This window comes from Semicossyphus pulcher, unplaced genomic scaffold, assembly GCF_022749685.1.
Source record: "Semicossyphus pulcher isolate SPU_LCO1_2020_fin unplaced genomic scaffold, fSemPul1.0.p SCAF_14, whole genome shotgun sequence".
Taxonomy (NCBI): domain Eukaryota; kingdom Metazoa; phylum Chordata; class Actinopteri; order Labriformes; family Labridae; genus Semicossyphus; species Semicossyphus pulcher.
The window spans coordinates 18,341,432-18,463,327 of NW_027211648.1; the positions used below are offsets into that span (position 1 = coordinate 18,341,432).

The 121,896-nt window shown below is 42.8% G+C and overlaps 6 protein-coding genes and 2 pseudogenes across 9 annotated transcripts; 7 read left to right on the forward strand and 1 right to left on the reverse strand.

The window, feature by feature from the left end:
- The first annotated feature begins 11,109 nt into the window (after positions 1 to 11,109).
- Positions 11,110 to 13,889, forward strand: LOC138590954 (cytochrome P450 1B1 pseudogene; annotated as a pseudogene).
- Positions 13,890 to 15,183: 1,294 nt separating this feature from the next.
- On the forward strand, positions 15,184 to 17,475 carry LOC138590966 (cytochrome P450 1B1 pseudogene; annotated as a pseudogene).
- Positions 17,476 to 51,043: 33,568 nt separating this feature from the next.
- Positions 51,044 to 54,084, forward strand: gchfr (GTP cyclohydrolase I feedback regulator). Of its 2 annotated transcripts, none has more exons than XM_069662280.1 (3): positions 51,044 to 51,154; positions 51,665 to 51,759; positions 53,433 to 54,084. In XM_069662280.1, exons 1-3 carry the CDS (start codon positions 51,119 to 51,121, stop codon positions 53,560 to 53,562), a joined length of 261 nt encoding a protein of 86 aa, XP_069518381.1. In that variant the 5' UTR covers positions 51,044 to 51,118; the 3' UTR covers positions 53,563 to 54,084. The 2 variants fall into 2 exon arrangements, with proteins under 2 accessions (XP_069518381.1, XP_069518382.1); XM_069662281.1 differs by having other exon boundaries at positions 51,668 to 51,759.
- Positions 54,085 to 58,962: 4,878 nt separating this feature from the next.
- On the reverse strand, positions 58,963 to 92,863 carry dnajc17 (DnaJ (Hsp40) homolog, subfamily C, member 17). The gene is made up of 11 exons (XM_069662494.1): positions 92,666 to 92,863; positions 86,716 to 86,785; positions 85,228 to 85,286; positions 85,032 to 85,119; positions 84,865 to 84,941; positions 84,166 to 84,286; positions 83,408 to 83,457; positions 80,427 to 80,504; positions 78,584 to 78,664; positions 77,883 to 78,002; positions 58,963 to 59,302 (listed from the first exon to the last, which is right to left on the reverse strand). The coding sequence occupies exons 1-11, from the start codon at positions 92,744 to 92,746 to the stop codon at positions 59,174 to 59,176; spliced, it is 954 nt and encodes a 317-aa protein (XP_069518595.1). The 5' UTR covers positions 92,747 to 92,863; the 3' UTR covers positions 58,963 to 59,173.
- On the forward strand, positions 68,715 to 73,658 carry LOC138591801 (cdc42 effector protein 3). The gene is made up of 3 exons (XM_069662492.1): positions 68,715 to 68,841; positions 68,952 to 69,110; positions 70,465 to 73,658. Exon 3 carries the CDS (start codon positions 70,575 to 70,577, stop codon positions 71,196 to 71,198), a length of 624 nt encoding a protein of 207 aa, XP_069518593.1. The 5' UTR covers positions 68,715 to 68,841; positions 68,952 to 69,110; positions 70,465 to 70,574; the 3' UTR covers positions 71,199 to 73,658.
- A 4,399-nt stretch (positions 92,864 to 97,262) lies between the features above and the next one.
- inf2 (inverted formin 2) lies at positions 97,263 to 111,643 on the forward strand. Of its 3 annotated transcripts, XM_069661937.1 has the most exons (23): positions 97,263 to 97,462; positions 100,513 to 100,914; positions 101,412 to 101,527; positions 101,741 to 101,900; positions 102,660 to 102,693; positions 104,377 to 104,518; positions 104,616 to 104,748; positions 105,004 to 105,606; positions 106,036 to 106,181; positions 106,283 to 106,344; positions 106,424 to 106,526; positions 106,632 to 106,717; positions 106,841 to 106,941; positions 107,045 to 107,115; positions 107,202 to 107,309; positions 107,403 to 107,473; positions 107,580 to 107,700; positions 107,806 to 107,970; positions 108,256 to 108,358; positions 108,457 to 108,609; positions 108,906 to 109,763; positions 110,045 to 110,098; positions 110,866 to 111,643. In XM_069661937.1, exons 2-22 carry the CDS (start codon positions 100,518 to 100,520, stop codon positions 110,095 to 110,097), a joined length of 3,786 nt encoding a protein of 1,261 aa, XP_069518038.1. In that variant the 5' UTR covers positions 97,263 to 97,462; positions 100,513 to 100,517; the 3' UTR covers position 110,098; positions 110,866 to 111,643. The 3 variants fall into 3 exon arrangements, with proteins under 3 accessions (XP_069518038.1, XP_069518039.1, XP_069518040.1); XM_069661938.1 differs by lacking the exon at positions 110,045 to 110,098; XM_069661939.1 differs by lacking the exons at positions 104,377 to 104,518; positions 104,616 to 104,748; positions 105,004 to 105,606; ... (13 more) ...; positions 110,045 to 110,098; positions 110,866 to 111,643 and having other exon boundaries at positions 102,660 to 102,697.
- Positions 111,644 to 112,029: 386 nt separating this feature from the next.
- On the forward strand, positions 112,030 to 116,527 carry adss1 (adenylosuccinate synthase 1). Its single transcript, XM_069661523.1, has 13 exons — positions 112,030 to 112,301; positions 113,282 to 113,384; positions 113,472 to 113,534; positions 113,612 to 113,662; positions 113,743 to 113,809; positions 113,921 to 114,028; positions 114,105 to 114,186; positions 114,270 to 114,396; positions 114,472 to 114,626; positions 115,177 to 115,301; positions 115,462 to 115,559; positions 115,671 to 115,820; positions 116,064 to 116,527. Exons 1-13 carry the CDS (start codon positions 112,113 to 112,115, stop codon positions 116,114 to 116,116), a joined length of 1,371 nt encoding a protein of 456 aa, XP_069517624.1. The 5' UTR covers positions 112,030 to 112,112; the 3' UTR covers positions 116,117 to 116,527.
- A 262-nt stretch (positions 116,528 to 116,789) lies between these two features.
- siva1 (SIVA1, apoptosis-inducing factor) lies at positions 116,790 to 121,504 on the forward strand. The gene is made up of 4 exons (XM_069662333.1): positions 116,790 to 116,957; positions 117,355 to 117,543; positions 119,972 to 120,125; positions 121,300 to 121,504. The coding sequence occupies exons 1-4, from the start codon at positions 116,837 to 116,839 to the stop codon at positions 121,346 to 121,348; spliced, it is 513 nt and encodes a 170-aa protein (XP_069518434.1). The 5' UTR covers positions 116,790 to 116,836; the 3' UTR covers positions 121,349 to 121,504.
- The last annotated feature ends 392 nt before the right edge of the window (positions 121,505 to 121,896 follow it).

A 121,896-nucleotide genomic window follows, 5' to 3' on the forward strand; every position in this document is an offset into this window, starting at 1 on the left:
ATTCATTCAGGTTTTAACTATGACATCAACTTCAAAAAGTTAACTTCTTTTTTGTTCTATTTACAAGAGAGTGTACACGCTGTACTGCTCAGGCGAACAAACTAGTAACCAGGGGTGGACAGTAACGAAGTAAATTAACTTAAGTACATTTTTTGAGTATCTGTACTTTTACTCCCCCACATTAGAAAGAAAAATATTGTACTTTTGACTCCACTACATTTCTATGAATGTTCTCGTTACTCGATACTTTTGCTCTGAAGTCAGCTGATGAATTTCCTTTTCTAAAATCCGAAAGACAATAAACTGTGTTCGTGTTGTTCTGCGTGTGGTTCGTCTAAGTGGTGTTTCTGTACCTGTACCTCGTGCATCTCCATGGTTGAACGCAAACGCAGGGCAAACGTCACTCAGATCAGGCAGTTCATTTAGTGGTGGTAATGATGGCTACGACAGAGAAGGATGACGATTTCCTTGCCAATGTGCCGAATTGCTAAGTGCTACTCATGGTGGATTGATGTTGAGCCTCTCTTTGAATAACTTAACAAAGAGTCGGTCTAGACCTGCTCTTTCTGTAAAGTGTCTCGAGATAACCCTGGTTATGATTTGGCGCTATACAAATAAAATTTGATTGATTGATTGATTGATTGATTGATTCCTTACCTGAGCACCCATGGCCATAATGTTTTCTCACTGTGTAAAGCCTGGCAGACATTTTCCCTGGTCATCAGGTATTTTTGGTTGTTCCTTTTATTGTTCCTATTATTTTGGAGCTGCAAATCTGGAAATCTGTAACGTGAGTTTAAAAATGTAAATAAGGTTTTCTAAATAAACATAACGTAGCAGAATGTACACCCATGTATTCTTGACTGCACTCATGCAATGAGTTTAAAAAAAAAAAAAGTAAGTACTCCAGTACTTTAACTCAAGTTATAATTTGACTGAGCAACTTGCAACAAATGAATTTGGGCACTTCGTCAACCACCGCTAGTAACCAGCAACACCAAAAAAACTAAAGGCAGAACATTTCAAATTTATGGGACTAATTTGCTACTACTAAACCAAAGGATGTTTTATATTCTTAAAGAGAAAACGGGACAAAAAGGGCGGGCAAATTCAAAGAATAGTTCATTTTAGAGCTACTCTGTTCTCTTCCTTTCTGCTTCACAAAAATGCTCCCTGACGCAGAGAAGGCCTGACCCTTGCACACTTCAGGCAGTCATATCCATCTGTCCCCTAAAGTCAAGTACAACAACTCTCACTTCTGAAGAGGACAGCAGGCTGCTGCAGTTGAGTCATCTCCGAGGATCAAAATGTTATTGTAATCACTTTCTGTATTCTGGACAGAAGTGTAAACACTTCAGCAGCTTGTTTGAGAGATCTCTGCTCCTCGAGCAGCAGCAAAGAGAGGATCAAATATCTGCACTTCATATGACATCCTCGCTAAGTGACAACTGAAACTGAAACGAGACAGCTGTGAACTCTGATAACTGATTTGACAACCAGTGAAAGCTCTATAAAAAGACAGCGCTGGATTTGTACCAATCAGTGAGAGCGTAGATAAGTAGAAGCAGATGAGCTACATAAAATATTCTAAACTTTCAGGCCGCTGACATGTCAATCAAGGAGAAGAAGCAGTGTCAGTACAGTCAGTGTTTCTCTCAAACTGCAGTCACTGGGCCTGGTCCTGGTTAAGATTAGGTTCCACAGTAATTTCTTCACACTTTACAATCCCAGTTTACGCAGGGCTGTGGTGTGCAAATGGGGCGTGTGGTACATGAAGTACTAAAGCCACACACTCATTTCACACTTTCTAAAACAGAGCGGCTTGTTTCCAGTTCTTTAACAGATTTTGAGAGTTAATCCATATATATATTTTAACCAAAATATTCTTTTATTCTTTATCATTGCTGCATTTTTGGATTCATGAAATAATCTTTTCTCAGAGTGTCCAATGACATCACGATGTCCGCTGATGCAGGCGAATGCTCGGTTTTGATTCTGCTGGATCTTAGCTCTGCGTTTTACACTGTAGATCACAGTATTCTGATTGACAGATCCAGGCGGTGTGTTGGTATCTCTGGGAGCACTCTCTTCCTGTCTTTCAGAAAGGCGTTTCTCTGTTTCCCTTGGTCCATACAATTCTGAGACTGCGAATCTGTCCTGTGGGGTGCCTCAGGGATCTGTCTTGGGGCCCTTTTTATTTTCTTTGTATATGTTTCCTCTGGGCCGTGTTATCAGAAAATTTTAGGGAATTTCATATCATTGTTATGCTGACCTGCTCCATCTGTATATCCCCAATGGATCTCTCAGGTCCTCTGACCAAGGTCTACTTGTTGTTCCTTGTGTACGACTGAGGACAAAAGGTGATCGCGCCTTTGAATGTCTTGCTCCGACACTTTTTAACAGTTTCAACTGATATATTTAAAAAGCGGTTAGACATCTATTTTTTAAATTTGGCTTTAGATCATGTGACATAATTTTGTACAATTGCATTTTTCTATTCTGTTTTTGTTAATTTTTTTTATCTTTGTTGTTAATCTGTACTGTGTACTGTTTTTGTGAAGCACTTCGTGACCTCGCTCTATGAAAGGTGCAATTAAACTTTACTTTCTAAAAAGCAATATTTTCTGCCCTAATCTAGCAATGATGTTCTGTGCTGCAACAGTGAGACTACAGGAGGGCTCTCAGCACATGGGACAGTGGACGAACTTTGCCCTTTCCGAGTCTCCGTCCCGCTGCTGTGGCGATACCATCGGCTCATCTGCAGAATTAGAGCAGCGAAGGGGGGGCAACCCGACCGCTAGCTGACCCGGCTTCATTTTCAGGATACTAAAATGCACTAAGCTGCTCAAGCGGAACATATGGAGGTGCAAAAGAGAGGGAATCACGGAACATTATCCGCCCAATTACACAATGAGAAGAGCAACCCGCTGGTAGTATCCATACTGCACGTAATGTTCAGTGAGCCATCGGTCCCCTCAGCCTCGATCAGACCAGCTCAGCCTCCCCACCTGCAGGGGTCCCAGCCCGGGACAGTCTGCCTCACAGAGAGACGGAGACAAAACAGCTCATAAATATGCAAGTCGGTAAAAAGGATGAGGAAGAAACGGGAACATCCTGTGTCACATCCAAAGTAAAAGAAACGACCTCATGTCCTTTCACAGCAGATGCTCCACAGATGATGTGATTTCTGCAGGTATCAAGAGACAAAATGCTTTCATGGTGAAGCAGCTCCAAGTTTAATGGAGGAGGAAAAAGCACATTCAGAGTTCTTGCATGGATTGTATTGCAGGAGTAAACACACTAACATTTTGCACGACAGCCTCTCATCTTTCCTGGTAGTCATGAGAATACTGAGTTATGCGGCTTCTCACTCAACGAGGCTCAGCGGTGCAATGACTTGACACAATATGACACGAACTCTACCCTGAATAACCTGAGTGCAGAATGTTGCAAAAGACTCGCATGCGTGTGTGCAGAAATTGTACTTTCTGTGAACTTTGAGAGAGATACTTAAGCAAGTAAAGTGCGGTGAATTGCATGTAAGGACACATTTGTGTTTATGTATTCAGACTTTTTGAATTGTTTTTGATGAAAACAGCATAAACTGCATGATCAGATCTAAACTGTTTTTGTGAGAATCCCTAATAAACATTAATTTGGCATCATTTGAAATACTAAATCTAACCTCTGCATTATTATCATGGCTATTATGATGCTGCAACTTTAAGGACAAAAGCAGGGTCTGAGACTAATCAGCACTTAAGTTCAAAAAGGAAAAACTGACTAAAGGTCTAAAGGAGTACTTTGTCACAGAAAGACAGGAAGGTCTTGCAAACTTCGAAATCTTTATCGCAAACTTTCTGCACAGTAAGTCGGGGGTCTCTGATGCTGCTGGATATAAACAGAAACTTTGGGAAGACTCCTCACAATCACTGGAATACCTTTGAAGAAAGAATCAAGCGAGTGTGTTGTTTCCATCTGTGTAAGAAATGTGTGCATGTGCAAGTGATTATGCTCAAGGTGGATTTTCTTTATAATGACTCAAGAGACAAAATCTGTGCAAAGTCTTCCATGTGTTGCAAAGCCAGTAAGATACTTAGAGAAAATACAACTTAGAAAGAAATGATATAACGTCTAATCGTGGCGATCTTATTATCATTATCTAATTATCTTGTTAACATGTGAAATTATGCCTTATCAATCTTATATGAAACATGCATTGCAAAAATGTCAGTTTACTAAATGGAGATCTGCACAGACTCGCTGCTTTATCCTAAGACTTAAAATGTGATGAATCGTGTGTTAAACACTTGGAAATGTCCTCCCTATCTTTCCCCACTGTAGAGGTTCTAAGGTAAATAACACTAGCATATTAAATGTGTATTTCACTGTTTCTGCATGACAGATGTAACTCTCTGACCTTACAAAAAGGTGCCACCTGGGCCTCATCTTATTGTTGGCTTTAACCGCATGCAGCCTGCAAATTGGCCCATCAGAAGAGGTTGGAATTTTAAAGTTTAGGTCAAAGTAAGTGAAATTATCTTCTAACTAAAAGGTCACTCAGAGAACACAGGTCTCCAAACCCAAAACCCTCACTAAAGCCAAAAGTCCCGTCTTCCTTGATAAGAAAATCTGTAAGCTCAACGACTTAACGTTTGGACAAATTGATCGGATCCGCTATTATTGTTTTTCCATGAGGTAGATCAGCTTTTATTGCTTGTTTGTTGGTTGCCAAAAAATGTAACATCTTTTCCTTTACCCATGTCGTACCTTTCAAACCAGTTTTATGAGAGTCATGCCGGTAGTTTTTCCTGTAACCCTGCTGGCAAATAAGCAACAACAAAGAATTAATGAGTCATGTGTCATACAGTCTTTCTAAACCTTGAGAACACTACTAATACTTTTTGGGTTACATGATGACACACCAACACCAACGCATCCACAAACACTCAATGCATCTGAATATGTTTCTAAAACTATACAAATGAAATTCGGCAAACATTATTGCTTATTTAAGAGTCAGATCGTAAACTATTGAAAATGTAACGAGTGGTTTCTGAGCTCAGGCAGAACCAAACCATCAAATTCCATGTAAATCATGCTAGGCTACTAGTCATGATTCTGCTGTAAAAAACCAACAAAAAGCACTCAAACATAAACTATATTATATTAACTATTTTAAATTGAAGTCCTTTTAAATCAATCTATTTCATCTCCCAGAGCTAGAATATAAATAAATTAGGCAGGAAACAATAAAAAATACACAACGTCATGATACCACATCGTTTTGCAAAGTTACATGGGTGAATGAGCTAAAAAAAAAAAAAAAAGTTACAATAAGTAACAAGAGAAAATTTCAAAATAAAGTCCAGATTAACTTGCTCAAATGTTGATTAAACGTTACATTTTATGATATATTGCGGTATATATGAAAAAAAACGTTTTCTGCTCTTATTACGCCTCGTAATTTATAAAACGGCTACGATGAGCTCGAGACAAATAAGCTAATGTAGTTCTTTCATGGGACTGGAGGTGGGAAATGTGTCCTACCGATTTCTCCGCCTGTCTTTGATGAGCTCACAGAGTCGGGGTCATCTGGAAGCCATTTCTACTTGTGCTTTCTCCCTCGTCTCATTTTAATCTCTCAGTGCAGCCCCACACCTCCCCTCCGCCCCCCTCCCCGCTCCCCGGGGAAGCCGGAGTTCAGTGACCGAGCTCCACGCACGCCAGGCCGGCATGGCACGCAAGCTCATCCCCGCTCCGCTCCCCTAGCACGCAAAAACTCTACGGGATTAGAAACAAATATCCCTTTACTGTACATAATACATGGCTCCTGTCCTGGGTGCCACATTAAGTGAGGATCTATCACGCAGCCTGCACACAGCGAAGAAGGAAACTGTCCGGTCCTGAAGGAGTGTTGGAGAAGAAAAAAACCAAGCTATTGTGCCAATAAGTTACTCTTAATAATAGACGATCTTTGTCTGGTGCTGCCTTTATTATGTGAACTGAACTTTCTTATGATGTAACTGCATTTTCTCACTCACTTTATTGCTTTTTATTTATATTTGTGCAGATTTTTTAACTTTAATTTGAAGTTGGTCCAGGAGAGTGCATGCAAGGACAACTTTTATTACTACTTAAATACTACTTCTTAAATTACTTTTTGCCACTTTGAGAGAACATTTCATACTAAAATTGCAAATTACCTGGAACCCTGAATGATTTTTTTTTTTTTTTTTAACAAATGTGGAATCTGTGAACTGTGGGTGGTCACCGAAATAAATCAAACATCTAACCTTGAAGATGTTCTTCTATTCAACCACAGGACCACATGAAAGTGCAGCATGTGTGAGAAAATACTGTGCGTAAAAATCATACTTTTCAGCGGGGCTGAATCCTCGTGTTCACGGTTTAACCAAGGACCTTAAATCACTCCAGAAAAACTTCCTCAAGAAGCAGCACGCTCCTCTTTCATGTGGCCCGTTTGATATTTCCTATGGAGACACATCTTTAAAGCACAGCAGGTCTAACACAACGCAGCCATCACAGATAACCTCAGATGGTATTTTATTTCTTTGACTTTAAATCTGAAAGGACGCAGGACATTGGACGTGCTGTGATCCTGACATTCACCCTGTCTTACATCATTTTCAGCCATGGAGGTTTGACAAGTATACAAACAAGGAATTGAAATCTCAATAATTCAATCTTGTTTTGTGAGCCTGGGGTTTTTACTGTGCTTTATGTGGCAGGATGCGTGTGTAACACAATACATGCGAATAGTCATAGTGTACAAATCCTTTGTTATTCTGTGTGTTTTGTTTTTTATTTAGGCTTTGTTCTGAGAAAGATCAAATATGGATTTAGAGCACGATTCAGTCTAAGCATGGATCACTTCTACATGTTTGCCGTAGCAGCTGCAGAATTTGTTCATAGATGTCTTCACAACTTGCTGCACTGCTCCCAAGAGGTCGAAAATATCTATTAATGCAGGTTTACCTTTTTTTTTTCATTCAAAACACCACAGCACTTGATGCTTGCAAACAGTTACCTAAATTCACAGATCAACATTAGCATAGGTCATTTTTTGCAGCAGTTCATTGTCACTCTACTTTTGATTTCCACTCATTCTAGAGGGAGGTCTTTAGCTGCTAAACGCTTCATTATGTCCACCAGCAAGTTGCTAATGTAGCCGGCTGTTCTGTGCTGCACAGATAGGATACAGTGAGTTTATCTGATAGCCGGCTGCTGCTGTACACAACGCTGAAAGAAGTGAGACCGAAGCCCTTTTTACACTGCCAGGTTAAGGCGGGATTATTACGCCTCTGTTATGTTCTGTCTTCTATGTAGAACGCACGGAGGCATAATGGAAGTTGTTCCGCCTCTGAGCCGGTATCGGAGGTAGCAACAGAGGCGAAACGGCGTCTGAGTAAACTACAAGGCAGGAAGGAACAGCGCCATGTGTGTGTATTTGAAGCATGTGCTGTTTGATTACACCCCGCGCACGTTTTGTTTCCGCTTGGTCCAATGTAAAATGACAAAGGTGGCATGAGGAGGGAGCTTTATTACGGCGCTTAGGCGGAACCGAAGTGTAAAAAGGGCTTGAGATTTAATCAAAATGTGAAAGTTTGGGGTCAGACAACCAAAGAAAATAGCTTAAAGTCATAGTAAAGTTTTTTATATAAAGAAGGATAAACAAAGGCTTCCGCAAAATTGATTTAAGTTTCGTTAAATGATGACCTCTTAGACTTTAGAGCTAAATTCAATAGCGTAGAGTTAAGGTGTGCATACTTGTACCACTTTAACCACCCGTCCTTCCGGTGTCTCCCCGCTGGAGTGAGCGGTGCATTTGTTCGTCTTCTCTCAGGCTTTTTACACACAAACAACAATCAGGTCAGACGGCGACATTTTTACCAACTTTCTTTCTCTCCTCGTGGTCTGGCAGGCGAAACGCTCTCATTTTGAACATCACCATCTCCAACTATCAATGTCCGGTGGTTGCTTTCTCGCTGCCCAAGATGGCGCTGGCCCAGATTATGTTTGTGTTGCTGTTTGCTGGTTTGTTGGGATGTTTTTTGGCCGCAGCTTTTTCAGTCTTGAACGCACCTTTGTTCCTTTAAGAAAAAGTTCACTCGAATTCCTGCTTTCTCTCTGCTCTTCCCTTTCCCCAAATCCCACCAGCTCCCCAACTGCCTGTTGGACCCCTGGCTTTCCTCCCTCTGCTGCACCCCCCCTCCTCTCCTAACACCCCCTGCCCCCACCTCCCTCCCCCCTTCCTTCCTCCCTGTTGGTGCTGTGCGTGACAGTAGCTCACTGAGAAGTGGAAATGAGACTAGTAAACAATGATTAGCTCCAGAGCCGGGCCAGCCCGGTCTACCATTGGTCCTGTCTCCACACAGCGAGCGCCCACCCGCCGGCACATGACATGCAGCGGAATATATAGACCCCCATCCCCGCCTCCTCCCCTCTGTCTACTCCCCCCCTCAGCCAGAGTCATGGCAGGGTCAGGGCCAACCTTTCACAGCCAGGTTACAAGGGGTAATCACAGGCAAACACAGCAGCCACACGCAAAACGCACACACGACACCCCTCCAACCCTCCAACCCGGGCCTCCATCCTCTCCCACACACATGCACACAAGCTACAGCCCCCTCCCGCCGCCCCCCCTTTCCTCCGCCACAAACCTGGCTCTGATTAGCGTGATGGGGATGCGAGTGGCCACATGTGTATGAGGAGCAGACTCAGGCGAGCAGGAGGAGGAGGTGGTGGTGTTGACGGAGGGGTGGAGGGATTCCCCCTATAGGAATAAAGGAGAGAAGAAACAGTCATCCCCAGTGCAGGCAGTGTATCCGAAGACGTTGCTATGTCTCTGGTTAACCGAGGAATCATTCTGGAGGCTTTTGGTGCTTGGCCACACCGCATTTCTCAAGACAAACAGCTCTCAGGCAGCTCCGACCCAGCAGCACTCTCATGTGTAAAAGGCTGTTTAAGGACCATTATTGTGAAAGAATGACACAGAACACAAAATGTAGTTACACTTAGGTTAGCTTTTATTGTTTCCTTTCCCAATTTAGGCATGCTGTGCCTTTAAGAACTGTTATTGGAAGATTGTTACACATTACAGTTTAAGTGCACGGTTGGATTGTGAAAGTCTAACTTGGGCAAAAAGATTTCTGTCATATTTATTGAAGCAGTGGATGTTTGCTTTGCAGATGTAGCCACAGAAACAGTTAAACTTTAGGTTGAAATAAACAGACAGTGCATGGATCATGTTGTATGTGTGTGCTGCATGACTTCAAGTTGACTTTAGGCGGAATAAATCTGCTGCTTTTCTAAAAAAATAGACCCATCAGTCATCATGGAAAATGATTTGCATATTACTTAAGAAGTCAATTAACTGCTCATTCCTCCTCCTCCTCTTTCCCACTGAGCTGACTGTGCCTGCGCGGTAATTAAGTTTCTGTCCCCCTGACTTAGTGCCTTACTTCGGAAATGTTTTAGTACCTTCAATTAGCATCATTACCTCCCTGCAGAAATAAACTCCACAGCTGGTGGGAAAACAAGAAACAAAGTCTGCCTCAGGAAATGAGATCATTTCTATCTGGAAGTCTAGCTGAGTCAACAGAACATCAACCTCTTATCTGATATGACAGCTTGAGATTCATAATGTTAAGTTATAACGAAACTAAAAGTTAGATATGACACACACTTGGCCTCAGATTTTAATTTGGCTGTCCTCACTTCACACCTCAGTGTGCTTTTTCTTTCCTCCTGAATTCCCCCGTATTTCTTCGAAGTGTAACTTCTGTAGAACAACGGCTGAGGGAGGGGGGGAGGGGGGGATGAGGGTTGGAGGACTTGAAGTTGTGCTATGATGTAACCCAGGGTGTCATGCTGCTGCAGTCTAAGTGTTGGGGAAAAAAACAAGAAGTCACAGAAAATTCAAATATCAATATTTGATGGTTTGTCCACACTGGGTTATTGTTGTGTGAGATTTCTGTCGAGTTATTCGGCCACGGCCAGATGCTGAGGGGAAAAAGTGTCAGAGAGAAAGAAAGAAAGAATATATAAATATAAAAATACATTTGTATATGTGTGGTTTCTGTTATTCTATATCAGCTGTTATATCTGAAGGGTTTGTTTTCTTATTAGGTATTTAAAAGCTACAAGTTTGATATTTTATACTATATCATATTTTGAAACGGTTTATTTTATTGTTAATTATAAACGTTATTAATAAATGACGGATTTTTTATTTATTTTTGAAGCCAAATAAATATAAATATATATTTACCTCCACTTTAACTGAGATCGTCTTTGGAGTCGCGCTCTGTGGTGCGTAACTTTATCTTAACTTTATTAAGTTCTAATCACATTTTCATGACAAATAAACTAAAGTATCCTTTGCTACACGAAACCTGCAGGGTTCTTTGACATATAATTACAACAATGCCTTATAAAATCACTAAATTAATTATGTTATAAGCATAACAATTTAAGCTTACACGCGTAAATTCGCTGACTTTAACTTTCCCAACGGATGACGCACTTAACTGATAAACTGCTCGTGCATGCAAAGTTTAAACTACGCTCTAATTAAAGGAGTACATCGCGTACAAGTGACTGAAATTACACATAAACAGATTTTGTACAAATTCAGTAAAAGTATAAACTCAGTCTAGAGTTGCACAAACCGTAAGCAAACACTCTTTTCTAGCCAAAGTGCGCACGCCGACTCCTCTGCAGGAACAAAATAAATCAAGTTAGAAAGAAACACTTTGAAATGTGCAAACTCTGCCAGTCCTCCAATTAGTAAAACAAATTGGCTCGACACGTTTCCCTTCTCATTCGGTCACCAGTTGCTGAGTCTTTTTTCTCTGCGGCGGAGCAGTGCGTTCACGCTGCACGCTCACGGTGTCCCAGGACTCACACATGCGCGCGCCTCCAACGGCGAGCGACAACAGAGAGATGATAAAGTGGGGTCTGCTGGGCTACCACAATGGGAGGAGTATGAAAGTTACCCTGAGCCCTGCCCACCAACTGCAAAACATATAAGACGCAGGAGTGAAGCAAAAGGCAGGCACTTAAGCCCTCAATCTGGATGAAAAGACAAAAACTTCAGCAGAACTCACTTCTTTTATCAGTATGACCTCACTGGCATTTGATTGACACTTCTTCTATACTTCTCTCATCTGTCATGGATATACAAGAGCTTTATTGAATTTTCTTCTAAACATCCAAAAAGTAAACAAACTTTGTTGAAAGTGAAGATTTTTTTCTTTTTTGAGGAGCAGAGAATTAATCAGGATGGCACTGGACAGTGACTTTGGTGTGAAGGGCAGCAGCATCATCAGGGAATGGAGCGGACAGGTCCAGCCTGCTCTGGTCGCCTCTTTTGTTTTCCTCTTCTGTCTGGAAGCCTGCCTGTGGGTCAGGAACCTCAGGCTCAAGAGAAGGCTGCCAGGACCCTTCGCCTGGCCGGTGGTGGGCAACGCCATGCAGCTGGGCCAGATGCCTCACATCACCTTCGCCAAGCTCGCCAAGAAATATGGAAACGTGTACCAGATACGCCTGGGCTGCAGCGACATCGTGGTTCTGAATGGAGACAGGGCGATACGTCAGGCTCTGATACAGCACAGCACCGAGTTTGCAGGCAGACCAAACTTTGTCTCCTTCCAGATGATCTCTGGAGGCAGGAGTATGACTTTTACAAGTTACAGCAAACAGTGGAAAGCGCACAGAAAAATAGCGCAGTCCAGCCTCAGAGCGTTCTCATCTGCAAACAGTGAGACCAAAAAAGCCTTCGAGCAGCACATAACAGCCGAGGCCATGGAGCTGGTGCAGGTATTTTTGAGGCACAGCACAGACGGCCGTTACTTTGACCCTGCTCATGAATTCACAGTAGCTGCCGCCAACGTCATGTGCGCCCTGTGCTTCGGGAGGCGATACGCACACGAGGACATGGAGTTCAGGACCCTGTTGAAAAAGGTGGACAAGTTTGGAGAGACTGTAGGCGCAGGTAGCCTGGTAGATGTCATGCCCTGGCTTCAATCCTTCCCTAACCCCGTCCGAAGTGTTTATGAGAACTTCAAGAACCTAAACGAGGAGTTTTTTGCCTTTGTGAAAGATAAAGTGGTGCAGCACAGGGAGTCCTTTGACCCCGAGGTTACCCGGGACATGAGCGACGCCATCATCAACGTAATTGAGCACGGAAAGGACAGCGGGCTGACGAAAGAGTTTGTCGAAGCAACGGTCACAGATCTTATCGGAGCAGGTCAAGACACTATGTCCACTGTCATGGAGTGGATCCTCCTGCTCTTGGTCAAATATCCGGACATGCAAACCAAACTGCAGGAGCTCATAGACAAAGTAGTTGGCCAGGACAGACTGCCATCCATAGAGGACAGAAGCAGCCTGGCATACCTGGACGCCTTCATCTACGAGACCATGCGCTTCACCAGCTTCGTTCCGGTCACCATCCCACACTCCACGACCTCAGACGTCACCATCGAAGGCCTCCACATCCCTAAAGACACGGTGGTCTTCATCAACCAGTGGTCAGTCAACCACGACCCTTTAAAGTGGAAGGACCCTCACATTTTTGACCCCACACGCTTCCTCAATGAAACCGGGGCCCTCGATAAGGACGCAATCAACAATGTGATGATTTTCTCAACGGGTAAGAGACGCTGTATCGGCGACCAGATCGCCAAAGTGGAAGTGTTTTTATTCACAGCCATCCTGCTGCACCAGTGCAGCTTTGAGAGCAGCCCCGCGGAGCCCCCCACCTTTGACTGCTCCTACGGGCTCACGCTGAAGCCGCTCCGATTCTGTGTCAGCGCCAAGCTCAGGGGGAAGCTGCTCGGCTTAGTTTCCCCGGCATGAACAGCATGTCCCCGATACTGTGACTCAAGGCCAGCAAACACTTTTCCACCAATGACATTTAACAGTGAGTATCAGAATCTTGCTGTTGGAGGGTTTTCATATTTAATAATGATATTTAATGCATATGTTAACACAGACTGTATTTGAACTATTGTTTGGGATATGATGTATTAGCTACAGGTCTTTTGGCTGTGGGGATTAAAGTTCTGCTTCACAAAATACTCTATACTTGATCAGATTTTGTACATAATTCTGAGTCGTGTGCTTGTTAAACATCCACTATGAGCATGTACATGTATTGTGTGTGTGCAGGAATTAGCTACTTTCCTGACATGTCAGTTTAAACTAATATAACTGTGTATGAAATGCTTGTGAATGTTATAAAGTCACTCAATGACACATTGTTCTGAATCGTTATATGTATAAATATATTTAACCGTTGCCACGTACAGCATTTTTTATTTCATATTTCAGGTGTGGCGATAAATGTAATGAGATTTAATGTATTTCACTATCTACTGTACACAAAGTATATGAACACATTAAGCAACTGATCCAAGTGGCGTGTTTGTGGAGGAGGAAGTGTTTCATCAAGGAGCATCCATCACGAAGATGAAGAAGAGAACTCGCTATGAACCTTCACAAACTTTGAGCACCCAGGGTTCAGTTTTACTGTACAAGCACTGCAGCTACACAAGGCCAAAACACATAAGTCTCACAAGTACATACAAAAAAAAAAAACACCCATATGTGCAGCAAATTTCCTCCACTAATTCCTAAAAAGCACGTTTGTTTACAATAAAGCTACATGGATGTCAGTGCACTCTCTTTAGGCCTCCGCATTCAGGAATGAAAGTGACACCGCCCGAGGGATGTGTTCCTCTGTCTGTGTCGATGCAGCGTATGAAACTCTGTTGTTTAAGCATTCCTCACAGAGAATCTTTCTTATTGACGTGTTGGCTTTATATGACAGAGAAATGGAAAATAAGCTATATCTGAATAAATAAAATGATGATTTGTGAATGATTAATGTGTCCTGTTTCATTGTACACTAGCTCCTAACACCACTTTTAAGCTACATGCTAGCAACTACTTTCTCAAGCTAATAGCATTTTTAAGCTAGCCTTGGCACTTGTCAAACATGTGCCAACAATGTGATATTCGGCCCCACTGTTGTTAAGATGTGTGTCATTACATTGTAACAAAAATAGAAAGCTCTAGAACACTTGACTTGAGGCTAAAACCAAAGCTAATGTTTTTTTAATTTCCTCCCTTTGTTGCACAAGCACCCACATGAGCAGATTTATAGCTACACTCATCTAATCTGAAGTCTGTTTAAAACGATTCTAATGAAGCAGCCACATCTCTAACGGCTACATTATATCAGTGACCTTTGTTTAAAGGGCTATTGTGCCAACAATAACTCTGTATATATGTTTTTATGGAGCATAATAAATCGTTCCGTTTGTATCTGCTCAGTGTTTGGATGTGAAACCCTCAGCCAGCTTTCATGGTGATATCCCAGAGCCTTTTTCCCTGCATGGTTATAATTAACAGCTTGGCTGTAAATAACAAAAACCAAATCATGTTTAGAATGGCCGTGGAAAGTCCATAGGAAAGTGCATACAGCAAAGTCATCTAACCCCAGGGGGAAACACAAACAACTCCAGATTATTGTCCATTACGTGCGCTATATGCTAGCACAGCGCACACACATCCCACCCTTTCCACTACAAAGTGCATCATTGTTCAACCTATTTATATAATATATTTCGTGTTAAACAGCACTGAGGCCACACATTGTATATAAAGTTGTTTATCTTTTAAAAGTTTCAAAGTAATATTTGTGATATTCTTTGGCTATAAACCATAAATCTGTCGTTTTTGGCAACAGGGCCCATTAAGTAGCTGCTTTCTTTTCCCTCATCCTTAGAGGGACGCTGCTGGCAGGAGGCCTGAGAGGGAAAAGGACTAAGGTCTGCAGGCTGTGGTCAAAATGGGAGGGGAGAGATAATAAAAAACCTGAGTCGCTGACCCCTCCCACCATAGAGATACATATAAGCGAAGTGTTAAGGCTTGAACCTGATCGAGCGCTTCTCACTAGCTTCTGTGGAGGAGGGGTGAGACAGCATGTGAGAGCTGCTGGGAGTCCTTTGGAGTCCATTTAGGATGGAAAAACTTTAAGAATTTGAATTTCAATCTATCTAAGACTGTGAACTTGATATGGGTTCCTGTTTTTAGTTGAAATCGGCTTTTTACTGGACGCAGTGGACGAGAGAAAAACTTTAGGATAGCAAAATGGCTCAAATGGACCCAGAGTTTGGTGTGAAGGGCAGCAGCATCATCAGGGAATGGAGCGGACAGGTCCAGCCTGCTCTGGTCGCCTCTTTTGTTTTCCTCTTCTGTCTGGAAGCCTGCCTGTGGGTCAGGAACCTCAGGCTCAAGAGAAGGCTGCCGGGACCCTTCGCCTGGCCGGTGGTGGGCAACGCCATGCAGCTGGGCCAGATGCCTCACATCACCTTCGCCAAGCTCGCCAAGAAATATGGAAACGTGTACCAGATACGCCTGGGCTGCAGCAACATCGTGGTTCTGAATGGAGACAGGGCGATACGTCAGGCTCTGATACAGCACAGCACCGAGTTTGCAGGCAGACCAAACTTTATCTCTTTTCAGGCCGTGGCTGGTGGGAAAAGTTTGACTTTCAGCAATTACAGCAAACAGTGGAAGATGCACAGGAAAATTGCTCAATCAACAATCAGAGCGTTCTCATCTGCCAACAGTGAGACCAAAAGAGCCTTTGAGCAGCAAATTGTGGCCGAAGCCACAGAGCTAGTTGAGATTTTCCTTAAACTCAGTGCTCAGGGCCAACATTTCAGCCCTGCTCATGAGCTGACAGTAGCTGCAGCTAATGTGATTTGTGCCTTGTGCTTTGGAAAACGTTATGGACATGATGATGTTGAGTTCAGAGCCTTGTTGCAGAGGGTAGATCAGTTTGGACAGACGGTTGGGGCTGGCAGTCTGGTGGATGTGATGCCGTGGCTTCAGTTTTTTCCTAATCCGGTCCGCAGTATGTTCAAGAACTTTGTTGACCTTAATAAGGAGTTCTTTGGGTTTGTCCAGAACAAAGTGGAGAAGCACAGAGAGACATTCAATCCAGAGGTTATGAGGGATATGAGTGATGCCTTTATTGGCGAGATTGACAAGGATGACAGTGATAACGGACTCACAAAAGGCCACACAGAAGCGGCAGTGTCAGATCTGATTGGAGCAGGTCTGGACACCGTCTCCACTGCTCTTCATTGGATTCTTCTCCTGCTGCTTAAACACCCTGAAATACAAAGCAAGCTCCATGAACTCATTGACGAGGTCGTAGGGCGAGACAGGCTGCCGTCTGTCGAGGACAGAAGTCGCCTGACCTACCTGGACGCCTTTATCTACGAAACCATGCGCTTCACCAGCTTCGTCCCGGTCACCATCCCCCACTCCACGACCTCAGACGTAACCATCGAAGGCCTCCACATCCCCAAAGACACGGTGGTCTTCATCAATCAGTGGTCCATCAATCACGACCCCCTGAAGTGGAAGGATCCACACATCTTTGACCCCACACGCTTCCTGGACGAAAAGGGCTCCCTCGACAAGGACCTCACCAACAGCGTTATGATCTTCTCAGTGGGGAAGAGAAGATGCATCGGGGACCAGATCGCCAAAGTCGAGATATTTTTGTTCTTTGCAATTCTGCTTCACCAATGTAGCTTTGAGAAACGTCCTGATGAGGACATGTCTTTGAACTGCTCCTATGGTCTAACACTGAGGCCTTTAGATTACAAGATCACAGCCAAACTCAGAGGGGAGTTACTTACAGGCCAATAAAGGAAACATGCAATATGAGGTATGTGTCCAAAACTAAGTTACATTATAAGCTTTTCTTAATCTAAAAAAAGATCTTTATAAGCTTCTTAATTCTACTGACATACTTGTGACTGCAGACAATACTGCCACATTTCTGCCACTGCTACTTATACCTATGTATTACAACTAAGCACTCTTTAAATGGCATTATATCTGAAGTTAACTCTGCAACTCCTTAGCAGACCTAAATATATCCGCCCTGTTTCTGCTACATCATGTAAAAAAAACGGGGAAAAATGTAACGAGATCTTTGATGCTGCACCCCAAAAACCACAACTCATAATAAACCTAAAGTATGTATTGTTATTTATATGAGGGTATTTAGCGGAGTCACCCTAAATTGCAATATAAACTGGTGGTGATGAATAAATTTGACTTTTGTTTCTGTCTTCACTAAAGGGGGAAATCAAGAGCCAGCTGTGTGGTCTCAACTGAATCCACTCATTTAAGACACTCATTTATCTTTGTATGTATTAAACTCTTTCATTTGAGTCAATACAGTTTGCAAGTCATGTACTCTTAAATCATGCATAATACTGTTGTACTCTGATCATAACTCATACATTTAAGCCACTCATTAAATGTCTTCTTCCTGTAATACCCATAAAGTCATGATAATAATCAGTATGCAATAACTAATGTGCTTATAATGAACATGACCCCGTGTGATACAGAACAATAAACACTTTGTATTGATTTCTAACCTGTGTTGTGTATCAGTCAGTGCTGTGAACCACAGAGGCCGGTTAGGTCAAACACTCACTAATAGATCCTGATGTCTGCTCTCAGTGTTGTTGTGAAAGATTCATAGGGGGTTACAGGCCCTGTGTGTGTCCTCGTTCACCACCCCTTACAAGCAGGCTGTGACTCAGTACATCGGCGCAGCCACAAGGTTCACTCGTCAATATTTAACACGGAGCGCGCTGTTCTTTTGGCTGCTGTGTCACTTTTTTTTCTCCTTTCTTTTCGTAAGTGTCAGCCAAGTCTGACTGTCTCTCCTGTGTTGATACACTGAGCGGCTTTAAATGACATCATCATCTCACATTTAAGATAATAAACAAAATGTTTTGAGCATTTTTCACACTAGATTTTCAAATAAACACTTTATGGAGAGGTCATTTTACTGAATCACCTTTACGCCATAACAGAGGGAGGTGAATGCACGTTAGAGATATATGTGGGCTGATTGCATATTACACACTTGGTGTAGGGATTTTGGCATTGGTTGTAAAAATTTAACAAGCAAGTTTTAGATATAAATATTTCAATTTCCGCCACTTTTTTTGGCCTTTATGCCTTTATTTATAGAGAGGACAGTTGATAGTGTTGGAAACAGGGGGAAGAGAGAATGGGGGATGAAGAATGGCAGGGGCCACCGCATCGCGGACTGTAGCCTCTGTAAATAGGCTGTCAATTTAGCCGCTGAGCCAAATCGGCGCCCCATTTTCTGCTACTTTAAATACCTGTTCCTCTGCATTTCTTCATAAAAACTTGTATCTTAGAGGCGCTGGTTTGGCTCAGTGTGCGGAGCAGGTTCCCCCGTGTGCGGAGGCTGCAGTTCTCGGCCCTTTGCTGCATGTCGTCCCCCTCTCTCTTCTACCCATATTTCCAGTCTCTCTTCAGCTGTCTGATCAATAAAGACAAAGCGGCCAGAACATTTACTAACCTGACTTATAACATAACACAAGTTGATAATGTAACAGTTATTGAACTTTTTGGGCCCTAAATAGGATAGATTATCTCAAAGCAAATACTGAAGAGGTAAGAAGGTAACTTCTTTTTCTTTACTGCCCTAACAATCATTTAAAAACTCCCTTTTTAAGTATAAAGTAGTTGAAAATAGTCATATATAATAAAATATAAGTCAGCACAATGAGTACTTTTATATTTGATAGAATAAGGGCATTTTGCAGATAATACTGCTGTGGTTGGGGGACATTGAGGGACAAATGAAGGACTTTTACTTTTCTATGATTGTTGCCATGATAATGAAGAAGCTGAGTACTTTTACCACCAATATAAGTAGTCATAAACTGCATTTAAAAACCTGCACTAAGCCTATAATTGCACACATCTTAGCGGTTGTCGAATGTTGCTTTTAGTTGCATTCTGCCGACCTGACATGACCCACCTGCAGAGTCTGCTCTGCTTATTTAGCTTTCCACGATGTTCTGCCATCATCTATTTCAACAAACAGTCCACAAGCTTTTGAAAATTCCTCCTCCTGACTGACTTTCCTCATTATGGGAAAACCCAAACCACCCCATACTCAACATTTATCTTTGCTGTAAGTACGCTACATAAATATTAGCTTAAATGTGGGTTAGCAGCTTATCATTTTCCTCCCGCCTCTTCCTTTAATCTCTGTCGCATTGGGAACATTTGCTTACATGCTCCGGAGTCTACCTGCGCACTTGCGGGAGCAGCTCTGTGACTGAACTCTGAGGGAGGCTTGTTTTCACCGAGCCGGGTGAAGACATTCTGTTCTGCAACAGGCTCTCTCTCCCCCGCTCTCTCTCTTTGCTCTGACACCACAAGGACCCTAGAGGGAGGACTGGGCCGCCTAACCTCCCCCGTTTCCATCGCTGCTTTCCCAAAAACATCCCTGAAATGCGTCCAGCTGAAAGACTCCCTTTCACCCTGAGTCACCCGCTCTGCTCGCCACAAACCCCCCGCAGCCCCCTCGACCTGCCCAGTTTCACTCCTTAAAGGAAAACAGAAAAAGTGTGTCAGCTCTGAGGTGATTCGTATTCTGCACGTACGCACAGCACGAAATCCAAAACCCCCTTCTTTCCTGCAGGAGCTTTGACATGCCAACTGCAGTCAAGTGTTTTGGGAGATGTGACACAGTGAGGTAGAATTACTTGGATGCAGACGAACGCAATCCTCCAGAAAATCTCTTCCACTGTCCGCTGCCATCATCTCCTGAAACACAGCGGAACATTGTGTCAGAGCACTGGCGGGAAGCGGCCTCATGTTCTTATTCAGCAAGTCTTTCCTATGACACCGAAACTCTCACCGCAGTTTAATCCAAAATATTGCAGACGATTTATACGACTTCATTTTTGCGTGCTCTTCATTGCGACCCGAGACATCAAAGCAGATCATTAATCATTCTGCTGCAATAAAAAATATGGAAGTTAGCTTCCCAGTAAACATTTTTCTTTGAATAACAAGAACAAACAGTTTGTAGAGGGGGAGGAAAGTCATGCGAAGAAACTATGAATCAACTTTTTCCCAGACGGACAGGGGGTGACGTTTCCAACAAGTCACATAATCGCCCAGAGTTCAGCAAATACTCTCCTCTCTCTGTTTACATAGCGTTTCTTAATTCCATTGGTTTATAAAAACACTCTCCGACTCCAAAGAGACATGACACGGCACTTTAATAATCCCAATCCCTGATGCTCTGTGATTTAAAACGACTTCATTGTGTCCAGAATAGAAATTCAGTGTAATATATTCCAGAGTTTTTGAGTGATGTTCCATTTGTTTGCTCAACAAACGTACCCCCTCCTCTGAAACCCCCCCGTGGAATTACGTCATAGACCTAAACACTGAGCAGGACCCATAAAAATGTTCCAGTTGACATTATAATCAAGTCGTACCACCTTTAAAGTTCCTATCCTGCTATAAACTCTGTGTTTCAACACATTTCTGACGTACAACAATTAGTGACCCTTCACTTTTTGGAGGACAACCTCACGCGAACATCATAAAGACATGCGAAGTGACCCTTTTCAATAAACAGTGACCCAGCTCATTATTACGGGGCGGGGCGGGTAGGGATTGTTGTTTTGTCCGTGCTGGGATTATGTTTTGGAGCGTGATATAAAATAACGCAATTTACAGTTTCTTTCCGAATAATAAACTACTTTTTTCCGGGGAAGTTCAGGAGGAAGTGATCCGTGCTGGTCAGTGTGAGAACATGGCCAGCATGTGGTCTTCATTGATCGGAGTTCACTCGTGGTCTAAACAGTCATATTAACAGTGGTCATTTGTTCTGTGTATGGACTCTGGGTAACCCCGTCTCCTATGATTCATGTTCAATGCTAATGTTGAATGAGAATTCTGGATGAACTGTAGTGTGATGTTCATAAAGTAGAGTGAGACGAGAGGGCGTGGAGGATGTGGTGGTGGAGAAGTTTGCACCTCTACCATTAGTTTCCATCTCTAAGACGGCCCGATGCCCGGTGCTCGATGCATGATGAGATGTTCCTTCCCGATACTGATTTTGAAACCTGAACTTTCGATGGATAAAAAGATATAAATATTACTGTTATTATTATTAACAGCTATAAGCTTATACAACCAACCCTGTAAGGCCACACTTGTTCTAAAGCCTTTGATAACATATGGTTGTTTTACTGGTGGAATTTTCCTATAAACAAAACTGCTCTCACTAATGTTCAAAGTCTGCTAGAGACGCTTGGGGCTGCACGGTGGCGCAGTGATTAGCGCTCTCACAGCTAGAAGGTTCCTGGTTTGAATCCCGGTTTCGCCATGCGTCGGTTCCCCTTGGGTACTCCGGCTTCCTCCCACAGTCGAGACATGCTCGTTTGGTTCATCGGTGACTCTAAATTGCCCGTAGGTGTGAATGTGAGTGTGAAAGGTTGTCTGTCTCTATATAGCCCCTTTTACACTGCCAGTTCAAGGCGGGATTATTAGGCCTCTGTTACGTTCTGTTTTCTATGTAAGACGCATGGAGGCGTAATGGTGGGGCGAAGTCGTTCCGCCTCTGAGCCGGCATCGGAGGTAGAAACAGACGCGAAACGGCGTCTGAGTATACGGTGGAGCCGGCAGGGCAGAACAAGCGTGTATTTGAAGCATGCGCTGTTTGTTTACACGTCGCGCACATTTTGCTTCCACAACGCCGGAACGTTCTTAGTCCCATGTAAAATGACAAAGGCTGCATGACGGCAAAGCTTTGTTAAGGCGCTGAGGCGGAACCGCAGTGTAAACAGGGCTTATGTGTCAGCCCTGTGATTGACCGGCAATCAGTCCAAGATGAACACCACATCTCACCAAATGTCGGCTGGGATTGGCTTCAGCCCCCTCGCGACCCTGAACGGTATAAGCGGTATAAATAACAAACAGATGGCGTTGCTCATGTTTGCTATCGTCATGTGATAAAGTCCTTAAATTCAGTTCTTATTCGCTGCTGTAAAACTGTAGTTACAAGAGGTAGCTGTAATAAATCCATGGTGGAAGTACAGTGCAAGGGAAGCTACTGACTGCAGTGGTGATTTTTTTTCAAGGATCAAATCAGTGCATAAACTGGTGTAAGCTCCGATACCGATTCAGCATTTTCGGTCATATCAGAGCTATTTCTGATCCTGTTAATAATGTTGGAACAACTCTAGCTCTCTGCAGAGAGGTGATTTGGCGTGGAGAGCTAACTGGCTACATTCGAACTGTCCACATTCTTCAGCTGTACTCCCTTATTTTCTCATCAGAACAACAGGACTTGGCACGATTTAACTCAAACACAAAAACTCCCTCCTTACGTGCCAAACCTAGAAAGCAAATTAGATTACCAGAGTACGCCTCCTACAAATAGCTCAAGATCTCCTTTATCTCATGATAAATCAGCTCTGGTTGACCTTCAGAGTGAGAATCCGGTGCTTCCCTGGAGGTCCAGCACCTTCATTAGGCCATCAATCTCGTGCAGTGTCACAGATAGCGGCCTCTGCTCAGACGATAACGGACTACTGGCACCAGTATTGTGTAACTCAGACTGGAACTTCTTCAAGAGGTACATGGAGTGTCTGTGAGAAGCAGACATATCTGATTTGTTTTGAAAGGGGAGGAAATAAATCAGATTATTGCTCTGTGTATTTGTTCAAGTAACATGAGGACGTTGGAAACGCTCAGCTGAGTGATATCCCATGCATGAGTGGGAGAGATTTAAGATAACAAGAAGACCAACAGATAAGTGCTACTTTTCACTTTTTTTAGAAAGAAGTGACAAAGTTGAGTTTTTGTACGGAACAAAAAAGACTGTGAGGAAAAAAATGCTGGAAAAAGTTGAATAAAAATAAATACTATATTGCACTTTCCCACACAAGCATGGATAAACGTTACTGATCTTTTAGTACGGACACTGCTAAATGTCGGATGGACACTGTATTGTGCTCTGTAGATACAAAGACAGCCAGACATGCATGTTGCATACCAGACAAAGTCTAACCATGTCCTCTTGGCAAGACACATAATCCTCAACATTCATCACAGCTCATCATCACATTAGATCGAGTGGACACACTGGCATTTTACCAGACTGGCAAACCACAACAACAAAGTAAACACGGAGGGATCAGAGAGCATGTTTCAACTGAAGGAGAAAACCCTCAGGCTTTTAAAGTCACAGTGTGTGCACTTTTATAAATGTTACACAAGGCATTTAGAACAACTGGACTATTTCTTGGCCATTAACAACATGTGGCCAAGAACAAGTTCGGCATAAAATCCCCCATAAAAAGCAAACTGTTATTTTTACACTTTTTACTTACTAATTAAATGCTATAAAACTTGTTAATCGGGAAACTTTAGAACTCCCTGGTACCATCGTACAGGGCCAGGCTAGCTAAGCTAAGCTAACCAGCTTCTGGCTGTGTATACCAATGACTGTATATATAGATGGACAACGCGTCTCCATCTGCTCCCATTGTACGTAATTGATGCCAAAATAGCCCCTGCGATAGGCGCTACCATCTTGCGATGGTGACGTCATACGGAGCCAGAGACTGCGCAGTAGAGATCGGCGAGTGAAGCGGCCGTAGCCACTTCCGCTAACCCAAACACACACTTAACTTACCGAAAAAGCAGCAAGGATCCCGCACGCTGGCGTGTTTAACAGCAGAATAGCTTCTCTGTGTTGGTCTGAGATTAACGTTCACAGGTATGAAAACAATGACTGTAGACTCGCGGATCATCCTTCACTCTGCTCACCCGGAACTGTTTGGCTGCAGGAGCCGAAGTTGTCAACAGAGCTGTCAAATCATCATTTTGACAGCATCAAATAACTAATTAAAAATAAACTTGTCAGAAAAATGAACACTTGGACGTAAATCAGCATGATAATAACTAGCTTTAATGACAGAAACCATGTTTGAGAAAAATGTATCGGCCGTGTATTTTGATTTTATAGTTTGACTCATGTCCCATCTGTTATCATGGAGGAGGCGGGCTTTATGACCTATACTGCAGCCAGTCAGCAGGGGGCGCCGGTAATGTTTTGGCTTCACTTTTAGGGAGCTGTCAAGTCGTCCATCTTTTTATACAGTGTATGGTGTCTATATATTTAATAGGGGTGGGGCAAAGTATCGATACAGCAATATATCGTCGTCCTGACTCGTTCAATACAATTATCAATAGGCTGTTTTTTTTTTACAAATCTACAACGCTCTAAACAGATTTCCCTGTGATTTTGACTCATCGCGTTACTACGGAACTCCCTAAAAACATGGTATTCCACCCGGATGGGCGTGGCTTTGCAGGACGTAACAGTGCACGCGTTGGTGAGCTCCGTGACCATCAGGACAGGATTCCTTTGAAACAAGTCTCACGTGCAGGGCACTTAACGGGTAACGTTTTGAGCTCGAAAAGTGTATCTTTGTAAATCTTTGACAAAAAAAAACATCTTTTTGGTTACGGTTTTGCTAGCTTATCCAAAAACTGACGAGACGAGCTGAACGCAACATGTGTGATGCAGAACGTAATGCACCGCCCCCGGGTGAAATAACGTGTTTTCAGGGAGTCCTGTGTCACTACTTCATGACTCCTTGCGGTGGCGCTTATCACACGAGTAAGGATAAGGTGAATGGAAATTAATTGGCGGAAGAAGAAGTTGACCATAGGATAAAGAGGGGGATGATGTCGGACAGCGGTGAAAAGAGGTTAAAAGTGTAAATGTGTAAATGTCGTTTCATCTCAAATTTTGTGAAAGGGACACCAAATTGCAGTGAATACATTAATCCTGCACTTTACCTTTTTCGGGGCATTTTATATTCTGCAGGTAATCAGATATCGTGATGTATCATTTGATTGTTTTGCAATATATCAATTATCGCAGAATCACTGATCGTGATATCATCGTACGTATCGTGTATTGTATCATTGGAGTTACTCTGCGATTCCATCCCCTAATATTTAACAGAAAGACATGAATGTATTATCAATACTTTCTGTAACAAAGTAATGAGTGTGTTTTCCCAAAATTTGGAACTTGTGTTTCGACAGCATTGACTGAAAAACTAAGAAAACTATCATTTAACTTTTCTTGAGCCCAGAGAGACGACGTGTTCCCCACAATGGAAATAACTGTCTAATTTTACTGGTGTTTTATTTTAGGAAATCTATTTAGAAGTACACTATACGGCCAAAAGTAGATTTTGTACAGCAAAGTAAAAAAGTTATTTATGGACTCTTATGGACTTATTTGCTGCTCGGGGACATTGTCACATTAAAAAAAGGCCTTCCACAAACAGTTGCCACAAAGTTGGAAGCCACTGAGGACTTAAATACTGTAGCGTAAAGAGTTAGCTCAACCACGAAGAGCAGCCCACATGGGAAAGTAGAGGGAACAATGTTGAAAAGGGTGTCCATTTATTTTTGGTCATGTCCTTTCTTGCAGACAATAAACAGTTAATCTTTGTGTGAACATCCTGAGCCGATGCCAGTTCAAGAGTCTGTGGTCTGAAACAGTGGCCTTGGCACAGTGCTGCTGGGCAATCATCTGAATCCACAGTGAATATGTAATATTTCATAATCATTGCTGAGAATAAGTCATTACCATCACTGATTTCACGGCCAATCAAGATGCAGTTTTTCATAGCCACTGTGTCAGAGGAATCACAGAAGAGCGAGGAACAACTGTTTGGTGTAATTCCCATGATGACCGATGGTGAATGAAGCGCGAGGAAAGACCCTGCAGCTGTCATAGCCGGCCTCAGTCTTACAGTGTCTTGTCTCAGGAATTGTTGCCGATCTCCTGGGGTATGAAACATTTTGTAACCATTTCCCTGACAAAAAATTTTTCATGCTCCCATGTCAGACAAGCTACCCATAATTCAGTTCTCCACTGCGGCATAACCCCTCTCCTTCCACCCCTCGCTTTCACGCCATCCCACTTCAAGCCCTCAACTTGGCACCGCTTCACGCCAGACCAAAACAATTTAGAAATAAGCTATTTGAGTTTGCAGGGATACATTTTCAGTTGTTTTTACATTCTGCTTTTGTAGTGGGCTGTGATTGCCTGTCAGAGTTTCCCCACTCACTGAGAGAGAGAAACGCTATGCTGGAGCTGACCACTCGACTGAAAATACCTTTCTCTGTTAGGACTTGGAACAGCCCTCGCTTGGAACATGTCGGCTTGTTGACAGTGTGAGATGTTATATTTCAAGTCCTGTTATCCTAAACGACAGTTTCACAGAGTCTACGTGTTGTGCCTATTTTGAGGTTTACTTTCACAGAAAAAATGGAAAGAAAAATTGAAAATGGAATTCAACTTTTTAAGGTTGATTTTCTTGAAAACGGTACTTTGGTTCAGGATTAAAAAAACACTTAAGTTGCGTTTCCACCACACAAACTTTCCCAGGGACTAGGAACCCAATGCATCTCCACCGCAGGGACCAGGGTCCAAATTAAGTCGCAGGGACTCCCTAAAAGTTTCCTGTTGGGGGTTGTACTTCCTGAAAGTACAGGGACTTTGGGGTGAGCCTTGCAGTGCTCAACATTTCTGATTGGTCAAGTATTCAATGCATTAAGGCGACTCTTTTCACACTTATCTTCACAGCTCTATAGACCTCGGTGGAAACGCAGACAACTGTGGAATGGTGGGGCCTTTTAAGCAGTGGATGGTTTGTTTGGACAGGTGAGAACACACATTTGAACGCTGATGCGGGCCAAACCACTGGACCATGGTCCACCAGAAAGACGGGCCTCGGTCTGATTCCAAATGAGCCATGGTCTGGTTCAGAACATAAAGGGATTTAAATGAGCTGTTCGCCCTTGGAAAAAGCCACTGTCAGTCAAAGCTGGTGTTCTCTGTAATCGATAGAAGCAATAATATTTGAAATTGGCGCCATAGCTGTGGAGAAAGTTGTACAAACAGCTCATGGTTTTGCCCATTCTACATTGCCACAACACCCAGCATGCATTGCGCCCCTCCCTCTGAAACGGCCCAGCAAGAGACACTGGAGTGAAATACTACTGTTTCACTGCAGGCAATGGCTCAGAGCCGTGCCGAATCCGAAATACGACGAGAATATACGGGTGGATCGTCTAAAAAATCTTCAGGTCTGCAGTCTACATTTTAAACATGATGATTTTGAACAAAACATGACATCAGAGGCGGGCATCCTAGATCTCGGAAGTGTAGTTTAGCAAGCTCCCTGGCCTCCGCCAGATGATGCGTTTTATGTAGTGTGCAGAGGTTTTCCAGGGCCCATTGGAGAAGCGGATAACGTCCTCCAGAGACACTAAGAGAAATTGCATCTTTTCCCTACCATAATGGCATTAGCTCCCCAAAATAACATGATAGGACTGAGGTTGAAAATCTGCGAACTGGCCCTTTAAAGTAAGACCTAATACAGGAAGCAAACCAAAAAACTGTGGATTGAGGGTTGTTAACGGATGATGACACTGGCAGAAGAAGCCACGCAGCCAGGCAGCAAAGATGAGTTGAGGACAAACGTGGGCAAGCGACAAGGACAGTCACAACTCAGAGCTGTGTCACATACAGAAGTACGCCGATGACACAGCCATCGTTGGATGCATCAGGGACGACAGAGAGGAGTATCGGAGTCTGGTGGGGGACTTTGCTGCTTGGTGCCGCACAAACCACCTAGAGCTCAACACCTCTAAGACAAAGGAGCTGGTCATAGACTTTGGGAGGTCCAGACCGAAGCCGAGACCAGTCCTACTAGAGGGAGCTGAGGTGGAGAGTGTGGACTCCTACAAATACCTCGGGCTGTGTCTGGACAACAAACTGGACTGGTCAACACACACCAGCCACCTGTACGGGAAGACACAAGGCAGGATGTACTTCCTAAGGAGACTGCGGTCTTTTAACATCTGCAGCAAACTGCTGCGGATGTTTTACCAGTCTGTGGTTGCCAGTGTCCTCTTTTACACTGTAGTGTGCTGGGGAGGCAGCACATCCAAGAAGGACACATCCAGACTGGATAAACTGATCAGGCGAGCCGGCTCTGTGATCGGCATGAAGCTGGACCCTCTGGTGACGGTGGCAGAGACAAGGACACTAAACAAACTGCTGGACATTATGGACAATGCCAGCCACCCTCTGCACACCGTCATCAGCAACCAGAGGAGCCTGTTCAGTGAGAGACTGCTCCTTCCAAAGTGCAGGACTAACCGACTGAAGAACTCCTTTGTCCCTCATGCCATCAGGCTGTACAACTCCTCACTTAGGGGGAGGAGGTAACAGGGACAGACTCTCTCACAAGCGGTAGCCACTAATTCACCTCACAAAGTTAATAGTAGTTTAGTAATATTTATTTATTTCTCAAAGGGTCATATGTGCAATAAAAATCTGTCAATGTGCAATAATCTCTCACCACAGTGCAATAACCTAATACCATAGTGCAATAACCTAATTTAGTTTAATTGAACTAAATACCAGGTCAATTACCCACTGTTTACTTGTATATTTTCTAAGAGTGTATATTTTATATATTTTGTTATCTAATTTTGTACTTTTTATATATATATATATATATCGATAGATATATATATTTTGATCTTTATTTTTTACCCTCTGTGTGCTGATTCTTTCCTATTGTATTGTACTGTATAAGCTGCTGGAGACTGAATTTCCCAGAGGGAGTCATCCCAAAGGGATTAATAAAGTTGAGTCTAAGTCTAAGTCTAAGTCTAAGTAGAATAGAAATATTGGCTGACCAAACAATTTCACAAATGCTGGAATTCAAACTGTTCAGTGAAAAACTAAAGGAGAATGGAATTGATTGATGTGAACTCAAACCAAACTCGAGGAAAGATGCAGCAACATTGTAACAACTTTGGCCTTTGATTCGGATCAAACTAGACTTTAAGTGTGAAAGCGGCCAAAAAGTTCTGGGTACTTTTGGTGGAAACGCAGCTTTAGATGATGCATGTTTTTAGGAGTCTGTACCTGGAGTTCGATTCTGCTCATTCGGACCGAGCATACACAGAGACATGCTAAGACACTGTGTACCCTATGCTTTATCCAGCAGTCATTAGCTTCCTGACAGCACACAGGTACATCAGAAGTTCAAAGTCACAAATAAGAGGTCAACATCCCCCTCAAAGTTCATCTCTTTCTGTCCTAACTACAGCCTAGTCCTCTGAAACTGTTCATCATGTGGTTTGTGAGTGTTAATGGGCCAAATATTACATAATTATTTGTTCCTGTACCTGGAAATTAACGATAACACTTTCATCAGGAGCAAACAAAGTTCAATAATCATCCATCTACAGCCTGTTTGTTAGGGCAGCACACAGGCGCCACTGATATTCACTTAGACCAACATCCAACAATTCCTAGAAAACAGATGTGGACAGGATGTTGAATGTGTGGGTGTGCGCGCCTTGACTCTGCAAGTTTCATCACAATAGATATCAGCTGGTTTGCAGGAGAACACATCCGGTGGACCCGTGTGCGGGACTCCACTCTGCAAACAGGCACCAGAGCGGGTTCAGGGGGCCACTCAGGACAGAGCGAGAGGTCCTGGAAGACGGCATGAGCTGGAGCGGAGGTGCGGCTCATAAAGAATAACAAAGCGGGGATGAAGGGTGCTTATGGAAATGCTGGGGCTAACACAAGGTTCCGGAGACACCGTTTACTCAGCCTGCCAGCATTAGAGGACTTGGCTGGTTTTCTTCCTCTCCGTTCCAGAGCGAAGACCCCGGGCTCGATCCCACGAGAGGGAAAAACCAAGAGGACACAGAAGCCGATCATGTTCGGACTGTTTGTGCAGTGTCATCCACTAAGTATTCTAGAGAGAGAAAAAGAAAGTCAGAGTAAAGTAGGCAATATTTAAGGTCTCCAAAAACTGGGGGATTTTATGCGTACCAGTGCATCACCTGGGAGAAAGCTGTAACATTTACTGGAGTGTGAAGCCATGCAATGCGACTGATGACAACAAACACGTATTACAGCGTTTAAATCTTTGCAGGGTGATCTCATAGCATTATGTAAGACAGCGGTGCCCGTGCCAGACCCTCACACAGAGTGCGAGGGAGACATTCAGGTGCATGCTGCTGAGCACGCAGCTCTCCTCTTCGCCTGCCATACTTGGAAAAACTTGGTGGAGCTTTCTCAACTTGATTACCCCAATAACATCCCGAGCCAGGGCTTTAAAAGAGACGGGGTAGTAAAATGCTTTTTGAAATAATTACAGCTTTGGTGTTGAGAATAAAATTTAAATACTTTAAATCACTAAGCTGTCTAGAATCAGTACAGTAGTTCCTGTTGATTACATAATCAGTCCAGGCAGAGAAGGAGTTAACACATCTGCAGAATGCTACCTCTGTTTGAACTAAAGACCTCTCGCACAGGGCTCAGATCAGCTTTCAAACACAATTACGCTTTATTATATTTTTGTGCATGTTGTACCCTGACTCCTACCCAGTAAAATCACTACAAAAACACCAGATCCCACCTTATTTAAATGAAGATAAATGACACGATTTAGAATCAAAATAACTTGAGAGAGGTTTAATTTAGAGGTTTGATTTCCCTCCCGTAGTCGCGAGTATGATCTAGAAATAAAAAAAGAGTGAAGATAAAGTGAGAAAAAGTCCAAACTGCGCTTGACAACACGTGGAGACATGGTTCTGGGTATTTAAAGAAGTGTGAAGTGTGCGGCCGTCCCGTTAGGAGTGCAGTCTCCCCTCAGAGGGTTTATAGCCTGCATCAATAAAGTGCCATGTGATGACTCAGAGGAGCAGGACGCGGCTCTGGTATGAATGACAGCCAGTGAGTCAGATTTCTGCACACGCACACAGGTGGCTTTGGTTTTGTCAACCAAAGGGCCTTTCCTGTGACTAGGAGACACCAGAAGTGAGAGAAGCATTCACAACCCTCAGCTCACCACCAGCACCACCGTCCGCATGCCGAGCCCCATCGCAGTGGGCAGAGCTGGGGGAGACAGGAGTCGGGGTGTCTGCTCCAATTCTCCAAACTGGGATCACATAGCAGAGGAGAACCCATTAAGCCAGTCCTGGACTTTGGCTGACTCCCCAGCAGCATACCCCCCCTACCCCCGCCCCTCCTCTCCTCATTCTCTCTCACTTTTACTCCTCCCACGCACACTCCCACCCCCCGCTGGCTCGGGTGCCAGGAACTAAGATGTATGGGCCTCAGCAGAGAACCGCCTCCAAGGTAGCACTTCTCTCCTCTGCCAGCAAAAATAAGACATTCTGCTCTCTCTCTCTCTTTCGCTCTCAGCACAAGTCCCTCCGCATCGCAGCGGTCAGAGAGCTGCCAGAAGCTGCAGCCAACAGCTACACTCTGTTCACCCCCCCCCCCGGCTCTGAGGGAAATTTACTTTGCCCCGGGACATTTAGGCAGATAAAGGCCGGCCAGTTTGGGAGGCCGATGTGTGAGATGGGTTACCATGTACACACTGCTTGTTGCGTGTATCGTCGTTAGGTTGAAAATTGGGAATTACATGGGCTGTAGACGATGTCGGCCATGTTTAAAAACAGATAGAAGCGGTCCAAGATTGCACTTTAAACAGGAACCAGCCCAAATTTTTACCACAGTTTGGTGCAAGAATTGAAAATATGAGCATGCAGAGGCACTTTAAAGAGGGGGTATTATGCTGTTTCACATTCTAAGACATATATATAATGTTACAATGTTGGAGGTCCAGACTAAACGTAGTTGAAATTTCATATTTGTAGGTAAAAGTATGTTGGAGTAATCCCCTTCTAAAAAAAGTCTGCAGGCTGCTGTGAACGCCAGGTTTCAGGCAGACTTCTCCAAACGCTTCACTTTGTGATGTCACAAAGTGGAGGAACTCTATATTTGGGCATCTGCCAGAGACACAGCAGAACTTCCTGTCCCTGGCACAGTTCAAGGACACTCCCACCCAGCAGCTCAGTCTGCCACAGACATTTTTTTCACTCTGCTCAATGGCTCTGCTCATGAAGTTCTTTAAGAATGTCTTGGAGAAAGTTTATTTGGCTGTGAAGGAAAGACATCAGTTTTTTTCCAAAGAACAAGAGCACCAGATATTCATTTCACATCGAAAAAGTGAAGTTTACTCTTTGCAGACAACTACAGCCTGTTTGTTAGGGAAGCACACAGGCGCCACTGATATTCACTTAGACCAGCATCCAACAATTCCTAGAAAACAGATGTGGACAGGATGTCGAATGTGTGGGTGTGCGCACCTTGACTCTTATCTGTAGGTGAAAGTATGGTGGCGTTGTCCCCTTCTAAAAAGTCTGCAGGCTGCTGTGAACGCCAGGTTTCAGACAGACTTCTCCAGACACTTCACTTTGTGATGTCACAAAGTGGAGGAACTCTATATTTGTGCATCTGCCAGAGACACAGCAGAACTTCCTGTCCCTGGCACAGTTCTTGGAGAAAGTTTCTTTGGCTATGAAGGAAAGACATCAGCGTTTACTTTTCCAAAGGACAAGAGCACCAGACATTCATTTCACATCAAAAAAGTGAAGTTTACTCTTTGCCGACGACTCTGTAACACGGCCACAGGGTAGGAGGCGTGCCTCACTGAGTTCTGCCCTTTGGCAGGTTTTCGGAGTGCTGGCCAATCAGAGGAAAGCGGGCTTGAAGGGGCGGGGTTTCTTAAAGGGACAGAGCTGACTGAGTCGTTTCAGGCAGAGGCTGTATGAGGGCCTGGACAGAGCACCAGTGTGAGAAAGTTTTTTAAACTGTAAATTATGCTAACAGAGTGAAATATGGTGCTTGACATTAGCATAATACCCCCCTTTGAGAGGAATTTACGCACAAAGCTCTGTTGTAGGGACATGTTTTTGACTTCTGCTCAGGCTGTGACCCCGGAGACTAATCATAACCGCAACAATGACATCCTCTACAATATCCCCGAACTTTATTCAGAGTATAATTATAACTCTGTTCCAAACCCCTAAGCCCAAATAATCCCCCTTTTCAAAATAATGACAGAACTTTCTAATTTTAGGAGAGTATCAGTTATATTACTTTTGGGAAATGTGACCAGCGCTATATTAAATAAAAAGGAGGAACAAAACAGAAATGTCATCATGGTCCTGAGCATCTTTTCTAAGGAGAACTCCGGACCTTATGCAGCATTACAGTTCATTAGTTTGGCCTTTAAATGACCATAAAAAATAAATAATAATAAATAAATAATTAGTTCAACATCATGTCTCTTAATGTCTGCAAATTTGACAGACCTTTACAAGTTTCTAATAAAAGAACTCAAAGCGGTTACATATCCGACAACTTCCATGTCGCCAGGAAAAACTGAAAAGGGAAATATGTACCCGACATGTATTTGACATCTGTCTTTGTACTTGTGGCAAGTCACCAATATCAGCGCAGACAAACATGGTTGAAGCGTGAAAGTTGGCTGACGTAATGGATACATCTGTATTTTAGGTCCAGGGCAAACATGTGGACATTTGAGTGCAAAGGGATGGCCGCCTGCGTCCTCCTGAGTGGTCCAGCTGAGAAAACACTCCTCGCAACACACTCCAAAACATAAAAACTAACCCCCCTCTGAAAAGAAGAAATTTGAATTCCGTCTCTCACGTCCCATGGCACTCGTTCGGTTTGGCCCAGAGCTGACATCACACCTACTCCTCATTTCAAAACATACTGCAGGGGAAGAGTTTAACGTGAAGTACCTTAAGGGTTGATTTATGACGAGCCGTAAAAGAAAGGAGCGACTCTGGAGCAGCATGTCAGATTCTGAGCGAGAAGAGGAAGGACTTCAGGTGATTTTACAGGAAAAGTATACTTAACACTGCCGTTCAGTCACATCCAATTCCATCATGTAAAGTGGATGACATGGGAAAATGCACTGTGGTCTACAAATATACACACAAATATACATATAGAACAGCCAGCGCAGGTTTAGAAAATTCGAAAACACGTGACTGATCAGGTAAAAAGCAGCAATAAATGTTCATGTACAGAGCGCTTCTCACCGGTGCTTAATGTTGCTAGGTTAAGTTGTCTGGCAGCAATTCCCCTTCCCTTGGTAGTGACCATTAAGTTTGTTTTAAATAACTTTTAAAATCACATTTGCTTTTTTATTCAAGGACATTTTACAAAGAAAACCTAAAAACAAAGGAAGTCTAGTTAATGACAGCATTAGCAGCAGCTCTACACCTGGAAATTGTGCCCTTGAAAAACGGAAAGTATTAGCTTCTCTTCGGCTAATTGTTGACATCAGAAGTCTGGCCCTTGTTGAACTATAAAGTTAAACTATCATCAACTGTGAGCGCAGTGACCAAAAACAGCAGAGCGCTCAAAACGCTTAACTGCATTGGTTTTGTATAGAAAAAAACGCCATTGGTGGACACAGACCCTTACAGCTGAAGAGCAAGATACTTCCCTCAGGAGATAGTGGAGACCAACTAGGGAGACAAGACAGGATCACTTTGACAGTTTATGAGGTGAAAATCTGTTGTGTTTGAAACTTGTCGGGCTACCCCTCAAGCTTTAAATCAAGCATCTAAAATTAAACCACATTAAGGAGTAACTGCACACGTAAACATGTTTTTTTAGCTGTAATCTAAATTATATTGCTGTACTGTGATGAAACGCATCAATGCTGGTGTTAATATTGACAATTCTTACCATTTCTTACCAAATTTATAAAAATTAGCATTTCATGGGTTGGAAATGGCTCAAACACGCCATCTACTGTTTTAAATCAGCCCTGAACCTTGCTAGCTGATGGTGACATAGAGACGACCGTTTGAAATTTATATAAAAAAGAAGAATTTTAACACCTGTCAATCACAATCTCCCACTGCTGTGGTGAGAGAGTCGCCCAATTGGCCGCTGTCCTCTTCCTTGCTGCTGCCCCAGGCCAGCCCCGCCCGCCCCTGACTGCCTGCGCAGTGCTGCTGCGCACGGGACAAGACGAGAGCAAATAACTCACAAATTATGCTGGGTTTTTTTCCAGATATATCTAGCTCTGCTTCACGGTGGTCACAGCCTCACAGCTAAAAGGTTCCTAGTTAAAATCCCGGTTCGGATGAAGTGGGCCTTTCTGTGTGGAGTTTGCATGTTCTGCCCGTGCATGTGTGGGTTCCCTCCAGGTACTCAGGCTTCCTCCCACAGTCCAAAGACGTGCTCGTTAGGTACACTGGTGACTCTAAATAGCCTGTATGTGTGATCGTGAAAGGTTGTGTGTTTCTATAGCTCCTTTTACACTGCCAGTTCAAGGTGGGATTGCTTAGTCCAGTGTAAAATGGCAAAGGTGGCATGACGGCGTAGCCTTGTTACAGCGCTGTGGTGGAACCGCAATGTTAAAAAGGCTTATGTATCAGCCCTGTGACTGACTGGTGACCAGTCCAGGGTGTACCTCCCCTCTCGCCCAACGACAGCTGAGATAGGCTCCAGCCTCCACGCGACCCTGAACAGGATAAGCAGTATAGATAATGCACGGATATCTAGCTCTTGGTAATCAACACAAACTACTTTATGTGGACTAGAGATAACAATATTGTAACTATGATATTACTGTTATAGAACTCACCATTAATACCAGTGGTTTATCTCTGTACTTAAAGGGAAAATACAATACTAGTGCCGTAAGAGATACAACTGAATCAGTATGTTGAAACCATCCCAGAGAGCTGCATATGTTTATCACTACTAACACTCGTGCCTAGCTTTCATCCCATAATGCATCTGTTTCCCTAATGGCTGCGGTGACTTGTGGATGACCATGTCCCTGCTCATAAAGCTTGTGTGGTCACACAGTGGTTTTAATAGCATGACATGGATGTTAACCATTACAGTGTGGCTGTATGAAAAAGCAGCAATGATTGGATTATATTAGGTTTATGAAACACTCTATCATGTTCTGTTATACACACACACGCATCCATTCAAGAAGAAGAGGCTGATTAGTGACAAAGGATCACTTGCTTTAAGACCTCTCCAGACGTTGTAAATACAATGAGGAAAAGAATGAAACCATACTTACAGTAATTTAGACGATATAGAAACAAATACTGTAGACTCAACAACAATTTAAATTCTGTAAAACATAGGGCTTCGACTGCCTATAGGGAATTATTTTCACAGATTGTTTATTTTTCTTTCAGTCCAATATTTAGATTTGTGTCAATTTAGTGAGTTTAGAGAAGATTAGTGGCTAAGTGGGATTGATATAGTACAGAAGAGCTGGAGCACGAGAGCAATAGTATCTCTGTGACTCACATAAGTTACTTCCTGACCTAACATACACAGCAATCAGGGCACAAGGAGGCCAGGGCTCAACCAATCGCATGGCACTCTGATAAAACGGTTCATCTATGGCACTTCCACAAGTTTAAAATATATTAAAGCCTTTTGAAAGTTGGATGGAAATGGTAAAAATGCATACATGATATCAAGAGTCTTATTAAGGATCTACAAAAATCGGATTTTTTTTTATTTCGATTGACATCTCCCTGCTGAGACTGAACTGAAATGAGACGGTCTGGTCTACGGAGGATTTCCCGTTCGTGTCACCAACGCTGCTCCTGTCACCTGGTGCATCTCTTTTGTACACACCTGAACAAAAATATATATGTACATCCTTCCACACAACATAACGCAGAGATTTGTAGCAAGACAGAGTATCGGGCCAGATCGGCTACACTAGCAACAGGTAGCTAACGTGCTAACTTACTTACATCACGCGACTTAACCAAAAATTTTAATTTACTTCAAAGCCCCTTTCGTTATTTTAACATTTGTATTGCTAGCCATCTGATTAAGTTGAAACCAAAAACTTTCACATTTAAAAGTGTATTCTGCATCCGCCATCTTGTTTCATTTGGCACGCAATGAATCTTGGGATACATTGGGCTGTGAAGGATGCACCCGATGGATCATGTGGCCTGGGAAAAGGAGGACGCATTTGTCAGCAGCATCTGAAGGAGCCCTCGAAGCCTTCGACACAATCGGCCATCAAATTCGCCCTTCGAAGGATGCAGCCCCTGAACTGAATTGAGCTAGTTAGCAGTTAGCATGCACGTTCAACGTTAGCTAACATGCCCCTCATTTTTCTTATAAATGCAATGGTTATTGACAGCTCTGAGAACGTCTGTAGATGTCAATACTTGGCCCAGGGACTACACTAACATGACTTTTATCTGTGATTGTTTTGTTGAATTATTGGCGTAACTTTTGTAATAAATACCTGAGACTAACAACACCCAATTCAAACCCAACATCAGTAAAGTTTCTTAAAGAAACTTTAATTACAATGTCCACACCAGAAATAAGGGGATTAAAAATAGCAGGCTTAAAGATTGCGCAACACATATCCGGGAATTGCACTTATTCATGCTGTGATTGGAAAGACGGCCGACATTTGTTTAGCACGAGGAGTGTTAATTTGTCAGAGCGCTAATTAGATGTAAGCAGACCTTGTGGCTCAGCGTGCCAACTACAACACACATGGGAAAGGGTACACTCACACTGAGGAAATGACTTAGCCGGATTGATGGAATTCCATAAAGGCCAAAGACATTCATCACTGGATGGAGAAAGAGCTAAACACAAGAGCAGCCCGATGCCAACACAAGAAGCTGCGCAGCCAAAACTGCTGATGGAGTAGGCAGGGGTTTTTGCGGGAGAGGGCAAGGAAGTAACTCACATGAAAGTCTACAGGAAAGAAAAACCTTGAGGCATATTCCACGTTGGCAGGTCCTCACCTTGGTAATATAAGAAGGGTGAACCGGCAGAGGAAATATGAAGAGTTTTCAAGAATCTGGCAACGAGACCAAGAAGGCGTTTGCTGGATGACGCTCTGAGCCTCTACTTGCCATCCGGTGTGGTGAAAGAGCTGGCGATGAAAATGTTGTGAGCGGTCATGTGACATTAGCTACTGTTTTATGGGTACATTTGGGGGCAGAACAAAACACAACCATAGCTTTTGAAAGTTACTTTATCTAAATCTGCACCCTGTCGGAATAATTGACAAAATGACTTTCCGACTGGGAAAATGTATGTGGACGCCCCCTCAAGTCGGAACAACATCCCGGAAAGTCTTAGAAAAACTTTGGTACAGGACTTGCTGAGACGACAAACTTGATGTCTTATTACTCAGAAACACGAAAGCAGACATAGGCTTGATGGTAAGATTATTACTCTGGCATTTGTCGTTATTGCACAGGAAATCAGAGGTGTGGACTCGAGTCGCATGACTTTGACTCGAGTCAGACTTGAGTCACAAATTTGATGACTTCAGACTCGTCTTGACAAAATCATAAAAGACTTGCAACTCGTCTTTGACTTTAACACCAATGACTTGTGACTTCACTTGGACTTACGACCTGAAATACTTGATGCTCTCCCTAAACCAAAATGTAAAAAAAAAAGCCATAAAAAGTGAAAACAAATGAGCATTTCCCTGAATACAATTCCACTTTGGATAAACCTGTCAGTCGCCAATCAAGTTGCACGAGCAGAGCAGAAGTTTTGTGTCGTCTTGCAGCAGGGAGGAACTGTGAAGATACTTCCAAAGATAATTCACTTCGCATACAAGGACTATGTGGTTCTCAACAAGAAACGAATAGCAACATGCAAAGCATTTGGTTCCAAAATCACAGACAGGGAACTTCCAACTTTGTTTTCAGATTTTGAGGCTGCACAAAGAATGGTAAGTCTTGGCTGATAGTAGTTAGCTAGTTAGTGGTTAGCTAAGTACGTTAGTTGGCAAATGTTAAATGAGAACCTGACTGTGCGGTAACGTGATCATTTAGCCCAGTCATTCCCACTTGAACCACAGCCGGTTAGGTGAGTCTATCGTCATAAAATAAATAAACAATCAGCAATGTAATTTCATTTCATTGATGGATGGCCATCAGCTGTACTCCTGTTCCTAAAACACGCACACACACTGCTTCTGACTAAAGGATTGTAAATATATGTGTCTAAAAACTAAATAAACAGTTTATGAAGCATTCAATTAATGATTTGTAAATGTAATATAACTAATAACTATTACCATGGCTGGTTGGCTTTAAACTTTCCAAATTGCATTACATTTGTAAAGAACGCATTACGACTTGTTGAGGACTCGAAACCCAAAGTTTCAGACCTGTGACTTACTTGAGACTTGTCTATTGTTAGGAGTGATAGGGGGGTTATAATTCCTGTCTTTCCTTTTCCTTACTTTGGAGTGGTTTTCATTGAGAAACAATGAGGGGGGTTGGTTATGCTGTATTGATAGAATGTCATGGTGATGTCCTGAAGTCTCAAACACACCACTCGCTTCGCGACGACAGCAACTAATCACCTCCTATTCATGAAATTGGATGAAGGCCAGCATTGTTACCTTTTGTTCTTTTTGGGATCCAACCAACGATAGTAAAAACCTGAACTAACGTTAACGTTCGGATAAACGACGGCGCACGGCGCTCCCGAGAACCAGCTCTGGGAGGGCTTCCGCCAGGAGCTGCTAATGGATTTGGAGGTGAGCTAACCACGTAGTTGTTTCTCCGCTCAGTTGAATCCCAGGTCCAGCTTCTCCCCCTTTTCCTCTCTTTTTTTTTGTTGCACACTCCAGATTAGGGCAAGGTCACACAGTCAACCCTGGACTTGACTAGTCCGTAACACTATCTTGACTTGGGACTTGAGACTTACTTGAGACTTGCCTGTCTTGACTTGTGACTTGAGTGTGAAGACTTGAGACTTACTTTGGGCTTGCATAACAATGACTTTGTCCCACCTCTGCTTGAAATATTGGGAAGAGAGAGTGGGGTGGACTCTGGGTTTGGGGGCCCAATTGCTGAGACGACTCTGTACATCGACTAAGCTTCCCTGCACTTCAGCTGCTCACATGTCATTTGTAACACTGTATAAGCACGTCTTCTTTAATAGCGTTCATGATGTTTCCACACAAAAATGTACGAACACATCAAAGCTTGAAATACGACTTCCCAATTTGGGAAATCGGACCTTCCGATGAGCACATGAACGTAGCATAAATCTCACTGATGTTGGAGGGGAAGCAGCAGCTCTTAACCAATTATCTGGATAAGCTTATGACATCTATTTCAGACGAGCGTTGGGAGGAAACAGATAAAGCTTTCCATGTGGCATGTTCATTTTCTGGCTCCTTCCTTCGCCCGCCTGCCAGAGACCTCGGTTTCATGGAATGGTACAAGGAGGACGCGGGGGAGTAAATGGAGGAACTTCAGGGGGAACGTTGAACATGCATGAAGCAAAAACGTCCTCCCAAATGACCGTGATGACTGGGGGGACAGAATGTGTACACATCTGGGCGAGCGGCCAAGCCAAACATCTCCGGGGGGGGGCGAAAGTGGAAGATAGAGCTAGAAAAAAGAAGGAGTTCAAATAAAGTATACGGAGGGTGGACTGGACAAGGCGAGACAAATGTCGTTACAGTGCAGAAATGAAAATCTGAGAAACCAGGAGGGAGCTTGGGAGTTGTAGGAGTGTTTCCTCTGAGGAGCGGGATCAGGGTCTGGTTGCACAGCGGTAAGGAGCCACCTGTTAAATGGGGCTTAACGTGCACAAACACAAACATGCTGCACACACGAAAACATACTGTATACTGTATCTCTACCACGGCCTTTCCCTCTCTTTCTCACACACACACACACACACACACACGTATACACTGGATGACCTTCTGGGTCCTGTGTTCTCTGCGCTACGGTATGTACTGCCAAGTCACACAGCTTGAGCAGCAGGGAGGTCCAGAAACCCAGAGGGAGATGGTACGTGACAGAGAGCAGGCTGAGAATGGACGCGCTCAGGTCGGAGGAGCCAAAGTGGATATTTAGTGAATAATAGTGATAATAAGTCTAAAGGTATACACATATTTGATGAGTGGCAGTGTGTCTAAAAACGAAGGAAAGAGCACAAGTTGGTTTCCTTGGAGGGGAAAGGATAGAGAAGATGGCACAACATCTGACTTCCATATGCTCATTTAGCTAAAACCATTTTAATCATGTTTGTGGCTTCATGAAATCGAAGTCGCTGCTTGTGTAACAAAGAATACAACAAGAAGCACACAACATCTTTGTGTTGGGTTTGTGTGCGCGTGTCACCAGTCGTACACACGTGAATCGGTGCCTGGCTCCACCTAGGAGAGAAGAGGGCACATGAGCTTCATTCTTGCATCGATCGCTCGTGCCAAACTCTGAAAGTGATTTTCTCACAGTATCTGAGAGGAAATGATTCATTAGGCTGCGGCCCGCTCTGACAGGGAATAAGAAGCAGCTACTCACCCCAGGCTGGTGCATTTGGAGCGCGCACCGAGACGAAGGGGAAGATGGGAAGCAGCCCGTGAAGGCCATGACGGGAGGAGGAGGAGGAGGAAAAGGGGTAAAAGTGGCAGGAATGGATGCAAGCGGAGGAGAGGAAGGTTTGAATAAAGGATGGAAGGACGGAGAGGAGGGAAAGGGGAGCCTCCGTGGCTTTGAGTCAACGGACGGCTCCCAGGAAGGCTCCTCTTTCCTGGAACACAACAGGAACACTCAGCACGAAGGAGCATACAATTATGTACTCGTCTTTCTGAGGTCATCTTGTGCATATTTTTGTGAATTTTCTTGTATCCTTTACACAGCAGCTTGTGTCACTTTATCATAAATCAGCTGGTTTTAATTCAAACTGTGTATGATTTGTCTAACTTGATCAGACATGCACTCCTTATACCGAGAAATGTAGAAAAAATCCAAAGCATGGCCGAGTAATTTAATGTTGCTATTCAGAATTTCAGATATCACACTGAATTTCATTTAAGGACACTGAGAGTCTCTTGTTGAGTGTTCTGACCTCTTACCCCATCCCGAGTGTCTGGGCGTAAACGAACATGTGAATGAACAGCTGCGCTTCCCAGCTAAGGTAATGTCTAAGTTTGATGAATAACCCGTTTGATTACACAAAGTCTCCATTATTTTTGCCACAAATTTAACTTTAACTTTAATTTTAGTAGTCACTGGTTGCTGTTCACAAAGAACTCTGCCCTGTGTGCCACTGTGTCTGTCTGTGTTTTGCTGTGAATGATCACATTTTTGTAACAAAGACAGCTGGATAAAAGGCAAACCTTCCCACAACAGAACATCAACATACTGAATGTGCTTGTTGAGGAAGCCACATCCAGGAAACTGTCCTCGCTCAAGATGTTCCGACAGTCACCCAACTCACTTTAGAAAAAATATCACATCCTTGGACTGCAAATTCTCCGAGGTCTGATTCCAATCTACTTGCTGTAGAGACAGAGTGTAAGGTCAGAGATATGCTCGCTTTTTAACCTTGCGTCAAGTCGAGTCAAGTCACTTTTTTTCCACCCAAGATACAGCACATGTATCCAGTCTTTAGAAAGAGAAAAGACAAGGTGTTAGTAGGCCGTCTCATAATGATATTATTGGTCAATTTATATAACGTGTTCAAAAAGTATGACATTGAATTGTATCTGTATTATCTTGGCACAGACGCAGCCATGATGATGGTCTGGTCCGAGACAGCATTGAGGAGTAACGAGTCCGACTGATGAGGCTTCTCTTTGGGGAAAAAACATCAGGTAGCGGGGGGCTTTGATGTTGCGTGTTGCCATAGCGAGGAGTTTGACTGACAGCCAGTCCACCAATCATGACAATCACATACAGAGGAGCTTTTTGAGTCGTCCAATCATGATTCTCAGTTTGCGCTGCATACATACTTGACAGAAACTTGACGACACTGAATTTTATCATTTCATATTTAATAGCTAACATTCAAACTTATGAACACACTCAAGTCATCCGAGTCATCATGCCTCAAGTCCAAGTCGAGTCTCAAGTCATTTATTTTTTGTCAAGTCAAGTCGCAAGTCATCAGAACAAGTCACCAAGTCTCAAGTCCGCATCTCTGCCGCCTAGCCTTAATTTTTGAGGACGTGCACAGCCGACACTCCAAACAGACGGAGGATACGTGGGGCAGCCATCATGCGCACACAAATGCATAGTTAAAAGCAAATATATCTTGGGACTTAGGCATCATACTCTGAAAAAAAGCAGAAGGGAATAAAATGGCGCCTCAACAGTAAGAAACTGCCTGTAACTAGAAATTAAACTATATTTTGACAAACTCAATATTGTCAATCCCGTTCCTCTCTTGATTCCACTAAATGGACAGATGTTTAAAACTTAGATTTTTACAACTTTTTGCTCAAATTGCCTTAAAAGATAAGATCATCACAAAGCTCAGATTCATTTCTACATCTTGTCTGGCCAAATTCAGTGCTGCTCCCTGCTGATGCCTCACGTATTATTGCTTGTATCCGCTTTTGTCTTCTTAAAGGCTCAGTGTTTCTGTTTAGATGCTTGTGTTCTTCTGCTGTTGGCAGTGCATCCCAACGCTCAGCGAAGGGGCACGAAGGAACGAAAGTGGCAAGCAGGAACCTTCACACAACACAAAGTCTACATAGAGCCATGAACTGCTCCCCCCCCAGGATTTAGGGTAGCTTTATATTCTGTCTGTCTGAGATTCAATTAATTCGCAAGCAGCAGAATGAAAAGCTCCATCTGGGAGCAACAACTTCCTTAAAACGAGTGCTGATAGGAGATAAGGAGGATCTGACTTATGTGGAATGCAATTTGGTTGAAGCTGAAGAGAGCAGCGTTGAAGATAAGCCAAAGTTTTCCTGGAAGCGGCTCGAGGTAGGAGGAAGAGTGAAACCGAAGAAGAGAACAAGCACAGATAAGAAAGGGAGGTCTGGATTACACGTTAAGCCTCATTACTCAACCTCCCACTCGGTTTGATACAGTGAGAGACGGAGACAGACGGAGAGACAGGGTGAAAATGCAAACAAAAATAGCACGCGGCATATGATCGCGTCTGTGCGCAGCAGCGTGGGTGTCCACGTCTCCCCTGTGCCCTTCAGCGTGAGCTGCAGCTTGTAAAAAAGCAGCAAATTATGAATTAGATAAGTGTCAGTGAGATATTGGTCTGGGAACACGGCAACCATCCCGACCGCACTACATTTAAGAATGTGACTCTCTGCCCTCAGCGTCATCTATCATCTTGTAGAAGCATAACAGCTCCACTTTCCACTGAGTTACTCACGATAGTCACGCCAGCCTCGACGTACCTCAAAACCCCAAAAACGTGTTAAATGGTCGGACTCCGGATGCATTCCCTTCATGGATTCAGACCCGAGATGGTAATTTACTTGTTATCTGTCACAACAAGACAATAAAATCGCACAGCCAGATGGTGATTTATTGCAGGCGGGTGTTGAAGCGATGTGTGCGATGACAGCTTCTTTCTGATATGATGCTGAGGTTTGTTAAAGAGTTTGTACATCATTTGTACCTGTCACCTGTACTTCCAATCACACTCTGTCTGAATATCCAGATTTTTATGTGAAGTTTGAAGGCCAGGGAGGAGAGCGAGGGAACCCCAGAAGACATATGGCCTCCATCATAGCACGCACTACCATGACATCATTGTCACATAGTTGACTCTCATCCTCCGTCGCTCTCTTTCCTCCTTTGTTGTCTGGGGGAGCGAAGGCCGCAGCGAGTGAGGTTTTCCCCTTTCACGTGATTATACTGTTGTCTGTGGGCTGCGATATTAAAGGCCGCTCTGCATCTGGATTTTCTGCTCGTACACTTCTTCTTGCCCGACCGGATATTTAGCAGACAGTCGGCCTCTTCGTTTCAAGGACGCTCCTGATTTATTAACGGAAAGTCATGTCGGGCTTTGAGCGGGACAATGAAACGTCTGCTTCTGCCGCTGACGCACGCTCGTTAAGGTATTAAAAGATCTGATAAATCAAAAACACGTCAGGCTTACTTACATTAGGTCAAGTTTAGTGTAAGATGAAGACCTGAATCCATGTTAAAATCGACGTCTACGCTCAGCAGCTGCTTTTCAAAATGTCCTCATAACACACGCGCATCGCCATTCAGAGAAAACCAGTGAAAATTCTCAGAGCTCCCCGTACCATAAAGAGAAACTTCCAGGGCGTCTCTGGTCCACTCCTGCTGTTGTTGTTATGTGTTAAACAAAGTCAAGCTGTCTCTCGGCCCGTGCCAAGCTCATTGTCGTAGTTATTTTTCTAGGAGCAGCCATTCCTGGTGCAGCAAAGCGGCGGCGATACACTGAGCAGATTACCTCTGCCGAACTCGTTCATAAACAACAACCACATGCTGCAACATATAATAGAAAACATGATAATAACCACAGGCCTGATGGGAAACATGATGTGACTCAGACCCAGCGGTATGCATCCATGTTGTCATTCCTCTCTCTCTCTCTCTTTCAGTCCTTTCATCCATCCTGCTGTCCTTACATACTACCTTCAGGAAACGCATGCATGCTGCGATGCTAAATAAACTGTCTGTTCTGTTCAGTTTAACAATGCACTCATGCATTCATTCAAGTATTCATGATATTATTTTGCAATAGAATATAGCAAAGGCCCCAAGCTCTAACTCCCTCGCTGCTAATGCAATGGTAATGTTATTAAATACTCACAAATACTCTATCTATCGATCTAGAAATTACAGCACGACAGTAATGTGAGTTCTGAGACTGATTCCTGTGCAAACCTTTTTATGTGGATTGGTCACGATTGTAAACAAATGTGGAATAAATGTGCTTATAAGGCCGACTTTTTAAAAGGATATTATGATTAAATGTCAATCAATTCGGGAGCGTGCACTGTCTGCTCAGCTGTGATGCTCTGCAACATGTTCTACAGAGAGTATCATAAACGATCGAGTCAGAGAGACCTTTGATTGAAAGGCAAAAATATTCACCAATACTGATATGCCTTTGGGCAGCACGGTGGTGCAGTGGTTAGCGCTGTAGCCTCACAGCTAGAAGGTTCGAGTCCCGGTTGGAAGAGGGCCTTTCTGTGAGTTTGCATGTTCTCCCCGTGCATGTGTGGGTTACTCCGACTTCCTCCCACAGTCCAAAGCAGTGTTCATTTTGGCAGCTATTTGAGATTTAATCTTCATCTCTAGACAAAAATGCAGGATGCATTTTTATCCTTTATCATTTTAGTCGAGTTTTAGACGACAAAAAACAGTTTAAGTCAATAAAAATCATTAAATTTCAGTCATTACCTTTAGTCAAAATGTTTTCTCTCTTGAGAAAATATCATTCATTTTGAATGTTCGACAGCCCACCAATAAAATTTCAGTCCCGTAACATTAAAGAAAAAAAAACATACATGTCGTCAGAGGTTTTATTATCAACGATCTATTTTTAGCTCATCAACATCTTGTCCTTGTCAAAGAAAAACGATCAGTTCAGGGTGCATCCCGCCTCTCGCCCAATGACAGCTGGGATAGGCTCCATGCAGCCCCCTTGCAACCCTGAAGTGGTATACGTGATAGATAATACGCCTTTGATAGGCCGATATCATCAGATAATATCGGCCAATGCATATATTGTTAAACTTAACAATAAACGTTATTAAAATAAAAAGTCTTTCTTCATGAAAATGTGTATTAAAGTTGTATTTAACTTAATTTTTGTCGCAAAATGTACGAGATTTAAGCCATGACTAACTTTATATTTAGACCTTAAAGACAATCCATGTTTACCTGTATCATCATCGTTCATATAGGTTTCTTTTAATTTCAGGAAACATAAACAAATGTTTGACAGAGACACAACTGGCAATAAACACTTTTATGATGTGTCAATGAGAGGAAGTAAAACACTAAACTAACTGAATGAGCTGAAAAGTGGCGGGCAGGCATGGGGTCCTTTCAAAGGAAGAGTTCACATCAGAAGAGAGTCCTCTCAGACTGTCACAAGACATTTAAAAGACCGGGCAGCAAAGGTTAGGCTGCATGAACATGACCTAATGATGCATGCTGTTAGATCCCGAAGGTTTTCTGTCATGAACAGATGTTTCTGGACTTTTTGGTTGAACTGTCGTGACTCTCGAGTTAATATCAATCATTTTTATCAAAGAGGATAATTGCTTTTGTTTCTCCCTGTCCGACTAAAGCAGTGAGAGTTACTTTACTGTATTTACATAGTGATGAATAGTCTTAATGCACATTACTGTGGTCATAATCACTGGGATGCAACACAGACAACGATGAGGAATGCAGACCAACAAACTAAGATAGATGGCTGATACACGCACGCCCTCTTAAATCTGCGCTCCTCTGTGTTGATTGCGCATCATGTTGTATCCTGTTACTAACAGCCTGACTGGTCCCAGTTGTGTAAGCCACAAGGGACATGCTCTGTGCATGAAATCAAGCTGTGAATGGAGGCGACGAGAGAAAAGGCACAGCTTTTAAAAAACATGTCATTACACATTTCTGATGACATTCGTCTTAATCACTGAGAAGATTTTCCCTAAACAAACACTGCCGGTGTCTACAGCCGCCGAAACCGCATCCTGGTGTTTCTCAACCAGACTTTAACCTGGTGACAGCGCTGGAAATTTCTCACAGCGATGTAGGTATGAAGTGTTGTGCAATTCCTAAAACAGCAGTATCATCTATCAGCGAGCGCAGCATGAAAACGAAGGGAGCGAGGTGAGATAAGGTGAAAGAGAAGAAGGGACAAAGAGAGGAGAAGGAGGAGGAGAATTTAACCTTGCGGAGGCTGCTGGGTAATATCTCTGCGGCTTGGAGACACTTTATGCAAGCTGCTGGGTGTAATCTGGAAAACAGCAAAAGAAAGGAGGTCAATGATGTATCTCCTCTGAGGGAAATAGACTGCACAGGCAGATGCGCACGCACACACACACACACACACACACACAAGTATAAAAGTCTGAAGAAGAAATACATTCTCCACAACGCAGTGATTCATCACTATTAAACAGAACTCTAACACCTAATCTATCAGAGAGCAGCGTGTCTCTCGGCCCTCCCACAGCTTATATCTCTCTGCTGAATATTGCAATATCCCTCTAACATACACCTACAGTAAATCATCACACACACACACATGGCCTGCTGCTGCTGTATAACTCATTCCTATTCAGTCCCCACTCAGTGATTTAAAGTGATTGCTTTAGCAGCGCAGGTTTTCACCCACACATATTCACGGCATGTAAATCCATCAGACAAATCAATCACAGCGAGCTTCATGTTGTGTGTGTGTGTGTGTGGCATGTCGGAGGCATTGGACTGAAGGAGACATAAAGTTTTTACATATTTAAGAATGATTCGTGTATGTTTCTATTTTGAGTACCACATGTTAAATAGTTTATCCAGTAGAGCCAGTTTCTACATTACAGCCTCCAATACAGCCTAAAAAAAGACTAGAATGTGGTGTTGGGTATCATTGGGTATGTGAATGCACTTTGGATACAATAACTTATTAGAACCTCAGGGACATACCTTACCACTAGGAGGCGTCACTCTATGAAGATCATTACATCTCCCAATTGTGACCTATGTCCACTCAGTGCCCTGGGATAATTCCTGCATGTATATTGGGAATGCCCCGATGTGGTAAGATTCTGGAAGCAAATATTGTCCAGTTTAAGTGACATGCTTGAAATCAGGATCCCGCTTTCACCACTCCTACTGTAAGGAGCAGTTCGCCCCTGGAAAAAGCCACTGTCAGTCAAAGCTGGTGTTCTCTGTAATCGATAGAAGCAATAATATTTGAAATTGGCGCCACAGCTGTGGAGAAAGTTGTACAAACAGCTCGTGGTTTCGCCCATTCTACATTCCTGCAACACCTAGCGTGCATTGCGCCCCTCCCTCTGAAAGGAACGGTGAAGGACATCGATCGCGAGAATATACCGGTGGATCATCTAAATAGTCTTCAGGTCTGCAGTCTACATTTCAAACCTGACGATTTTGAACGAGACATGACATCGGAAGCGACCGTCCGAAAGTGCAGTTTAGCGAGCTCCCTGGCTACGTAAAACACGTCTTCTGGCGGAGGTTTTCCAGGGCCCATTGGAGAAGCGGATAGAGTCCTCCATAGGCACAGAGAGAAATTGCATTTTTTTTCTACCATAGTTGCAGTAGCTCCCCATAATAGCATGATAGGACTGAGGTTGAAAATCAGTGAACTGGCCCTTTAATGACGACTCTTCTTTAGATTTGTCTGTGCAGCAGAAGCGCATATGGGATCGTCTCACTGCAGCCAAGACAATGTTGGCGTTGAGATGGCAACCGCCACATTCTTTGACTTGGCAACAATGGGCAAATTGATGGAGTGGTCACTGGCCCAAATGCATGGGGCTTCTGTTAAGACTCTCCGGGCTTACAACTTAGTTAAAAAAAAGGGCACAGCATGATCAACTTTAATCTCAAGCTTTATTTGTTTCTGGGTGGAGAGATCCGGGGTGGAGGGTTGTATGGGTCACCATTGGGAGGACGAATGCAGGGGTTCCTACTTGGCTTGGAACAATCAACAACGTATGTGTATGTGTGTGTGCTTACTGTGAGGGGGTGAAAAGGGTCAAATGAATATTGATGTAAAAATATGATGTAATGTTTCTCTTTTGCAATTTTCTCAATACAAAATGGATCAAAAAAATTATAATTTCAGGGGCATGCTTTTGGTTTGCAAAGGTTTAAGTAGTAGATCCAGAGAAACAGCTGTTCTGGTGTTTACATTTCTATTGTTTAAGTTGCAGAAAACTCTCCATAAAACACCACATAGACCCCTAGAATGAAGCCTCCATGCAACAGGCCGCCACACTTTAACTGAGAAAATAAAGCCAAAGGCCTCATCAAAAGATCAAACCTCTTCCTGTGGACCCACCAGGGACGAGCTCCACTGTCACCACAGGTCACAGAGCAGCTGACCCTGCCCTCCAATAACCAGCAGCAGATGAGCCGGCGCAGGAAGACACCGCGGGACTCCAGGAAGTGTCTCGGGTGGGGACTTGTTTGGAGAGAGTGTTTTTGGTTGCGAGAGGGGGGTCTCTGGTTTATTTTTGGGGCCTCGGCTACAACCCTGCTGCTTTCCTGTTTTCTTTCCTGAAGTACGACTGTGGTTAACGGGGGCAGATAAAACACGAGAAAAGAGACACTGGTCAGTTTCACTCCGACGATTACGTGGTGGCTCACTCATCTCGTAACGAGAAAACAGGCACCCTTGCGTTCATTAAGTGAATGTTTGGAAGATTTATAAAAGATAAAACAAAAAGACAAACACAGACTTGATGACAATGATATTGGGAGCCAGTAGGTGGCAATCTACTCAGCTGTTCTCTCCAGGCACCTGCCTCCCTCTGAATGAAGGGCACCAGATCATTTCATCACACTGTCATGGCAGTCTCACAACGCAGAGCACTATCAAATGTAGCAACAATATCTGAATTAAATGTTAAATAAACGATAGTATAGGTGCTTCCAGTTGGAAGCTGTTTATCACTCCTCCCACTGAGCCTAGCATGCAAAGGTTAACCGAGTGTTTGTCAGGTAACTGTGGAATCAGTGGGACATTACACTGATATTGCTGATTATGTCAGTCCCTTATTGTTTGCCTTTGCTTGATGTCTTTAATTTCCCTCTGAGTCACAAGACTGATCAAAATGTATTATTGTTGTGCCAAGGAGGAAATTAATAAATCTCTGAGGAGGAAATTACAGCTCCAAACAGTGTGGGTTCAATGTAATACATGCAAGTGTGTTTTTCTTTTTTTAAAGACAATGTGTTACGCACGATACGTTCTAATATGCTGAACAAAGCTAGAAAATGTTCCCTAATGTATTTACTATCGCTCTATCGTTTTTTCATTGCTCCACTTTTTACTTAACATCTATTCAGGTGAAACCACTCCTTTCCCAGGTGCAGGATGATTTACAGAGGATTTCTGTACAGAGGTTGTAATTGTGGAGAAAATAAACAAGGCTGTGTCATACTCTGAATGATAAACTGTTCCTGTGACCTGCGAATAAAAACACTTCCTCTGATACAGCCACATTTGCCAACATTTGTCATGTCAACAAACTACTGATCACATCAGTTGAGCAAGACTCTCCGCACCGAGCAGGCACCGCACAGATGCTGAGAGCAGCGCTGTGATTGGTCCGTCGCGGTGGGTGTTTCCGCATTCCGTACAAAGCTGTCAGCAGCAGGAGCGCGAGCTGGAAGAGGGGACCGTCGCGTCTGCGAGGAAAACTCCTCGGTCATTCCCAGAGGAATAGCGGTCTGTCGCCAGGGAGCAGGGATGCCTTACATGTTCATCAGTACCCAGATTCGGCTGGTTTGTATCCTGCATCTGTAAATGCCTCGTGTCGTGTTTTTAAAGGAGGCGCGCTCAAATTGGAGTTTCAAGGATTATTTTATTTGGCAGAACAACACAGCGCAAATTTCCAATCAATCAAGCTCTGAGTTTGCAGATTAAAGTCCTGCAGTGGCTTGTAATATTCTGCATGCTGGAAAACAAACAGTGAATGCTACAAGTAAAACAAGCAACTTGCGTATTGTTGCTTTTTATTTTTTCTCTTTAGGCCTTAAATTAAAAACACATGTTGCCCAGTTTTCGGCCTCTTGTTGCGCATGTGCAATCTGTTGCCTGCAGACTCGATCAACATAATGCTATAGCCTCTGAGAACTGGATGATCTATTTATAGGCTGTTTAGACAGATTATAACCTGCACCTGCCAGACGGCTGCACGTTAAACAAGTGATACCCAGAACACACAACGGATGATTATGCAATCATTTCACAATTAACTGTATGGTTAAGGTACTTCACTGGTTCTTTGTACAGGAGAATGGGCCAACGAATGTGGGGGATGAATATTCTGATCCTTTCGTCATGAATTACCTGGGAGCAAGGAAAACAACCATGCTGGGGAACAATTTGTGAGTATTGAAAACAGGGACGATCAGATATTATCGTGGTCATAATTAAAGCTCCTATGAGGAGTTTTTTTCTGGTTATGAAACAGACTGAATTTAATTCTTATTACTCTATATGACCTTCAAAAGCAAACCAGACCATCAGCGACAAGACTGATTATTCTAGTTATTTTTAATGCCTGAAACTGCTGGTGGGTGGGTAGGTGTCAGACGAAGCGACTGCACGCTGCCTTTGTTTACATTTTACTGGGCAAAAATTTAAAGTGAGTGATACTTATGGCTGTTAAAAGAAAGCAGGATGAGATTTTTTTGTTAAAAACCACCACTTAAGCATGTACAGGACAAAGTCAGCAAAGAGATAAGAGGTACGGCTTTGTTCACAGGGGGCGCTAGAATCAACACAAACCGAAAGTTCTTCACAGGAGCTTTAAAGGACATGTGGCAGGTACCTAGCCAGACTAAATCATAGGATAAAAATTAAACAGATATTTTAGGTATAGTTCAGCTGAGGGGGTCAACCACTAAAGCACTCAATGTCCCCCTGCAGGTAGACATGTTCTGATTTTTTCCTCCACTTTAACAATTCCCACACATGAACTTGGCCGATATCGAGTCCCAATCTGGTTCCAATGCGATAAACAATATATTGACATAGCTATAGGCTCATACTATTAACTGTGTGGCAACAGCCTTCAAAACTGAAGTCTTGATTGTTACGTCTTTGTTTTCCAGGTGGGATTTTCCAGTGTTTGGCCAAATTCTGACTGTAACTAACTTTACACTTTGCTAACAACACACTGTTTTTGGAGGAAGGCCAAGCTTCAAGAGTAGCCACCACCCTGTGCTGTGGCATGGGTGGGATTTGGGGCGCATGGTGGTGATTTGGGCGCTGTTATGTGACCCTACAGCCACGGCTGCCTTGGCTATGGCCGCTCATAGCCACTCCAGTTCTGTTACCAATTCAATATTATTTTATGTGACATGATGCTGGGGCATGATTGATATTTACTTCAGCCATGGTAGCTAGCTGTTAGCCTAACGCTAGGTTACTTGCGTTTAAATTGGTAACGTTTACTTAACTTAAAATGTAGGCAAACACAGCATTTCTTACGATGTGGGAAAACATGGATCCTTACGGCGGACGGGCTTTCTTAATCGGCAGAAAATAGGCAAAAAATATGCAAAAAAGCTAAATAAACTATCAATCAGTTTTGAGAAAAAAACATTTGTGTTGGAAACCGTAAACTGTCTTGGGAACTTTCCAAACAGAGCTCCACAAACACGTGCAGAATCGACTCCCAGGTGTAACCATATTTCCATATTTAGGCACTTAACTCTGGTGTTTCTTTCATTTTGGCAGCTTACGTGTTCATATTGACGACAGAGCTGAGATCAGGTCACATGGAGGGAGGGGGGGACCCTGAGTGTGTTTGAGGAAGGCTCCTGCTTTGCAGATTTAGAATAAACCATTCAAGTTGATGGAATACAGATCAGGGAAGTGTTGTCATTGGCAATCTGATTCAAATGCTGCTGGGAAACGAACCAAGGTGTGGAAGGAAGTGAACAAGCACCAGAACAATTAACAGCATTCTACTTTCCAAGCAAAGTTTACTGAAAGAAAGAGAAATGCAACATCTGCGGAGAGGGAGAATTACTTTGTGTTTATGCTCTTGTAGCTCCGAGTACCATGTGGACGACCCGCCGCGCCTGGTGCTGGACAAGCTGGAGAAGATCGGCTTCCGCGTGCAGGCGATGACGGGGGTGGGACAGACCCTGGTGTGGTGCCTCCACAAAGAGACGGAGTGATCGGCCGTGGGGCGAGTGTTGACTGTATCAAAATACCTCTACAAGCCTTAAAGAGAATGAATGAATTTTTTATGTTTAATTGATTCTCTGCTCTACCTTTGATAACAAAATCAGCCAGTTGTGCGGGGAAAGTACAGTTGAGATTATCCTGCAGGTTGCAGCTTACCTTCAAAAGGTGCGAAGTCAACAATGTCAGGGAATTACCGAACTACATTCCAAAGATGTTATTAGGCCTTTAACTTACATAATTAGCGGTTTACCAATTATAGAGAATAAGGGCGAGTTTTACTGTTAAAATATCACTTGGCAGTTGAACGTAATTAAAGGCATGTCTGTAAATGACGGCACAAAACACCTCGCCCAGGCCTCCCTGTCCACTTAAATAAAACACTCTTTGGTAGGTTTGTACTTACAGCTCTGTGTGAAGATGTTTTGTAAGTGTATCATATGCTTATGATTAAATGATGTAATGATGAAGATTGTTTGTGTACTCTTTAATAAATGGAAACAATCCCTATGGGATTAGCCACAGACAAAATGGAACACATGTAGCCGTGTGATAATCCATTAAACGGACACTTAGCAGACATCAAACAGGCTCTTAATTGGAGCGCTCACAGATCTGTGGCACCTTACAGGGATGCTGCAAACCCCGAGATGAGGCACTATGGCATCGCAGGCGCATACGGTGCAGGAGTGCCAAAAATTGTGGGTGGTTTCATCACAGCCCGAGGTCTTCCAGAGCATGTCAGGGGCCAGCCTGGATCACAGACCCGCAAAGCAGAAACCCTGCCAGCCAGCTCACAGCCAAGCTCTTAGCAAGCCCTGCTGCCTCACACATGACTGAGCTTCCACCTCTGCACTACAGATCAAAAGATGCTGGTGCTTCCCAGCTCTGCAACCACGGAGAAGCTGTGTGCAAACAGTGAAGTGACAGGTTTAGATAAGGACAATGTATGGAGGTGAAAGAAGATAGCATGAAGATTCTGAGGCTGCGTTAAACAGTCTCATCCTCCCATCCTGGTTCGCATGCAGCGAAAGCCACTGTGGGCTCGGGGCCGGGTTGGTGGTGAATGTGTTTCCTGTAATTGTATTTCCTCTGTTGTCATTTGGACAGAGTTTGTGTGTTCCTGGGCTTTTTTTTTCACATTGCCGGGATATGAAAACTGCTACGCATAAACAAAACCATGTGATGAGGGGATTTTGCAGGAGGAGAGGAGCAGATGTCTCCTACCACACCACACTGCAACGCTTTGCTCCACAGCTGGACATTGTGTAACAGAGTCACGGCGAGGAGTCACACAGAGATGGATGACTGTTGTGAAGCTGCCATGTGGCCCCTAAATAACACAATGACAGGAGAAAGCGTCGCCACACGGGCACACAAATACAGAAACACCATAAAGCCACAGTCCCCCGAGGGACGGGAAAATAAGACTATGTGAAGGACGGATGTTCCACAGGCGGAGGACCTTGTTACAAAAGTCGGGGGGGACCGCAGCAGTTAAATGTCTGACTTAATGTGGGTCACAGAGCCGTAGCGTGTCACTCCTGAAAGCATAAATAAGCAATACCGAGTATCTTCTATGTTTCTGTTACATAAGACTATTGTGAAACAGCTTACAACAATTTTAACTTAACTCAGACAAAATGTGTTGAGGTCAGTATCAGAGGAGAGAGCGCAGACAGCCTTTGAAGCAATAGCATGTTTTTTAATATATGCGGGTTCATGGCCTGTGACATGAACCATCAGTACCAGAGGTAGAGGAATGTGTATGAAACAGAAACACTGAGGGTAGGTCGCCCCGAAAAAAGCACCTCCACCTCAATATTATGCATGAAGGAAAAATGGATGTTCATGTACTTTTCATACATAGTGTGGCAGGAAATAAAAGCCTTTCTGGCTGGAGCTAAGAGCGACACTTCTTTTCTTTCGCAAAGAAAAATAGAGAGATTGACGAGAGGATTGATACTGCTCTCATGACCCTTTAATTAAAGATGGAGCCAGATGCAGTTTTATTAGGATTTATGAGCCAAACAACTTCTTGGCCAAGATTAGTGTCTTCCCAGAGTCTCTGCTAATTGCCTGAAAACCTAATGTCACCTCTCCCTGCCAAGGAATATTAACCCCCTGTCAATCCCAAATGTCCCTTTTTTATTTTTATATAGATTTCTTTTAAAGATTAAAGAAACTAAATCACACGTGTGAAACAGTGAGCTTTAAAATGTGCTATACGAAGTGAGTCTAAATGTCTAACGTCTAAAAAGTCTTTTCATTTTCGGACAGAGCCAGGCTGTTTCCCCATGTTTAATAAAGCTTAGGTTAGCATAGCTTAGCTTATCATCTCCTGTCTCCACCTTCCTACTGAATGGACCATATAAAAAGATGCACGACATGACAGCCCCCTAAAAGTGAGGCCAAAACATTCCGAGCGCCCCCTGCTGGCTGCAGTATAGGTCATAAAGCCCGCCTCCTCCATGTTAACAGATGGAACATGAGTCAAACTATAAAATCAAAATACACGCCAAATAAATGTTTCTCAAACATGGTTTCTGTCATTACAGTTAGATATTATCATGCTGATTTATGTCTGATTCATTTTTCTGACAAGTTTATTTTTAATTAGTTATTTGATGCTGTAAAAATGATGATTGACAGCTCTGTTGACAAATACGGCTCCTGCAGCCGATCTGTTCCGGATTAGCAGAGTAGAGGAGGAACGGTGAGAGGACGCGTAACTAAAACAATCACTACAGTCATTGAAGTTTACATACCTGTGAACGTCTGCTTCAGACCAACACAAGAAGCTGTTCTGCTGTTAAACACGCCGGCGTGCGGGATCTTTGCGTGTAATTTTATAGTGTGTTTTGGTTAGTGGAAGTGGCTACGGCGGCTCCACCCGCTGATCTCTACGGCGCAACTCTGGCAATCGTCACAATGGCAAGATGGCAGCGCCCATCACGGGGGCTATTTTGGCTTCAATTTCGTACAATCAGATCACATGGAGAGGCGTCTTCCATCTATATATACAGTCATTGGAATGGACAGACAGGAGTGGTAGCAGTCTTTTCATCTAAATCCAGCAAACAGTGAATAAGAGTATCTCCCAACATGTAAACGTAGTAACAATATTTGTATAAAGTACAAAAACACATTGTTGTCACACTGTTACATGCAACATTATGTACTTACTATATGGACCTTTTCTCTATCAGAAATGGAGCAGGGCTTACAAACCTTTTTGGCTTGTGATTCCTTAAAATAAAGCTATGGCAACATGCTACCTTCTAATTACAGGTTATGGCCTCCCTGTGGTCATCAGTTCTAAACAGTTGTACCAAATAATGTTCTTACCCTCCTCGGATTGTTTAATTTGGAAGGTTTTTTGGAGTTTCGAAGCAGTCCAATGACCATCCAGTATTTCACAAGAGCAAAAAGCAAATATTGGAGAACAAAATTTAGAAATGAACCATTCTGGGAAAGGATTTTTTGTTCTTTATTATCCCTTCAATAATATCCTGGCTCCTCATATTAACTTGGGACCCATTTGAGGCTTTTTAACTCCTGAGCTACATTAAATTGAACAGTATTGTGAAATAAATGGTTGGCACAGAGATTACAGTCACATTTTAACCTAGAAAACAAAAACCCAGAGGCCTCTTCAGCCCTGCAGTAGAGCTTTTAAACACAAACTCCGGGGAGCAATCATCGAAACCACCACGTCTTTAATGGAGGGCCTTCTGAGTATGTTCAATTTTCATCACAGGAGACCACAAGAATTCCCATTAAAGCCTACCTAATGTTCCTATCAGCCTGATTGCTTGTTTATCATGTGGGAGAGATGATTTCTGTGTAGTCTGCGGTTTAGATTGCAGCAACACAAAACAAGCATGCAGACAACAGGGAAGAACTTTTATATGACACTGCAATAATGAATTGTCACAGCTATTCAGACAATAGTTGACAGATGCAAATTACATAATACTCTCTAGATTATGTATGATGTTGCACGGCCAATCTCTAATGACTCTTTTACATCTTAAAATGTGATGTAGGAAAATATATATGACACTGATTTGACTCGCCTTAGAGAGACAGCAGAAAAACATCACGTTTAACTCTCTTACGCTCACTGAGAGATACAAAAAGCAGAGGCAAGCTCCTTTTAAGTGCTCACATGCTTTAGCAATAAAACTGATTCTGAAGGAACAGGAAGTGGCAGCCATGACGGTAAACAAAGCTTTAAGAATGGATGATGCTGCAAAGAAGCTACAAACCAAATGTGAAATGTGGTAACTGTTCCTGAGTAAGGGTACTGATTATTCGCTAGCTACTTATGATTCCACAGAGAAGTCAACCTTTAAATTTAGGGACATAAAATGTTTTTTTGAATTTGTCATTTGTGCGAAATTTTCTGCATACTTAACATATGAATTTGAGTTTGAAGCCAAAGCGCGTTTTGTGAGGTCACGGTGAATTTGACATCTGACCAATTATATTCAAATCAGGTCCCTCTTGTTGCAGTTACGGTCACTAACAAATATGAGGGAATTTCCTAAAGGTGTTCCTTATATTTTACATGCATAGGACAAAAGGACAGACTCCTCCTGTCATAGCTATCACACGTGCAGCGCAGAGGATTAAATATATTCACTTAATGCTTTAAATATAAAATATTTCTATGGAGTTTATTTTGTGAATTTATTATACAATCAAACCGAATAGGTTTGAAAGCAAAACTTTCCACACTGCAATCAAAAAATGTTTTATTGCAAATCAAAGATGTACTGATGTACTTTCAAAGATGTAAGACATGAACAGCGGATGTTGCCAAGCTGTCACTCCGATCAAGACTGACCAATAGAGACGTGTCTTACATCTTTAGCCTAGGTCCCGCCCATGAGATTCAGCTCACCAGCAAAACGTTTGGATTTTTCAAACAAAACTTTGGATTTTCAAGCAAAACTTTTGGTTGCAGTGTGGGAAGTTTTCCTTTCAAACCTATTCTGTTTGATTGCATAATAAATACACAAAATTAACTCCATATGTAAATCACAGTACAATATAATTGGCATCAGCTAGGATGTTATAGTTCTGAGAATCCTGATTATTTGTAACAAAATGTTGTGTTAAAAAAGTGCGATTTATTTATTGTTTTTTATCCATCTGAAAACCAGCAGAACTGCAAAAACAGATTTCGGCATTTACTCTTAATTTTGAACAAAAAGTTGAACCTGCACTTGAAATGTTGGTCCCTAATTCGTGTGCAGTACTGCTTCATCCCTGCAGGCTGAGTATCAGGAGTCCTCCCTCTGAGAACACGCAGCTTAGCGCACTGCGTCCTGCAGGAGCCCTCACTTCTCTACTCTGTCTCTCCCTCAGTCGTCCTACGTTCTCAATACAGGAAAAAACACAACATGCTCCTTAAAACCACAGATACGAAAGAAATGTTGCCTGTAACTACAATATGAAAAAGATTTATTTGGCCACACATTGCATACCATAAAAACATAATAACAAAACACTTTAAGAGGCTTTATGAAACTAAAGCCTAAAAGAGGTTCATTTATTGAATAGTTGCAGTCTGGTACCGAGGTGAGTCCTGATGGGCTATGACCCGCCGTCGTCCTCGTCGTCGTCGTCTCTCTGCATTTGTTCTATGAGTTTCTGTCGCTCGGCGGCCTGCCTCATCCTCATCATCACCACGCTCTCGTAGTCGCGCTCGTTCGTGAGGGAGGCCTGGATGGGACAAGATAACACAGAAAAATGTTACAAAGACTCTTGATATGTTATTGACAAAAAAAAACTTGGTCAAACTCCAAGCCCCCTTGCATCCTCAATTTCCCATGATGCAACACCTGGCACTTCCATTAGTCACTCTATGCTTTGTAAATGCTTCATGTCTTTCATGTCCCCCCAGAGTAAACTGATCTTGTGTGTAAAATCAGTGGAATTGGCCTTTAATCAATATTCAAGGAAACTTCTATTGAGCCATTACACTGGCAGGGAATCATACAAAAGTCAAACATATGTATTTTACATCATGACAACAGCGTCTCAGGGCAGCACACGGAGCAAATGACACCACTGTCACCATCCGCTGTCTGTTTGCTTTCACGACCGGGCCTGCGGGTGCTCAGAGGAGGAGAGAGGCGGCCTAGGACATATGCTCTCATCTCATTTACCATCAGCATGACGGCAGGCTGAACATGCATGAGACAGCAGCCCGCAGAGCCGCTGTGACAGGGTAATTCCGCTGCCTGAGGTCATTTAACCCAAAAATGGGGGCTTAGATTAAGCCTGGCAGCCACAGCGGCTTCTTACTGTGTGTGTGTGTGATGTCTTCGATGGGCTTAGGGTTGGACAATGATGGCAACTGATTTTCTTACTTTGAGGGGGGAGATCGGAGAGGGCAGCCACCGGCTAATGGCTAATAAAGAAAGGAGGAACGCAGGTCAGATGTCTTACACACACAGGTCACAGACTGTGTGGCCACACATGCCTGAACACGCATGCAAGCACAAGGAGTAAAATATGTACCAAGGATGATTAACGCACACATATGCACTCATGGAGACCATCATCCAATGTTGGCCATGTGTCCCGCAGTGTAAGCCTTTGTTTTATAGGATTATATCCAGGAAGTGAGCCGGGCCAAGGAAGTGTCTCTTTAACAAGACAGTGAGCTGCAGGAGAGAGCGAGCGAGCGTGTGCATGACGGACTGAGAGAGACGGCGAGTGTGAGCGTTTGGAAGAGGAGAGGTAGGTTTTTGTCAATGCACTCGCTGAGCTAAGGCATCTGGAAAGCATCACAGGGGACTCCTGCATCTATGAGGGGAAGAGGAGGAAGAGGAGAGGAGAGGGTCTGTAAGGGGAAGTTATCCCCCCACTACTCCCTCCTCCCCCCTGGATTGAGGAAAGCTGCTATTATCATTCCAGTAATGTGAGCTCAAGCCCTTGTCTGACACGTAACTCTGAAATATCACGCGAACGCCATTAGGTAAATAAACAAGGCTTGCATCTTTAAATTAAAAAGCAAGTACACAAGAAAACTGGGGAAATGCTGCCTCTTCTTTGGTGTGCAAAGCTCGACTCTGCACTGTCCTCTACTGGCCGACACACTGAATTGCACCTGCTATCTGAAGTCAGAATTGGGCTGACCTTGTCTCTACCCGGCGTGGTCACGGGCGGACTGCACCAGGCTAATGATGTGGGGGAATTCTGAGCATTAACAGGTGCTTTATGGGCAGCGTGACGCATTTCTTCTCAGGATGAGGGATGTTTCCTTGCCTCGGGTGTTGACTTACAATGTACATGTTTAGCCGGTGCATCACTCTGTAACTAAACACTTGATTCTGTACGTTTGCTTGCGTGTGTGTTGGGTGAGGCGCAGGGTGAGTCGGAAACCGCAGAACACAAACAACGGGCCCCCGCACAAAGCCAAGAGAGGAGGGCACGAGGCCACCGCAGAGGTAGGATGGTAGTAAAAACCGAAGCACGCACGCACACACAAACAAGCCGCGGATTAGCTATGTGACATCAGCACATGGCTAGGCCTCCGAACAGCACACCCCAGTCTGACCCCAGGCCAGTAATGACATCATGAATACCACCAGTGCTCTGAGTCAGGGAGTGTATCACACAAACACACACACACGCGCTCTCTCTCACACTCCTTCCCACACACAGCAGGAGGCATCTCGCAGCGCAGGTGGCCGCTGTGTTCCCCCGGAACAGGCTGTCAGATCAGCTGCACATTACACCATTCCTGTGTGTGTGTTTGTGTGAGATGTGTGTGTGTGTCTGTAAGCATCTTAGCATGAGTGAATGAGTATGTGAGGAAATGAGTGTGTGTCTATGCAACAGAGACGGGAGAGTGTGGACTTTGACAGCTATAACCCCTCCATGACACAGATTCTACCATAAACAAATTTCACATGTTCCAATATTTCGATGATGCTCATTTTTTGGGGAGGGGTTGTGACTCAGCGGGTTGTCCATTACTTAGTAGAATGGCGGTTCAATCCTAGGCTAGAGCAGTCCACACGCCTGAGTATCCTCGGGGAAGACACTGAACTCCACATTGTTCCTGAAGACACAGCCATCAATGTGTGAATGTGTTTGAATGTGATTCGCTGAGTTCCTGACACTTTGCATCGCAGCCTCTTTCATTAGTGTGTGAATGTGTGTGAAAGGGTGAATGTGGTATGAAGGGTCAAGTGTTTTGAGTGGTTAGAAGAAAAGTGCTTTTAAAGTTCAGTCATTAACTAAATTATCATGTTCTTTACTTTCAGTCAGATAGTAGAATTGTGTCTCTTGCAGTGTTATGTAACAAAATGATGGTATTTTATTACAGTACTGAAAGTAATAATCTCACAGATTTCCATCTAAATAAAAGTCTTTTAAGTCACTATCTACCGCCGAATGAGCTAACACAATGGTGATTGAACCCACTGATGAAAGCCTTTGCATTTGCAGTATACGGTATTATTATGGAGCGGGTGTCTGTGGCGACATTCGCAGAAATGATCACAAGCGGCGCCCAGTTAGTGACCCGTTTTCCATCACCCATCAGTGGTTGGTCTGCCAGAGAGGGTAGGCGGAGCTAAGCAGTAATCTACTATGGCTGAACAAACAAAGAAAAGATGGATGACTACAGATACAACTTCAAAAATAAGTGAAAATCCAAAGAAAAAGAAATTTGACGCTCAGATGAAGGCAAACAATCTAAAAAGGAAAGCGACTGTCAGCGAGGAAAATCAAGGGTTACAACCGGAGCCAACCGTGGACGTCACACATGCAACACTGTCTGGATATCTGGGAAGTGTGCTCCCGCAATTACCTTTTAGCGCCATAGGTGCCACCAAAGAGAACGAAACTGAGATCTTTGAGATTACAACTTTAAGTATTTTATGGGAGTATCTGTACTTTCCTTGAGTTTAATTTCTGTCAACTTCTACTTTTACTCCACCACATTTCCTAAATAAATTGTGTATTTTTACACACCCCTTTACAAACATCTCCAATAAGACTCAAAATTAAATCAGGAGAAATTTGGTTGTCTAATGATTTAGTTTTCTTTTTTATTGAAAATACGGCTTTAAATGAATGAAAACTGAGAAGTCAAAAACTGAGGGTGGTAGTAATGCAACATTGTGGATGCCAACTGGCATAAAAACCTCAAAGAAGAACAGGAACAAGGAGAAGCAAGGAAATCCATGCAATCGCGTAACAAGGGAAGTCAAGTCCAGGCATCTCAGATTGAAGCGTGTAGCGACTACGTGAGTAGAAAACCACTGGATGGTGATATTGGATGCATGATAGAGGCAGAGACAGCAATGGCTTCGGCACCAGCTACTCCGATGAAAGAGGACGGTGATGACGAAGACTTAGGTTAAACACTTGATTTTCACCAAAACAGGCTCTTTCTTCTTTTGTAAGATGGTTTACATTTAAAAATTCATGAAATTCTGACCACTTTTTTATTAACATAATTTACTTTTTCTTTCAAATAATATCAGAGGATACTTCCAAGATTACAATAGCTGACTTTCACTTCTACCAAAGTCATTCTCTGCTATGATATCTGTACTTTTACTCAGGTATGCTTTCAGGTACTTCATCTACCTCCAGTCTCTTGGTAATTACTTTGTTATGCATCATCAGTGACAGAACTAGAACTAATGTGCTGTCTGACCAGGTCTCCCTCTGAAAAGAGAATTAAATCTGGAGGTACTTTCCAGTTTAAAACGTGTTAAATAAATAAATACACACATTGTGCTGCTTCTTACCGTGTCCTGGCCAAGAGCATCAGCCCTTTGACTCCAGCCCTTTGACTGAGATGCAAATGTGAATGAAAATGAACACAAGACAGAGAAAGACATATGTAACCTGATGAACAATGATTGTAGAGGACCCAGGATTGTGTTGTTGATATAACTGCAGTTTTAAGCTTATTGTCTGTTAACCTTGCATGGTGAGAGGTCACCAGTTTGTGTTTGATAACTGGATTACTTATTACCACCATCAGCCATCGGATATCTCTAACTAGATGGTCACAGAGCCAAGAAGTGATCTTTGCTGCCAGCAGCTCGCCTCCTCTGTGGTGCAGGCTAACATTTCTGCCTCTAACGCTCTCTGGTGAAGTTAATCAAGGAACCATTTATCTGCAGTGTGTGTGGTGGAGTAGTGTGTGTTTCACTGTGTGTGTGTGAATGTCACTGAGCTATGGAGGAGGTGATTTATGAGAGGGGAACACTTATTTAGAGATCTTAGTGTGCAAGTATAAGTGTGTGTGTGTGTGTGTGTGTGTGTGTGGGTGGGTGCCCCGAGTACGCTAACTCAAACAAACAGGGAGCGGGCAGGGTGCAGGGGTGCTGCTCATGCAACACTGGAGCCAGGGTGAATTCCTCTGCAGACAAAACTCAAGCTGTAAATGCTGGAGGATTAATCATCATTCATTATAAGACTCAGCAGACATAAATCCCCAAAGGTCTGGTCTATTATAGTGTTTTTGTTAGTGAAGAACAAACACTACTTAGAGATTAAGGCCCAAATCGACTTCCTGTATTTAACCCTTTACATGCGCGTGTCCTACAAACATCTGGTTTTTAAATGAACTCCAAGACAAGACCTCCTTTTATTTGACAGTGATGCCGTGTGTCTGACACTATGCAAATGTAGTCTTAGTGAGAGCATCTACATATCACTGATGTGAACACTGCATGCGGGTATGGTTGTTTAATGTGGACTGCAGATTCAGCATTTAAAGGTAAAGTGGAGGGAAAAGGCAGCAGTGGATGTGACGTGCCATATAGGAAGGTGTGTATATGTGGGGGTGTATGCATGTGGTTGTACGTGGTCACGGTATTGGACAGAAAGGAAGCCTGTTGGACGAAGACGGAGCCTGCCTTTGGAAACTGTTAAAGTAAAGGAAATAAACAGTGAAAAGAGAAATGGCAGTTAAGACCTGAACTCCCGGTGCCCTGGCATTTCTCTTTATGATGGATGAGCTCAGGGATCCTAGAATAGGGAGATGTGGGGGTTTGGCCTCTTTAATATCCAACAATACTTCGTTGTAAAAGCAAAATTATGTCTTTCACATCGTGGCCTGCCGGGAAAAGCCCTCTGATTGCAACAGATTTCACTTTAAAACAAAAGGGGCCACAAGGCTGGTGTGAGAATGCAGCCTGGACCTTGGAGATGTCAAAAAGAGCTCAGGCAATATGAGGAGAGGAATAAAAAAGAAATGAAAACTGTCTGTGTGCTCGGTGAGCGTACATATATGTTCCCATATTAACACGGTTCCTTATCTATTAAATGTGCAGAACAAACAGCTGGAGGAATGTGTCCCGCTGTAAACTGTTTACATCATATCTCCAGTCTTCAAAGTAACCTAAATATCCCAACCATGATTGTATAATTACTAATGATTCAGTGCCAGGAGACACAGCAGTACATTCCCAGCCTACACTGACCACCCACAGTCACTGGAAAAAAAGTGTATGTTATGAGTTATGCATATGTACTTTTTTTTTTCATCCAATCCTGCAAAAACTATAGAGAGAGCTCTGAAGACAAAAGATGCTTTATATGTCTGAGGGTTCAACAAAGAGATCAAAACAAGTACAAGGTTTCTGTATAATGGCAGAAAATATAAAATATAATATTGTAAAACATACATTTAAATTTTTGGACAGTTGAGGGCCTGTGTCCACTGACGGCCTTTTTTTGTGCTGGCAGCGCCCACGACCTCAATTTCAGAGCACTTCTCACCAGCGCTTACTGTTGCTAGGTTACGAAAGTTTTCTGGCGGGACTTCTGCTTCCCTTGGTAGAGACCACAGACTGTTTAAAAAGATGGACAACTTGACAGCTCCCTAAAAGTGAAGCCAAAACATCTCTATCGCCCCCTGCTGACTGGCTGCAGTATAGGTCATAAAGCCCGCCTCCTCCATGTTAACAGATGGGACATGAGTCAAACTATAATATCAAAATACACACCAAATACATTTTTCTCAAACATGGTTTCTGTCATTATAGCTAGTTCTTATCATGCTGATTTACATCCAATTGTTTATTTTTCTGTCAGGTTTATTTTTAATTAGTTATTTGATGCTGTAAAAAGGATGATTGACAGCTCTGCTGACAAATACGGCTCCTGCAGCCAATCTGTTCTAGATCAGCAGAGTAGAGGAGGAACGAGAGGAGACGTAACGAAAACAATCACTACAGTCACTGAAGTTTACATATCTTTGTATGTCTGTTTCAGTCCAACACAAGAAGCCGTTAAACATGGCAACGTGTGGGATCTTTGCTGTTTTTTTCAGTAAGGCAAGCGTCTGTTTTGGTTAGCAGAAGTGGCTACAGCAGCTCCACCCGCCGATTTCTACTGCTCAACTCTGGCTCCAAATGACATCACCAGTGCAAGATGGCAGCGCCCGTCACAGGGGATATTTTGGCTTCAATTTCATACAATAAGAGCAGACAGAAACGCGTCATCCATCTATATATACAGTCATCGGCAGTGACCGTTAAGCCCTTTTTAAATTGCTTTATATGCTTGAAATGTGCTTTAATTCAAGGAAATTTTACAAAGGATATCGCACCCTCAAAAAAATGCTTCTCCTCCACCATTGTTGTTGACAAAGTTGATATCCAAAGTCCCGCCCCGTCTTGATTTTGTTTAGTCAGTGAGTGAGAAGTGACACTGACGAGCGCAGCTGTGTCACTGAGAACACTTAACTACACTGGGTTGTATAGAAAATAGTAGACACAGGCCCTGATGGGAAAGTCCAGGTCAAAAACAAGATTGTAACTCCAGAGTATGTATTTAACAGCCATAGCCTTCTATAAAACAAATGTAGGGTGGTGCTAGAAGGCAAAAGGGTATCAAAACCCACAGGTCTGAAACTTAACATGTAAATAATTAAACAGTTTTACATAGTATTAAGCTTTTCTGCTGTATCACTCTATTACTAATCCACACAGTGTTGGACCTGGCGAGACTCTGCTGATTAGAGGCTTTAATGAGTCTGCACTCGGTGTTATATAACATAACACCTGGACGTTGACTGGTGTCAGATCTTTGTCATGTGGTGGTCATACAGCTGACTGTCTGTCAGCACTTCCCGTTTACAGCCAGACAGCCAAGTTTCTGTTGGTGCGCTTTTAAAGGGCTCATCACTGAGTCATAACTTTGGAGACAAACAGTGACGACAATGGTTGGGATGATGAAAGGACATTTCAAAGAGCAGCTACAAGAACTGTTTTAGAGACAGATACAGATAGAGTAGTGAACCGCCCGAGTTCAAGCAAGGAACTGACTGTAAAGCCATGAGCTTTTTATACTCTGGGCGATTCATGGATGTTCTACAAGTTGAATTTAAGTTCAGTCTGTTCTATGTTTGTCATCATTAAAAAATGTTTTTCATATTAAAGAATCAGACGGTTCTTTAAGTAAATCCAGTCTAAATGCTGGCTCTCTTCAGGCCTCGATACAGCGGAAGCTGGAGAACACACAACAAAGAGCCAGAAGAATATCCTCCAAAGCCTCAGTTTGGACTTCTAGCGCCAGTCAAAGCAATATCTGGAAACACTTTTTATCCTGCAACAACAAAAACACACAGCATCCCAGATTTCAGGCCCAGCATAGCTGCATCAAACCACACTGCCCGCTATGGTCAGGCCTCAGAAAAGAGGCTTATACAGAAATCCAGCCCGAGCTAAACGCACAGGCCTGGAGGCTACATAGCACGACAACACAACTTACAGAGCGAGACCAACCTTGGTCAGACGGCAGGTCCTGTGAGATCATTCCTCACACGAGCTCTTCCTCCTGATTGTCTTCTAGCATGAAAGAAGTTTTGTGGGCTTAGGTGGAAGGAGGAGGAGGGGAGGGGGTTCTCAGAAGAGAAATGTTCAAAAATGTTCTGTTTCAGTCTTGAGTAAATGTTATGATAATTTCATTTGCGTGAGTAATTGTGTCTGGTCTTGCAGACTGTTCTGGCTCTGGAGTGCAGAGCGGGAGAACAAGAGAGGATCAGGCGGCACGCCTAATGTTTATTGGATCAATTTGAAAGGACTGGAGGAAAAGTGAAAGATACCATTTGCTTCACACTCCGCGAGCTTGAGTTGAGTAACGGAGGGGGAAGCATTGAGATTGTGGACAAAGGAATCATCAGCTGTGTCCTTCTCTCTGCTGAAACACGGTGTTTATTATCAGACCTCTATCAGAGCGTCATGATGTGTTTGTGATTTCTATATAATCTCTTTAAAAAACAGGTTGTACCAGATTAAAGAGTCAATAAAAAGGGCATGATCAACACAAGTAACAATTTGTCTGAGCAAGCAAATCAGTAAGCTTTAGCCCTGCAATTTTTTAACACAAACAAATTCCATACACTGTTGTGACACAGTTTTCATTTATGTTTTGCTAAAGCATTCCAAAGGCAAAGACAACATGCCGGAGGCGTGAGAATTGGAAATGCAACAAGTTATCTCCCTTGTGCAAGCCAGCGTGCCTGTACATACATGTCTGTGTGAGATAGGGTGCTGTGATTACATAGAGGAGCTATAGGCTTCCAGTCAGGCAGAAGGGCCTGTGGAGTGGGCCGGTCTCCGGGGGGCTTTAGACGAGCCGACAGTAAGCAGGAAATCAGGAAATCAGCAGAGCAGGGGGACAATGACATGGAGATTAGAGATCAGTTAACCCCCCTCCTCTGGGTGGCTGACCTGTTTGCTCACTGACTATGACTTCCTTTTAGACACAAGCACACGAGATCGGAGACACACACACACACTCTCTCAAACACCTCTCTCACTCTTCTACTCTCTCAAACACATTGACACCGTTTCTCCCGTATTTGGTCTTTCTGGGTATCAAAGGGATTAAATCAGCTGCTCCTGCCTTGTGCAAGCTCTCACGCAGGTGATGGGTGCAGCCAACCAACCAGCAGGACCGAGTTTACACTTATGACTAAAGGGCCGACTCACATCTCGATCAGGATGATATCATCTGATGGCTTCTAATGGGGATTACGACAAATATAAACTACAAGATGCCTGAAGGAGAAAGAAATTGGAGAAGAGCCCCCGCATGGACGCCTCTTGTACTCTGACCTCACCTGGCTTATCTCTGAGGCAGAGAGGACTTTCACCGGCAACACACCTGGACAGGTCTGCAATGCAAGAGGGAGTTAACACTGGGAGGGATTAACACTAAAGTAAGAAAGCGGGAAAAGGATCTAACACATTAACGTAAGCAGCAGTATGAAAAAGGTAAGAAACACTCTCGTGTTTTTAAAATGTTATAATGCAATATAAAATTATACTTGGTTGTGTAACAGGGGAAAATACAGTTTGAAGTGACCCTGTTTCTCTCTCTCAAGGCTGCACAAGCAGGTCTTCTCTGTAACAGTCGAACAAGCCCGATCATGTCGAGGAAGAGTTTGTCAGGCTGCACAGGTAGACGCTTCCTGCTCACCTACTGACAGAGACGTGTGTGCATGTGTGGGGTTCAAATATCCTGTATGTGCTCGGCAAGGCAGGTAAGAACTAACTAATCAATCTTTATCTATTGTGTCGTTATTTATCCTACGAGACTGTAGGAGAAGAAAACTCCTGTAATCCACTTTTTACTTGTAGTTTTTATCAGACTTATTCCTCATCTGCCTCCAAGATGGATCATTAATAGCAGCTCTGAGGAGGATCATTTTAAAAAAACTTTCTTGGCCAATCTGTTTTTACGGGCTTCTTTAATTTCTACTTGGCCTTGAAGTGTTTCCTGAACACGATACTCGTGGCTGAAATCCGAGGACTCCTCCTTGGCCAAACTGACATGTTTGGAAAGGAATGCTGTTGTGTCCACGCTCTCCAATCTCCCGCTGCTACTAAAGTGCCGGTAAAACCTTTACAGGCCAACAAAACCTGTTTGCTGTAGTGGCTTACAAATTTACAGAGTGAGTGTTTCAAGTCACGAACACAGATCTAATGTGGGCAAAGCTGTTTGGCTGTACGGGAGACCGTAAAATCACAGACACTTAGCAGATTATCTAATCAGCATGCCAGCGTTGATGAATTGAGTTCTGTTTTACTCAATAAAATTATTACAGGTCACGGAACGCAGAATGCTTTCCTTTTTTCACTGAAATCTAAAGTATTATTGGATTATTTATATTGAACAAGATGGTTCCTTTTAGGTTGTGTTGGTGGAAAGGAAAGTTTAATATGATAAAAACCTCAAGTTACAAAACTGATAACTTATTTTGAAATGTAATGCAGCAGAGTGTGATGTTATTTATGGTCGACTCTTCACAGAGTCACTGCAGGACTGAAATTTAACCGACTGCATCCACGTTAGTTGTTTTTTTTCCCAAAATCATAAGCACGTGTTCCAAAGTGAAGTTTCAGTCCTGATATCTGACACAAGTTACGGTAAAAACCGCACATTCTGCCAAAACTTGTACTTACACGCAGGAAAACAATAACCCTTTGGGAATCAGTACTTTTTCTTCTTTTGTTACTGGAAGTTATAACTAGGCTAATACATTTCCTTCAGAGGACAGGCCGCAGACCACGCCTGCACGCATGGGAAAAAACAGGGATTTGAGAAGTAAATATTTAGAAATCAAAGCTTCAAAGCTTTGAAGGAACATCCCAAAGCTGCCAAATAATACTGAATTTCATTAAATCAAAATCAAGCGGAGCAGGTGCAATCTCTTCGCATCGAGCTAACAGAGGCAGTCCAGTACTCACATCTGGAGCTGAATGACATGACAAGCACAAGCACAGACCTGCTGCATATTCTAGCGAGATGAGATTCATAATGCAGTGTTGATTAAAGATATTTCACTGCAGGAATCTTATCAGACCATAACACCGTGTTCTTGTGTTTTCTTGCAGATGGCGTTATGCCTCTAAGCTTCACCACAACCTGAGGATTTATAATCAAACAAAGGAGGAACTACAAGACTTTTAAGGACGTATAAAAAGAGTGAAGTCTTCCTGCCAAGATGCCGCTTAGAACGTCGCTGTACAGAAAGCAATCCTCTGGTCGCTGGTCCAGCAGGAGCTCCAAGCGCAGAGAAGTTCTGTCCGTCAATATGATCAGCCTCCCGCTGGCTGATTTCCGCCACATCTCACACATTGGCAGCGACGCCCATACGGACAGCTTCGGAGACCTGTCCTTCCTCAAAATGGGCCACAACCTCCTTCTACAAAGCTCCCAGAGCGAGCAGAACCTCTTCATGGCCTGCTCTCCACCACCCAAGCCCCCGCGTCTGAACCTGGACGAGGCAGAGGGCTCGGAGAGCCCAAACTGGAACGTGGGCCACAAGCACAGCGCGCCTCAGAAGAGGAAGAAGTGCAGCTCCATGCCGCTTCTGGACAGCGAGGATGTAGATGAAGAGATGGAGAAGGAAGGTGGTTACCAAAAAGGGAATAATGTAGCTCCCAGTCAGACTCACAGGCTGGGATGGGGGAGCTTGAGTTCAGACAAGGATGGAGACTCAACAGACACCTGTGACACATCTGCCGGACAGCACAAGGAAGAGGACAGCGGCTTTTCCTTTAGCCTCGACCTGGGCCCTTCAATCCTGGATGATGTTCTCCAGGTGATGGACAAACTCCACAAGTAGACTAGAGGAGGAGGATGGCTTTAGTAAAAGTTTGGAACAAAAAGAGGAGATCCGAGGCGAACTTTCCTTTGACACACGTTTCTGATTTATGGGACAAACCTTTATTGTTCAAACAGAACTGGAGCTATCTGCCTTTATGACATCTGGGAACTGACTGTTTTTATGGGAGGTTAACTACTACATTGAAAAGACTGAGGACCTTATGATATTTTTTTCAGTTAAAGGTATTTTTTTTTATGTATACCACACAGTGGCCCACAGCGTTCATTAGAAATAAAACAGGTTTAACTAAAACAATGACAACACAAAGATAATGTTCTCCTTAAATGCACCCTTTGCAGAGGTTAATGATTGAACTCTGTCTAATGTTTAACTCTTTAAGCTTCTTTTACTTTCCTCTTCTGCGATTGTAATCCCCCAAACCACAAAGCACTGGGGACGGCTGCTAAGACTTAAGAGTGTAGTGTTTAAGAAAAGAAAAGCCACGGCTGAAATCCAAGGTCCTCGAGCTGCGATGTCTTGGCTCTTGGCGTGCTTGCCAATCTATTGTGTGCACGGGGCAATTTTTCCTCCGCACGCATCCCAGAGGCCCCACTCAAAGGTAGACCAAGGTACCCCCCATCTCTCATTCCCAACAATGCAGTGAAAACAAACACTTAGCTCTGCTTCCAATAAAAAGCCAGCCAGTAGTGGCAGGTTGGGCAGCGGACCAAGCCCGGCCACAGGTCCAAGACCTCGGAGGAGAAAAAAAAAAAGAGTCAGGCTGTTTTCTTAGCTGCAAATCAGAGTGCGATGCTCTGGTGAGTGGCGCACGAGAAGGAAAGTGGTAAAGGGTAACGTGATACTTCCACATATGCAGGGGGTGTAGAGGGAGAAGGACCAGAAACATCCATTACTGCAGCAAAAAGTCCTGATGAGGGTTTAAACACTACCTTCTGACCAAACAGACCCCCAACACGCGAAAAATACATGCGTGCGTCTCACGTACAAGCGTGCACATTCAAGCACGTGTGGTTAAACTGAGATCTGTGCAGACAATTTTAAGTCTACTTTGCGCAGGTCTGGAGAGGACAGAGGCTCACTTTCTGTCTTTGCAGGGGGTTGTCAGGAAAGCCTGTGGGGCAAACACAGAATCAGTGGAATTCCTGAGTTCCCCCACGGGTAACTGCAAAATATCCGAACCACAAGTGTCTCGCTGCTAGCAATAGATTTATAATTCTATGTATGTCCAAACAGAAACAGCAATGTTTGTGGGAATGTCTGCGCTGTACATCTGTTTCAGCATCTCTTATTTTAAACTGGATATCACTGCTCATTTTTTTTCATGTGTATGTTATGACAATAACACATTGTGAAACACGTCTCGCATTGAAAAAAATGTACTGTTTTGTATTTTGGGGAAGTAAAGCATCTTTAAAAGTTGAAAAGTTGGTGGTTTTGTGGATAGAGCATTTAAAAAGGGCTTGTGTGAGATTGTTTACACACGCTGATGGACACATTTATTTGGCTTTTTAACCGTCCGCAGCCACCGTGGAGGCAATAAGCCTTGTCTGTCACTTACAGCTGACAGTTTCCAGAGTTACAGCCTTGAATTATTTAATGCAACAAGCTGCACAATATTATCTTGAGATGGATAGATACACGAGCCTAAAGTAGGCGGGCATGTCGAGCAGGATTTCGGGTGAAGAAACTACATATTTTTGTATCAGAAAGAGGTGACGTTCATCGGCAAATGGTGGGTTCAATAGGTCAAACTATTCCCATCCAGATACGCGGAAGAAGCAGCTATTCAGCCACACTTTCAACTTTTTAAAAATATAACAATAAAGTTGGCATGTCATGTATTTTCATCCCGAAAAAATACCCCTGACACATTTTTTGACACCCTATCCCCACTAATTACAGCCTTCAAGCATGAACGTTTGCTTCCTGCAGACAAGAGTCCTTGGCGGCGGCCATGACTTCTCAGTGCAAAGGCTCACATATACTTAAGCTCAACAAGTGTTCGGCCACATGACTGATGTGAGAAGAAAGAGCCTGTAATTGAAGACAAATTATCTTGTCTGCGCTGCACAAACTGTCCGAGTCGTGAAGTACCCCAAATCACATCTGGTAACACTTCTCTCCCTCCAAATATCTAAACTTGCTGTCATACAGAATACCAAGAAACCCTGTCATCTCACCGAGAAGAGAAGCTCTTATGAGATATCTATTTCATCAGGTACTAACTAATATTGTTTTGAGGTGTCCTCCTGCTGTAATGGCATCTCTCAGAAAAACACGAGGGGGTTTGTGAATTTGATATTGTTTTTGTTGTCTATATCATGTCTGAGCTACAGGCGGTTAAAGCCAAGCCACAACAGATGTCCCCTCTCGTGGCACGCATGATGAACTGGGTGTATTTGGGTGTAACACAATAAAATTGTGAACACACCGTTCGCACACGATTCTGTTTCTAATCAGAAAATGCAAAAACATGTATCCTGTGTGGTCTTTTCTTACGTGAGGGTCCCGTTATTAATAGAGAAACATCATCAAAAGCTCTTCTTTATTCACTCAAACCCTGTACTCAAGATCCTACTGAGGCCTGATGGTCTCCCTCCTAGAGGCCTGATATATCTTGATATAGAGATGGGGGTCGGGCCAGATCGATAATACCAGCAGCATGGCCACATACAGTAGACTCTTCCAGACTTGGGCTATTTTAGGTGAGAGGATGCTTTTTAAACACAAGCAAACTGGCAGACTGGAAAAACAGTCCCAGAATAGCTGATCTGGAGCATCTGTTTTTTGTCGTGACGAGCCTGCCATGATTCTCTGATGGAAAGAAGCAGGCATTTAAATCCTTTACAATAGATTCCCTTTAAATGATATGGTTAGCTAAAATACGCAATAAAACATGAATATACTGCTGGCTTTACATCTAGAACGACACAAACTTTAGATCTGGAAAAGACAAAGTGGATGTTTAGATTATTTCCACATCTAAAACCATCTACGAGGTGAGATGTGATTCAGCAGTTTGACATCTCACATTAGAAATCACACTTTGAAGCAGCGACTCCCCACAGCTCTCATTAAACATGTACACTGTCTGAGCCCTGAACTGTTTCTGTTACAACACAGGCTACAATTAATATAAAACAACTGTTTCTTGTGTTTACTTTAGCTTCATAAACTGTGTACAAAAGAGGCGCTTGCGATGATGGGAATGACTTAACATTACTTTCCTAAATCTTCTCACTATGACGGTTTATTATGTCAAAGGGTAAAGAAACAATGAGGGACAATCTGGAGATGAAACTAGATCCTTTCCCAAATGAAGGATCTGAATTAAGTCGGGAACACGGGGAGCAATTCCACACGGTGAGGAAGATGTGGCCCTTCCCCGTTATGAAATTTTTAATATCCACGGTGAGAAAAAGTGGGTGAATGCAGCAGGGGCTCAGTATTAATCATGTCGTATCAGCTTTCTTGAATAGCAGAACAAAAACAGAACTAACAGATCTCCTCAGTGTCTCCCTGTGAGAGTGATAACACACCGTGCCATAGTTAGTACCGTTCAAGATCTCCAAACCCTGAAGGGGGTTGTCAAGGGGAATTTGTGGCCACCAATCTGTAAGGCCTTTCACTAAAGATTCACACACTGTATTTATAGCTCCCAGCAAATTCAATTTCTGGAAAAATGAAGTCTGAGAGGAGACTGACACTCAATCATGCAGATTACAATCTGAGCAATCTCGGAACCCATCGGCTATCAACGCTAAAGCCTCTGGGACATTGGTAAACATGTCGGGCGGGTCCGGTTTAGCCAGCGGTTAGCGATAAACGACTTCCATCCGAGACATCCTTTTCTGTGCGCTGCGTTGTTTACAGTCCAGTTAGCTACTTGCGTGTGTTCAGATCAAAAGTGAGGCGAATTTCGAGTGTAGCAAATGGCTCAATGGCGCCCCCCACAAAACATCAATGAAAGCCCCAGCAGAACGCTTCAACTTGGTACATGCAATCTGCCAACACTTAAAAAGAATGATCTTGTTGCTATGACTTAAACCTAATAGGAAGTTGGCCATGTTGGATACATTTTGAAACTTAAGAGTATTTTTGCTCATTTACAGGCCATACATGCACATAGCGCCCTTTTCAGGCAGAAAAGCGCTGGCAGGGTGCTGGGCAGCACTGGGATGCAGCGCTTGTGTGATGAGAGAAAAAATGCTGCACGCGGTCAGAGAAAAAGTGTTGCACACGTTCAGAGAAAAAGCGCTGTACGTTTTGTTTCTATGACAACAATAAGTTTAACTTACTACACAAGCCTACAAAAGCCAAATAAAAGCACAACACTTTCCAGCAGCATTTCGTGTCCAACCGATCTGCTCCCACAAATTGAGCATTCGGTCTCTATCTAGATCCGGGTAGAGAGAAATGGCCAAAACAAGTTGCTCCTGTTTGTGGTAACCAGGGTGACGAGTGCCGCCCCATCTGATTGGTTGCCTGAAAAAAAGCATCGGTGACGACAACAGCACCTTTCTGAAAAGTTCAGAGATTTTCAACTCAAAGCGCTCGGAGCGCCGCACAAAAAAAGGCGGAGCAGTCTGAATGCGGCCGCATGCGCTCTGTCGTCATTGGTAACAATTGAAAAAGACGCTGGTGCTCAGAAAAAGGCGCTATGTGGAAACGGGGCCTTATACTTTCACAAACTCCCCCAGGAGATGTATCAAACTTGGCATATTAGAAAAAAAGGCATTTACGATAAAATACATACATACATGACAAACATAGATTGATTTATATGGCATTTGCACTCTGTGGTCTACGCCTGATGTGCAACAACCTAATTTATATATATATAATTTAATAGTGAGAGTTGGTGTGTGTTCTCTAGTGCCACATAGTGGACACAGGAAGTGACATCATCCAAAACAGATGGAAATAAATATCCCTTGGAACTGTTCAGTGTCTGCTTTGACATCGCAGCTGCAACACACCCCAACATGCTGTAAATTACAAAGTGCACATAGGTGCGAGCTGCCCGTAAAACGCTGCTGCAGCAATAATTCAATTTTAATCAAAGTCAAAGATCTGAAGCAGTTTTTTAAAATGCGTACCTACACTCTGCCGTTCACGTTGGCCCCATATTCATTTGTTAATCTCAGCAGAGCCGGAACCGAAGCTAAGGCTGAAGTCATACTTGTGTGTCTCTGAGCTCCCCGTAGTGAGACTCGGACTCTCTGAGCTCTATGTTTGGATTGATGAGGTCAAAGAAGCAAGTCCTCACCCAAGTGGCTCCTATGTGATTGCAGCTGGCCGGTGTGGAGGAGCGATGGAGGGGTGAACGACACGAGAGGAATCTGATTTTTAGATTTTAGATAGAGATTGAGAAGGGACCTCCAAGTCTCCGGCTTCTTATTACCTCTAGCTCTCAATCTCACATGCACCCCATGTCCACTGACCCCAGGCCAGATGTGGAACAACATTACTAATATCTACACCAGTTAACCCATTATGTCATGTTTTTAGAAATATTCTTGCTGGGGGCTAATGCGAAAATTACCCGGCCAAAGTGATGTTTTCATTCTCAGAGGCAGGACCAAAAAAAAAAGATGAAGCAATCAGTTTTGGATATCTGTAAGCTAAACCGGGTTACCATAATAACATTTAAAGAGATTAGTGTGACAAGTCCCAGTGTGCAGGCTCAGCCTCACATGCTAGCCTTGACAAGGGGGTCCGGGAGACCGCGTTGAGTTTAGGGGTGAAACCCAGTTCAGCAGCAGCTCTGGAGACAAGAGATAAGTAGACACAGAGAGTCTACTGATCTGTAATCCCTCACAGGTAAAGATCACAACATAGGAGAGGTAAACGGACACTGTGGGGAAAAAAACATGACTTCATACTAATCTAATGACAAGAAAGAAAAACGTTGCAGATTCTCAGAGGAAATAAGTGAAATGTGATTATCCTTGGACAGGAAACGAGTTAATGTGTCTTTGGTGTGTGCGTGCGCGCCGACAGTGGAAGACAAAATATCAGGCGTGCAAAATCAATTAAAAAAGTTAAGCTTGCAGTACGGACTACTGTGATTTCCAAATCACAGGGGGCGTAAGAACAGACAGGAAAAGAGCATCGCAGTTTAGCGCATCAAACGTTTGGCCTGCAAAAAGCACATCCTTCATATTTCTAAGTGAGCAGCACATTTCCTCCCAAAAGATAATAAAATCTCATCAATCTCATCAAACGCAACAGACGTAACCTTTCCCATGTGGCATTCCTCAGTCTTACGTGCCAGGCTGCCATCATGGCACACTCCTTCTTGTGCGCTGCTTTGTGAAGCCCTGCATTCTTGGGGTCTCCCAGGTCAGGCCCGTTAATGAGCGGCCGACCAGCGGCCTTGAGCCGGTGCCGGGCCAGCGGCGCACCACTCCAAAGCAAATAAACTGAGGGTCATTTAACCAAACACATTGTTCTGGGCCAGACGAGGGGAGTGCAATATTTGCACCACTGATATGAAAATAAAACCTCAGAGGGTTTACATACCTTTCTTTCTGGGACAGTGTTTAGGCAATAGTATTTGTGTTGGAAGCTGTGTACATGGGAAGCTTTTGTAACATAGGGCCGACATGTTTTATGAGAAAGGGAGGGAGGGAGGGAGGAAGGGAGGGAGGGGTTTACAGCAACCTATTTTCAACATACCTGTGAAGACATGAAGAGGCCGGGTTGAGGTGCTGTGTAGATAACCTCTGGCTGTCCTTCAAGCCACGAAATCTTCAAGGGGTTTTCACTCAGGCCGCTTTCGTTCTTAACTGCCAGCTCCTAAAAACACAAAAGTCAGTATTTTTTAAGGACAAATAACACTTTCTCTATGTCCTGAAATCTGTACAGTATATCTGGGTGTTTGCGTATAGTAACAGCAACAAGCAGACAAAGCACAAAGGTGGATTGTAACTGCACCAGCACCCAGAGCAAGGCTGGGACCCGGACATGGGCAGGCAGAGACCACAGAACCTGTGCCCAGATCCCAGTAGACCGGCAGACATATTCTCTGGATGGAAACCACGCAGCGTGGTGAGGAAACCACAACATAAAAAGTACTTCATGACAAACAGCCTGAGGACCCAGACAGCCGAGAACAATGGGTCCTTCCGTCCAATGGTTCCCATCTACAGTCCAGAATGACTAAAACATTAGTTCTGGTTGCAGAAACTGTCCTGCGGATGGGAAGTCTATGACAGGTGTCACGTTAAGTAAAAATATAGCTCAACAGGTGACCTGAGCCAACAAGGCATTTGAGTGGTAAACAAATGTGGTTCAATGCAAATCTCTGCTTTGTGAAAGATTTTCATTGTTGAGCAAAGAGAAAGAGGACACTGACGGGGCACGAGTTAGGTACTTACAGCTGCTCTCACTGTCGCAAATTCAACCACAGCACTTCCTTTCTTCTTACTGGACACAATTACATTAGAAACATCTCCATACTAGAGGGAAGAATAAAAGACAAGGGGAGGAAGAGGAGAGATGCAGAACATTCAAATTAGTATTTTCTTTCACAGCACAGCCAATAAGCATGAAAACACAAAGCACATGCAGACAGACAAACTTAAAACATCAGAGAATGTAACAGACGTCTGGAATAAAAGTAGGATACAATATGTGTTTGCTTATTAAACTTAATCTCTAATGATAGGGTTCATGTGTTTGGGACTGAGTCGCTTAACTGCCAAGAGCATTCAAGTAACATCATGTTTATAAGTGTGATCTCTGTGACTTCTCAAAAGAGACAAAACTGGATGTCATCGGTTCAGCTACTCCTCGTTCAGTGGCAAAATTTGATAAACAATATTTCTGGCACGGAAAGCTAAATTTGATTAGCCTGCCACAAATCGGAACAGGGAGGAAATATTGGCCGGAAAGGGGAGCAAGGCTAAGAGCATCTCAGTCGTTGCCTGATCTCTGTCCCAGAGAGATGGAGAGAAGAGGAGGAAGGCTAGAAACTCAGCTCAGCAGCCATCAGGGTTTTTTACTAAACTCCTTTGAGAATCTTATCTCGTGAAAAAGTAGCTTTCTGGGAACGGACAGTACTGGAATGCTTACTGAGGACAGTCTGGAGCAAGCCAACAGTGACAAAGGAGACCTCAAAAGGCCTCTGTTTCAAAATATAAAAATATCTTAACATGTTTTTTTTTAATTCTGAAACGAAGATGTATTATTCAAAGCGGCCAAGGAACACAAGTCAGCACACGTACGCATGCAGAAACGCATACTCTGCTTGCTTTCCCACGCAGCAGAGGCTACTTCTGTCTGCCTGTCCAAACCATTAACTGTCACTCACTGGGTCTTGCCATCTCAAACAACATTTTTCCTGAAACGTGTTCCCTCTGCTTAAGAACTTAAAAAGGAACAACACAGTGTTTATTTTGACGCAGCCCTCCTGCCTGGGACCATACTGATGAGTTCGTGCGGGGGAACAAACTCAAATGCCTTTTTCCGGACAGCTTGACGTCAACGACTCCGAGGCCAACCTATGCCTTCACCACCAGCCCTTCTGACGCATCATTGCATAAGGTGGTGCCGCGTTGCATGAGAAGAGCACATTTCCTAATGCCTCCCTTGGCACCGCTTAATCACCTGGTAAGAGGGGCACAAACAATGGCGTGCATGGCTTTAAAAGGGCACTACAACATTGCCCTCAGCACTTTCACTGCAACAAAACTTAATGGGGCTTGTTTAAGGGGAAGAATAAAACAATCTACTGCGCTGATGTCATGCAGACCTCAAATATGGTCGGACTCTGCAGGCAGGTTAGAAACCACGGAGCTCTGCTGTGGGTCAGCGGGGATACAATTAGAAAAAAAATTCTGTCTTTACACAACATGCGTAATTTTTTTACTGCAAAAGAATATATATTTGATCTGATACGGTTAATTTACTGAACATGTAATTGATAAACAATTAGAAAAAAATGAACACTCAGATTGGAATGTCTGTTTTTGGTTAGTTGCGTTAATTAAAGACTGCATATATGCAAAATTCCCTCTAACGCAGCCATTAGTTTACAGCATTGCCTGCGAAAAAAACCATATATGGGGCATTGCAACAACAGTAGTCTCAAGGAATTTATCCTTATATTACCAAACCGTAATAAAACTGTCCTACAGTTATCCAGGTAAGAGGTTTTGCTGTAAAGATGGTGAGCATTGTAACATCGGGCACTACTTTTTGGATTCCCAGGACGTGCACCTTTTGTAGAAGTCTGAACAGGACGTCTTGAGAGTAGCCTCCGTTCATCTCGTCGTCTTTTTTACACTTCCACTTTAACTGCAACGAGACACAAAACAAAGAGGAGAGAGATCAGAACTTTCAGGATGTAAAAGTGCACGATAATGCCTGATGGTTAAAGCACTATTGATTAATCTCAGGTGACGAGGAGACAGAGCGTGCCACGCGGGCTCGGCCCTGATGATACCGCAGGAGAAAAACTTGTTGAACTCAAAAATTGTTGAGCTGTGTGAACATCACCCCGGCACCACCTGTGAGACCTGCAGTCAATTTCCATTCAGAACTAAAAAGAGACAATTAACAGACAGAGCCCTGGACCAGTAAATACACAGTGACTCACCTGCTTGACTATCGCTGCACAGGCTTAAGAAACGCATCAGACACATTAATGACTATTGAGTGATCCAGAGAAGGTTTATGCACATGGTAAAAAAGAGAGTCTTCTTCTGGGATGTGTCGAGTCTTTGTTCGAACTGCATTTACCTTACATGCTCGAATGTTTCTGTGTCTTTACTAAAGTGTTGATGCTTGCCATACTGCACTTAAGTGCTAGTTTACAGAAATCATTATCCAACTCAAAGAGTTCCAAGAACATCCTGCGCAAAAGAAGTAGTGTAATTTGTGTCCTATCACTAAACCCTGCTGTTAGTTCCCGCACTCCTTACAGGAGACATTGTGTAACTTCTCATGCTCAGTAGTCGTTACATGACAAGCTCTAAGTGTTGATACAGCTCCAACATTCTGCTCACTGTCAGAGAAACAGGATTTCTGGGAATGTGCGTGTCTACTTTGCCTCTTTTACCAACAATTACGGTTAAAATTGTACACTGTTCTTCCAAGAGCCTGTTTCCTGTACCCAATGATAACGTTCTTACTCATTATTCTTCAAATAAGATGTTTTTTTTGCCTAATGTGATGTCTTCCACATAAGGCAAGTGAAGCCAACAGCCCTGACACAATGATATGTGGTCTTGCTCCTGGTTTAAATAAATAAACGGATAGGGAATATATCAGCCGAACCAAACCAAATCTTTTTTTTTTGCTTTGAATGAAATATCAGATTATACAGCTCTGGAAAAAAATAAGAGACCGCTGCAAAATGTGTTTTTTCTTTGGATCTAGTACTTATTGATTTGTGTTTGTGTCAAATGAACTTTTGTTTTATCTTATATAACATTTCTCCCTACTTAATGTAGGTCTTTTATTTGCAGAAAATGACAGCTTGTTAAGATAACAAAACTTAGGAAGAGTTCAGAAATCAATGTTTGGTGGAATAACCTGGTTTTTGATTACAGCTTTCATGCATCAAGCTCTCCACCAGTCTTTCACAGTGCTGTTGGGTGACAATTTGTTAGATGGTTTGTGACTGTCCATCTTCCTCTTGATCACATTCAGGTTTTCAATGGGGTTCAGATAAGGACTGGGCTGGCCATGACATGTAGAGGCAGATGCTGATTTAAGGAACATTTGGAGAGGTCTCTTTGTTTTTCTTTCGAGCTGTATAAGAGGAATAAGGTCCACAATGAAAAGAAAACTTCAGACATCACTGAGATTCTTTTAAGGAATGATAAGCATCAGATTTCTTCATTTGCACGACATGACTTACACATAGATTTGTTTCATTTTAATATCAGGATAGTATTCCCTTTTCTGTAGACAAAAAAAACAAAGAAAAAATACTGTTCTCTGAGAATAAATAAAAATACATTGAATATAAAATACATAATACATATATACAATACAATCCTGAGTGTGACAGACACACACACAGTGTCTGTCACATTCAGGATTGTATTTTGTACAGGACTCTAATAATCACTCACAATTCATTAACTCTCTGCTGGTCTGATTTATATCTTCATTAACTATACTGTACTTTCTACTTACCTCCACATTATACTGCACTATAGTATATCATTATTAGTATTAGTGTTATATAGTATATTATATTCTAGTATATCTATACGTACATAGTCATATGATACGGTACAGAATTACATTATTCTGTCTTCGCTGCTGTACTTAACTTTACGTTGTTATTATAGATACATTATCATTGTTATTGACACCACATATTGCATATTATATTATACTACACTATATTATATCATACTATATAATTGCAATTTTTACCTTTATTTTACATTTTTACTATTGACTAATATTCCGTATCAGACTATCAGATTATATACATACTGTATGGTATAAGGTATGCCGCATATCATACTGTATTATTTCATACTGCTAAAATGTTGGCGCTATTACCCATAGATGTCACTTTAACTTGTCACTTACTCCTACTTGTATAACAGTTGTATGTATACCTCTTATTTTATATATTCTTATTTTTATACTGTATTTTCTTACTTGCTGTTTGTCTTTGTGCTGCTGCAACTGCAATTTCCCCACTGGCGTTCAATAAATTATGATCTTATCTTATAATATTAATTTCAATAGTGGACAAAACTCAACGGCCTCTGAGCTGGATCTATGCAGTAATGTTCCCATGTCTTTGAACCAGGACCTGTTTTTTTCTATCTGAATACACAAATGTGGAATACACTGCTGCAATAGAAGGCTATCAAATTTTAAATCCAGATTTAATGTCTAAACACATTAGCTAACATCCCAAGTGTACGTTAATATGCGAAGGCTTGGTCGTTTCCAGGAGGAAATATAATAAGCCTTCTCTCCGCATAGTTACGGGTCTCCTGACGACGCCGGGCCTTCTCCTGAGGAATGGGCGTTAGAGCAGCCTGTGCGCTCAGTGGTCAGACGGCGTATGTGGTCTACAAATAATGAATTACAAATGTCTAAACTGCTATGAAAAATCCCTGTCTGCACTTTCACTCAAGTTCTTCTCTTTCTCCTCTTCCTGTGTTAGTCCACAAAAAACTGCAAAGCTCATCCTCTGACTGAAAACCAATCGCTGACAGACTTACCTTCAGTTTGGGGGTCACGTTGCTCTTGGAACATCTCTCCACTCCTGAGTCTGAGAGAAAACATGAGGGGAGAGATGAGAGTGCAAAGAAGTAACAAAGAAACAATTGTTTAGTTGAGGGAAGAAATACGGCACTCGAGATAACAGCCGCCATGGGACTCATGCAGATAGACGGCAATTAGAAATTGGCGGTCACCAGGTAAATGTATGGCTCTTGCTACAGTCTGATGATGCCCCTTGAGATTGAACAGACAAAGTGCTGATCCAGGAACAGGCTGGGGAGGCCCAACTACAAATAGTAAACTTGCTGACGATGCAAGAGTAGTTCTGCAGCCACAAAAGAGGTCTACTCTTGAGCCAAGGATCTGTACTTTCCTTATACACCCACACTCCCTTATGTCTCCAATGTAGCCTTTGATGCTAAATATCATCAAAAGGTTACATGTTTGATGGACAACTATGTGTGCATGGTGCGTGGTATTCCTATGTTACAGTTCCAAGTCGTCTTCCTGCCGAGAAACTAAAATAAACCTCGCAAAAAATCAAAAATGCACGCAGTTATTGTTATGTGAATAATATTTGGTGAACCACAGGGGGCCTGGTGGCTGCTGCGGTTGGACTGACAGCATAATGGTGGGGAAACACAGGGTTCACTCAGGCTTTCAGGGTAGTAAAAGGACTCATATTGGATCAAACTGATCTATGCAGGCAGAACAGGACTGAACTGGTTTGGTTAGTTTGGACTGGAAGTGGACATACGTCTCTGAGTGTAGCCTCCGGTCTGCTCCTGCTGTGCTTCTCTTTCCCTCTGGATCTGCTCTCTGATGAGCCTCTGTTCCTCCTCAAGCTGCCTGGAGCCCTCCTCTCTCAAACGGGCGATCTGGTGGAGACAGACACGTATCTTTTTTAAGCACTAATGTAATTCATCATTTTAAGATTTCTTCAACTCTGTGCTCCCAGGAGAGTGTGCAGACCACCTTATTTTTCAGCCGGGGCAATTAAACCTCAAGATGAGAGAGAGAATGGAACAGTGCCACCTACTGGTTTCCTCCTCCCCCCAAAGGCACACATACATGCATTAAGCACACGGAGCACTTGCCATGACTCACAGTGGAAGCACGCACACCATTTTTATTTATCATCGGCTGTGTGAACAAAGTGCATAAAGTCATGCAATATCACCTAATGCATTTACTGATAATTATAATAGGGCAGTGGGGAAAAAAAGCCTCTCTCAGACAGAGCCTTTGTTCCTGACCCAAGTCTTCTGAGGATTTCAGGAGGGAGTGTCTGACAAAAAGCAGGATAAAAGCACCTGCGTGTGCTGCACAGTTTCCTGGATGCACAGCTGACACCTGTATTATAGATATGGAAATGTTCGCGTGTAATTGTCTACATCCTCCAGGCCAGTGTTTGGAGCTGCATTATCTGTAATCTGGTGTCTTTAAACTGTGTTACCTCTTCTTCAAGTGTTCTTGTGATTTGCACTTCATCCTGGGTTTGTGCTTCTGCTTGACGCTCCCTGGCCTCCAAGTCTGTTAAAGAAGAGCGTGCACACACACACATTTGATAATAAAGACTTAATCGAGAAATTGAACCGATTAGAGAATTTCATAGTGACTCACCTAGCTTAATTTTCTTCCTCTTGTCATCTAGTTTCCTCGTTCTTTCTTCAGCTGCTTTCTTGGCAGCGCAAATCTTATCATAGGCGGCCTGAAAAAACATATTAGACACCAGGATTAATTGTTTTTATTAGGTATAATTTGTGTGCGTTTGTGTCACAGGACTTTTAGGAGAGGTCAGGGGCATTGGTGGCTTTACCTTGGCGGCAGCGTCAGTTAACACCTCAAGAGCCTGGGACAGCTGATGGAAGAGCTCCGCTAAAGAAAAGGAAGAGAGGAGTGAGAAATCAAGAAATTCTGCCACTGGAAGCACTTTTCATTTTAGCCTATTAATATAATAGCTTCAGGAAATAGTGTTTTAAGTGCAGAGTGACTTTTTAAAGCTAATATACCCAAAGAATTCTACATAAAAATATCACAGAACTTTGTGTCCTTCCACACAAGAGTTAGAAGAGATGTTGGCGTGAAGAGAACATGACATTTGCATGTTACTCGTTCCAAAAGAGGCGTTATGTGCTCAGTGAATGATTTCTCTGAGATAAAGTTTGGCGACGAGGCCGAGACATTTTATTCTTTTAAAAGTTGCTCTAAGTCTCACGAAACCTGTTTCCTCTAATGACTGTGCATTCTCACACCAAGCCTTGGTCCCCCCCGTTTATCTTCCATTAGAGCACCTCGAGGGGCCACTGCCGCAATCACCGCAACCACGCAAGACTCCGCTCCCCATCACACAACTGCCACACTACTGCACAACACTAGCCAGGCTTAATCATTCACTTATGGGAGGCCTAGCGGGCCGATACAGTTACTCCCTGTGGGGACTGGCAGTGCACACTAACAGGAGGCTCTGGAGATCGTGCTGCCAGCAGAGGCGCTCAGGTTACCTCCACGCATATAATGGGCTGGAATGAAATCCAACTGGAGGGGCGACCTGCCATGGCCACTAGGCAGCTCAGAGTGTCACAACATGGGGGGCTGAGAAGGAGTAGCGGTGCCTTCAGTTCAGTCAGTGAGGAATCATGACCCCTAAGTCAACTCTTACATGCGAACAAGCTTCCCCTGAGGGGCAGCTCGTCCTGAGACTTTCCCCGCTCTCGTGCGATAGAGACCAAGTCTGTCCATGTGCGGGTTCAAGTGTTGAGGCCCTCCAAACCACTCGGTTTTCATTTCTGGGAAACCGACCCCCTGCTTTTGTATTATCCCTCTCAACCCCCCAACCCCACCAATTTCCCAGTTTTTTTCCCCTGACATAATCAGGAATTGTCTGAAGCATCCAGAAACCACATAAACCTCACTTAAAAACATGCCTCACGATCAGTCTCTTGTCCAAGGTGCCTTTTTCCCCCCTCTCCTGACGAAAAGCTACATTGAGATTTCCTGGTCTAATTATTGACATGCTGGTTGGAGACAGGCTGCGGAAGGACTCATAAAACGGAGGAGTGTGGAAACACTGTGGGTGCTGGTTGTGTTTGGCTGGTGCTGCCTGGCTGGAGAGCCAGCGGGAGAGTGAGGCGCTGGTTAGGCTTCATACAGAGTTCACTGGGTAGCCTGTCGCTACGGCTACACTGAAGCATTCATTTCTGATCCGAGGCTTGATAAGTCTGTAATTCCTCAGAAAACAAATGAAAGGTGTAAAAGGTGCCTTGCTCAGAATGGATGACAAACAAACATTACCTGTCTTACTCACCTGCTTTCGGGTTGTCCGGGTTCTTGTCTGGATGGCATGTCAAGGCTTTTTGTCGATAAGCTTTCTTGATCTAGGATGAAGACAAGAAGAACCCCTCGAGTTATTCTGATTGGAACATGTTGATTACAACACAAAGACAACATATCATCTTCTTAAGCGCAGGTTTGGCCATGCGAACGTTACATTCTTACTCTCTGTACCAATTATCTTCATCCTCTCATCCTCGGCCCAGACCGACGTCTGAATAACAAATGATGGTCCCATTGAGATAATGGCTCTAATGGTAACAGTCTGACATGAAAGCACTGGGGGTGAAATGTGGTCTGCATTTAAATAAGAATCAGGGATAGCAGCGTTTGGATCAAATCAACACCTGAGCCGATCCTCTGCTTCGTGTCCTCCTGACATGTTGATAATGAAATCTAACCACACACTGCACAGTGAATTACCCGCGTAAGAATTCCAAACTATTCTCAGGCCTGCTGCCAGTTTGGAAGATAAATGTGGTCAGAGCTGCGGCCCAGTATTAGTCCATCTTTATTCAAAAAGTTACAATAACACACACAAACAGAGTGCCATTGTCTATAACAAATCTGCAAAGGCTGCCATTAATATTTTAGGCTCGTAGCCAAAACTTTTTTGGAGGTTGAGAGAACCAAAGTGGAGAAACTAAACAATACTTTGGGGTATTGTAATGTCAGATGAGGTTTTAGTTAAAGCTGATTTTTTTTTAACTCTGGGTCACTGCTTGGAATGTTAACCATTCATTGGTCCTTCTAGGGACCAGTTAATGACAAGGTGGTTTTCATTACATCTCTGCTCCTCTGGAAAAAAAAAAAAAAAGCAGGAAAAGTTTCCGTGGAGACCAGAGGGGGCTGTCGAGTGCAGCGGTGATTTCTGCACACACGCTCATATTTATGCATCGCATGTTAAGGATTTGGCACATTCATCCCCATACATGCAAGCGCAGACAAAAACACACACATACCGACATAAACTTTCTCACCAGCCTTAATCAGCCGTGCCAATGTGCTGCGTGTTTTCACATACCCCCCCTCAGCACAAATCAATCCCCTTGCCAGTATGCTACGGGCCACAGAATTTGGGAGCTCCTTACTTCATGTCTGGGAAGCGTTTGCGTTGGACGCCTTGTTCTCTGGCATACGCAGCGTTTCCCCGTGTGTTGTTTTGCACAATTGTATCTCAATTATGCACGCCAAAACATACAGAGCTGACTTTACTGGGGGAAACAGAACTCCACTCTGAAGGAACGGAGCAGGATGGTGTAATCCATCAGTGGCCAAAGTATTTTTAACAGCAAGTCCAATGAGTGTCCATGACTGTCAGCTCAGACACATTGGGCTGCGTGCCCATTGTCCGAGGTACAAGAACTAGGCCTCCACATAATTATATGAAAGAAAGCCTGCAGCGAGCACTCTGGAGATTATCATGGCTCAGACAGCTCCTCAGTGTCACAAGTCCTTTCTTCTATCTCTCGGTCAATGTCAGATTTTCTTCTCATTATAGCTCAAAAAGTAAATGAGAACTTGGTTCATTGAGGGGGCTTTGAGAGACTAGACTTCATTAGGAGATATTTAGTCTGACTGCTTGGCACACAAAGTCTTCCTACAGATCTGGACTGACACACAGAGTGGTGGACTGGCGCCAAACACATATGCTTAGTGTTGGCCTAAGCAATCTTCCCTTTTTTAGCCTCCTTCTGTCTGTTTTTCCCGTCTTTTTTCTCTGCTTACTATCAGCTTTGTCCACTGCTTCCTGTCCACTGTCTTCCTAAACTTCTGGTAAGGTAGTTGAACAGAATGCTGCGGCTCTCCGGCAGCAAGATAAAGTCAGAAAGACGGTATGAAAGCCATTGAATGGCAAGGGCGGCTGTGGCTCAGTGGTGGAGTCGGTCGTCTCTCAATTGGAAGGTTGGGGTCCAGTTTGATTACAAAGTGTCCTCGGGCAAGACACTGAACCCCAAATAGCTCCCGAAGGCATGACCATCGGGTATGAATGGGTATAGATCCTGATTGGACTGTTACAACCAGAGCCAACTGTGGACGTCTGGTTACCCGGGAAGTGTGCCCCCGCAATTGTTGTTAATCGCCATTGGGTGCCGCCAAATAGAACGAAACTGTGATCTTTGAGATTAAAACTTTAAGTGCAGATTGACTTTAAAAAAAGAAAAGGCTGCACTGCCTTACCTCACAAAAATAATAAACTTACGCACCTTGGTGCTTACTGCAATGCATTACACAGCAAGTTACTGTCGGGTGAGGTGTTTTCTATTACCATACAATAATGAGTCGGAAACACTGGATGTAATATGGTAGAAAAATGTAAATGCAACAACTAAAGTACTGATAAAATATAGAGGAGAAAAAACACACAAAACCCCTAAGAGCTCCTACTGTGTCCTCAGATCACCCTAACTTTACGTCTCATGTTCTTCATCACCTTCAGCTGGCTGACAACATAAACACGTCTTCACATCTGTATCAAACACTGCAGATGTTTCACAATATCCGGACAAAGTCTGACCAGCTGAGCTGTTTGACAACCTGTCATCATCGCGGATGCTCTTCTTTTGGAGAGAAGACAGAGTTTTATTTTCCTTTTAACTTCCTCTAACATCCTTCACGATATCTTGTCTCTACTGTGCCTCCAGTCCTCCTGGTTTGTTAAATAATACATGATTACTCCCATCAATGCCCTAACACGCAAGCCTTAATTGATGCTGGAAGACCCTGAAGCCCTTTGGTCCCACAAACCAGAAGTCACAGCAGGCCAACTTTTAAAAAGGTTAGCACATGTGCGGAAAAGAGCTCTCAGATCGAGTGGCATCTTCAGAGGGGGCTAATCCAGTCAATTACTGTCGCAGTGAACTTTGCGCAGTTCATCATGAGCTTTTAGGATCGGCTCTTAAATCAGTTATAAGAGCTCCTGTGCTGAAACCAAAGGCTGCACCACATGCTTAAAGATGAGCGCATATTTTAGCATTTATTCTGCTGTGTTATCCGTCTATTGCATTTCCACATTACTGCCTACCCATTTTCCTGATCTCATGCACAGAACAAACTTAACAGAAGAAATCTCAAGTATTTCCCACGAAGGAGGGACCAAGAAATCAAGGAAAGACCCAAATCCTGCAGCAGCAGGCCAACAGTAGCCTAATGTTTAGTGCCTGGTAAAAACAGACTCTGTGCCTCCCTGATCCCTGCCTGCCACAGCTTTAACTGCATGCCCACATCTTGTCTTCATTACACCAGTCTTTGGTGCCAATTATAGTTGACAAAACTGGTCCTGGTGAAAACACAGCACAGCCCGATGGGCCCCTAGCCTGTGTAGCTGATTAGCTGCCTGATCTGCCACGGGCCCATCCTCCTTAATTACAATGCTCTGCTATTTACGGGACATTATCAGCTGGTGGAGAACAATCACAGGCACGACAGGGAGACGGAAGGACAGGGGCAAAGAGGATATTAAGAAGAAAAGGTGGATGTATTTAAGAGAAGCAGTGTCAAACAAGCCATTAATGCAGTATTAATCTATATCAATATGGGTCTGAAAAAAAGTCACGCTTAAGCATCATGATATCAGGATTAGTGACCGTGGATCGATCAATATCACCTGATTCTGGCCGATACACCGCCCTAATATTCACTTTTATCTCGGCATCAAGATGAGATTTTTAACCAAACTCTATTAACCAAATTTATTATTTAAAGCTCATACTTTGAAAATATAACAAAACTTATTTACATCATATGTTAAGAGCAAAGAGTTCACAATTCACTATTACAGTGTAATGAAATCACCTGTGTTTGACTGCCTGGAGGAAAATACACTGCAACCAATCAGGTACACTAAAATTTAAGTAGCTGAATAAACCACAACATTTGTGTGGTCTTGGCTGTTCCGCCAAACAATCTGTGGTAGGTAAAACACACAATTAGGCAATTATTACCAAAGCCCTGCTGATAATATGCATGTGCATGTCTCTTTAAATGGTGGCTAGCCTTCAGCCATAGCCTCCCTCAGCACTACAAAGGTAAAGCAGACCCCAGTGATGCACAATAGAAATCATAGACTCTAACATGCCAGTTTCTACAGCATCTATCAGCCAGCCAAGCTCCAAAGATGGTCAAAAGCAGTGATAACAGAATGAGACGCTAAATAGGACCAGAAGGAGATGCAGAATGCAAATCCCCTACGTCAAAGCAATGTTTTACAAGCTGTGGCGAAGCCCACATAAACAGGCTCTGAGATGAGCCTCTTCCCCTTTCTTTGTGATAAACAACATGCCTGATAGTGGCGGTGGAGCAGCGGTCGAAACTATTGGGATAAGTAGCCTATCTGATGACATCTGTCTTCACACACTTGATTGATTTTTTAGGCTCTTCAGACACACACACAAACGCTCGCTATCATTTCGACCATCAACAGACCTCACAGAACCAGCCGACTGCATTATGGAGCCTTAATTCCACCCAAGCCACAACCGCTAACTTCCTCCGGGATAATCCTCTAGAGAGGACAGGACTTTGAAATCCAATTAAGAAATTAACTTCTTCCCTCGTTTTGGCTGCAATTTCTATTTCCCATCAGGCCTGTGGATTCTAGCTGCTGGAAACTGTGAGGAGAGGTGGTCACAGGAAAAGGTTGGATACAAGACATCATAGTGAAGCATTTAGAGCTGGGAGAGTCAGGGAACCTTCCAAGAGTTGATTCGGAAATTCATACGTAAAAGTGCACAAACAAGTTTAACCTTCCGAACGTAGGCTGTCCATAGTATTATATTCACACTCCTAGCCTTTAAGACATCAGTTAGGTTGGGTTTAGTTGAAATACACTTTAGTTTTAAAGAATACACTTTGAGTAAGAATCAATTCATAAGCTGAAACATTTACTCAACAGACAGGGGGAAAAAGTGGCCACTAATATGATCACTTGTTAACAATTTATCACTTTGTTAAAAGCCGTGCCTCCTATCCCTTTGCTAATTTTGTCCTGTACATGCCTAAGTGGTGGTTTTCAAAAAAGAAATCTCATCCTGCTTTCCTTAACAGTCACATGTATCACTCACTTTAAATGTTTGCCCTGGAAAATATTAACAAAGGCAGCGTGCAGTTAATCGCTTCGTCTGCCACCTATCCCCCACCAGTGTCTTGTCGCTGATGGTCTGGTTTGCATTTGTAGGTCATATAGAGTCAGCAGAATTAATTTCAGCTAAATAAAATGATAGCCTCTAGCTCTTCCATTGTGATCATTTCTTGCAGTTCTGTTTATTAATGTAGGGGGTATATTTTTTACATGTTTTTGTAGTTTATATCGTGGCCATACAAAACAAGTAATTTGATTAAATGTCTATGGGTTGATTGGCATATAAATCTGTTAGTTACTTAGTTTGGTGAGTAGTTAGTCAGAGCCAAAAGGATTACACTCAAACTCATTACAAATCCATTTGAAGTTACACACAGTGATGCCAACTAAAGCGATGCAACGTCGCCACTCAGTGGTCATTTCCGTGTATTACACCTTTGTGATTCAGCCATTAGCAGGCTTGTCTGTCTTAAGCTAAACTTTGCAAGCTAGGGTCTCTCACTCTCTGAAAAAAAAAATCCTCGCTTTAGCCACTTACATGACATTTTTCTTTATAGAAAAAAAGACTCCTTGTGTTACGCTTTTATGAACCCAAACACAGACATATTGTACAAGGCAAGCTACAGAGTAGCAAGCCATCATAACAGTTAGCCTTCTCACACACAAACAACTCTCTGAGTACAAACCAAACTTAAATTAACATTAAGCTGAACCCCCGATAAACTGTCGTTTAAAAAACATTACTCTATTCGTAATGCTTACTGCCAGAGCGGCTAGCGTTAACTGAATAGTAATGACTTTTTAGCTAACTAGCTTAACAGCTAACGTTAGCTAATTTACACACCTCTTTCGTTGTAGCAGTGATTTCAATACCGAGTAAACCATACAGGTCCATCTGGAGGATTTCTTTGGCCTTTCCGGACATGTCTACCAAAAACGACCTGCAATGTTATTACAGAAAAACGACAAATGTAAACGTTAAGTTGACGTTGGGCTAATTCAACGGTTTGTTGATGTTTCAGCTGCAGGCAGCATGAGTGTGACGTCGACGACCTTTCAACCAGGATGTACAACTGCATCCTGGGAAGTGTAGTTTTTATTCGACAGTTCTTCCAGGAGCTGTAAGATAAATGCAGATATATTTTGAGCATTTGTGCCATATAATTTACATCAGATAAGGTTTTTAATAGCTCCTAATCTTTTCCAACCCATATTAGGTCTTTGTGTTGTCCTTTGGGGATACTTAAAAGTGAAAAAAAATACACAACGTGCCACCCCCTCGCCCCTCCCCACAGATACCCCACCTGCACTTAGGATCTGTTAAGACGCTTTGTGTCAGCTCTTTCAAAGACAGAAGATCAGGAAGGCACCAGGCCCAGACGGCTTGTTACCCTCATTCCTGAAAGTCTGTGCAGACCAGCTGGCACCCATCTTCACGCAGATCCTCAACAGATAACAGGAGCTGTCTGTAATCTCCTCCTGCCTCAAACTCTCTACAATCATCCTAGTCCCCAAACAAAACTCTTTCACTGGAGTAAATGAGTACAGGCCCGTTGCCTGGACATCTGTGATCATTAAATACTTCAAAAGACTGGTCTTGGCCCTAACAGTACAGGCAACCTGCTGGACCCCCTGCATGTACAAGGCAGTGGATCATGCCGTCAACACAGGATTACACCACATCCTGTAACATGTGACTTCTCAGTGACATCCGACCAGGTCAGGCTTTTGTTGGCTCACTAATAATCCTGCATGTTGTTTATACTGTATACAAACATGTAGGCTATACATATAGATCACCTTCAATTCCACGTATATCCATTCTTTATTTATTTGTCTTTGAACTATTTGTAATGTATTCAGCTAAATAACACTTGACTTATAAATACATAAACATTTCTTATTTGTGTTGCTCTTTTGTGCTTTGAGATGTATTTTACCATATTTACACCATATACATATTTCCCACATGTGAGCATGTTGTGTCTTTATATTTGTTAAGCTTTGTTGTCCTTATATAGATATAATATTCCTTGTATGTGTACACAAACCTGGAAAGCAACTTGATAAATCAGGCAAGTTATTTTTCAAGGTAAACAAGTTGATTTCAGGTGGAAGTTGATTTTAACCGGTTCCCTCAATGACATTTAAGGTCCATCAGCAATGCTTTTCCCTATACATACAAGCTATTTTCACGGGCATAGTTAAGAAGACTGGTGGTTGATTGATCACTATGAAAATATGCATATTTCTTCAAACATTTTTCTATACATGGACTATTATAATGAGTACAGAGTGCTCTCTGGTGGACAAATTATGTCACAGCAACACTGTCTCAGAGAGTTACCTCAGGCTCCTTTCAGTATTTATGAGCTACATTAACTGCATAACACCCATACATGCTTATCTGCTTGTGATAAGCAGACATCATATAATTCTAACATTAGCCAGGCAGTGGATAACTCCTGTTCTACAACTGCAAATGCAAACACGCATCTTGTTTCTTTTATTTTGGGCAGCCCGGCCCCACCTTTGTTTACATTTGTATTATGGTGTATCCTGCTTTGATCTTCAGCCACTTAACTACACCTGGCAACACCTTGTATCAATTGTAAAATAAAAACAGAAAAGTTGAGAGATGCTACTACTTTCACAGAGGACCATTTCTTTTTGTTTTTTAGTTGGAGCTATATTTTTGAAAGTTATGATTGTGGTATTTCTTATAGTTTAGACATGTGTGCCAGTGTGGGGTTGAAACTGGGATCTCTAGGCGTCCTTGATATGAACCTGGTGATCACCTGTAAAATGAGAACTAATTAATATTCCAGTTCAAAATGTGTAACGGTATTGTTTTGGTTCTGAGGAAGATCACTGCAGGTTATCTTGAATCGTATTGCTCCATCCGTAACTCTACACAAATATTGCAATCAAACATTTGGCTGCCAAAACAGCCTCAACATCTGCTTATTAGGACAAAATTGATGGTATTATTGTTGGATTCATTCGTATTTCTGGTAAAGTTACAAATGAAGCATAGTTTGTAATTATTCCTGTCCAGGTCTGCCTGTAGTCATTTAATAGTCCCGCTTTTTTGCCAAGATAGTCAATTGTGACAGAGTTCCTGTCTGAAGATGGATCCAAAATTCAGCAGAATAAGGGACATGTCCTGACATGTCTTAGAGACACTCTCCTTTTCTCCTTGTTTTGTTGTCTTTTTTCAATGGCATTTGCTGACTTTTTTTTAAATATTACTCTGACACTTTATGGTGTTAAGAAATGCCGTCTTTCAATATGTTCACCATAAGGAGCTGTAGTTCTGTGTAGGCCTACCAATAGAGTTTAGTATAGTACCCATAATTACCTTTCTTTGGAAGCTAACATTGGAACTAAATCCAAAAATCTCTGACTTAAGACACACCCTTTCAGATGCTCGGGTAAAAGGTTTTGCAGCTGCTAAGTTTGCGCCCTAAATGATGGTTGAAAATCACTGGTCGTGTCCACGTGTAAACAGAACAGTAAATGGAAACGTGACAATGATGCTTACTTTTACTTTGTTGAGTTAGGAGCAAATGGGTTCCATGATCCTGTTCAACTAGCTTGGCGAAAGAGATATAGGCTATCCATGATATGCTATAATGTTCACTCAATAGCTTTTATAGGTCTCATGTATAACCATTGTTCTCACTGTGACTGGGTGGAAATGCAGCCATCCTGGGTGTTGTAACTTGAGTGCCCATGCTGCTGATTTTGTCAGTGGTCTCTCTGATAGAAGCCCCATTTTCCTGTAGATTAACAAAGAATCTTATGGTGAAGACACTCAAGCTCAGGGGACCTAAAGCAGCGCAACAATACAATTACTGTACAGCTGAAACTCTAGCAAGCTGAAAGGACTCAGGTCGGGGGGGGGGGGGGGGGGTGATAGCAGCTGCATACAACAACATAAGACTACAAAGTCTCAACAATCTTTTATCTTGTCTTCAAGGAGAAATGCAAACAAATTCAAGGTGGTTATCAATTCCATGACCTTTGTAGTCTTTTAGTGTTTTTATTCACATGGAGTGTCCAAATTACTATCTCGATGCTTTTATGGCACTGTAGCTACACATTTCCTTAAACCCCTGGGCTATGGGAAAAGAATCATTCAGGAAATACAGGCCATTTTTTTATTTAGTTAAAAGTAGGCCTATGGGCATGCCATTCTGAGATAAAAACAAAAACGTTAGAGCCTGTTGTAACAGTGCCCCTTAAGGCAGCAGTCAGACTCCTACACACTCTAAAAAGCTGGACACAGCGTCTTCAGCTATTAGATAAAATCACATGAACTCAAAAGTATAATAGATGCTGTAGCCTATATGTGACAGGCAGCTTGTACTGTCCAGATGATCAGGGAGCCCAAGTTAATTTCCCTCCAACAGCGACTGTCCACCCGAGGTCAGATCCATCTGTTGGGATGGGGAGTGTGGGAGGAGGGCCCGACCACTGGCTGCATTCAGCATCACAAAACGGCTTCAAGTCACATAACGACAGGCCCATTAAGACCGGAAATGTAGTAATTCTGCCTTCAAAGTAAAACGCTCCTCGAACGATTGGAGCGTTTAAAACGTTATGTAATGAAACATATTCGAATAAATCTGATGTGATTCCTCCAGCAGTTTTTTTCAGTTAACCATCTGTTGCTAGGCGAAGAGTAAGCCCGCAGTTCCTTGGTAGTTAAAGTTCAACGGAAAATAGATAGGTCTTTTGAAATTAGCCTACCTGGTTTCAGCGCTTTTAGCAGGTAACGTTACTAACTATAAAAAAAATAAGTATTTATTGTGTAGGTCTAAGTACATTATGTTAAATAAGTTTCCTGTGGTCCTTTTAGTGCTATTGCTGTACTAGCTGTTGTTCAGGTAGGGCTAAAGCGTTGGGTAGGTTCAATTGGACTAATTTAGATGTTATAAAACAAGATATTTTTATCCTTTTTTGTACTGTATTTTTAGGCTTACATGATTTATTATTGTATTGTACCTTAAGGAATGTTGCTCTTTCACCAGTGAGTGATACTAATGTTTCTTTATTTATTTATTGTTTATTGTATAAATTCAAGCTAGCCTGTTTAGCTAGCTAAATTAAATATTTAATTATTTTCTTGCGAACATATCTTTCTTGTAACTATAATTTTTAGAATATCTTTATTTCGCATTTAATGTTAACAAAATTAATGTAATATCCTGTGTAGCTGTATTTACTTTTACACACTTGACTCAAGTAAAAACTTTCAAGGCCACATTTTGTCTTTGTCTCATATCGAAACTGCTTTACGTTTATTTGTTTATTTAAAAAATAGGCTATCAAGGCCCTTCTCCGCATTTCTTTATTTTGAAAGTCTTGACCGGATTTTAGCTCAGTAATGCTGATACATTGACACTGCCAGTCTCTTACAAGTGAGTGAAGCCCTAGGAGCCGTGGCGATTTAAAAGCGGTGCCATCCGCATACCACGTAGGACTTGACCTGCCACAGAGTGCCCACATTTTTCAGGGGTTTCTGTTTCTCTTTCGGCAGAATAAAAGGCTGCCTGGATGACTGCAAAGGGATCACTCTTCTGAAACACACCAGGGGACGCGCTTCTTCAAGTGCATATCTATGGAATAAAAACAGGTAAGATACTCAACCTATTGGTGATCGATAACGATGCAACAGTGTGTTAAGATGTGAAATGACCACTTGCTGAAGCGATGATCGTTCTGTTTTTATTTTTCTGCTGTCTTTTACTCGCCACAGTAAGGTGACTGTTCCCGTTATGTCCCATGGTATGTGGGAAAATCGCAGCGGAAAGTAGCCTAATGATGTTGCACCGTTCATGTCGATATGTCAGGTCCCCTTTTTTTTTATCATAATGGACCAGTGCATAATGCAGATTAAAACTCGCAGTTGTATTCATATGACACAGTCCTGCCTTGCCATCCCGGAGTTGGTAATCGAGTGCTCCCTCTAAACCTCGTCTTGGACAGAATCAAGAGGAAGAAGGCTGTGATGAAAAAAAACTGTGGTGGCAAAATTCCCCTGAACTGTGGTTTCCAGTTTTGAGCCAGTGTTTGGACCATGTGAGCTGTCATATGTCACTGCACAGATGTTTTATCTATGTGACAGCTGCTGGAGTAGCCATCAGGGAGGACTGTTAATTAAGAAAACTAAACAGCCACCAAAAGATACATTTCAACTCCAAAAATGTGCTTGTGGACTTTGCAGGCATGTCGGTCACTCCCTTAAATAGCAGGGAGGGGAGGAGAGGAGGTTAGGATATCAGCTTAATGTCTGCCAGATGTTCTAAGTGGCAATAATCATTCTGACAAGACTGTAAAAAGATTTTTGATAAAGATTCAATTATAATTTCACAATAAGCCAGCGACATACTGTATGTTCCATGTGTTGACATCTGTTTCGTAACATGAAATCATCATCATTATGTCAGTGCTAACAAGCTCAAATCTAATTTTGTAATACGCACCCTCATCATTTATCCTATTATATGTGGTATTTCTGTGGAAGGCAAACACAATAAGAAAAGGGAGGAACAGTTTGCAGACTGATGCATGAGATTTAATTGATTCCCCGTAAATATATTAGCTTGTTTACTCATTACTTGTCACTGAAATACACAGAAAATTTGTAGAAAAAATTAGCGCGCATAAGCTTATGCATATGTCTCAGAGGAAATAAATCCGGGGAGCTGTTTCTGCATGCTCAGAAGTGTTGATGCTGTACAGTAGCAGTGGGCTGCTGTGTAGGCGGCTTAACCAGAGGACAGATGAGTAGGTTTGTCCTGTGCACAGTGAATCAGCCTGCTATTAGAGGTGCATGTGGGTGCGCTGGCAGACAAGTCTGCAAGTGAGACTTGTTTATATTTAAGGTGTGCACAAAAGAATCTGCAAATGTTTAGTCCGTGATCTTTTGACATGGTTCGACATGTAGCCCAGATGTTTGTACATGCTCAGAGAATTTTTCTCCGCTGGGGTCAGATCAACATCTCTTGGAATGAAATTGAAATTGCAAAAGAGGAACAGGAGCTGTCATACAAAGCGGTTTTATCTTGAGCCACATTTCCTGTCCCGGGAAAGCCCTTTCCTTCCTCGTGAAAAGTTCCTGAGCCACGCTGGAGCGTCCACATGACACACACTCACACACACCATTTCCCTTTTAGTGTCTTAGTCATAAGTTTGGCTATACGCGAAATGATTCCACTTAACAGAACTTTTTCAATAGAACCCGCTTGCTTCACAAGTGTTAATGACTGTGAAAATTACAAGCATCAACTTGCAACTTTTGTTCCCTTCTCACTCTCACACAGCTTGAATACACCATGATCGGCTGAATCCGAAAGTGTGTAAACGGAGGCTGGGTACGACTCTCCTCAGCTGAAAGGGGGCAGGGAGCATTCCATCCATTTTGTGGCTAATGAACACAGCCCTTTGAAGAGTATTGAGAAGGCCTATTGTAAAAAACGCCATTGTCTGCCTGCTTGCTGCCACGGTAACACTCTCGCACTGGCAGCGCGACTAAAATGCTGCAGTCAGAGCTGACAAATGCTTTGCCAGAAAATGTGAGAAAGAAAAAGCCTCACTTCACCTTGAGTCCACTGAGTGAATAGAAATCCAATTTGCACAATTTTTTCACAAGTCATTACTCCTGTTCCTGTGATTTTTTTTTTCTGAAAGAGAGAAATGAAGAGTATTTGCAAGCTGCTTGTAACTGTGTTTACTGACGAAGCAGAAACAGAACAAGACTTGTAGAATCTATAATTCCTTCCAGACTGGCTCACTTAATGACCTTTTTGTAGAGCATTATGTTTGTTCATGCTCATGCCTGAATGTCTCATTTGTATATCTTTTCTATGCCAAGTGGGAAATCAACAACATGAGACAGAAGAGGGACTCACACTTGACCACCTAATATAACAACTCCGCAGCAGAGAGAAAGTATTTTTAGGCTTTTGGGAGAAAACGTTCCCCTTTTTTGGTCCGAGCCCTGATCATGTTATTCTATTAGCGTGTGGGAACATGTTTATACTAGTTACACGAAATGCAGTGGATTGCTTACAGAGGCTCAGATGTGAAACAGGTTGGTTAAATGAGGTGACTGTGCTGTGGTGTTATGCCAGAAAACTTGAGGCACTTGAGGATCAATGCGTTCATTCAAGGTAAAGTCAGATATGTTGGCTGTATGCTGAAGAGTTCTTCTCACACAGTTGTTCTTAAGTGTGCCTTGTGCATGTTTTTTTAATGTTTTTATCCAAGTTGTGAGCTTTAAAACACATTCATTCATATTGTAAATTATAAAAGGTTCAGTCCAGACACCACTGAGCCCGGCTTTGTGAGTTTTGTCCAGCTGACTGAGAGCTTCTTCTCATTCAAGCAGGATTAAGTAAGAATGTTTGGCAGAGCTACCAATGACTGGACCGCTGACATAAAAGTGCAGAGCTATCGTTTCCTATTCTTTCCCCTGTTCATTTCTGATAAGGCCGTGTGTTGGCCTGGTTCCTGTAGGCTGGATAGCAATGATGACACTGTACACTGGAAAAAGAATTGGATAGCAGTGTATACAGATCCATCTGCAGGCCACAACAAGTCGAGTTATTATGAAATTAATAGCTGAAAATTATCTGAACACATAAACATTGACGAGGCATTGTTTCCTTCTTTCCTACGCAGCCATCATGTCAGGGAAATCGGATGGAAAGAAGAAGTGGGCGGCGGTCAGGGGCCGCCTTGGCTCCTCGCAGGACTCAGACACCCAGCAGGAGGCCAATTTGGAGAGCGCCGATCCGGAGCTGTGTATCAGGCTGCTGCAAGTCCCCACTGTGGTCAACTACTCGGGGCTGAAGCGCCGCCTGGAGGGGAGCGACCAGACGTGGATGGTGCAGTTTCTGGAGCTGAGCGGGTTGGATCTCCTCCTGGAGGCCCTGGACCGGCTCTCGGGGCGAGGATGCTCTCGCATTGCCGACGCCCTCCTGCAACTCACCTGCGTCAGCTGCGTGCGGGCGGTGATGAACTCCTCTGCAGGGATCCACTTCATTATAGACAATGAGGGATACATTCGAAAGCTCTCACAAGGTTGATCACCCTTCATGATTATGTCTCTGTAGCCTCACATATTTAGAGAGACAATATGTCTGTTATGTATCATGTTTTAGGAATATTTTTACATTAATTTTTGGCTACAATGGTCATTACTCAGGGGATTATATGGTCCCCTGTGACTCACCCTGCTGGCCTAAATCTTCCAGACACGTATTCAGCTTTATGTACAAAGATGAATCATTAGTGGTTGCTTCATGACATCCCTAAATATGTAATGTCACGCTGTGTTCACAATATTGGATTTTCCCACCTTCAAATGAACAAATGCATTTTTATCAACAGCAAAAAGCCAAATCTATAGAGGGCAAAGTTCAAGTAGAGTTGCCTTAAAGGCTGTGAAACAAAACATTCAGCTTGTGTGTACACTTTCGGGAAACAAGGGGACGAGATAGCGAGCGACTTGCTTCGAGAGAAACAGAAAGTGTAATTATGAGACCTGTATTGATGTGTGTGTTCCTGATGCCCCACAGCGTTGGACACTTCAAACACCATGGTGAAGAAGCAAGTGTTTGAGCTGCTCGCCGCCCTCAGCATGTTCTCCGCTGACGGCCACTGCCTGGCGCTGGATGCCCTGGACCACTACAAGGCAAGTAGAACATGTAGAGTCGAGAAGACTCGCACTTAAGTAACATCTGTTTTTGAAGCTGTTTATTGATTCACCTCACATGACCCTACATCATCATTCTTGGTCATAAACTAATCTTACAGTGCCCTCTAGTGGCGGATTGCATGCACCAGCATTATAAATCAGTATAATGACAGTCTTCATCAATGAAACTTACTTTGATTTCCCCTTCAGGGCAAGAAGTCGCGGCAGTATCGCTTCAGTGTGATCATGAACGAGCTGCAGGCCACAGATAACGTCCCGTACATGGTCACGCTCCTCAGTGTCATCAACGCCATCATCTTCGGGATGGATGACCTCAGGCAGAGAGATAAGATGAGAAAGGAGTTCATCGGTAGGTAGCCGCTATTTAACAAGAGTCTCATCAGGAGCAGGGTCACACTGGTGTAAACAGTATTCCCAGTACTATGCTGAAAGTAAGTGCAGAGAGGAGAAAGCAGGCCATCAGCAGGAGCTCTATTACAAATATCTCAGTCACTGGGTCCGTCTAAGAATAGGTCCAACGGCCTAATTCTCACTTTGAGAAAACGCCTGAGATCCTCAAGTGGATTAAGCATTGTGTATTCATGCATTTGCAACAATAACTAGTGAGTATCAAAAGTTTAAGCTTTCAGAAAATATCACTCTTACACAGTTAAATCAAACTTATGATACATTTGCAAGAAAGCTCCATCCATCAATCAGTCTTTAGTGAATTCTTACTGCCTGTGGAGTCTTTCCCAGCATATACAAGATCAAAACAGGATTAACCTCAGACTTGCACTTCAAACATGACCTTTTTCCCATGAGGCATCAGTGTTTAGCTTCTCAAATATCTCCACAGTTGATAGTTGGACAAACATCTCACAGTTGTATCTACATAAACCCTCCTAAGGTCCTTAAAATGCCACCCAGCACATTGGACCAATCAGCCATTTGTTCAGCCACTCCTCCTCTGTGATTGCTCACCTGTGACTTCCTGCCATTTCTCCAAAAACTAACATATGCAACTGTGGAGGAGAGATGTGTGGCACCTTTTCAGCATAAACTTTCTTAAAAGCTGATAATTGTGTTGTTGTCATACTCAGGGCTGTGTTTGATTGTTGTGTTGCAGGGCTTCAGCTGCTTGATATTCTGCCAAAGTTAAGGTGAGCTTTCATTCTGTGCTTCACATTTTGTATTTTTTTCACTCTTCATCATTAAAGCAGCTTTTATGCAGCCAAGCATCTTTTAAAGGTTACTTTTAAAGTTCATTATCGTTTCAAGTAAACACCGCTTTTAGGAAAAAGACGTTTGCAATTTGCATCAATTAATGTCTTTGCTTTGTCACAGCCCAGGCTCCATGAGCTAGACAAAGAGGGAGACCACGCAGTTTTAAAGCAATCATTTATTGAAACTAATAGAAAAACAACCTAAGAAATGTATCTGCAGTCTGTAAATCAGTGGTGAATGTATGTGTAGTGTTGTACAGGCAAAAGAAAGACAACCAACCAAAAGGTATGGTAATAACAGCAGAGAGAGAGGCCCGATCCCAATCTCCAGCCTAAAGCCTAAGCACTGAACCCTCACAGACTCAGATGGCATCAGGCGTGCAGTGCTTGAGTGCATTTGTCCGTGAGGGTCTGAGAACTGCATAAAAATGCAGAATGGGACACTATCGTGGCATCACATGTTGCCTGGAAACAAGATGTGGCATTAAATAACTAGAAAAGCCGACCGCAGCTTGTAATTGTGTGTCTTACATAACAGTGTTTACATGTTTTAGCAAACTATCAAAAGTCAGAAAGGCATTAATGTTAATCCTGTGTGAATATTTAACTGAAAATCATAAACCTCTCTAAAAACGTGCTATAAATAACCACATAAGTGATTCATTAAATGTTGAACAGATTAAACGTATTTGCGGTTCCCTTCACTGTCCATGCTCGCTTTGGGTACATTTAGTTTTTTTCTTTACAAACTTTATTGAATACTACTTTAATATATGAACATTCGTTTACATTGGTTTTCTTGTTCAAACTTTATTGAACACTACTTCAATATACGAACAATTGTTTACATTTAGGGTTTTTTTCAAACTTTATTGATCACTACTTCAATATACAAACTTGTTACATTTAGTTTTTTTTTGTTCAAACTTTATTGAATACTACTTCAATATACCAACATTTGTTTACATTTCGGGGTTTTTTCTAACTTTATTGAGCACTACTTCATTATATGAACATTTGTTTACATTTAGGGGTTTTTTTTGTTCAAACTTTATTGATCACTACTTCATTATACGAACATTTGTTTACATTAAGGGTTTTTTTCTAACTTTATTGATAACTACATCAATAGACAAACATTTGTTTACATTGAGTTGGGGGCTGGCTATCACGTTTGTACCATTTACATGTCAACAAGTTGGCTATGAACTCTGGGTAATTACCAGAGGAAAGTCTGCAGATCTGCGGACTCACGGAAAGTCCGTAATTTGGCGTTGAAAAGTCCGCATTAGAGCCCTCACACACTTGGTGATTTGACAGCGGGACAGCACTAAGCACTCACACACTTACCTGAAACGCGCCTCAAAGTCTGTGAGTGTGGAGATTGGGATTGGTCCAGAGAATGAGGCTGAGATGCCATCTTAAATACACCACGCCCAGCCTGCCCAGGTGCAACACATCAGGGCAATTAGCTCCACCCATCTCTACCTGCAAGAAAAGGAAACACAGGACAGGAGGAGGAACGCTGACACAGTCAAGGGCCGCTTCCTGAAAACTGAAAATGGCATTAAAATGTGATGAAGTGTTCCCAACAGTGTTCTGTATGTGTGTGGTGTGCAGGGAGCAGGATGATGAAGATTTGATCATTCAATGTGAAGCTTTTGAAGAGGCAATGGCTGAGGATGAGGAGGAGCTGCTGCGGATCTATGGGGGCATTGACATGAGTAATCATTCAGAGGTTTTTTCTACACTCTTTAACAAGGTATCTTTAATTTTCTGTCCACTTAAAACATTCATTTAATCATTTAATATGTCGAGCCCTCTTTAATTTATGTCTATGCATGTGTCTCTGTGCAAAGGTGAGCAGCTCTCCGGCCTCTCTCCAGCTGCTGTCCATCCTGCAGACGTTGTTGGTTCTGGATCCAGGCCGCTCCGATATCTGGCTGGCTCTGGAGGCCATCACTAACAGAGCCACACTGCTGGCCCAGGACTGTGAGTTAACACTGAAGCAACAATACATTCACTTTTGATCGACACTCTAAAGAGGCTAATGGCTAGCTAATGGCCTCCTCAGTGATTCATGTGTGAAGGGGGGAGATTATCCTGGAAAACTGATCCGAGCGAGGAAGTTGAAGCAGCTGTTGACAGGATGGCTGAAAGCTCTTGTTCGAGCAAGTTAAGTAGTTTCAGTTCATCTGTGTGTGTGTGTGTGTGTGTGTGTCTGTGTGTTTTGGATTTGTGCTCCAGCTCAGATGGAGTCCTGTGAGAAGATCATGCAGCGGCTGATGTTCTCCAAACGGAAAAGCAGCGCAGGTCACAATGAAGTGGACGGGCAGCTGCTGCGGGTGGATAAAGCCGTGCAGACGGATCTGGATCAGCAGGACAAAGAGGAGACGGGCAAAATCATCACATCCACTCAGAAGCCACTATGTGCCCCTCCTCCACCTCCTCCACCTCCTCCTCTACCCCCTAGTATGACAGGGTCAATGCCCCAACCTCCTCCTCCTCCGCCCCCACCACCTCCTCCTCCTCCCCCGCTACCCGGAGGGTTCGGTGGGCCTCCGCCGCCGCCTCCCTTACCTGGAATGGCACCACCACCTCCACCGCCACCCTTGCCCTGCGCTCCGGGCATGGCTCCCCCACCACCTCCGCCACCCCTACCAGGGATGGGTGGCGGACCACCACCGCCACCTCCCTTACCCGGCATGCCTCCTCCACCTCCTCCTCCCCCAGGCATGATTGTGGCTCAGAGTAGCCAGGTGCTGGGATGCGGCGCACCCTCAAAGGCATACCGATGCCCCACGCTGAGGATGAAGAAGCTCAACTGGCAGAAGCTCCGTGCTGTTACGGGTGAGGGAATAAAACACTCTTGTGAGATTCAGATTATTATAATCTGTCATTTATCTTTATAAAGGCTGAGTTTTATATCAAGAATGTCAAAGTAAAATCAATATTTTAGAAAGTTTGCCTCCATCTGTCAGGATCTTATCACCCCTTCAGGCCATTTTATGTTAAAACAAAACCGTATCATATAAAATGTGAGTGCAGACATCGCCTGCAGACACCAGTGTAGAGAAAAACTAATGGGGATGGAACATTGTTATGAAAAGCACTCTGCTAAAACCAACAGACAGGTTATTATTGCACATTTGGATGTTATTTAATGAGGGTGTTGCCGAGGATTCCCCTGAGCTTGAGGAGAAAATGAGTTTCAGCCTATGTGTGATGTCTAAGCCACATTAGCTCATGACAGTTTCCTTTCTACCTGCGCACACACAGATGGTCACTCCATGTGGGCCTCGGTTCAGAAAGAGCCTCCTCCTCGGGAGCCGGACTACAGCAGTATCGAGCAGCTGTTCTGTCTCCCGGTGACCGAACACAAAGACAAGGGGGCAGCTGCTCCTGTCAAGAAGGAGCCTAAAGAGGTGTGCGCGGTCAACACTCCACACGGCTCCTCGGAGCATTCAGAAAAACAAACACGATTATCAAAGCTATATAATCAATATGCCTCTTTGTTTTTCTATAGATAACATTCATGGATCCAAAGAAAAACTTGAATTTGAATATATTCCTAAAGCAGTTCAAATGGTAAGATACCTGATTTTAGTGTTTTTAAATACATTTCGGCTCGTTTCCCTGCTAAATATTCTTCATGTTTTCTGTTTAGCAAAAATGAGGAGTTTGTAGCCATGATTCAGAAAGGGGACCGTTCGAGGTTTGATGTAGAGGTGCTAAAACAGCTTCTAAAGCTCCTACCGGAGAAGCATGAGGTTTGTTCTGTTAATAATCCTCCATCCTCTTTCGCTCGTGTATCTGCCATTAAGGGCACTTGGAAATGGCAAATGTGTGACTCACTGTTTTTGTTTTTAATGTAGATTGAAAATTTGAAATCATTCCAAGGAGAAAAAGAGAAGCTGGCGAATGTCGATCGCTTCTACACCTGCCTGCTCACGGTGCCATGGTAACATTACATACAGCTGTCTTGGTTGAGCTGTTATTGAAGTGCACGCTTGATATTCTCAGTCTAATGTATGCTGTTCTACTTGGCTCTTTATTTACTTTACTTTCTGGCTTATCTCCACAGTTATCAGCTGCGCATTGAGTGCATGTTGTTGTGCGAGGAGACGTCATCAGTGTTGGATATGCTCAAACCTAAAGTCAAGCTGGTGGAGGAGGCCTGCCAGTGTAAGTGCACCGTCAACCTCCAGATGTATTCGCACGCATGCAGCCGAACCATCCAGATTAGAATACACATCATCAAGTTAACACCATGTAACTCATTTGTCAGCCCTCAGAGACAGCTCGCTCATGCCCAGCTTCTGCAGGCTCATCCTTGATGTTGGAAATTTTCTCAACTATGTAAGAACCTCTTCAGTCTCATGTATATTTCACTGAAGCTGACATTAAGACAGAGCTTGCATTTTTAATCGTCGGACTACTTTCAGGGAAGTCACACAGGGAACGCCGAGGGGTTCAAAATCAGCTCTCTGCTCAAGCTCACAGAGACCAAAGCCAACAAGAGCCGCATAACGCTGCTTCATCACATCCTGGAGGTACACTAACTGGCTCACAGCTGCTGTCATTTCTTTTTTTTCTGTCTCGTTTATGAAGATGCTTAATTACACACTGTGGCTTGTTTTGCAAAGGAAGCAGAGGCGAACCACCCGGAGCTGCTGGCGCTGCCAGATGACATAGAGATCTGTGAGAAAGCAGCAGGGTATAGAAACCTTTCCCATCTACTTTAACTTATGTTTTGCCATTTAATTGGTCCTCTGTGGATCTGTACCAGGCACGTAATCAAAGCTTTTACACTTTGTCCTCAGAGTTAATCTGGACTCTATGCAGTCAGAAGCCAATGGCTTACTTAAGCGACTGAACGACACGGCCAAGAAGGTCTCCAACTCAGCCGAAGAGGTGAAGGAACAATATATAAAAGTTCTTGAGGTAAGATGATGATGCTCTGCCTACAAACAGAGCCAACACTTTATGACTCAGTGCTGTTTTAGAAGCTTGATCCAAATCCCGAAACCCTTTTTTTGACTGCTGCAGGAAAGCGCAGAGGCATGTCAGGATTTAAGTGAAAGGTTCACTGCGATTGATAAGAAGAAGAGCGAGCTGGCGGTCTACTTATGTGAAGATGCAAATCAGCTGTCGCTCGAGGATCTCTTCGGCACAATCAAGACTTTCCGAGGTCTTTTCATCAAAGCACTGAAGGTCACATTTTTTTTTTATACATCTGTTGTCTTTTATACTGAATGTTTAAAATGTGTAGTTTTTAAAACTCCTTATTAGGGTTTCATGCTGAACTGATGGACACTGTTTGTATACACAGTAATGCTGTCGGGGAGAAGGACGGTGTTTTCTTTGCAGCATAGATAGCATTATACTGTGGGAAAGCTGGGGGATGTTAATATGTCTCTGCCCAAATGATACAAAGACACATCTCTAAGTACATTTTGTACTTGGCAGTGAGTGACATCATGACTTTCATGATAACAGGAAAACAAAACGAGAAGGGAGCAGGCGGCCAAGGCAGAGAAGAGAAAAAAGCAGCTGGCAGAAGAAGAGTCCAAGAGACAGAAGGGAGAGAACGGAAAAATAAGTAAGCTGTGGACAGGCCTCCTTTCTTTCACTGTAGTAGACATTCCTGTGTTCACTGAATTGCATTTTAAACCCTCTGTTTACCTCCTCTTTTACCAGTCAAGAAAGGCTTTGTGCCACAGAACGACGGCTTCATCATCGACCACCTCCTGGCGGATATCAGGAAAGGTTTCAGCCTAAGAAAGACCAGGCCAAGGTGCGATTCGGAAAGCCTCCCTTCTAGTGAAATTCGTAGGGATACCTGCCAGTCTGGTAAGGACAAGAGACTGTGGCCTCCATCCGCAGTTCTAGCTCCGCTCCTGAGCCCCAACACAGCCTTGCTGCTTTACCTCGGCTGTTTTTTATTTGCACTTAAACACCACTTCCTTCTTGCTAAGCTAGCTCCATTGCCTGGTTGCTTTGCTGAGCTATGTTAGCATTTGCTTACATGACAAGCATTTTATTTTCATGCATCTTTGCTTGCAATGAAATATCACCCCATGTCAAATATAATAATGGTTTTCATGTACACACCTTCACTATCAGTATGTCCTATTTCTCCTGCTCAGGATCAAGTGTGAAATCTGTAGGAGAAGAAGCGGCCGTAGAAGCTGCCACCATTTCCGCTCCCACCAAACCTCAGACAGAGGGTCACCATGCCACCGCAGGCGAACTGAACGGCTTCATCAGCCCATCAGAAGAGACTCCACCAGCACTGCAGGGAACAGTGCAAGACGGACCAGCAGCGCCTCCCAGCACACCCCCAATAAAACAAGCCATGGCTATACAGGCACCCCAGGAAAGGCCGGCGTCGCTGCAGGAGGAGCGACACCCAAAGGAACCTGCAGTTTCACCGCTAGATACGATGCAACGTCCGCCTCAGGTTGAAGCGGAACATCACACATGCCCCTCCACAAATGGCTTTTCATTGGAGTCACCTGAGAGCAGCGCCTTCAGCCCATCTTCCCTCTCAGATTCAGACCTGCTAGAGGCTCTGTTAGACAGCTCGCCCAGCCCATTACCTGAGAAGCTGATGCCTGTGGAGCCTAGCGTGAATATTCAAATCAAGGACAGTCCTTTACCTGGTACAGACAATGTGACACAGGGTAGTGAAAGCAATATAACGGGAGAAGGGAAGGGTGAAACTAGTAATAAAACAAGCCATTTAACAGAGACAGTGGGACGAGAAAAGCAGGAACACATTATCGTAAAAACAGCCGATCAAGATGAGGTCATCAGCTACAAACATTCGGACCCTAAGAGCCATGAGACCACACTCAGTGAGGGCATCGAGGGGTGCGACGTCCCAGATGGACTGGTATCAGAAGATCTGCCGTCAGTCTCAGAAGCAGTGCCTCCGTCGCTTAAGCCCGAACCAAAGAAACAGCCGAGCCTCTTTAAACGAAGCAAAAAGAAGAGTAATCCAGGTAATCCATCCACATACAAAAATAAAGATCATGTTCAGAAAGCTAGTCTCTTGACGTGTCTTAAAGGGAAATCTATTTTTATTTTGTTTTTATTGCATTTAACATTTTATATTTTATGTATGGGCTATTTTAGTGTATTTTCTTAAGTATTTAGCATGTGACACCATTTTATTAAAGAGTTTGGATGCAGTGTGCAGCCCTTGATTTGCAGATTGAATATTGAATGGATGTAAATATGGCCAGTGTGTTTGAATGCTCTGTTTTCCATTCTGAAACACAAGGTAACAATGGGAAAGGACACACTAAACATAAAAAAGGCTGTGTGTTGCAGTGAGGTAGGTCAAAACGGTGCGATGGCAAACTGTAAGCAGAGTTCAATCACCGTCAAAGCTTTGTCCAAAATAACGCATCATTTGTTGGTCTAACTGGATTAACTGGATTTCATTTGTCTCTGTTGTCCAGCTTTAACACTTGCTATCTCTTCAATGTTTTTGCAAGTCAGGTGTGATCAGGCTAAATATCCTAACAGCATTCAATCAAGTGTGTGTTGAGGTGATTCTAATATTCTAATACCCATCAAAGCAAGGGAAAACTAACCATGAAGGTACTCTTATGTTAACAAGGGAATCCTCTCTAATCAGCACTTAAGTAGTCTAACATCACAGTTTTCTGATCTCAAGCAGCCTTGCAGTTTGTGAAGTCATTGTGACGTCATCGTGGACTGAGTGATTTCATAAAAGTTGTCACTTTTGTGTCTCTACTCCCCATATTTCTTTGTCCATTCCACAAATCTGCAACTGGGACTGTTTAATCCACTAACACAGTCTCGTGTGCTTCCTGTAAACCGTGTTTAAACTGTTGATGTGAGCTTGATGAAAGATGCTGTATTTGATGTCAATCGATTACAAATGTTTTACCACAAAAAAAAGGTTTTAAACATTTTAAAGCTGTAGTCATGTTTGCAATCCGGACAATCATGAATAAACTTCTCTGCCTTTAAGCGCACAGTTTTATCCCACTGTAAATATGTTAGCTTTAATTAAAGACTTTTATTTTTATATATTTTGATTCCATTGACTCATTTTAGTCTTTGTTTCCTTAGGTGACTCCAGAAAAAGGAAAACGAGAGGAAAAAGAAAATGTTAATGTCGCTAAACTGGAAGGACTGAACTATGTTTTATTTAGTGAGACTACATGAGTTTCGACTCGTTCAGGGGGAAGCAGAAGTCTTCCTTTTGCCATGATTTGTTTCTTTTTCAAGACCAAGAAGAGGAAAAGCATCAAAAGCTGGGATCTTCAAAGCATGGATGTCAACATGTCACTTTATGTAAATGAGTTGCAGCCTTTGTGTATATGATTGCTTTGGATTCAGGAAAAAAAAGTTGAATATGCTTTCTATGTTTTGTATAATTGTTGTAATATGAAGTGAATGTGTTTTGCTATATGCTCTACTAACTGTTCAACACCTATAGAAAGAAAGATGCAGTGTTTGGTGCAAGATATTTAATTTAATTCATCATAAAACTGCTTTAAAGTCATGTCTTAATTTATATATAATCCAGATGATCTCTAAAAGGAAATATAAGAACGGCACTTAATGGATTGTAACTTTTAATGTTAAATATATTTTAATAAAAGTGAATTTACTGTTAAAGCTGCTGTGAGGAACTTTGTGTTTGTGTTGATTTTGGCGCCCCCCTGTGGACAAAGCTGATTTTGTCCTGTGCATGCTTAAGAGGTGGTTTTTAACAAAAAAATCAAGCTCATCTCTCATCCTGCATTCGTTAACAGCCATATATCACTCACTTTAAACTTTTGCCATGGAAAATGTAAAGGCAGCCAGTTAATCACTTCATCTGACACCTACCCTCCACCAGCAGTTTCAGGCATTAAAAATAACTATAGAAATAATCACTCTTGTCTCTGATTGTCTGGTTTGCTTTTGTAGGTCATATAGAGTAATCATAATAAATTTCAGTCAGTTTCATAACCATCAAAAAACTCCTCACAGGAGCTTTAAGCTGTTTTTAATCAACACAGTCACACAGATGGAGGCAAACAGAATAAAGTAGAAAATCTCCACTATACAAGCTACGTCATTTATGATATATGAGCGTTATAATAATCAGCTAATGGGTAAATCTGCCCTCATTTATCACTGTGACAGTCGTGGAAAAATCTATTTTCTCGTTGCTTTAACAGCCTTGGAGACAACTCGCCTGAGCGCGGCGACGCACTCACGCGCGTATGGCTGTGACATCATCGCCTCTGAGGTGATAGATATGGCAATGCCGCTCTTGCAGTGCAGTCTAGTTGTCTTGAGACGGACGGACTAAAGCCACCGCCATCATGTCGCTCACCTGGTCTGCGAAAGACCACAAAAACATGAGTCAAACCGCCGCGACCGGACAGAAGCGATCGCGTAACGACGCGGGGAACAAAGTGACGGTGGTGCTCGGTGCCCAGTGGGGAGACGAGGGCAAAGGGAAAGTCGTCGACTTACTGGCGACTGAGGCGGACTACGTCTGCAGATGTCAGGTAACTGTTTTGATTCGTGATTTCTGATGAACATCCATATGGGCGTGTCCTTGATTGTCGGTGAATGCCCCATTTCTATCAATTCAAAACCTCACAATATAATCTGTCACTTACTGGCTGCCTGTTCGCGCGCAACAGGTGCTCCGGTTAAAAACACTTGTACCTCTGTGATTTGGGGAATAATTAGCAGAATGTTGTCATATTAGACGGGAAACCTTTTTGAGTATTACAGTCAACAATATTGAGAGTCTACTGTCACAGATTTACATGATAGAAAAGGAGAATTGTTTCATTTAAACTCAAATTTTACAACATTGTACAGATACATAATACCAGATGTTACCTTTCTAGCAATATTGAGTAGAAGCTACAAACCTGATTTCTCTCTAAATCCTTGTACCCACCTCTTAAACTGGTGTAAAGTAACTTGGACTGACTCAATCAGCTGATCACAAGAGATAATAGTGGGTTTGATTGGTGCATTGAATTTATAACAAACTCCAGACAGGTCAGTATCTGTTCAGTTGCATAATAGATACAAGCGTCTGGTCAGAAATCAGAGGTCAGTCCGCCAGTGGAACACGCAGTGAAACCTGCCAACTGTTGCTGTGTTGTACTTGTACTTTCCCCACTGACAGGACTAGCACCCTGTGTTCTGGAGGCTTGAGAGCCCCACCCACCGGGCTACAGAGAGGTCACATTCTCAGGGTGGCTTGATATGTGAGAAGGCCAGGTCTTAGCCAGGAGGGAACAGAGCGGAGGATCCATCAGCACCAGCCAAGTCTGTTAAAATAGGTGCTGGGAAAGCACGGTGGATTTGGAAGAGGGTGGCTTATCGCTGTCTGGAGAAAACACACATTTGAATGGGGTTAAATCTTCTGTAGTGGTCTTAAAATCATACTGTACTTGAATGTATCACCATCAAAACATGACAGTATCACATGGCCCCGATACACTATGTACCCTGCTTTGGTTTCCAGGGGGGCAACAATGCAGGACACACAGTGGTCGTGGAGGGCAAGGAGTACGACTTCCACCTTCTCCCCAGTGGAATCATTAACTCTAAAAGCATATCACTCATCGGTAATGGCTTCTATTGGTTCTTTATACAGACAGCATCATTAAGAGTATCCAGCTTGTCCACACAGTCTTCTTCCTGTGTTCTTATAGGTAATGGAGTGGTCATACATCTACCCGGCCTGTTCGAGGAAGGCGACAAAAATGAGAAAAAAGGTATTTAGATTTTAAAAAATGCTACTTATTGCACTTCTGTAAATTTTACATTTATGTGATTTCTATTCTCTGACCAGGTCTGAAGGGCTGGGAGAAGAGACTGATTGTCTCAGACAGAGCTCACCTGGGTATGTACAGTACATGTAATAGTTTAACCTTATTCACAAAAGTATTACCTTTTAATGATTCATTCGCCATCTCTCTGCAGTGTTTGATTTCCACCAGGTCGTCGATGGCCTACAGGAAACTGAAAGACAAGCTCAAGAAGGAAAGAAGTAAGACCTGCAGCAATTTTCCAAAAGAAAATATGGCCTAGCACACTACAATACATGATTTGATAGTTTTATTTAACATCAGTTGCTTTTGCTTGTTTTTCAAAATAAAAGCATTGGAACAACCAAAAAAGGCATCGGACCTGCATACTCCGCCAAAGCATCTCGCACTGGCCTACGTGTATGCGACCTCCTCGGCGATTTTAAGGACTTTTCTATGAGGTAAAGATCATGAAAAAAACAAGACTGAAAATAATGTGAAGCTGTGACAGGATTCATAAGTTTCCTTTCCATTCAGATTCAAGAATCTCGTCCACCAGTATCAATCCATGTATCCATCCTTGACAGTTGATGTTGAGGATCAACTGAAGAAACTCAAGGTAGACATGTTTGACTACAAAGTTATGAATACTTGTCAGTGCTTCCAACAAAAAAAGACACATTCCTTTGTTGTTTCGTGCAGGATTACGGTGAGAGATTGCGGCCGATGGTGAGAGACGGGGTCTATTACATGTACGAAGCTCTTCATGGATCTCCAAAGAAAATTCTGGTTGAAGGGGCCAACGCTGCTCTCCTCGACATCGACTTTGGTAGGGTCAGCAATGACAGCGTAAAATGAATGTATGCACCGGTGCTGTTGTAACATATAAAATTATTCTCTTCAGGCACGTACCCCTTTGTGACATCATCAAACTGCACTGTGGGCGGAGCATGCACTGGCCTCGGCATCCCTCCTCTGAATATCGGTGATGTGTTCGGTGTATCAAAGGCCTACACCACCAGAGTGGGAATTGGCGCTTTCCCTACAGAACAACTCAATGTAAGAGCTTGATATATCTTAAATGAATACGTTATGACACTGTCACTTCTCTCCTGGCCTTCGCACTGTATAAAGAAGAGACATATGACATGTTATGTAACTCACTGATATCGAGCATGACATGTACAGTTTGTCTGTGATCATGTGGCAAACACGCAAGACAGCAGAGCTGATAGAGGAGAGGGTGGGGAGGGAGTGGAGGGGTTGTTCTCATGCTGAGTGCAGCTGTCAAATTTTGTGAGAGACAGACTCAAACACTCTTTACCTCTTATACAGATCACATGTGCACAGGGATAAATTTAGGGCTAGAGTGCGGGTTCGGGATATATTTACGGTGTGAGCAGGGGTTATGTTACTAGTCACGGGAACTGACCATAGGCACATAGGTCAAGATGTTAACACTTTATCCCCCAGCCCCTGTGATGTGTTATTGTGCTAAGCTGTGTGCATAACTGGAGCACTGATGGCATATTTTTAGGTTATTTGTGGTATGTCTGACATTATTAAAGTTCAAAAATAATAAACACTTTTTTTTGCCTGTTTAATGCAGGCTGTAGGAGAGCTGCTGCAGACGAGGGGTCATGAGGTGGGTGTGACCACAGGAAGGAAGAGACGCTGCGGTTGGTTGGATCTTGTCATCGTCAGATATGCTCATATGATTAATGGCTTCACCGCGTGAGTTCCTCCTGCAATTTAAGCAAAACATGAGGAGTTTTGTGGTTGTTCTGTATGAGTATTGAACCACAATTACCCTACAAGCATATATTTTGTCCGCATCACCAAAAACTGCAAATTATTGACACAGCTCTTTTCTGACATGTGACCTCTCCTACAGCATTGCTTTGACAAAACTTGACATTCTGGATGTGCTCGATGAGATAAAAGTTGGAGTTGCCTACAAACTCAATGGAAAAAGGATTCCCCATTTCCCAGGTAAGGAAGAATAAGACTTCCAGGTAAGGAAGAATAATAAACAGCTGCTTTGTTTGATGACAGATAAGGTTGGTTTCATGATTGGTAATTCTTGATTTTTTTCAATGGTAGCCAACATGGACGTTTTGCACAAAGTGGAGGTTGAGTATGAGACCTTCCCTGGTTGGAAGACGGACACGTCTGCAGCCAGGAAGTGGAACGACCTCCCAGCCAAGGCCCAGAACTACATCCGCTTCATTGAGAACCACATTGGAGTTCCCAGTATGTCTGACACATAATAACAAACATATCTATTTTTTACTTTGCATAACAGAAGCTATGGTCAGCACTACCTCTAAAGGCCTCTGATTAAAAATAAATCAAAACATGATATCTTTTGGATGAGACTGTTTCACTTATCAAAAACAGTCCATTTCTAGAATGGATTTTAATATCATCTACAGTTTTGTCAGCTTTTCTAATCATTTTCTTTCTTTCTTTCTTTCTTTCTTTCTTTCTCTTTAGTCAAGTGGGTCGGTGTTGGAAAGTCCAGAGAGTGCATGATCCAGATGTTCTAAAGGAAAACCCTTTACTCCCCTTGATGGAAGCGCAGACAATCAAGCTGGATGGGGCATTTATTCATCACTTAAGATTATCCTCTCCTCATTAGTTATTAAACAAAACATCTATGTAACCTTTGAGCAGTGTTTGCTATGTTTGTTTTGTTGAAATAAGATAACCTTTTTCTTTTATTAGTACAAATATTAAATTTGACCATAAGATACATTTCAATTTATGGCTGTATCACCAATGAAGGCAGCACAAATGTTTACAAATTTTCATTAATCAAACTGCTTGTTTTCTGTCTGCAATGTAAGCACAAACAGTTGATTCAAAGACGTTCATAAACCATTAACAGTTCAATAGCTAGAAAAAACCATTACACTCACTTAAGTCATCATCAATATGATTAAAAGTGTACAAAGCAAGCATCATGTCACACTTTGTGAACCCGAACCTGTTCTTATTCTCGTCTGTGGTTGTGATCTATTCATTACTAAGATTAGACCGATATTTCAACATGCACGACAGTCCGTGAAGGCAGCACAGTAAAGGGCGGCTGTGGACAAAGTTTAATATAGCACGTGACACTATAGCAGCTCTCTGATTGGTTGTGAGACTTCACATGACAATATAGGGAGTGAGGGATTGGTTCATTGACTCCTTACTTACATTTTCCCGCAACAAACAGTGTGGAAGACCGTAGGAGCACCGCGGGACTTTTTTTTGGAGCTAAAATGCCGAAACGAGCTTGTCCTTTTCAACAAACCTTCTCCTCACAATACAAAATACATATCGGACAACATGAGCTGAATAATTACGGCGTGTTTGGCGACAAGTATAAGCAAGAAATCCATGGTAAGTACATGCTAGCTGCTATATTGTTGAGTGTCAGTGTTGGCTAATGTTAGCTTCGTCGGTTAGCAAATTTGCTAATTTTCCTAGCAGTTGTTGGCCTATTCTCCCATATTCATCAATAAACTAGTTGTATTTGTTACTGTTGGTGATTTTGTTCCTGTTCCAGAAAACGGCAAGACGTTTATAGGTCATGACCTCTCATTAATTGCCACCTACGCCTGTTGTGGTTCACAACTTTTAAACTAGACGGTCATGGATAACTTAATTTGTCTGTACTGCCAGTTAGCCTCTGAACTACCATAAAGAAGTAAACATCAGCCTTCTGGCCACAGCCGCGCTGGTCAGCTGAGTTAGCCACGCGTGGTTTCACTAATGAGTGTGTCTTTATTCCACACAGAAAAGACAAAGAACTTGCTTTTCAACGGTGCCAAGGCTGTGATGGGAAAAATATGGACTGGAGAGGAGCGGTGCACTGACCCGCAGCCGACTGGACAAGTAGAGACACCTGCCAACAGACAGGCTCTACTTAGAGGACAGACAACTATCGGACATGATGGGAGACTTACAAGAGCAAATGCTGTACAAGGTGAGCCTCATCTGATAGACAAGAGAGATGGTGGCCACAGATTCTTTTCTTCAGCAAGCTTTCGCATGGGAGGAGCTCACTCTTACCCCAGAACACACTTTGGCGAGGTCCACAGTATATGATAGGGCAGAGCAGACACTGAAACAAAAAACCTTTACTGCTTTAAGTTACATAGTGTGGTGGCTGATGGGACTCGGGTGCTTTGAGCAGTGTCCCATTGAAGCAGGAGCATACAGACTAAACCAAAGAAAATGGGTTCTTTGGAGCCCCTGAAGTACTCATCAAATTCAGCAGTCCTCATAAAGTTATAACCTCGTGACTGTAAAACATTGCTTACAATTTCCTACAAACCCATATAAGTAGAAGTAACTTTATGTTTAAGTTAAAATCTTTACTCTTATGAGTGTCAAGCTGGTAAACATTTATACATTCACATAAACACGACGTAAGCCACAAGATATATGAATCGGCATTCATATCATGTCATTCATGTCTACTCATGTTCTTGCATGTCGCACATCTCATCCGAACTCCCTACCCCACAAACCCGACTAAAAGACAAAGATGAGACCCCACAGATGTTCTTCCACACCTTGTTAAATTTCTTGATTTAATTTATTGTATCATCTTCAGACAAATCTTATTTTAATGGTCAAATTATACCTCATCTATTTTTGCTGAATCTGTAAAGCGAATGGTTTGTAAGAGATATTCAGCAAAGCCCAATGATGGAATGCCTGGAATCAAGAGATAATTATGCCTTAAAAATAAGTCACAATGTAATGCAAAGGTTTTACTTTCCATCAAAAGCTAAAAAGAAAGTGTCCCATAGTTGGACAAGAAAAATCTCATTTCCACAATTTTCTGTTTCTGACTGAAATAATTTACGGATTTTTCTCTTTTTTCCCTCCATTATAAAGTCAACATCTTTGAAGTTTGGACTGCTGGTCGAACAAAACAAGGCCTCTTTCAACTTGACATTTTTTGTTACTTAGTCGTTTTCTAGAATAATCCATTTATCCATAAAGTAATTGTTAGTTGCAGCCCTAGGTTGTACTTTCCATCAAAAAGCTAAAAAGAAAGTGTCCCATAGTTGGACAAGGTTCAAATATCATTAGACCAGAGTTTAGGGCACAAGTTTGGAACTCTGGGAAGCTTTCAGATGAGTGCTCAAGAACTTCAACCAAGTCCAGTTACCTTTCGGATTAGACTTTCTGAACTTTAAAAAGCATTTATTTGCAGAACTTCAAAATAATATTTTGCTGTGACTGTCTGATTTAGTCCATGTGATATATTTGTTCTATTTTTTCTCTTTAAAATCCCTTATATTGGCCTACAGAAGATCCTTTCCTAAAAGGGGGAAATAATCCAGGCTTTTCTGTGTAAAAATAGTTATTTCCATTGACCAGCTGAAGCTAATGAGTCCTTAGCAATCAGAATAGAAGAATAAAGCAGGAAACTTTAACAGTATTTTTACACTAAAATGAATAATTTTCAGAAAAATACAACTAAAACCACATTTAAAAACAAAAAAAATCCAGTCTACATGTGGCTATGTCAGAATACCCAAGTTGAGTTCAACTTGAAATATGTTAACTTTTCCTTTTTTAATGACCACCCAAACACAAATACATGCTTATTATTATGTGGTTAGAGTAACAGGGATCTGGTGCACATATATCATTATCATAGATGTTACGACCCAAAATATGTTCAAGAGGATGACGGCAGTAACAATAAATTGAAAAAACCAGGTAAAATAACGGATGAAGCGGATTAAGCAAAGTAGGCCAAAGGTTTATTCAGAATTGTAACAAAACCACTTAAAGCAAGTGAGAAACTGAAAAACCACTAGTTTCAACACAAAAAGTAGGCTAACTAACAATAAAGAATAACTAAATCACTGCAGGCGTCACTGCCACTGGAGGCCTGCTAGGTTCACACGCTGAACTTTACCCCAGCCACACACTGGTCCACACACTGGTCCACACAGGCTTGATGAGAAGGGAGGAATGAGAGAGAGACCACAGCTCTCTTCTCCTTCTTATAGCCTCCTACTCATCAGCAGATTAGCCACACCTGCCTCACCTCTACTGCAGAGCAGGAACCTGCAGAGAGAGGGAGAAAACACACACACACACACACACACACACACACACACACACGGCACGTAACAAAAGCAAACATATTTTATCTCTATTTCAAAACTGGAAAAAAGACTGGTCACCACTCGCTGAGAAACTTTTAAAATGAGACAGACTTTGAGGAAACATATTTTGTGCTCTGACCGAACATTAAGGGTAGTGCAGTTCATGTTTCTTACCAGCAGGTGTCAGCGTTATCACAGACATGGATGTTCAGTTTGGTTACTTTATAACTTTGCTGCTAAATGCTCATCCAGCGTGATTTGAATGTGTGCTCTGTGTAGGTGCGGCAGTGGTTCCTACAGGCTGCTGTGTGTGTCAGAAGAGCCAGGGGTCCAGGACACCATGCTCCCAATGTGACCGCTTTACATGTTCCTCCTGCACCCGACAGTGCTCCAGCTGCTCCAGCCTCTGCTGCTCTGTCTGCACCATTATAGAGTGAGTCCACGTCTGATTGCATGTTCACTCAGTGTTCCCAAGCACTTTGACGTACTGCATGTTCCACACAAATATTTTGACAAGCTTATCAGCCATTGGTGCCCTTAGAGGCCTTATCTAAGTTAGTATTATCTGTACCTCTTATGTATGGATATTTTAAATTTTATGTTTGGCTATTTTTCAGCTGACTGAAATGGATACAAATGTCAAATTAACAATGAATTTATTGTTATAACTTCACATGTCTGCTAAGTCAAACCTCTCTTCACTGCATAAAAGTGTTCTGACTCATTAAAAAGCATCATCCATTCAGAAATATTGTGCACGTACAACATTTTAGTGCTTCCCTAGCTGGAATTTAGCTAAAAAAAAAATTTCTAGTCACCACAGCTTCAAAGGATCATTAGATCCCTTTGAATCAAGGCACCGTGCACGCCAAGGTTAATTAGGCGTCACTTAAAAAAATCATCTGCTTTGGAAGTTAAGACTTGTTTCTATATGAGATGTGGGTTTAAGACATTTCTAATCTTTCCAGTGAGAGACATTCCCACTGGAACTGTGCAGACGGCAGTACTGTAGGTGTGTGTGCATCAACTGGACAAAACTGTCCTAGATATTAACTAAAGAAAATTAAATACTTAAACTCATTGACAAACATGACCACACAAACCCGTTTTGGGTTTCGTGCCTGTAAGTTGCAAACAGAGATATAAGAGTGAATTTGCAAGATGTTAAAACCTCAAAAAGCACATGAAACAGGAAGCAAACAAGCTGCTTATTCATCTTCTGTGTATGAAGAAGCAGACTGAGTACTTCTACAGCAATCACAGGGTGAGTAATTTTGCCTTGAAAGAACCAGGGAGTCCTTTTAATGAAACATTTATTGAGAAGCTATTAAGATATAATGTCTTGAAAATTAGGATGTTTTTCAGCCCTGTTTGCTAAATGAGTCGCAGTCCATTGATTGGTGCAGCTCGTTGGTTTTCATAGAGTTGCTTGGCTTGTTTGCACATCACATTTTGCAGATGTATCTTGGTAGGAGAGCAGGGCAGCCGTTGCTCATCGGGTTTATCCGTTCCATCATTTTTAAGCTGCACCAGAATCACCCTCCAGGGACAAACATTTGTTGAATTGAGCTAAATAACTGTAATGTCATTCTTTCTTTGCTCCACAGTTACAGCGGACAATATGATGAAGTACTCTGCTGCAGTTGCTCCACATAAAGACTGACCAGCGGAAGGATCCGGAGTTTATGTTTGAACAAATACACCTGCCTCACATGAGATAACTGCTTTTTATTGTCTGTGATTTTTATGTGATCTAAATGTTTTCTTGTATATATCTATGTATCTGCATTAACTGAAAGCAACTGAAATAAACTTGAACAATTTTATATACAGTTAAATGTGAAGAGTCATCTCTTTTAGTGCACCTTTAATGAATACAGTTAGTGTGATTTAGATTAATTAAAGGGGCACAGTTTTTATTCTGTTTAGGGACTGGTTTGTTGCATGTAAATCACACATTACAGCATTTATATCCTAAGGTAATTTAAAAGATCTGTTAATAGATGAGCCCTTTGAAATACTTCTTTAAATCAACAAATGCACATTGCAAAGAAACGACCCATAAAACAGGAAACACTTGCTCAATCATGACTGAAGTAATTGTTGGAATCCAAAAATCAGCCAGTTAGCGAAAATCATGCGTTTGAGATCGATCAGCAGATGGCAGCAAACTTCAAGGACTCAGTTGAGTGAGTGAGCTCTCC

Coding starts and splice junctions, on each gene's coding strand:
- gchfr (XM_069662280.1), top strand. CDS start 51,119: ATGCCTTACATGTTCATCAGTACCCAGATTCGGCTG. Junction 51,155..51,664: donor TCAGTACCCAGATTCGGCTG/GTTTGTATCCTG, acceptor TTCTTTGTACAG/GAGAATGGGCCAACGAATGT. Junction 51,760..53,432: donor ACCATGCTGGGGAACAATTT/GTGAGTATTGAA, acceptor ATGCTCTTGTAG/CTCCGAGTACCATGTGGACG.
- LOC138591801 (XM_069662492.1), top strand. CDS start 70,575: ATGCCGCTTAGAACGTCGCTGTACAGAAAGCAATCCTCTGGTCGCTGG.
- dnajc17 (XM_069662494.1), bottom strand. CDS start 92,746: ATGTCCGGAAAGGCCAAAGAAATCCTCCAGATGGACCTGTATGGTTTA. Junction 85,120..85,227: donor TAACTGACGCTGCCGCCAAG/GTAAAGCCACCA, acceptor ATGTTTTTTCAG/GCCGCCTATGATAAGATTTG. Junction 84,942..85,031: donor GAGGAAGAAAATTAAGCTAG/GTGAGTCACTAT, acceptor CTTCTTTAACAG/ACTTGGAGGCCAGGGAGCGT.
- inf2 (XM_069661937.1), top strand. CDS start 100,518: ATGTCAGGGAAATCGGATGGAAAGAAGAAGTGGGCGGCGGTCAGGGGC. Junction 107,310..107,402: donor TGCTTCATCACATCCTGGAG/GTACACTAACTG, acceptor TGTTTTGCAAAG/GAAGCAGAGGCGAACCACCC. Junction 108,359..108,456: donor GGGAGAGAACGGAAAAATAA/GTAAGCTGTGGA, acceptor CTCTTTTACCAG/TCAAGAAAGGCTTTGTGCCA.
- adss1 (XM_069661523.1), top strand. CDS start 112,113: ATGTCGCTCACCTGGTCTGCGAAAGACCACAAAAACATGAGTCAAACC. Junction 112,302..113,281: donor ACTACGTCTGCAGATGTCAG/GTAACTGTTTTG, acceptor TTTGGTTTCCAG/GGGGGCAACAATGCAGGACA. Junction 115,560..115,670: donor AAGGATTCCCCATTTCCCAG/GTAAGGAAGAAT, acceptor TTTCAATGGTAG/CCAACATGGACGTTTTGCAC.
- siva1 (XM_069662333.1), top strand. CDS start 116,837: ATGCCGAAACGAGCTTGTCCTTTTCAACAAACCTTCTCCTCACAATAC. Junction 117,544..119,971: donor AAGAGCAAATGCTGTACAAG/GTGAGCCTCATC, acceptor TGCTCTGTGTAG/GTGCGGCAGTGGTTCCTACA. Junction 120,126..121,299: donor TCTGTCTGCACCATTATAGA/GTGAGTCCACGT, acceptor TTTGCTCCACAG/TTACAGCGGACAATATGATG.